Source organism: Mustela lutreola, chromosome 1 (genome assembly GCF_030435805.1).
Source record: "Mustela lutreola isolate mMusLut2 chromosome 1, mMusLut2.pri, whole genome shotgun sequence".
Lineage (NCBI taxonomy): Eukaryota > Metazoa > Chordata > Mammalia > Carnivora > Mustelidae > Mustela > Mustela lutreola.
Genome location: NC_081290.1, coordinates 164,301,511 through 164,429,632, shown reverse-complemented (window position 1 = coordinate 164,429,632; position 128,122 = coordinate 164,301,511). Strand labels below are relative to the sequence as shown.

Sequence of the window (128,122 nt, the reverse complement as noted above, 5' to 3'; positions counted from 1 at the left end):
CTGTCTCCTCCCTGCAGCCCTTGATCCCCAAGCCTCTCTCCTGTCCCCGGCAACCCTTCCTGCCATGGCTGAGGTGGATTAGAACACCCAGGGCTTAGACTCCAAGCAGCCCAAGGGTGGGGTTCCTCAGCAGTAAGGGGGTGGGGGAGCTCCTAGGGCCAAGTGTGGCTCAACTATAGCAGAAGGAAAGCCACATGCCCTGCACCACCACCCTCTCCCTTCTCTTTCCTCCTTTTCCCTTCCCCTCCATCTAACCCTATATGATTCTCTTTCTTCAAAAGGTCATAAGCTTGCATGCAAATATAGCCAGTTTCAAACACAGGCTCTACCCTTTGGTGGCTGTGTGCCCCTGGGTGAGTCCTTTAAACTCTCTGAGCCCCAGTTTCTTCATCCAGACACATGGAATGACAACATCTTACAGGGTTTCAAGGAAATAATGAGATGCCCTTAGAAGAGATCCTGATACAGTGCCTGGCAAATAGGAGGCTCTCCTATTTGGGCCTTCTTTTCCTTCTCTTTGCCAGACAGTTTTCCAGTTCCTGGACTATTCTCTTTCTATGCAAAAAGGAAACTTCTGGGTACACTAGTTTCCAGTCAAGCATTAGGAGCTTAGGGCAGAAGTATTCCTGCCAGAGAAGGCCATGCTTGGCCCACAGCAAGGCGGGGCCTTGTGGGACAGCAGGAGACATTTCTGGCTAGCTGGTAGCCTTTCTGGGCACCTCCCAAGTCACACCCTGTGCTTGACTGTCCCTACACACAGAGCTGATTCTAGAATCTGTGAAAAGATTTGCTGCTCCAGTTTGCAAAAATAGTGTCTGACTTGGGGAGTGGGGAGAGGGCAGCCAGATGTCTTCCTCAGAGAGACACGAGGCCCCCAATAACAGCCTCCTACTGACCAGCCTGCTTCTCCTGCTCCAACCTCCTCCCAGCCCCACAGCCTCCCCTCCCCCACCTCAGGAACATCTGGTTCCAATCTCCTCCAGATGCTGTGGCCAAGCTGTTTTATGGCCAATCACCTCAGCTCAGCTTCCTGAAGGCCTCCCTCCATTTGGGGGAATGGTCCCTCCTCATCCCTTTCCTTGGAACCCCTGCCACCTTTTTTCCTAACATGGAAAAGAGACACATACTAAAACCACACAAAACCATGAGGGTCCTCAGAACTGGCACCTCCCCACCCACTACCTTGGGGAGACTGTCATCCATCCAAGACAAAAAGAAAGATGCCAGCAGAGAGACAGAAACAGACAGTGGGGGACATGAGGGCATGCAACCATGTGTCTCTGTTGGGTTGTCTTTGTATTTGTGCCCCCACAGCAGAACACCCCACTTGTCACCTGAAGGCATCCCTTGGTGGCCACTGCCTCATTTTCCCTCTCTGCCTGTTAGCAGGGCTAAGTCGGGCGGCCCCTCAGCTGGAGAGTGGCAGCTACAGCTCAGGGTCATCCCTTACCTTGTGGCTCTCTGTAGCAGCCAAGTGTGTCTAGGGAGGTGGTGTATGTGTGTGGCACGCACACACGTGCGCTTGCTTGCATGTAGACCGCTCTCCCTCCATTAGGTCAGATTAGAGGGACATGAGCCAGAAAGGACCTCCAGGCGGCCAGATTCCAGCCGGTGCCCTGACCCAGCTCTGACAAGCGCCTCCAGCAACCGGCGAGCAGAGCAGAGCGGCCATCTGGAGAGAGCAAGGAAAGTGGCCCCACCCCCACCCCCACCTCAGTTGGCTGCCTTCATCCCCCACTAAGAGGACACTGGGAGCCAACCTTTCCATTGGCTCCACAAAAGGAAGACTAATCCAGGACGGATACTGAAAACCCTGTACCCCTGAAGGATTCTGGGGTGGGCTGAGGGTCTCCTGACCAGAGGAGGGAAGGATGGGCTCTGGAGGTCATTCCCAATCTGCAGAATTCTAGACACCCAGTGTTGCTCACCACTCCTTTAAAAGAAGGCACCTTGGCATTTGTGACTCTACAGCCCCCCCTGGTGTTATTCAAGATCAAGGTGCAGCCTTGATCAGCCAGAAGAGATGTCCAGGAGAGACCCTTTCAAGGGTCATGTGTTGAGACCAGCCTGCCCATGTCGCACTATTCAGGTGGCTCCTGGCATACACTAGGTGAGGCAGGACAGTGGAATGGGAAGATTCCAGCTTCTGAATCAAATCCAGGCACCATTGCTTACCAGCTGGAAGGCATGGGCAAGCCTTTTAACTTTCTGTGCCTCAGTTTCTTCATCTGTTAAATGGGACTACTACAGCACAGGGCCATTGTAAACACATGAACCGATGTGTGTGAAAGCACCTGGCCAAATGCCTGGCCCATAGCAGATCCTCCGGAATCCGTCGTTTGCCCTTCAGCTTTCCCCTAGTCCAAGGAGGCTGTGCCCCAAGCTCTGAATGACACATGTTCATTTGGTCCTGAGCCAGTGAGTGTCAGCGAGGTGACTCTAATTTTTCTGGAGCTTTTCTACTCCAGCAGAGGATCATTTTAATAAGTCCATAATAATAGACGCAGAGGTGACTCAGATCTGCAAATGAGGAGCCCTGCTGGGGAGGGGAGAGTTGGGCTCTGGGGGAGGGAAATTCGGCAGCATCTGGGTCTGACGCAGTGGCAGGCTGCTGCATGGGGAAGGGTTCCAAACAGGGGACCTTGGTCATGTCTCCAGACTGCCCCAGGTTCCCCTCTCAGAGGCCTCAGTTTCCCCTTCTGCAAAGTTCAGGGGAATACCAAAAGACCTCCAAAATCCCTTCCAACTAGAGATACAGCTCTGCTTTCTGAGCCCTGCCTCCTGCAGCAAGATTTGGAACACCCTCAGAGACGGTTCCAGATGTCTCGTCCTGGGGGACGTCCCTGGGTGAGTTCCTCTGTGACTGTACAACTGCCCACCCCTCCCAGAGCTCACAGAGAGTCAGGCTCTCAGGCCATGGCGCTTTATTGATGCACGGTCGCAAGCACAACACAGGCGGGTGTGCCCCCAGCTCAGAGCAGACACAGGGCCAGGAGAGAGCAGAGGGCCACCCCCCCACAGCAACACAGTCAGCAGAGGGGGAAAAGGCCCCGGGGGCCCATGTCCTCTCCTCCATGCATCTCCCAGGGCCTCCAGACCTGCTTCATGCCATGGAGACAGCTGACCACACCACTCCCTGTGGCTACACAAGAGGCGACCAGCTGTCCCACCTGCGCCCTTACTGAGATATGGCCTTGTTGGCCTTCTGGCCCCTTCTGTACTTCACTACAGAAATCTGGCTGTCTCTGTGGGGGCTGGAGTCCTCTGCCTGACTTCACCTCCACCATCCTCCCAAACAGCTAGCTGCCTCCATCCACACCTCCACCCGCCAACCCCCACCCCCTTTGCTTGTCCCAGGGGTCCACCCTCACCACCTTTATGACCCGTACCAAAGTAGGAGATAGGCGAAAACGCTGGGAGGCCCAGGAAGACTTCTCCAAGAACTCCCCAGGGAAGGGGCTCTCCGCCAACAGGCTCGCGGTGGGGAGCAGACAGTGCCAGTGGGCGGGGCGTGAGGTGCGGTGGCAGGGAAGCCACAGTCCAGATCACACGCAGGCACAGTGCAGAAACGGTGCCGCGGCAGAGAGAGCGAGCAAAGCGCACAGTCAGGCGGAGTGCCAGGGCTCCTCGGAAACCCTGCAACTATAGTTCCACACCGGGTCCCCTCAGGGCAGGAGGCGGCCCACTTCCGACTGAGAAGGGGTACCTCTGGGTCTCAGGGGTCTCTGTCCCCCTCCTCGACCCCAGTGGCTGCTACTGCAGACCTCAGTGCTCTGAGCAAGGGAGAAGGAGAAGATACGCTGGGGTATACAGCATCTCCAGACGAGAAAGGAAAAGTCCCAACAGCTTGGAGCCCCCAAAGCCAAGAGGAAAAAGAGGGCCCCTTTCTAGAGGGCAGGTGGAGAAGGGGGGATGAAGGACAGCTCTCCCCATGCAGGAAGAGGGTGCTGGGGGTCAAGGAGCAGCTGGGGGTCAGAGCGGTGCAGGAGACTATGTATAGAGAGGGAAAAGGGCCAGGCCTGGAGTCAGCAGCCCCCGGGACCCGCACAGAGGAGAGGGGTATTCTGTAATTGGCCCTGAGTGCGGTGGGCGGGGCTAAAGACGAGCGCCCGGCAGCTCTCTGCAGTGCCTCTGGGGGCGGGCAAGCAACACGTGGGCTCTGGCCCCGGGTGGCTGCTCAGCTACAGCCCCCAGGCTGTAAGTTTCCATGGGACGGAGGCTGGGAAGAAGCAAGAAACAGCAGGATTGAGGGAAACCAGGAACGGGGAAATCTCCGGAAATCTACCCTCCTTCCACCAACCTACGGAGGCTAAGAAGCGTTACCAAGTCCACCAGGGGGGTGAATAGGCCACGCCTACCAAGGGGACACCCTCTGTTACCTCTAACACCAAGGGGTGGGAAAGGGGGAGGCCGTGGCGTGGAGGGAGCGGGGGGCAGGGGAGAGAAAGCCAGCTCCCTGAACCTATGCCACCCATCGCCACCCTGCCTGTCATCTCTCCCTAGCCCCCCAGCTCCCCAGGAGTCCCTAGCGGCCCACACTGATGTTGCAGGTCTTGCAGCTGGGGTCCTTCTTGGCGTCAGCAGTGGATAGGCTCATGAGCTGGTGCCCGCTGATCTCCCCTAGGGTGCCCAGGGACAGGTCAACGGGCTCCGTATAGATGATCTCCAGGATGAGGTCCTGGGCGTGGCGGAAGATCAGCTCCCCATCCTCCACGCTGCAGGTCAGGAACTTGTTGCAGGCAATGTCCAGGAGGGGCAGGCGGTCACGGCAGAAGCGGTCCCCCAGGGAGCCCTTGGGGGCCAGCACCAGGATGGCATAGTGGTAAGCTGTGTACATACAGTAGAAGTCCGCAAAGTAGAGGTTGGTGCTGGGGTTAAAGAGGCGCTGGGCGGGGATCTGGAAGCGCCAGCGGCCGTAGGGGGAGTCCTGAGGAGGCTGGCCTGTGTTGAACTCTGTGTTGCAGCTGAAGAAGACGCCATGGAGCATGCCACTGGTTGGAGAGCCATGGCTGCCGCTGTTGTCCTTCAGGTAGGGCTGCAGCATGTTCCCGCAGTGGGTCCTACCCATCCCAGGGGAAAAATGCCAAAGGAAAGAGAAAATGCTGCTGGTTAGCTGGGTTGAGCCTTGGCTGCTATGTGTGGTTGAGAAAGGAGCCAGCACGGCTCCCAGCTTTCCCACCAGCTGCCGCCTCCGTCCATCGCAAATAGAACATTCCAGAATTTGAGATCGGGGAGAGCCCTGGAGATGGGCTGATGCAACCCACTCCTTCATAGAGGAGAGGTCTGAACCTACCACTCCCCAGCTTAAAACCCTTTGATGGAGCTTTCATGAAAAGCAAGGGCATCAAGATCTGGTCTTTCTGACCCCACCTCCCCCCATCCCCACTCCCATAAGTAACATCCTCCAGCCACACACAAACCCCGACTTTCCTGCCTCTGTGCCTTTGCAGTGAGTGCTCTTCCCTCTGCCTGGACTGCCTTTCCCACCTGTCTTCACCTGGCCCGGTAAACTCCTAATCATCCTTCCAGGCCCCGCACAGATGTCCCCTCCTCTCCAGTATCTTCCAGGAACATCAGGCACTTTTATTCCACTAAACTTTGACTGCCTACTGTGTGCAGACACTGAATTTTACCCAACAATCACACGTACTTCTTACATTTCGTCTGTCTGTACTGTCCCACTGATAGACTCTCAGATTTTCAAGAGGGGGACTCTGTCCTTTATTCATCTTTACATCCTGGCACATATGGGTGCTTTCCCTCTCTTGCCTGCTTGCTGACAGAGGAGCTGGAACTGGGCCAGCGTGCTCACCATTCACCTTGCTGCCTCTCTTCTTTAGTACAAAAACCAAAGACCCCACTAGCTCCTTGCCACACCGGGGTAGGGTGGGAGCAACCCACCCCAGCTGAATGCACTGACAAAGACAGTAAGACTAGCAGGTTGCCCTAGCCCAGCCTTAGAAGGGCATAGACTTGGAGCAGTGTCAGCAGGCCTGGGGGGATGGGCAGCCCCAGACAGCTTCACCCTTGTCGCATCCTGGATGTTTCAGGTGACTGATGACTTACTGTCTCCCTGAGCCTCGGGCTCCCCATCTGTAGGCTGGATGGGTTGGACCAGATCATCAATTGGATTACATATTTTTGGACTACAGAGCCCCTCTCATTCCCAAAGGATATTATACATAGGCAGTCGATAGGCAATGAAATTGAAGCTGCTTCAGTTGAACAACAGGTGTGGGGCCCACCAAGCCTCCCCCTGACTTCCCCCACAACCCCTCATTACCCGCCTAAAATGCCCTGCAACACTTCCCTGGAGCCTCCAGGCTCCACAGTACACAGCTTGAAGACTAAGACCGTTCATGCACAGAATCCTCTCGCCCTGTGCTCCCCTCACCACCTTCCCCTAGGACCCAGAGCCTGAACTGGAAAGACAGCTGACTCTTGGGATCAGAACCCAGTGAAAGGAACTGTCCCAAAGAAAGAGCAAACCCAAGATCTTGTTCACCCAGGCCAGATACCATGGTTCCCCCATAGCATCCCCAACCCGAGAGCCCTTTCCTTCCCTGGAGCCCAGTCCTCAGCAGCCAGCTGTCCCCACAGCAGCCAGCCTGGGGTAAGAGATCATAGGGTCTCCTTAGGAGGGGCTGGCAGTGACAAGGTAGGCGTGACATGAGACAGCCAGGACCCTCCAGGCAAAAGAGAGGCAGGGTGGAAAGCAAGACCGGGGTCCTGCGGGGGCCACGCTGTACCTGGCATGTTGGAAGTACTCCTTGTGGTGGTTGCGGTAGAAGACGGAGAAGCGGAGCATGCGGCCTGCGATCTGCTCGGCCTTCTCCTGCAGCTGCGCCAGGTGCTCCTTGGCGTAATCTGCAAGAGTTCCAGCTGGTAAGCCCAGGGTCAGGATGGGTATCACAGCCTTGCCCCGCCCCGACACTTGCCCACTGCACATGGAGTATGTCAGCCCACCCCTGTCCTCAGAGCAACAGGGGACACCAAATAGTCCCAGCAACTTGGACCACATAGGAGCAGGCCAGGGGCCCCAGCTGGGAACATGGACAGCTGGATGCTGTTTGTCCTCATCACCTCTGCCCTCCCATTGCCAAAGGCTTAGGCTCGCTGAGTCCAAAAGGGGCAGGGGCTGCCCAGTTACAAAGTCATACCAGGGGGCCCAGGAGCCGTGATCCCCAGCCATGTTCATGTGAAGAGGAGTCCTGGGGTCCAGGCAGAGCTGCTGCCAACCAAGACAGGGCCTTTGTACAGATTAGAAAAAGGTGCCCTTTCCTCCTTTGCAGATGCAGCCCTGGCCAGGGTGCTGGGTTTGGCAAGAAGAGTGGGGACTGGACCGCAGCCATCCCCAGCTCCCCAATGCAGGTGGGGCTCTGGAGTAAACCAAGAGGCTTTCCCCGCAGGGAGCAAGAGCACCCCAGAGTGGGGCTTTACAGCCGAGCTAAGGAAAAGCACTGCTTGAAAGAGAATGGCAAGTCAAGGAGACTTAGGGCATGGGCCCTGGCAGAGGATGAAGCCAGCCGCCTCAGAAGCCTGGGGCTAGGAATATTCCCTGCCCTTTCCTTGTGACAGAGAGAGATCTGGAGCAGTTCTCACTGTGGACACCAAAAGAGTGGACTATTTGTGGGGCAGATCCCGGGTCATCCACGACCCGGTAGGGATACATAAGCCTGGCGCTTATTCGTGCTGGAATTTGCCAACGAAATTCTGCTAAGAGGGTTTGCAGGACCTCTGAATAGGGGTCATGTTCCCTGGCTAAGTGGAGACTTGAGACGAGCAAATGGGATTATTATTATTATTCCTATTTGCTGACTGTCCATCGGCCGATGATGGATAAACGAGGTGTGGTCTACGTATACAACGGCCTATTATTCTGTCTTAAAAAGGAAGGACATTCTGACACATGCTCAACACGGATGAACCAAACTTGAGGACAGGATGCTGAGTAAAATGACAGAGCCAACACTCCAGTCCCAGAAGGACAAATGCTGCATGATTCCCCTCACAGGAGATACCAAGAATAGTCATAGCTTCGGAAGACACAGAGTGAAATGGTGGTTGCCAGGGGCTGAAGTGAGGAGGGAAGGGGAGCTGTCATGTAGAGGGTCTAGGGAAGATGTTCTAGAGATTGGTCGCACAACCACTGTGAACGGACTTAACGCCACGAACCCACACACTTAACTGGTTGAAATGGTAGACTCTGTGTTATGTATATTTTATCGCAATTCAAAACAGTATGTTTGCCCCGAGCCAGAGAAGAAGGACATCCCTGTATGGAAGTGGTTTTGCCAACATGACTAGGAGCCCTGACGTCTGCCTCCTGTGTCAGACCGCAGGCTTGTCCAGGGCAGGCGTGGGTCTCGTCCATGGGGGCCGCCCTGTCGGCCAAAGTCCTGTGCCCTCAGGAGGTGTTCATAAGCGGCTGCAGGGCTAAGGCACAGCCCCCTCCTGACCCTAACTAAGCCTGATGTGTCAAAGCAGCGGGAGAGCAGGGCCTCACCCCCGGTGCAGAACTCCACCGTCTCACTCCAGCCAGATACCAGGTATTCCCCGTCACTCTGCTTCACTGCCGTCTGCACAGCCACGCTGTACTCCGTGCGGGGACTCAGGAACCAGTGGCCTCTCACAGTCATGGGCAGTGGCACGGCCTTGGCCACAAGCTTGGTGGGGACATCCTGAGAAATGGGATGCAGAGAACCTAGAGTCAAAGAGGGGGTCACTCCCAACCTTGGTATTCCGCCAGGCCTCATGCTCCCCAGCCAGCCCCTAGGCTGCCTGAGGAGGGCCAAAATCTCCATGATTCAATGGTTTGGTGCCCTGGCCACCATTTTCCTGCGGAAGCAAGCAGTGGCCATTGGAAAGGCCATACAGATAACCTCCAGCTTCCACCCCTCCGTAATGCCCCCTGATGCCCATTCTCTTGGGAGCTAAGAGAAAGGCCGCGGGAATGGAGGCCGAAAAGTTGAGGACGTTGAGACCTCCGTTTTCGAGGGAGACTTCGAGAGCTCTGCACACTGCAGTGCCGTCTCCACGGCAACAGCAAATGCTGAGAGCCAGGGAGGAAGGGAAAATATGCCTTATTCTTTGTGGGGGGGGAGGGTTAAGGGGGTGGTGTTGAACATTCACGTCACCGTGGCAACTGGCCTGCCAAAAGACACCCAGATAGGGAGAGCCAGTTCCAAAGAGAGAGAGGGTGAGTAACCCACATGATGCAGTCGTCGTGGGAACCAGCTCCTTCCCACCTCATTCTTCCCCCTTCCCCTCTGCCAATGTGAGAAGATGGGAGCCTTCCTCTCACCCACCCCCACACCGGCTTTAACCCAGGGAAAGGACACCCAGCCAGCGGAGGACTCGGCCATGTTGCTCTCCTCAACCCAGCCACCAGTAGGCCAGAGGGCCGGGGGCCGAGAGGATCACAGCAGTCTAAGAGGGGTCAGTGAGGACCAAGCAAAGAGCCCACACAGTCAACAACAAAGCTGCTTCCTGAGTCAGCGGCTTTGTCATTCCCTGAGACGCCAGCCCCAGGTGTGGTGTCTGTGGCCCCCCTCAGGTTTTCCCACCCCATCTGAAGGCCCCGTCGTGAGGCTGATCATGGTGTTCCCGGTAGCTGGGCCCCAAGCCAGACACCATGTGAACATTACCTAACGGATGCCTCTCACAGGCCCGTGGGGGCTCACATTATTATTCTGTTTTTACCAGTGAAGGGACTTGGGCTCAATGAGGCTAAATAACTTTCCTAAGTTTCCACACTGAAAAGAGCCTGGGTTTGAACCAGACCTGTCTGACTCCCGACGATCACCACACAGCACTCCATTACCCTGCCTCCTTCAAGGAGGGGTATGAGCGAGAGGCCTTCTGGGCACCCTCTACTCACCCGGTGCTTGAACTTGTTGGAGTTCTTGTTCTCCTTCTTGTTAAGGTCAATGAAGTAATGGGTGACCCTCTCCAGGTCACTGTTCTCCATGGCCCAGGAGATGCGGAAGGAGTCACAGGTGATGTTGTTGACCTCGATGCTGTGGGGCGTGGACAGCAGCTCCATGCTCCCCTCTGGCTTGGCTCCTGTGGGGACTGAGGGGAGAGGAAGAATTAGCCCGTTCCTCCCCACCAGAGTTTTCTGGAATGTCTCATTCCCAACATGCTTTGCAAACTGGAACCTTGGGAATCCATTGACTGCCCCCGCCTCATCACATCAGATGGGAAGAGTGCATGGGAAGATAGAGGAGTAGGACTAAGGGTGGGATGGGGTGTCCCCCCATGGGGGGGCTCTTGGCTCTCCTCAGAGGGGTCTGCGGAGCAGATGGCACCTGACAGGTGGCCGAGGCAGTGGGAATGCTGCAAACGCCGACAGGACAGATTCGCAGCAGATGGAGCAGAGGGGGGGGCCCCCAGCCAGCAGGCGTGAAAAGAGAAGGGGGTGGGGGTGGAGAGAACTGTATGAGGCGGTGTAGGAGAGACAGGAAGCACCCACTGAGGAGACCAGCGTGAGGGTTGAGGAGGGCAGAGGGCCCCAGTAGCCAAGAGGCCAAGGGTGCCAGGCCGCTTGGGCTCAGACCTCCCTCCTCCCTCAGGGTGACTCAGGGAGGGTTGCCAAGATGCAAGGCTGGGAGTCCAAGCGCCACGGAGATGCACATGGATATACTGTGGCGGGAGGGGCCAGCACAGGCCATAGCTCTTCTTCTGCCCCCAACTTTTCAACTGTCACTCTTTCCTCTCAGCTGATCCTCTGTTGCTCGACTCGTTTGAATAATTCGTTTTACTTTTGCCATCCACAACAGACCGATCTGTGGTGATAATTGCCCAAACATCATCTCAAGCAAGCCTCACCATAGGTAAGTACTATTATTATCCCCATTTTACAGATGGGTTCACTGAGGTTGGGGGGATTCCGAGATGCTAGAGGTCATGCAGCTAGGAAGTGATTTGAACTCACATTTGACTCCAGAGCCCAGACTCTTAGTCATTGAGCAAAGGTTGTGTCCCCTTGTGTGTGTGGGTGTGTGTGTGTATGTGAGTGTGTGTGCGAGATATGTGTGTGATGTGCATGGCATGTGTATATGGGTCGGTGCACATGGTTTTACTGTTATTTTTCTTCTTCTGTCTTTTCCTTTTGAGTAACTACATTTTCTCTTTGCTTCCACCCGGGCTGCTGTTTCAGGGATCAGAGGACCACACCACTGGCGTTCACCTGTGCTTTAGCTAGCAAGAGCTAACGCTGGCCTTGACTGTGATCTGGCTCATGAGCTCTGGGGTAACAGGGTGGGAAGGGAGAGGGGTAGGGAGAGGGGCAAGACTGTCTCTGGGACAAGAACATGAATGTGGGTTGGACTTGCTCCCGGCCATTTGCTTAGTGCCCAGTGGAGCTCGTGCCTTCCTGGTTCCTTCTGAAGCCCCATCCCAGCACACCTCAGGTTTCTGGAATGTTGTTTCCTTTTCTCCCCCTTCTGCTTCTTCTCCTCTTTTTCCCCAGGTGCTAAGGGTGAGGGTACCTCGTGCCTTCAAAAGCAGGTACTTCTATTTATAGCTTCCAGAAGATCCAACCCACACTTGCCTGTCAGTTAAAGCCTGTTGTGGAGCCTGGTGGGCTAAATTCATCCGTGGGCGCCTGAGTGGCAGGCACAGAGGGAAGGATATGGGTGATGGCTTTTACCTGTTCCAGGATGCCCCCTGAGCCCGAGTTTGATCTTGGGTTCCTACCCTAAGCCTACCTGTCATGAAGTTCAGCCACACGTCGGTGGCTTGTGTGCAGGGAGTCCTGTGATAAACAAGCACGGGGGTGCTACCAGGTCCATCTCAAAATAAAGCAGGATAGGATTGTGAAACAACTGTGCAATAAACCAGTTTATAATTCATGGGGACAGATGTGGAGATGGGGATTTGGTATGCTCTGGGCTTCCAGTAAGGAGCTTCCCAGGGAGACACACGTATGCACACAGACACACAGATACACACACACACACCCCAACACAGACACACTCCTACCCCACAGAGGGCCTGAGTGACCACCTCCCATCCACAGCAGATTCAGTCTCTGCCTACCGGACAGGTGGGCACCTATTCCTGCCTCAGTACTCCTCTCCTCAGACTCTCCCCCAGAGAGAGGGGCAGCCATTTTGGGGGGGGGGTGCAGACTCCAGGAGCTGGTTCATCGTTTCCTTTCTACAGTTCTAGCAGCACTGAGATTACTCCCCCTGTGCTAGCCTGGGAGAGTGGTCGTGAGTGACACTTGGGAGAACAGCAAAGCCAGGGTGGACCGAGGGTGGGTGTGAGCCCCAGTTCTCCAAGTCCAGGTGCCTGGGGAACGTCAGGGTGTGAGGGACAGGTTGAGACAGCACCTGAGAAACACCCACGCTGCCAAGACAAGCATTTACACACCCACACACAGGCAGGCCCATGAGTGCACACACATACACGTACGCACACACATGCGCCGAATGTGCCCACCCACACCTGCCACACAAGGGCTGCTCACACCTCCTCAGACAGCCTCGCTCCCACGCACTCACCTATGCACTCAGGTGCCTCCACCACCTTCCACAGTCTAAGAATGTCCCCCAGTTTTCCCTGTCATGCCTCCACCCAGACCCACACATGTTGAAGTCCACAGACTCACACACGCACATATGCATGCACACCTAGTCGCAAGCCATATTTGGGAAAAAAAAAAGAAAGCCACGGGCGCCAACAGGCACCTGTGCTTCCTCCACACAAGGCACTCAACTCACACGTCGGCTTGCACACACACATAACACTCTCACACACGTGTCCACCCCCACCCAGATCCCGGTAGCCTCTCTCAAATCTTCTTCAGGCTCAGAGAGCCAGACTTTGAAAATCTGGTTTGTCCCTAGCCACACTCTGCCAGCCCCGATCCTCCACATGCCAACAGGTTTGCACAGCTACGTGGGTCTGCGCACAGACAGTGGCTTCTGCCCACACTCTCCACCTACCTACCCCTTTCTGCTCCGGAGTTGCCCATCCCCACATAGAAACCCTTTAGTTACATGCAATCCCTCCCTCACCATGTCCTCCCACACACATGACAAGGATATGTCCACTCCATAAATATACCTCCTCACACTGCCCCCACCCCCGGAACCCAGAGGCTACTCAGAGAAGTAAGCCCCCACACACGTAGCTCACGTGTACAAGAAACATATGTCCCTAAACAGGCCCCCCCAGCGGCGGAAGCCCACACGAGAGCAGAAGTGCGTGCATACAGAACTATCTACGCAAGCAAACCTCCAGTCTCCTCGCAAGCATGCCTACGTGCTATACACACCAACAGCCCTTGCCCATGCCCTTCCAGAAAGGCCCCCCACCGGCCGGGGGGACATTGATCCCCTCCCCGCTGTCCCCTTTGGCATAGCTGACTGCAGCAGAATGGTCACGGGGTGACTGACTGTGGTGCCCCAGGGAACTGGATCCAGCTGTTAATCCCTTTGCCAAGGCCCTGGGGGACAGGGGACAAGGTCGTTGGCCCTGGCGACCTAGGTGGGCATCGTGGACGGTGGCAGGCCCCTGGTGCCCGCAGCTCCTAGCCCCTTGCCACCTGAGTCGCTCTCAGAATTGACAGAGGGTTGTTCTGGGGAGGACGCGCACTCACCTGGCTCCACCGGGCTCTGCGGAGGAAGACCTGGAAGGGAAGGAAGGGAGAGACCTCTGTATGGATGTGCTCTCCCCAGGGAGAGGGGCAGCGGCGATGCCTGGGTCACAGGCAGTGGCGCTCGCTTGCTCCTCTCGCTCCTCTCGCTCCTCTCGAGGCTGCCAAAGAGGCTTCTTCCATGCCCCGCAGGCAGCTCCCGCCTGGCTCTGCAGCGCACGCACGGCTGCTGCCCCCAGAGAGGCGATGTTCCCAGCCGAGTGCAAGGAGAGGCAAGAGCGAAATCAAAGCAGTGTGGAGGAGAGAGAGAGAGAGGCAGAGAAGGCGAGAAAGAACGAGAGAGCCAGACCGAATCTGGCTCCACCAATGGGATCAGTGGCTGCCCAGCGTCAGGTGACAATAAGCAAGCTTGGTCCCCGCTCCCTGGACTGGTGGGAGGGGAAAGGGCAGAGGGTCTCTCAGGAAGCTCCGCTGATGTCCTCAGACACAGCGGCGGTGGCTGCCACTTTTCCCTGTTCTTGCAGGACAAGCTGCCCTCAGAAGTCTCTCCAACACACCTCGACTTGGAAATCTCTCACTTGAATGCAGCCCCCAAACTTTAGGATGCTGGGAGAGGGGTGGGGCTGAGCTCAGAGGCTTTGGAGTCCCCAGACAAGGATTCTGAGTCGGGGAAGGGAAGGGGAGCTGTTGACGGGAAAGGGTCCAGATGTGGTATGGGGGTTCGGTCTTCAGTCTGGATTCTCTCCTCGGGGACTCTGGCTGACCCATGGCTCCATTTTCTTACCAAAGCTATCACAAGATGTTAGACCCACTGACGATCCTCGATCATCTAGGGAGAGTCCTCTGGCTGCTCAGTTGTCCCCAGTGTAAGGAAAGAGAAAGAGAGAGAGAGAGAGAGAGAGAGGTTGTGGGGCAGAGAAGGGTGTGCAGAGGCAAGAAAGTGGGGGTGGGAAGAACACACAGAGATCTTGGAGTGTTCTCATCCCAACCATCTGGGCTTGGGAGAATACTATCAGCTTTCTTATTGACAGGAGGCTTTTCTACCACCACATGAAAACCCCAGGGATGCCGCTGTGAAGAGCACTCAAGGAAATTTGAATCAAACAACCAACAGTGACAAAGTATGCACAGTGTGGAAAAGCACGGACTTTATAGTCAGATATGGTTAAAATTCCTGTTCTATCATTTTCTAGCTGGGTGATCTTGGACAAGTTCCTCAACCTCTCAGAGCTTTAATTTCTTCATCTGCTGAGTGAGATAATAAATACTAAAAGAGAAATTGTATAAATCACTCAGCTGTGGGTCTGGTACACAAGAAGGGCCCAGTGACCCATCAGAACTATTGCCATCATTATTACTCGTGTCTGCCTGCAAGGAGCCCACGGTCTTTTGTTGAGGGCGGGGGGAGGTGGACATAGAGAATAAGAAATATACAACTAAATTGCAGGGTACAGATAGGGATTCAGAGAAGGAGGAGTCAAAACCAGCTTGAGTCCAGACAGAGCACAGCCAAGAGGGGACCGTGGAAGCAGAAGCATGGTGGGGGGTGGGGGGTGGGGAGGGCTTGGGGCAGGAGTCAAGGACAGACCTCTCAGCTCCTGCCTGAGGGCTCAGTATGCCATAGAAGGCATGAACTGAGTGCAAGGGACACTCACCGAGAGGGACTTGGGGGCTGCGGACATTAGCAGGCAGCAAAGTTTAGAGGAGGTGACAGTGGACAGAATGTGAAAATTTTACAGAGAGCAAGGACAAGCAGACGCCAATTCTTCCCTGGGTGGGTGTGGAGAACCCAAGCAAGTCTGGTCAGATCCTGAACCACAGAATGCAGTGTGGTGCAGTACACTGAGACAGGATTAAGCACTGCCTCAGCCAACTTACCTAGGTCCCGCCCCTCGCACACCTACATTGAAATGTCGCAATTCTGAAGGGGTGCAAAACGTAATCTCCTGGTTACGGCCAGCGCCAGACATCTGGACCCAAACCTAGCCCCACAACTACCTTGAGGGGTAGTGTGAGGAAAAGTCAGGTTCTCTGTGACTCAGTTTCCCTGCTTAAGAGGAAGACGTGTCCTAGCACACCTCTGCCTCCCACCTTCCCAGGATGGCATGCGGAGGGCGCATGAGATCATGTGTCCCAAGGGTGAACAGTAGCCATCTGTATGCGCTTCTATGGAACGGTGTGATAGCCTCCGGGGAAGCCACAGACCCCTTCAGGGCTTTTGCTGCTTCCTGTCTCTGAGGCCTTCTCCTCAGATCACATGAGAGAACACATGGTAAGGAGAAAGCTTCACAACCCAAATAGAACTAACTCTGTATGAAACCAGACAACCGCCAAGATACCCTTCTGCTGCATTTTTATTTTTAATAGCTTTTTATTACACAAGGAATCCATGATCACTATAAAAAGATGAGAAATTTTGATTCTAAAATTGAAGGGAGAATTAAAATAATTCATTTCCCCCACCATTCAGATACATATTTTAATAACAAAAATAGAAAGCGTAAATATTGTTTTGTAACCTGCCTTTTTCACTTACTGATACCTTTTCTGTTCATGACATAGTCTTTCTACAGTATTGTTTTAAATTGCTGAGTATGTTCTGTTGTCAGATCACACACCAATCCCCTACGCTACTATGATTATTTTACATTTTCTCCATTCTAAACAACACTGCAAGGGACGTTTTTACAGCAAAAACTCTGCCACACCTTAATTATATCTCCAATAAAATATTCAAGGGTATAGACCTTATTTGGATACTTAAACCATTAAAAAAAGAAAACCCTGGGTGCCTGGGTGGCTCAGTGGGTTAAGCTCTGCCTTTGGCTCAGGTCATGATCCCAGGGTCCTGAGATCAAGTCCCGTGTCGGGCTCTCTGCTCATCAGGGAGCCTGCTTCCCACCCCCCTTCTCTCTCTGCCTGGCTTTCTGCCTGCTTGTGATCTCTGTCAAATAAATAAATAAAATCTTAAAAAAAAAGAAAGAAAACCCTGTGTGACAGTGGGGCAATTTGAATATTAAGGGGGTATTTGATAGTATTTAAGAATGATACTCTGATAAAGATACTTTATGGTTATTTTTAAAAAGAATATCCTGGGGCATCTGGGTGGCTCAGTTGGTTGGGCGACTGCCTTTGGCTCTGGTCATGATCCTGGAGTCCCAGGATCAAGTCCCTCATCGGGGCTCCTTGCTCGGCAGGGAGTCTGCATCTCTTTCTGACCCTCCTTGCTCTCATGCTTTCTCTCTCTCTCTCTCTCAGTCTCTCTCTCTCAAATAAATAAATTAAAATTTAAAAAAATAAAATAAAAAATAAAAAGAATATCCTTCAGAGATGCATACTATAATATTTATGAGTGAGTGACATGGTATCCGTGACTATTTAAAAATAATCTGGAAAAAATAAAATAATCTGGAGGGGCATGAGATGGACAGATGAAACAAGATTAGCATGGGTAGATAATTCTTGAAGCTGGGTACTTGGAGATCCAATAAGCTATCCTCTGCACTTTTGTGCATGCTTAGAAGTTTCCATATTTAATATTATATCCAGGGTATGATTACAATAATAACAAAAACTATTTTATTATTATTGTTAATTTTATTATTTTATTCTTAAGCACCAAGGCCCTAGGCATGGGATTCTCACCACAGTCCTGAGAGGTGGACCTTTCAACCTTATCTTAGTAGGGTTGGTGGTGGGAAATGAGACTCAGCCCATAAGATGTAAAACTTGATTCTAATTCAAGTCTGAGTACAAGGGCTGGATTCTTCATGATTGAAGGACATAGAGCAAATATAGAGTGTGAGGCAATAGAGAGAAGCTGTAAGCAAAAAAGACCTACAGTCTTAATATTGTTTGTAAATTTTATAGACTCAAGATGTTTACGTGTATTTCCCCATGGTTGAGCTAAGTGTAAGGATCTCAAGAGCCAATGAATGTAGACACATCCAGACAGCTCATAAAAACCACTTTGTTCATTTACAATGTGTTGGCAGTGACAGGAAAGTGCAGTGACTGTGTGTAAGAACGTATGGATTTCTTGGTGCTTATTTGCTTTATCATTTTGAAATTATATTAGACCTCTTCCAACTCTCACTCCATTGAACTTTTCAAGTGTTTCTAGCTGTTTTTTACTTAAATATTTAACAATTTTAAGGCGGGAAAAATGCTGAATTATATTTAAGCACCCTGAAAAGCTATGAAGAGACACTAATGAAATACTGGAAGGGCAAAGAGAAATTTCAAGGGACAAAGCCCAAGAACAATGAAGAAAGAATCACCAGCTTTGTGAGAAGTGGAAGGACCAATAGGATGAATCCACAAGACTGGCATAGTCACTGAGCTGTACCCGAAGGGGAAGAGCACAACATAGAAGGCATGGAATACCACTGGGCACTTCGTAGCAAGATCTCAGGGACAAGACTTCAATGCTGAGGATCCAGAAACTGCCATCATGCCTCAAAGCCTTCCCTCCACTCGCTCAGCATTTACTTTACTTAGTACACATAAGCAACTGGCACGTAAAGAACCTACAGAGAAGACATACAGACGTGCAATGCAAGGTTGGCTTTTACCTCAGCTGTGCTAAACTTCAATCACTTGTATAATCCACCTGGAAACAATCTACCCTTTTTATTTCTCTAATACACATCCAGATTCGCTACTTGGTCTCAACGCAGCCTGGAATTCATTTGTTCATTCAACAAAAATTTATTGGGTGCTGACTCTGTGTCAGGTATTGTTTCAGGCAGTGAGGATACTGCAGGGGAGGAGGAAAAGAAGTCCCTACTCCTACGGGGCTTACTTTCTGGTGGGAAGAAGATGGAGAGGCAAATAAACTATGGTGTCTACTAGGTCATGGCGCTGTAAGAAAAAGAAGTCAGTAAATAGGGATAGGGAATGTCATGGGGGAGGTTACAAGTTTTAATACCATCAGAGAAGGCCTTCTTGAAAACGTGACTTTGGGATTTAAAAAAAAAAAAAAAAAAAAACTGGTTGAGGAGGGGAGGAGAGCCATGCAGAATTCCATGGCGGGCAGGGTGTTCCTGGGTGGCTCAGTGGGTTCAAACCTCTGCCTTTGGCTCAGGACATGATCCCAGGGTCCTGGGATTTGGAGCATTGGGCTCTCTGCTCAGCAGGGAGTCTGCCCCCCCCCACCCTCTCTGCCTGCCTCTCTGCCTACTTGTGATCTCTGTCAGATAAATAAATAAAATCTTAAAAAAAAAAAAAAAAAAAAAGAATTCCATGGAGGAAGGGCATTCCAGGTAGCTGGTGCAGAGGCTGTGAAAGGGAGCATCCCAGACTGACCCTTGCAGTATCCTTGATGCTGCAAGGAACCTGTGCCGCTGGAGCAGAGTGAGTGACAGGCATGTGGTAGGAGTTAAGGACAGACAGACAGTGGGTAGATAGGTAGGTAGACAGATTATGTAGGGCTCTGTAGACCAGTCTAAACTCTCTGGTCTTTACTCTGAAATGGGAAGCCTCTAGGAAGTCAAGAGCAGAAACGTGACCTGATGTGAAATATGTTAGTTATGTTATGTTGCAACTAAACTGATGGGACCCAGGTGGAAGCAGGGAGGCCAGTTAGGAGACTATTAAAATAATCACAGACAAAAAAAAAAAAAAAAAATATATATATATATATATATATATATATATATATATATATATATATATGGTGGCCAGACCCAGGATGGCATGTCAGTAAATGTGGTGAGAAGTGGTAAGATTCTGGATATATCTGGAAAACTGATGCACTGGATGCATCACATGAGAGAAAGACAGGAGTGAAGAATAACTGCAAAAGTTTGACTTGAGGGGTGCCTGGGTGGCTCAGTCATTAAGCGTCTGCCTTCGGCTCAGGTCATGATCCCAGGGTCCTGGGGTCGAGTCCCACATCGGGATCTGTGCTCGCCAGGAAGCCTGGTTCTCCCTCTTCCACTCCCCCTGCTTGTGATCCCCCTCTTGCTGTCAAATAAATAAATAAAATCTTAATTTTTTTTTTTTTTTAACTTGAGCAGCCTGAGGGATGCCATGTACTGAGATGGGGAACATTTCAAAGCAGTTTGAGGAGGGAGATCAAAAGTTTGGATGTGGACATAGGTTTGAGATGTCTTGTAGACATCCAAGTGGAAGAGGCTGATAGGCGGAAATACACATCTGGTGTTCAGAGAGGTCCATATTGAGATAGGCGCCGAGGATTATCAGCATTCAGCACAGGGTTTGAAGCCAAGAAACTGAACAGGGCCAAAGGAGTAAGTATAAAGAAAAAAGGGAAGAGTTCTGAGGACTGAATCCAAGGGCTCTCCAAAGTGTTAAGGTCAAGGAGACGAGGAGGAACCAACAAATAATGGCCTGCAAAATGATGCAAACAAATCAGGAGAAATTACTCAGAGAGAACATGTAATGGCTTGAGCTTGGATAGCATTTTCATACCACACATTCCTTTTCTTCTACTGATACATATTCAAAACAGTTCCTTATTCATTTAGTATTCCCAATGCCCAACAAGAGTTCATAGAAACAGTTTTTTTACAGAATCTTTTTACATCTTCTGAATTCTGCTTTTGGAACCAACAACAGCAACAACTAACTGTATTTGCTCTTAAGAGTTTATTAATTTCATTAATCAATGAGACAACAATGAGATGATCACCTTTACTATGAATACGTAGAAATAAACTGTTATTAATGACAATTAAGATCTGCTAGAGTCACAGATGTGATGACATGGGGTTCAGCTAGTAAGGATTTACCAGTTTCTTTTGAGGTGAGATGAAAGAATATAGCCTTTGGAAGAAAATAGAGAGGGAGGTGTTAGAGCAAGGAAAGGAAGAAAAGAGAATAGTGTGGGGCATCTAGGTGGCTCAGTCGGGTAAGCCTCTGACTCTTGATTTCAGGTCAGGTCATGATCTCAGGGTCATGAGACTTAGCCCTGTGCCGAGCCTGCAGCTCTGCCCTTAGCAAGGAGTCTGCTGGACGTTCTCTCTCTCCCTCCCTCACCTCACCTCCTCAACCCAACGTGGGTGCACATTGTCTCTCCCTCTCTAGAAAAAGAAGAAGAAGTAGAAGTAGAGGAAGAAAAAGATGGAAGAAAGAATGGTGCCAGAGGTATATTAGCCTAATTAGAGGGAACACAGGAGAATGTTCTTAATGGGAAATTATAGTAATTGTTGTTAGGAAGCAAGCCCCAAAATGTTAAAGATGGAAGTCTTGATTTAAGTCTTCTCTCCTCTTGTCCTGTTGGGGTGAAAAATTTTGCAGAAATCCAATCAGCATTACAGGAAGGAAACTGGTTTCCTGGTTAACAGGAAACTGGTTAAAGACATTATGGTGCAAGACAACAATGTAGAGTACTATTTAGCCATTAAAAATGATAATTTAAAAGAATATTCAGTAACTCAAAGATAATGTTAGGAGAAACAAAAGCAGATTATTGAACCTTGCGTAAAGCATCTCAATTTTTAAAAACTACATGCCTAGGAAAATAACTTCAAGCATGTAATGGATGACTTTCATTTGCTTCTGGGTGTTTGTTAAAATTTTCCAAATTTTCTATAATGAATAGGTATCTTTGTAAAAAACAAAACCGTCTCATATATGTTCATAGGGGCTTTATTCATAATCGAGCCAAAAACTGGAAACACCCAGATGTCCTTCAAAGAACAAATGATCAAACAAACCATGGATACTTAGTAATAAAAAGGTATGAACTAGTGATACATTCAACAATTTGGATAATCTCAAGGGAATTATGCTGAGTGAAAAAAGCCATCCCAAGAAGTCAAATATTGTATGATTCCATTTTTGAATGAGTTCCACTTCTGAAATAACAAAAGTATGAAAGTGAAGAACAGATTAGTGGTTGCCAGGGGTGGGCGGAAAGAGGGAGGTATGGCTATAAAAAGACAACTAAAAGAAATCTTTGCATTGATGGAAATGTTTCATATTTCTAATGTATCAATGTCAATATTCTGGTTGAATACTGAATATAGTACAATATTGTACTATAGTGTACAATATTGTACTATAGTTTTAGGATATGTTTCTACTGGAAAAAAATTGAGATCTCTGTATTATTTCTTAAAACCACATGTGCATCTGGGGCACCTGGGAGACAGTCTGTTAAGCATCTGACTCCTGGTTTCCGCTCAGATCATGATCTCAGGATCAAGAGATAAAGCCCAGCGTGGGGGTCAGTGTGCTCAGCTCAGCGTGGAGTCTGCTTGATATTTTTCTCTCCCCCCTCTCCCTGCTCATTCCTGCTCTCCCTCTCTTTCTGGCTCTAAAATTTAAAAAAAAAAAAAAAAAAAAAGCCTTGCATGTGATCTATTTTCTCAAAAATTTTACTTAAAAAATAAAGTACATCTTCTCTTGGCCAGTTATCACAAGTCTGAAAAGTTGTCCTAGGGATATAATCCAAAGAAGAAAAAAACTTAAATGCACCAGATGTTCACTACAGCGTTATTTACAGCAGCAGTGGGGGAAAACAATCTAAGAGTCCAAATAGGAAAATAGGCAAATCATGACATAGACCCAAGAATTACTCATTAGATGCAGCAACAGAGAAATGTTATTTCAAAAGGGAGGATTCAAAATTGTGGTACAATATGACAGCTCAACAAGGGGATTGCAATATATTACAAAAGTTTTAATAGTAGTATTCTATGTGGAATTGTAGCAGAAATGTTTTCATCCCCTCAAACTCTCGGCAATGTTACGTGGATTTTACATGGTTTGGGATTAGGGAGAACAGTAAAGGCATTTTTTATGTTAAATTACAAATGTCGCAGCCACCATGAAAGTTCTTTAAATTCGTCCCTCCCAAAGGAGCAAACTTCGTTTTTCGGGTTCAGGGCTTGGAACGTGGGTGCGCGCAAAGGTAAGCAGTCAGGAGCTGAGGGCGAGTGCCCCACCGCTGCGCCCACAGCCCCACCCCAGGATCCCACCAGCAGCCCAAGGGAAGGACCACCAAGCGAGGGCGAGGCCACAGCCCAGAGTACAGTGACCACTCCAAGGTCATCATCGAGCCCACAGACGCAGCTCGGCTGGGACTAGGCCTACTCAACTCTGACTCCGGGTCTCGCCTTCGCCCCTCGCCCCGTCCCGAGCCGAGCCGAGCCGAGCCGAGCCGAGCCGCGCCGCGCCGCGCCGCGCCGCGCCGAGCCGAGCCGAGCCGCGACCCCACTGCTCCCAGAGGTTCCGCCACGGCGAATCCCCATGCTGGGTCGTAGCAGCCGCTACAGCTCCCGGACTCGGAGCTGGGCGCCTCTGCCCCTTGGCTCGGGTCAAGACCCCCGAGCGCTGCACCGCAGCGTAACCTAGACCAGACCCCTCTTCCTTTTTCGCCCTCTCAACCCAGCTTTTCCCGACTCCGGGAAGAACCGGGAAGAGAAGGCGGAGGGGAGCGAGGCGCCGCCGGATAAATACTGTGGCCCGGCTCCGCCCACCGACCTCACTTCCGCCCCGCGGCAAGATGGCGGCGCTCGGGCTCTGCCACGCAGACTTCCGCCGGGCGCAGAGACCCCGGGCGTTCTGCGGGCCGCGAAGGAGGTGAAGTCGGGACGCGCGTGGTGTGGAGCCACATCCCGGGTACGCAGGGGTGCGTCTCTGCCTCGTGCCTGGCCTGGGGCCTGGGCTGAGAGCGAGCCAAGGGCTCTGACTGGGTGGTCCGGGGAGTCTTGCCACGTGGAAAGGAGGGACGCACTGACTGGGGGGGCGAGAGGCCACGTGGGTGGGGTTCCGCCCAGGGTCCGTGTATCCGCCCCCTCGAGTGACTGTTGCCCCTTTCCTTCCTTTCTCCCAGGCAAAATGTCGCAAGGAAACGCTGCGGGCGAGCCGAGTGCTCCGGGAGGTCCCCGCCCCCTCCTCTCGGGGGGACGGGGGCTTATCGGGCGGCGACCGGCGCCTCCACTCACTCCAGGTCGCCTTCCCTCCATCCGCTCCAGGGACCTCACCCTTGGAGGAGTCAAGAAGGTACCCCGATGGCACCTTTCTAAAGAAACCCTGCTACCTTGAATTCCGGGACCCTGGGGTTCAGCTGATGTTCACGTAGGGCCTACCGTGTGCCAGGCTTGGAATTGGGCCTAACGAAACTCGCCCCCAGACTTCTGCTGACACATTCTAGGGAGTTTGCCTACCTTCAGGTCCAGATACTGGGTGCGGGATGCTGACCTGGTTCTCAGAGATGGCTGAAGGGCAGAGAATCCTAATTATTTCCCAAGCAACTTGAGCAGGGCTTATTTACCTTTTTTTTTTTTTTTTTAATGTGTTTTGGACACTTTTAAGAAACCCATGAAGGCCAGCAGGCAATGAATCCTAGGCAGGACATTGGAGGCTCTGTGTCCTTTTCTGTTGTGTTTATGATTGTAGATGTAAGTATAGCCCTGAAATTTATCCCACCCCCTAGGGTGGGCGCTGTAATAGAAGCATAAAGCAGCCAGTTTTCAAAGACTTGTTTGCCTTTGGAAATGCTGGTGGCAGTCTGGGAGTGCTGGCCGACTGACTTCCTAATTGAACCTTGCTGCTAGTGCTCTTCCCTATGATACCTTATGGTTTCTATAGCAATTTGATGACTGGAAGTGAGATTAGACAAATAAGTTTTCAAAGTCTTCAGGGCTCTCCTTGGAGAGAGCAGAGCTGAGGCTGCTACCTTGAATAGGTTTTGGTGCCCTGTTCTGTAAGCCCACAGCTATCCAGACAGGGTGTTTGTCCCTCTTACGTACACGTCTGTCTCTTTAAATCATTGACAACCATGGGGAAGGTAGAATGACCTTTGAGAATGTTCATTTTTCTCTCTACTTTGGGATCAGAACTTACCAAATCAGTGACTCCCGTATTTTATTTTCAGAAAACCTTCACCCCAAATATCATCAGTCGGAAAATCAAGGAAGAGTAAGTAGCTGGGCCTTCTAAAAACTTTCCCCTTATTGCTCTGATTTTGGGTCTTCTGGGAAATAATTAGGGATGTGTCTCAGAAATCTAAATTTGTGTATTAATTTTTTTCACTAGTGATTTTTGGACCCTGGTTTCCAGGTGATTCTAATGTGCAAGTTCAAAAAAATACTGATGGCCTGGAAGTCCGTCTCTAGAAATAGTGGATTTTACTTTTATGCAATGAAACAGAATGATTATCTTTTACAGCTAGAGTTGAGAGGCACTAGTTTAGACAAAAAAATGGGTCAGGTTTTCACTTACATTCTTTTGTATTACAACCTTCTTGCTTTCAAGCAGTACTAAAAAGTCCACATTTTGGGGCAGTCTATAATTCAGTTTTTGAGTTGTAGTTCTAATGCATATTCTTAAGCAAGAAGGTAAAATGTAAAGCAAACTGAAGGGACACTGCCCCATCAAGGAAATAGAAAAGGTGCTAGACTTAGGGTCTAATTCTGCTTCTTCTGCTACAGCTCATTAATTCTCCACTCAGGTGGAGTAGAGTCGTGTGGTAGAGTAAGACCAGTTCTCTGAGGTAGAGTGAGTGAGTGGTTTCCCTAACTCCATTCTGTTTTCCAGGCCCAAGGAAGAAGTAACCATCAAGAAGGAGAAGCGTGACAGGGATAGAGACCGACAGCGAGAAGGGCATGGACGGGGCCGGGGCCGTCCAGAAGTGATCCAGTCCCATTCCATCTTTGAGCAGGGTCCAGCTGAAATGATGAAGAAAAAGGGTACAGAGCTTCTGGGGTTCCGGGAGGAAGGAATCAGTGGATTTCAGTCCAGACTGCCCAAGAGAAGGGCAAGGGCAGTATAAGTCCCCTGCTTCCAGTTCAGTTTTCCTTGCTGTTGGCCTCTTCCGTACCTCTGGTGAACTGAATGATTTCCCACAGGGAACTGGGATAAGACAGTGGATGTGTCAGACATGGGACCTTCTCATATCATCAACATCAAAAAAGAAAAGAGGGAGACAGATGAAGAAACGAAACAGATCCTGCGCATGCTGGAGAAGGATGATGTAGGTACCACTTGGCCAGGAGGAATGGGCTTCTGGGGAACCGGGCTTGGGGGAATAAGAGCTCTCTGATATCCTGGAAGCCTGTGAACAGCAAGAATCTTCAGTCAGAAGAGGCTGTGGTGGTCTTCAGTCCAGGTATGTGTGCATGCTTGCCAGACCATGTGACCTCCTGACTCTTCCCTGGTAGTTCATCGATGACCCTGGGCTGAGGAATGACACTCGAAACATGCCTGTGCAGCTGCCGCTGGCCCACTCAGGGTGGCTTTTTAAGGAAGAGAATGAAGAGCCAGATGTTAAACCTTGGCTTGCTGGCCCCAAGGAAGAGGACATGGAGGTGGATGTACCTGTTGTGAAAGGTACTCTGTGTACATTAATGTTTCCTCTCCTTCCCTGTGGCTGCCCCCCAGGACTCCACTCCCAGAATGAGCCTCCCAGATTCATAAGCAGGTCCTCTCCCATTCTGGCTATAAAATACATGACCTGAACAGGGACATTGAATTCTCACTCTCAGAAGGTTCATGCTGACATGGATCTGTGGGCCTAGCCTCAGATGCTCCTTTTTAAATAAGCCACACAACTCCTGGATCCTTCATAACTAGTGATTCCCTCCCACTTCGTGGCTGAGTGACAGTGAAGCAGAGGGGGATGAAGGGAAGAGTACAATGAGATGGCCACTTCATAACCCTTCCATTTGTGTTACCTTTGGCAGTGAAAGAGGAGCCCCGAGATGAGGAGGAGGAGGCCAAGATCAAGGCTCCTCCCAGGACAGCCAGAAAGACCCCGGGCCTCCCAAAGGACGTATCTGTGGCAGAGCTGCTCAGGGAGCTGAGCCTCACCCAGGAAGAAGAGCTGCTATTCCTTCAGCTACCAGACACGCTCCCTGGCCAGCCACCTACTCAGGACATCAAGCCTATCAAGACAGAGGTGCAGAGCGAGGATGGCCAGATGGTGGTTATAAAGCAGGAGAAAGACCGGGTATGCACGGGAGTGAGCTCTGTGAAAATGCCAGGGGCATCAGGAAGGGAAACAGTGAGCTCTTGGGGAAGCAGAGGTGTACCACCAAAGCCAAAATGTTGTTCTCTCTACCCACAAGGGACTTGGGGCTTTGTATTTCAACCCCTATCATGTCTGTGTTTACTTTTTTTTAATTTTTTTTAAGATTTTATTTATGGGACGCCTGGGTGGCTCAGTTGGTTAAGCAGCTGCCTTTGGCTCAGGTCATGATCCCAGCGTCCTGGGATCAAGTCCCACATCAGGCTCCTTGCTCCGCAGGGAGCCTGCTTCTCCCTCTGCCTCTGCCTGCCATTCTGTCTGCCTGTGCTCGCTCTCTCTCCCTCTCTCTGACAAATAAATAAAATCTTAAAAAAAAAAAAAAAAGATTTTATTTATTTATTTGACAGAGATCACAAGTAGGCAGAGAGGCAGGCAGAGAGAGCTCGATCCCAGGACCCCGGGATCATGACCTGAGCCAAAGGCAGAGGCTTAACCCACTGAGCCAACTAGGCACCCCGCGTGTTTATTTTTTATAATGAAATATTTTGAACATACGTGGATGAGAGAACATAAATGCTCATGTACCATCCCTCCACCGGAGCAGTTACCAGTATTTTGTCCATTTGTTGATCTGTTTGCTTTGCGTTTTGTCATTCAGCCAATGGCAGGGAGCCCTGGGGAAAGGTCCTCTGGAGGAGCTCATTCTAACCTCTGCTGCTGATGCTTTCCTTTGGAAAAGGTGTCATTCATAGAGGATGGAGGAAACAGCTCCTTACCCTGTTTCCGTCTTCTGATTCTCTCCGCAGGAAGCCAGGCTGGCAGAGAATGTGTGTACCCTGGCTGACCTGACAGAGGGTCAGGTTGGCAAGCTGCTCATCCGCAAGTCAGGAAAGGTGCAGCTCCTCCTGGGCAAGGTGACTCTAGACGTGACAATGGGAACCGCCTGTTCCTTTCTGCAGGTGAGAGCCCGTAAGGGTAGTAGTAGGGGCTCCTTAAGAGGTAAGGAGTGTTGAGGGGTCCACCAAGGGAGAAGCATTCTCGGGGTTATCGCATGAAAATCAGGACTGAGTAACAGGCCATGTAGCTTCGGTTCTCATCGCTGTCTCTGTTGATTTGCAGGAGCTCGTATCCGTGGGCCTTGGAGACAGTCGGACTGGTGAGATGACGGTCCTGGGACACATAAAGCACAAACTTGTATGTTCCCCCGATTTTGAGTCCCTCTTGGATCACAAACACCGGTAAAATGAGCAGATGGAGGATGATGGTGACTGTGCCCACGGCTGTTGCCTGCTCCAGACGTTTTGTTCTCAAATCTGTGCGACCCAGAAGGGGCCTGTTGAGCCCACCCACTCCAGCCTTTGGCAGCCATTGTCCCAGTTTCCCCCACAGAGCCCACGTGGCTCCCTCCCACGGCAGCTGTGAATGGCACAGTGGCCTTCCCACAGCATGGATCCTGCACATCCTCGCTGCTGGGGGACTTGTCCCTTCTATTTATTTTTATATTTATGTCTTATCTCTTCGAGTGACTGTACCCTCCCCAGGTAGAGAGGGGAGGGTCTGTGGGAAAGTCCATGCTCCTCCTTTTGCTGACTGGCTTGTTCTCAGGGTAGGAAGCGTAAGGACTGTTGCTGCTTTTGCTCCCTTCTCTTTTTTCCAAGAAGCATTGTTGGAGAGAGCAGAGAATTTTTGAGTCTGGGACTCAGTGCTTAATCCCAGCTCCATCAGTTACTAGCTGTGCGACCTTGGACAAACTAACCTCTCTGAGCCTCATATTCCTCATGGGACAAAAATGAGGATAATACCTACCTCACAGGGTTGGTGTGAGGATGAAGTGGAATGCTGTAGGTGAAAACTCCTTGCACAAGGCCAGATAAACACAGTGGGCACTCAATAAATGTTAGTTTCCCTTCCCTTTGCCTGAGTCTGTTTTCAAACAAAATAGAGATTCCAGGAATCTCTCAGAAGACGTGTCTAGAGCTGCTCTCTCCCTGCCTCCTGACTGCACGTGCCATTCCCCTGGGCCCAGAAGCTCTGAAGATACAGGTTCAGGCAGCTCTGCCCATTTTCTCTTGAACACTCTTTGCTAAGTGCCTCCTGTTCAGTGCAGTGAGGTGCTAGCTGCAGGTTCTACTGGAGGTGAATTCAGAGACTCCTTCCAGCACCCTACATTTGCCTTTGGGAGACATTGGCGGGGCAGGGGTTGCCAGGACTCATCCCCCACCCCCAAGCCCTGCAATGACTAGCGGTATTCTTGGCTTCCATTTAAATATTTCCCAACAGAACCCTGTGAGCACTCAGAATTAGAAGCACTCTCAAATACTGCTAAAAAACAACCTTGGGAAGACAACGATTAGGGATTTATTGCGTAGTGGCTTCTTTGATGCTTGACAGATGGCCTCCCACTTCAAAAGCTTTGAATTCGAGAGGTGCCCCTGTCCCTCCTGTCCTGCCATCACCAGGTCTGCATCGCAATCCCTGTTGGCCTTTAAGTTAATGGGTCTGTGACCTTGTTCTTTTTACCAAATCATCATGTTCTTGATCCTTTCAGTGTGCCATTCATGGAGGAGCAGCTTCTTCCTCATCCCCTGTCCACGGGACTGGGGTTTTTTTCCTACTTCGATGGTGGGAGACATCTTAAAGGTTAGAGAAAGCTGCCTGTAGCAGTGTCTGGTCATTAGACATGTGACTGATGTCATAGCTCCCTTTGCTGTGAGCTTAGCCAGCCACCTCTGGAACAGCGATGGACCACACAGGCTCAAGAAGACTGCCTCCTCCTGACTTGGGAGATTTAAGATGGGTATGCCTTCCTTTAGTCTCACCTTTCTGTCCCATGGAGTCTGATTTTTGTTCATGACAACTGTGGTTTGCCTGTGTTGAGCCCCTCAAACTGCCTAGCCAGCAGCTGTGAGGGGAATTGAACATTGCCCCTCCTGTAGCTAAGAGCTTACGTGCGCTCTATCTGTTGGATTGTCTGGTCTCTTGTAAGGGACAGAAGGCTTCTGTGGAGACATGAACCATGGAAGTTCTGTTTGGTTGAAGGCTGAGCTTTGTTCTCTGGGCTCAGGTGCTTTCTTCTTTTAGAGAGGTGATAACCTGCCACTGGGCCTCTGTTGCAGTCCTCTGTTTCTCTTCTGTTTTTTCAGTTCAGAAACACTGTTCTTTCTGTTTTTCTGGGCTAGTTCAAAGGCCCTGCCTTGTTAACCCTTGGTATTTTGCCATCTTCAGCTCTCCCAGGAAGGCTTGAGGAAGAGCATGTACCACTTTCCCTTTCTCCATTTCAGGTATCTTGGGAATTGACTGTTAATGATTATGCATCAGAGTCCCAGGACCTGTCTCAGTATCCCTGATACACAGAATGGATGTCATCAGTGAAAGTGTGGGAAAAAGTTGAAACAAGTCTGCTTTCTTGACCAGGCCTCTGAAGCATACGTTCCTACCAGCATATAAACGCAAATAACGGGAGGAAAAATCCTAAAGTCCAAATTTATATGTGTGAGTGCAAATGTATGCAAATTTATTACTACCTGCATCTGTGTGTAGGCATTTTGTTACGATTCTAAACAAGAGAACTATAGACGTGTCCATATTTTAACTGTGTGAGTAGAGTGACACTGTGGGTTCTAAAGCCAGGCTTGGATTTGAATCCAACTCTACCAGTAACTTTGGGGAGAATTACTTAGCCTCCCTAAGTTCAGTTTTATTTGTTTTCTATAAACAGGAGGTAATAGTAGCCGCTTAATAGGGTTGTTTTTAAATTAAAGTGAACAGGGGTGCCTGGGTGGCTCTGGGTTAAGCCTCTGCCTTTGGCTCAGGTTATGATCTCAGTGTCCTAGGATCGAGCCCCGCATCAGGCTCTCTGCTCAGCGGGGAGCCTGCTTCCACCTCTCTCTGTGCCTGCCTCTCTGCCTACTTGTGATCTCTCCCTCTCTCTCTCAAATAAATAAATAAATAAATAAATCTTTAAATTAGAGTGAACATAAAGTTCACTCATTTGGTGCCAGACAGAAGAGAGGCCCTGTAGAGTCTGAGCAGCATAAGTATAACAGGAAGCCAGGCCGACGGTGGCATAAGCAGTCAGGATGTGTAGTTATCACATGTAACGAGAAGCCTAGAGATAAATGGCTCTGGGGTTGGGTGGCAGCCAAAATGTCATCAAGATTTGCTTAGATCCATTTGTTCTGCTAGCCTCCGTGTTGCAAAGCGGCTGCCACAGCTTAGGATCATTTCTCCAAATGAACGTCCAAAGCCACAGCAGGAAGCAAAGTGGGCAGTGGTAAAGGAACTTTCTCCTCATTGTGCTCTTGGCAATATCCTTCAGAAGCCCAAAGACACTTGCCCCTGTGTCTCTTTGACAGAGCTGGGTCACGTTCCCACCCTTAGATGTGGTGCTGCCAAGCAGATGGATGGAGCAGTTTGTCCCTGGGCCTTTGGCAACCTGTTATCTGAAACAGTTTTATTTGTAGGAATGACAAAGAGTTGAGGTATATCTAGGTAGAGTTTTTTGAATGTCCCAATTACCTTTTCTTCTAAATACATCAGTTTAACATTTTAGTACATATTCTTTTTCAGACTCTAAACCAATGGTAAAAATATTATGTTGTCTCATCATGTGCTTTATCTTAAAAATACACACAGTTCTTTGTTAATGAGCATCTTGTAGTTCAGATCTGTCTGAACTGGCTGAGTGAATTAAAGACAGGGTCTTTTACTCCTAGACCTACCTCCATGGTCCAATTAAATTGACCACTAAACACTTGGCTCTTTAAAGGAAAGGAGGCTTATTTCTTAGGTATTATGTGAAAAATGACATCCACTGCCTGTTGGTCATGTGCTGCTACCCTCATCCTAATGCAGGACATTCACAGTTGTGGCATTTCCCCTCTTCAGATGGCTCTAGCTAGTGACAGATGTGGTGTTTACAGCTCCTCTTGGATATGGTTCAGCTGCCAAAGTTCTACCAATAGAGGGTAGGGACTGGAAGGACTGGATCTCAGGGGTATCCTCTGAAAAAAATGGAGCGAGAATGCCAACTCTAGTAACTCCCTGTGTGGCCAACTTCTGACTCAGCTCTTCTGAAGAGTTTCTTTTGTTCCCTTGTGTTGGAGCAGTCACTGATGGAACTCCCCAAGGACTGAGGTAGAGGCGGGGCTTTCTTCTGTTTGGCTCATTTACATCTAAGACCCAGTCAGTCAGAAAAAAATGCAGTCATTTTTTTGGGTCATTGGTCTAAGAGCTCTACCTCATGTAATTTTCAGGGTTCTGTGGAAAAATAAAAGCCATTCCAGTTATTCTAAGCAGAAGCATTTAATACAGGAAAATAAGTGTTTATAGACTCATTGGAAAGCTGGAGGAGTGAGTAATAGGTTGAGCCTCCAGGAATCCAAACACCAGAGAACTCCCACCAGGGGTGCTACGATATTGTTAGTGGGGAGGGTGGAGAATCTGGCTGTGGAGTTGTTGAGTTACAGAACACCTCATAGCTGCAGTCCAGTGATCAAATCCCCACAGTTCCAGCTGCCTCTGGAGAACCACAGAGCTGAAGACTGGACCCTGGGACACCTGAAAGGAAAAAGCCCACATACAATGCCTCCTGGGTGCTAGGCACATTGCAGCTTAATGACACAGTGACAGAGGTGGAAGATGTCTGTCCTGACAGAACTTTCATTTTAGTGGAGGGACAGACAAAAATAAATTGTATGGCATTTAGAAGGTGACAGGCACTTGGGAATTTTTTGAAATGGGAGAAGGAGTCTCCAGGTGGTAGGTAGCTCAGCATATCACAGTTGAGGAAGTGTCACTGGAGGAAGTGAACTGGCAGGACCAGTAGGAGGTGAGGACAGCCAGAATTAGGAGCAGCAAAGGAGGCTGGCTGGAGCTGAAACCAGGAGGGAGAACGCAGGGCAGCAAAGGAAGTGTGGGGTGGGTGGTCCAGGTCAGCTGGTCTTTAGGCCACCAAGCGGACTTTGGCTGTCTTCTAAGTGAAACGGTTCACTGTCACAAGTGTTACCCGGGTTTTAGAAGGTAAAGGTAGAAGCAGAGATATGTCTGAAGGCTGCTACAGTCATCCTAGTGACGGTTGGTTGTGCTGAGGACCAGGGCGGAAAGTGGGGAGGTTTTAGGAAGTGCATGGATTCTGGGTAGTTCCTTCAAAGGTGGGGCCAGTATGCTATGCTGATATTAAGGTGGGGTGTGAGGGAAAAAAGAATCAGACTCCACAACTTTGGCAGGAATCAGCTACAATGGTAGGAAGGTGGCCTGCCTTCCACCTTTCACATCTCAATTGATGGAAACTGATTCACATCCAGAACCCCAGCACAAGAGATTTGGGGAAATGTGGTATTCCCTTTCTTTCACTTGTTTTATTTTTATTTATTATTTATTTGGTGGTATTCCCTTTCTAACCCCAGTAATCAGGTGGCACTTGAGCTCCCATAAGCTGTATTCATCACAGTTGGCTTAAGGATCCAAAATTTTAATATAAACTTTCTGTGACCATGTCCTGGTGCCAATCCAAAGTTACAGTTCTCTCTGATTCATTCCTTCAAAACAGTATATCCCAAATGAAAGCACAGTCGGTACATAAAACTAGCCATATTCCATGTGGCTCTTAAGCCTTTTCCTAGGGCAAGATAATCATAGGAATTCTTTCAGAAATGTCTCAATTATTTTGGTAGGATTCTTTATTAAAAATGACTTTGCCGAGTCAGGTCTATGATGTTTTTAAGGCTTCGATAGATACTGTCCTCCAGAATCCCTTCACATGCCCATCAACAGTGTGTAAGACTTGCTCCTGCACTTGTAAAGTTAAATGTATCATCAAGATTCTTTTAAATTATATAAATGTAAAAAGAGGCTGAGTAGCAGATCTGACCCATACTCAAGTGGACAGGTAACTAATGTTCTCTCTCTTCCCTCCAACAAACATCAGAGAGGGTTGATGCTGGGAAGAATGCACTGCTCCCTCGTTGGGTTATGTGCAAAGTCAGTTATGTTTTCCCCAGCTTGCTTCTGCCAGTTGTGTTCGCTGTTGTAATTGTGGAGTTCAGTTAAACATTGCATAAACTAATAAAATATGAGGGCTAAGAGAAAGTACTTCTGATGAAAATAAAGTAAATAGGTAATGAAATACTATATAAACTGACGAACAGCGAATGCTAAAACAAAGTTCTTCTAAACCAAAGCAAATGCTGTGGAAAGACTTAATAAAAGCAAATCAATAAAAAATACTGTTGAATTAGGTGTAGGCAAGGAAGACATAAAGATGGGAGTAATTGTAAACATCCAGGGTATCGCATTCACATGGCTTCACAAGTTCCCTAAGACTTTGCCTTTGCATTCTGCTTTTGGAGAAATCCAAACTGGTGATCTTAGCAGTGCATCATGGGCATGTGTAGTTTCTGTGAATGCTAATTAGTGGAACCCTACTCAAAGAGAAGGACTCGTCCCTACACAAAAAGACCAGTGGATGAATGTCCATTAATAAGTGTCAAGTTAAAATATTTAAAATAGCTACATTTCTTTCACTAGGAATGTTCCCCAAAATATCAGTTAATATTAGATTCAGCTATGAGAAATGGAGCCATCCAAAAACAGTGGTTTAAACAAATAGGATTTTATTTCTCTCCTGTAAAATCTCTAAAATGTAGTCTGAACTGGTGTGGATAGCAGCTCTGGGCCACAAAGAGCCAAGGGCCTAGGGTTTCTCCAGCTTATCTCCCTATAGTGTCTAGGGTATGGTCCTCATCCTCATGTTCTAAGTGCAAGACCAGAGCTCTAGTCATTGCATCCCTACCCCAGGTGGCCAGATAAATGAAAGGTTCATAGCCCTCCCGTTTGCTAAAGGACACAGTGTGTATCATATCTCCTTTTAGGGAGTTTCCTGGGAGCTGTCTCATAATGTTGATGATTATATATCTTTGTCCAGAAAGTAGAGACATAGTCACCCCTGGCCTTGAAGGAGACTGAGAAATATGGTCTTTGTTTTGAATGAGCATGTACCCTCCTAAGAGTCAAAGTTCATGATCATGGAAGAAGGAAACAGAGGATATTGTGGAACAACGAGTACACTTTGTCACATCTGCTTAACTTACTTTAATAATAACTGAACAGGAGCACCTGGATGGCTCAGTCGGTTAAGCACTGACTCTTGATCTCAGCTCAGGTATTGATCCCACGGTTGTGAGTTCAAGCCCTGCACTGGGCTCTATGCTGGGTGGAGCCTACTTAAAAACAAACAAACCTGAATTGCTGGTCCCAGTTGTGACAGGGAGGAGTTTCTAAGGCACATCACTTACAGAAGCAAACCCTCAATTGCCTCTGTAGATATCATGCGTGGTCATTATAACAACTTCCTTGCATACACCCTCAGTGCCCTTGCTCTTCTTTCCTGTCTTACTCATTGGGGAAAAAATCCCACTCTTAGGTAGATCTAAGTCTCTGCTTACTCTGCATTTCCTCTGAGAGCTTAAACTTGGATGGAGAAACACCCGGCAAGCTGATGGTCTCACTTTAAGACCAATAATCTATATTTTCTTAGTCTTTTTATTTTCCTCACTCCCCAGAGAGTACCAGCTAACCACTACTCCTGTGTCCTCAAACCTTCAACAGCTCTCCATTTCTCAGTCTTAGCTGACAGCCCTGTTTCTTATTGCAATAAGCAAGCAGAAGCACTTAGAACACGCAGTCCCTCTATGGCATTGAGGGCTCTGTCTCTATCTGTGTCCCAGTGCACAGCCTCACCTCCTGTTACTGTGGATGGACTGTCTTGCTCCCCGCTGAGACCAGACCTGGGGCACTAGATTCCATCCCCTCTTCCTATTCCAAGGATATTGCTCCAGCAACCCCCCTTACACAATACCCCAATTTCACCCTCTATTAGATCATTTTCACAGGATACAAATAGGCTCTTACTGATCCATCTTGAAAACAACAAATTTTCCTTCAAGGTTGTGTTGATCTCCAGTTAAGCCTTTTTCCTCTGCTTCCCTTGGCAGTAAAATGTCTTGAAAGAGTTGTCTTTACATGTCTCCCCACATTCTCATTGATTCTTTCTTGAACCCATTCCAAAGAGCTCTCCTCAAGGTCACCAGTGACGTCTTGACCAAACAATAGAAATTAGCAATCCTTATTTGATAGAATCTGTTACCACATTTGACACAGTTGAGCACTCCTTTAAGTACCTTCTTTTCTTGGCTTCAGGGTCTCACTCCCCTCACATTGAATGTGCTCCTCATCCTTCTCAGTACTGCCCCATCTCCGCACCTCTAATTGCTTTGAGGGTTTCTCATGTCCTCTCGTTCCCTCGGCTTTCTCCTTTCACATCTGAAATTGGCTTTAAACTCTCTATGCCCATGACTTTCAATTTATTGTTGCCAGTTGGATCCCTCCTGTCTTCCAGCCTTATATCCAGCTGTACTCTCCCATCTCTTTTTGTATGTCTACTAGGCAACTCGACCCTAAGTACCAATTTCAGAGAAATATAGGATCCAAGAAACATGTTAAAATAAGCCATGAGAGTCCAGTAAGCAAAATCTTGATTGTGTCTCAGGACAAATGACTCCATTTCTTCAACAAACAAGTCGTAAGGGATAAAAAGGAAGAATCAGGAGGACCCTATAGGTTAAAAGAAATTTAAGAGAGAATGTCAGTCAGTTACAATATATGGACCTTATCTGATATAGATTCTGAGAACTGCAAAAACCTCTCAATATGAAGGCTCCCTTTAAACCCCCACCCTGAGGCTTGACCAAACTCTAACATGCCTTCTAGCAGCCAAAGGCCTCATCCCTGGGACAACACAGCTCCTTTTGAGTTCCCTTTTGGAAAAGCTCAGAGCTGCCCCCCCCCAAAAAAAAATTGCTGTTTGTTTTAGCTAATACCCAACATCGGCCCCATCTTGTTTTCTTAGAGCACTCATTAAAAAGGGCTTGCAGTTGTGAATCCTTCCTCTGTCCCTTCAAGATGTTTGTGTATCTTCTGTAACTTCCGAATGTCTGTCTCAGGAACCGGAAACCATTCCTCTGAAGTATAATCAGGAAGAAGAGGTCTTTCATCTCCCTGTCTCTGGGAAGATGGATTCCTAACTTCCATAATTGCCAGCTAGCAGACGCTGCTGGCCTAATCACATTTACAGTAATCAACCCTTTATAATTTTTAGCATGAGGCCATGCTCTTCATTCTCCATTTAAAATGCCCTGTTGCCTCTTCACAAATTGGAATGGAGCTCAGCTGTTTTGCCTACTGTCAGGGAATACTGAATAAGATCTGTTTTCACTGCTTCAACTACTATCCAGCTTTATCTTTGACATTTCTAACAAATGTAAAAAAAAAAAAAAAAAAAAAACTCAAGGTAATTTTGTATATCTGTGTATTGACTAGATATTTGATAATATTAAATATGTATTGTTATTTTTTAAGCTGTGATAATGGTGTTGTGATTCCATTTTTCAAAATCATAATTAAAAAGGATTTATCTGGAATGTTACCACTTCTTACCACACTTTCAGCATTTATCACTCTTGACCCACCCAGCATCCTCTCTTATGGGACTTTTATGATTGCCTATTAAACAATCTGCCTGCCTTTACTATGCCACCTCCTACCCCCCTACCCTAGCCCCCCCAGCTACCAGTCTGTTCTCAACACTCAGCCAGAGAGATCCTGGTAAAATGTGCCATATCATGCCACTTACCACCTCACTTAGAGTAAAAGCCAAGTCTTTTCAATCTACAAAGACCTCCTGGATCCTCATGTGTCCTCTATGATCTCGTGTCCTACCTTCCTGGGTCACCCAACCCCAGCCTCACAGGCCTTTCTACTTTTGAAACAAAGCAGGCAGACTCCAGCTTTAGGGTCTTGGCATTATTTAACCCCTGCCTAGAACCCACTTCCCCAGATCTCTTCATGTCTTGTTCCTTCACTCCTTCGGGTTTCTGAGACTACATTTCTGACCACACTACATAAATTATTTTTTTTTTAAAGATTTTATTTATTTATTTGACAGAGAGAAATCACAAGTAGGCAGAGAGGCAGGCAGAGAGAGAGAGAGGAGGAAGCAGGCTCCCTGCTGAGCAGAGAGCCCGACGCGGGACTCGATCCCAGGACCCTGAGATCATGACCTGAGCCGAAGGCAGCGGCTTAACCCACTGAGCCACCCAGGCGCCCCACACTACATAAATTAAGTGAGATCCCATCCCTCACACTCCCAGTGCCCCTTTCCCTGCTCCCTTTTTCCCATAGCATCTATCATCACCCGACGTATTTTTTTACTTCCCTTTTTTCCCCTTAGAGCATAAGCTACGTGACAGTAGAGACTGTTTTGTTCATTTGTTTATTTTGTTTCCCCAGAACCTGAAATCGTTCTTTGCACATAACAGGTACCAAATGAATATTTGTTGAAAGAATGAAGGCTATTCCCATGTAGGTTGTAGGTGTGTGCTGAAGAATTGGTCCACATTTCTGAGCAATTGCAAAAAAAGGACTTTGCAAGTGTCTTCACTTCAAGAATGTCCCTCACTTTTCCAGAGAGAAGAAAGGATCTCATTGACCTTGTGGGCAGGGCTTTAGGCCAAGTCAGTGTACTATTCTGGTGGCTGCAACTCATAATAAAAGTTGAACTGTTTACCTCGTGGAGAGGGAGACCATTGCACAGGGCGAGGCAGTTGAGTCCATCGAACGTTTGATCCCCTCCCAGGGCTGCTGGTGGAGGCTCACCCCTGCTGATCATTCCTCGGGTTGCAATGTTGCTTCAGTGTTCAGTCCAATCGGCTGACTCTTGGCTAGCTCCTTGGAGCCCTTGAAACTGGTATTTGTTCTATTTCTGGATTTTCAGACATTTGCAGTCTGACCACGATGCAGCTTTGATCACAGTGGGCTCTCGAGCTACTCGAGGTATCTCACGGACCTTCGGTACGATCCACACCATCCACAGGGACTGTGGCACATTGGAATTGATTCTTCAAAAATCAACTCAAAACCATTTCTGATCCGGCCTCCATCACTTCCTCCTGGTCAGAGCAAGTTAGTAAGGCAGTGTGGTCACTGAATTTGACTGTTTTAGAAAGCAATTATTTCTTCGTGGCCACTCCCTGGTACTAACCAGGGGAAAGGTGGGATGTTACACAGACGTATTTTGAGAATTTGAGATTCCCTGATGCATGTGGTGTTTCTTTCTCCTGAAGGCAACCCCAGGGGACCTGGCAGCTTCATCCTCTGGTGGCTTCCCAGCTGAAAGGAGGCCTAGGGCATTCAAGTTGAGTGCTGATGATCAAGTGTTTAAAATGTTGTTATAGGGGTGCCTGGGTGGCTCAGTGGGTTAAAGCCTCTGCTTTCGGCTCAGGTCATGATCCCAGTGTCCTGGGATGGAGTCCCATATCAGGCTCTCTGCTCTCTGGGGAGCCAGCTTCCTCCTTTCTCTCTCTCTCTCTGTCAAATACATTAAAAAAAAAAAAAAAATTAAATCGAGAGTTCCGGAGAACGGGAATACAAATGGTGGCCTCCCGGTCTCCGGCCCAGAGGAGCCGAGAGCCTGGGGCCCCACTCCTCAGTGCACCCTCAGAGAACAGCGCCTAATTACTCCCGTCTGCCTGACCTCTGGCCGCACTCCGAGCTCACTGAGCCTGTGACCGGTTCAAGAGACTACAACTGATGCTTCATCTGATAGCTCTACTGCTCCAGCTGGTGATATCACTGATACTGCCACTGATTATAATGAAGTCACCGAAGACAGTGACATTGATGAGGACATCACTGAAGCTTCTGACACCAGGACCGGCACTGGTGGCCTTCTAAGATCAGACTTCTTCAACAACTTCGGAAAATGAAATGAAGGGTTGAAATATATTTCTAAGGTGAAATTAGCCTGGGCCTTCTGCATTTCATCCTGCTGGGGTCAGCCTCAATGTCCATTCATTTGATTTAATTCAGCTACTTTGCATGTGTACCATTTCTTTCTTATCCTTAATCATTGAATCTGTTTTCCAATAAATAACACTGAGCAACATCAAAAAAAATACATTAAATCAAATACATTAAAATACATTAAATACATTTTAAAAATCTGTCAAATACATTAAAAAATACAAATTTTTTTTGTCAAATACATTAAAAAAAATCTTTAAAAATGCTATTATACAGTTTGTTAACATTCATGCCATTAAGGAATATCGAGTGTGACAATCTGATTTTGAATCTTCCCCGCCAAGGACATTGTGTCCCAAACTAAACAACTCCGTGTGAGACCCACAGTTCCCAAACTGTATCATGCATGGCAGGGTGCTGCAGTAAGCCCATGGGCCACCAGAGAATATTCTAAATGTTCTAGGGAAGCACTGTGATCCTCAACATCTGTGGGAAACTGAACCACTGGTATAAAGTCGATCATGGTTCCAACATTAAATTATTATACTATTAGTAGGGTCGTATCTTTGCAAAGTTGGGTTTCCTGCTGTTGCTGTGATAAAAGGCACTAACTGTGTGAGAGATATTCAATCTGATGCCAAGGTTTAAGAATACATACAGTACCCAGCATGTCCCATTAGCAAGTAATTATGGTTGCTTAAAAATAGAATAAAAGTATTATTTTTCTTTCCATTTATATGTATTATTTTTTCAAATGGCTATAAAGTGGTGACAGAATAAATATGTATTAAGATATTTGGACCTGACAAATTAATAATGGGATTTTTAAGTGTTTCTTTTGTCCTGAGTTGCTGTGAAAGAAATTACTCAGACACTAGGAACACAACTGATTAAATTTTATAAAAATACCCTTCTCCCTCTTGTACTTCTGGACAAATGGTCTGGGTGTGGCAAATAGTAAGTTTATAGTTACTGGAGTGGAACACAGTGCGGGGAGAATAATGAATTAGGCACCAGGGAGGAATGACTTCAGTCCTGTGGAAGGCGTGGGAGAGGGCAGGACATTAATGATCTTTGTCTTCCAGAACTGCCTCTAGAGCTTCCCCACAAAAGAAAAGCATCCTGCTTCTCTCCACCTGTTGCAAGCCCTTGACACTGAACTGACTGCTGAGTTGGCCTCCCATTCGATCACCATTCCCTTTAATCTTATCTAGAGTCTATCAGAAAAAGCAGAATCCGCTCCTAGCACTGCCCCTTCCACACAAAACACCCAATAGCACCTCTGGATCTCACCATCATTCCTCTATTGATCATCCATCCCATGATGGATGGATGGTGTTTTGTGTGGTGGATGGATGAATGCCACTTGGCTGGTGGTGTGGACAGATAGAGGAGGGTGAACTGACTGCCGCCGCCTAGCAGTCCCTCTAGAAAGAAGGGCTAGGTTTGACTCTTGGAACAACACTAAGAATCCTAAGGATTACAATCCTGCCGGCAGGCTACATTGGAGATATTGTCAGCCTGAACGCCTGACTGATGTAGGGTCCTACTTGGGGGACCCAGCAGTTGTAAATCATGCTCTTTTTTTCCAGGAGCACCGTGAACACCTTTGGTTCATGGAAGCCAGGCGTTAACTTGCCTGCCTCCCCAGATCATGGTGACTTGCACTTAATGGTGAGTAATAAGAGACCGTAAGAACACTACCAGTAGGTCCTGTGGCTCTCAGACAACAGCAGAGATCTCTTCAAAATGAGGATGTCCTTTATTACTTGGAGATAACCAGCTTGTTATTCATGTGCGTACTGTAGGAAGTTATCTTCATGATAGGAGTTGTCCTATTGGAAAAAGTACCGTGAAATTTGTCCCTGAATTTAGCCGAAGTGATCAATGACACAACCTTGCCTCTGGAAGATATTCAGATAAGAACCCTTTTGTTCCAGTTCTTGACAACAGTTCTTTTAGAATAGCACCTGCTACATAATAAACTCTATATGGGTATTTGTTAAATAGCAAACACATAAACAAAACCAATAAAGCCTGTGATCTGTGTTATCCAAGTCTTCCCTAACCTTACTGGTTTTTTGGATTGCTTGATCAATCAATTACTGGGAGATGTATGTTGTCAACTTCCAGTTTGTCGGTGGGTTTTTCTTTGTATTCATCAGTTTTTGTTTTACGTATTTTGATGCTGTGTTATTAGGTGCATATAACTTCAGAATGGTTAAAACTCCTTGAATCCTCCATCATTATTCATTAACCCACTTGTTCCCTAATAATACTTTCACTTTAAAGTTATTTTAGCTGAAATTGATACAGCAGCACAAGATTCCTTTTTCTTTTCTTTTTTTAACATTTGACTTCCAACCTTTCTCTATTATTATGTTTTATGTTTATCTCTATTCAATTAAATGTCATATTATTGGATTTTGTTTTTTAAATCTAGCTTGATAAGCCTTGCCTTTTACTTGGAAAATTCAGTCTATTTATATTTCTCATTATTACTAATACTGTTCAATTTATTTCTACCACTTAATTGGTACTTTCTCTTTGTCCAGATTTTTCTGTGATTTATTGCTCCTCTTTCTTGCCTTTTTGTTTGGACTGATTTTTTTCTCATTTTTTCTTACTGATTGGAAATATATGAATTTTATTTCCTTAAACACTTCTTAAAACAGGTGGAGAGAAGCAGTCTTAAAATAGGACTACCACATGATCCATATGATCTGCAACTTCATATGCATGCATATATAGTATTCAGCCATAAAAAAGAAGAAGTCCTGCCATTTGTGACAACATGCATGGAACTGGAGGGTATTATGCTAAGTGAACTAAGTCAGACAGGGGAAGATAAATACCATATGATCTCACTTATGTGTATAATCTAAAAAACAAGCAAGGGATGCCTGTATGGCTCAGTCGATTACATGTCTACCTTTGGCTCAGGTTATGATACCAGGGTCCTGGGATCAAATCCCACATCAGGCTCCCTGCTCAGAGGCAAGTCTGTTTCTCCCTCTCCCTCTGTCTGTTGTTCCTCTTGCTTGTGCCTGAGCAGACTCTCTTTCTCTCTCAAATAAATAAATAAAATCTTAAAAAAATATATGGGCTAGATATAGAGAACAGACTGGTGATTGCCAGAGATGGGGAAGGGGGTGGTGGTTGGGAGAAATGGATGAAGGGTGTCAAAATATACAAACTTCCAATTATCAAATAAATAAGTCATGGGATTTAATGTACAGCATGCTGATTACAATGAATACTGTATTGTGTATTTGAAAGTTGCTGAGAAAGTAAATCTTAAGTTCTCATCATAAGAAAAATTATTTTTTGTGATTGTATAAGGTGAGAAGTGTTGAATAGACATATTGTGTGATCATTTCACAGTGTATACAAATATCAAATCATTATATTGTATGCCCAAAACTAACATAAAGTTTTATTTCAATTATACCTTAGGTTTTAATTAAAATTTTAAATTGTATGTTAATTAAACTTCAATGAAAATTATTATTATATCTTTTTAAAGGGGAAAGAACATGAGCTGGGGTGGGGAACACAGAGGGAGGGAGCGAGAGAGAGAGAGAGAGAGAGAATCTTTTTTTAAAAATATTTTATTTATTTATTTGACAGAGATCACAAGTAGGCAGAGAGAGAGAGGAGGAAGCAGGGTCCCCACCAAGCAGAGAGCCCGATGTGGGACTCGATCCCAGGACACTGAGATCATGACCTGAGCTGAAGGCAGAGACCTAACCCACTGAGCCACCCAGGCACCCTGAGAAAGAGAGAGAGACTCTTAACTAGGCTCCATGCAGGGCTCAATCTCATGACCCTGATGTCATGACCTGAGCAAAAATCAACAGACAGATGCTTAACTTACTGAGCCACCCAGGCGCCTCCAATAAAAATTATGATTTTTTAAAGGATTTATTTAGTTTTTTGAGAAAGAGAGCACAGAGGGAGGCGGAGAGGGATCGAATCTTTAGCAGACTCCCCACTGAGCATGGAGCCCCACCCAGGGCTTGATCTTGTGTCTTCCATGACCCAGAGCTGAAATCAAGAGTCAGGCACTTAACTGACCAAGCCACCCAGCAACCCCCCATAAAAATTATTTTTAAAAATTTTAATATACATACTTACAGAGTGTAGAGTTAATTATTTTTACCTTCCTTCAGAACTTTATAATGCTTTAATTCTAATTAACATCCTCTTTACTTATATGTAATTTTTCTTTTTCTTTTTAATTTTTTATTTTTTTAATTTTTTTTTAAAGATTTTATTTATTTATTTGACAGACAGAGATTACAAGTAGGCAGAGAAGCAGGCAGAGGGAGAGGAGGAGGCAGGCTCCCTGCTGAGCAGAGAGCCCGATGTGGGGCTTGATCCCAGGACCCCGGGATCATGACCTGAGCCGAAGGCAGAGGCTTTAACCCACTGAGCCACCCAGGCGCCCCTGTAATTTTTCTTTTAAAAAATTTTTATTTATTTATTTATTTATTTGAGACAGAGAGAGAGCAGAGGGTGGACAGAGGAGGAAGCAGGTTCCCCACTCAGCAAGGAGCCCAATGCATGGCTTGATCCCAGGACTCTGGGATCATGACCAAAGCCAAAGGCAGAGGCTTAAGCAACTGAGTCACCATGCATCCCTATATGTTATTTTTCTTCACCCTCGAACTCTGTTTTTTTTTTTTTTTTAAGTTCACTGTATTGAATACTTCTATGCCTCATTACAGATCCTCTCAGCCTTACCTCTCTTTAAATAGCCGCTCTGTGGTAAACATCTCTATGGGCACTCACCAGGTCTACATAGATAGAATCTGAAAATGCCTAGCCTCAGGCTTGCCCTGCACATCTCCTGCCTTCTATCCTGAGGCATCTATGCCTTGACACCAAGGCATAGAAGAGCACTGGGACACCATGGTGCACCTGGAAAATATAAGGGGTTAACACTCTTTGAGGTGAGCCTTTGACAAAGGGAGAGGAGAGAATCAATGGATACATACATCCCAAGTACTCTCCGCGGGAACATCCCCCAGGATGAGTAGTCTTGATATGTACATCGTATGGTTTCTCAAATTGTCCTGAGTGATGGAGGAACCAGAACTTTGTAACAGTGGCCAGATTAATCATGTATCCTTGATTGAGCGCTCCTGCCTTCCATCATTCCTCCATCCCTCACTCTTGTTCTCTGGGATCACACACAGACCAATAAAATACTGGCACTGAAACTTTTATCTTAGACTCTGTCTTCAGAGCCTAAGGCTCCTAGGCTCCCTAAGGCTCCCTAAGGCTCCTAAGACTCCTAGGCTCCCCACCTATTAGACATTATTATTACTACTTTTTAAAAAAGATTTTATTTATTTATTTGAGAGAGAGAAAGCGAGCACGAACGGGATGAGAGGCAGAGGGAGAAGGACTCCCCAAGAGCAGGGAGCAGAGCTGGATCCTAGGACTCTGGGATCATGACCTGAGCTGAAAGCAGCCGCTTAACCAACTGAGCCACCCAAGTGCCCCTATTATTTTATTCGGCCAACTACTTTATGACTCCTTTTCTCAGATTTTTCATTTTTCTTCATTTTAGTGTTTAGAAATTATTTAGTTGTTGGAGGTCAATCTCTCTTTTGTGTTTCTCTCAAAAATTTTTATTTTACTCTTGTTCTGGAAAGAAAATTTCACTAGATAATGCAATTTCTATGTTGACAGCAATGTGTTGTTGTTGTTTTTTTTTTTAACCTTTCAGGCCTGTGGATATATCATACCACTGTCTTCCAGGCTTCTTCTATTGAGCCAATTTTCTTTCATTTGTAGGGAATGTGTTTTTTCTTAGATCTTTTATTTGGCTTTGATATTATGCAGTGCAACTGTGATGCTAAGTGTTTATTTCTTTTTACTTTTCTGTTTGAGATTCCTTGGGCTTCTGATTCTAGAGATTTGTATCCTTCATCAATTCTGAAGAATTTTCAGCCATTAACTCTTTTATTTTTATTTTTTTAAAGATTTTATTTATTTGACAGACAGAGATCACAAGTAGGCAGAGAGGCAGGCAGAGAGAGAGGAGGAAGCAGGCTCCCTGCCAAGCAGAGAGTCCGATGTGGGGCTCGATCCCAGGACCCTGGGATCATGACCTGAGCCGAAGGCAGAGGCTTTAACCCACTGAGCCACCCAGGTGCCCCCCATTAACTCTTTTAAATGTATCTTTCCTCTTTTTTCTATATTCCCTCCTTCTCAAAGTCTGTTGGATCTTTTGCTCTAACTTTGTTCTCCATGTATCTCAACCTCTCATATTTTCCATCAGTGCTACATTCTGGGTAATTCTTTCAGATTACCCTAGTGATTCATTATGGGCCCCCCTCAGCCATGTCTGCTCTCTTGTGTCATTTTCTCCCCTAGGTGTTTCATTTCAATTTTTATATTCTTCATTTTTAGAAGCTCTATTTTGGTTCTTTTCAAGTCTGCCTAGTCAATTTTGATAGACTTTGCTCTTTCCTCGTGATTTTGTCATTTTTTACTTCTTAAACATACAGTCCAGTGACTGTAATGTCATTGCAGTTTCTGCTTATTTCCTAATGTGTGTATTTAAAACAGCTTTATTATGGTATACATTACATATCATCAAATTGACCCTATTCGAGTGTACAATTCAAGAATTTTTGGTAAATTTTTTGAATGGTACAGACATCACCATAAATCAATTTTAGAACATTTTCATCACATTAATAAGATCCCTTGGGTTCATTAATAATAGTTCATCTGGGACGCCTGAGTGGCTCAGTTGGTTGGACGACTCCCTTCGGCTTAGGTCAGGATCCCAGAGTCCTGGAATCGAGTCCCGCATCGGGCTCCCAGCTCCACGGGGAGTCTGCTTCTCTCTCTGACCTTCTCCTTGCTCATGCTCTCTCTCACTGTCTCTCTCTCAAATAAATAAATAAAATCTTTAAAAAAAAAATAATAGTTCATCTTCATTATTACTCCCAGCCCCAGGCAACTGCTATTCTACACTCTGTTTCTACCCATTTGTCTTTTCTTGACTTTTCCTAGAAATGGAGTCATATAATATGTGGTGTGTGTCTGGCTTCATTCAGCTAACATAATGCTTTTGAAGTTTATCCATTCTCCGGTTGTCGGACATTCAGGCTGTTTTTAAGCTCTGGCTCTAATCGGTAATGCTGCTATGAACATTCGCGTGCATGGTTTGTGAGGACATATGTTTTCATTTCTCTTAGGTAGTTACCAAGAAGTGAAATTTTTGGTTCCTCCAGTAATTTTTTGTTCAACTTTTTGAGAAACTGCCAAATGTTTTCCAAAGTGGCTGCACGGTTTTACATCCCTAGCAGCACTGAATGAGGGTTCTGGTTTCGCAGCATCTGTTTTGTGTCAGGCTTAACCTATTGACTGTGACGCTTTCAGCTAGGAATGCCTGGGGGCACCTGGCATTCACTGTGCTACTTGTGGCAAACCCCCACAGATAATTTCCCTGACTAGAGCCACTATTGTGGCTGGACCAACCCTTGTGGTTCTTAGGATTGCAAGACCCATTTCAGCAACAACCATTAATGGACTTTAAAAAAAAAAAAAAAGCCCAAAGTTTATTACCCGCAAGTCCTGGAGGGTACACAGTATGCCTGAGGGCCGCACAGCAAGGTCTAGGGGATAGAGAGGAAGGAGAGAGATGAGGTGTGTGTGTGTGGCGGGGTGGGAGTGGGGGACCTGGGGTTCTGTCCTTATTAGGATCAAGGGTGGGTTTTTTGTGGGATTACTGTTTATTAGGTGAATTAAGAGCATGGGGTGGCTGACTGGCTTAGTTGGTGGAGCATGGGACCCTTGATCTCAGGGTTTTGAGTTTGAGCCTCACACTGGATGTAGAGATTAGTTAAAAATAAAATATTAGGGGTGTCTGGGTGGCTCAGTTGGTTAAATGTGTGCCTTGGGCTCGGGTCATGACCCCAGGGTCCTGGGATCAAGCCAGAGTCATGCCAGCCCTCTTGCTCAGCTAGGGGTCAGCTTCTCCCTCTCTCTCTCTCTGCCTCCCTTCCTCTTCTCTTTATGCTCTCTTTCTCTCTCCCAGATAAATAAATAACATCTTTAAAAAAAAAACTTCAACAAAAACAAAACGTAAGAGCAGGAAATAGGGAGTAGGTAGGGAAAAGCAGGAGCACTCAAGAAGTCCGAGTTGGACAAGGCTTTCCGAAGGGGAAATTCATGGATGCAAACAGCCTGGCTCCTTATCTAGTTGTTTATCTGGCAATAAAATTAGTTCGAGATGCATGTCTTTGAAATGGATGCCTCAGCAATCAAAAGCTTAATGTCAGGTATTTACACTTCAGCATTCTTGTTGACATTTATTATAGGCAGCTAGATCTTCCTCAACAAAATACCACAGATGTGAGGGGTGGTGAAGGCGGTGCTCAAAAGCAGACATTCAAGGGGCGCCTGGGTGGCTCAGTTGGTTAACCCGCCAGCTCTTGATTTCCACTCAGGTCATGATTTCAGGGTCCTGAGACTGAGTCCCAAGCCAGCTCTATACTCAGCAGGGAGTCTGCTGGAGAGTCTCCCCACCCCCACCCTCCCACCGTCCCTCCCCAACTTGTGTGCTGTGCGCACACAGTCTCTCTCAATCTTTTTTTTTTTTTTTAATTAAAAAAAATTTTTTTAGGGGTGCCTGGGTAGCTCAGTCATTAGGTGTCTGACTTCGGCTCGGGTCATGATCTCAGGGTCCTGGAATAGAGCCCCGCATATGGATCCCTGCTCAGCGGAGAGACTGCTTCTCCTTCTCCCACTCTCCCTGCTTGTGTTCCTTCTCTCAGATAAATAAAATCTTAAAAAAAAATTTTTTTTAATTTTAAAGATTTTAAAATGTAATTATTTGAGAGAGAGTGAAAGCAAGAGAGAGAAAGAGAGAGAGAACACACAGAGGGAGAGGGAGAAGGAGAAACAGACTCCCACTGAGCAGGGAGTCCACCATGGGGCTTGATCCCAGCACTACAAGTTCACAACCTGAGCTAAAGGCCCACGCCTAACCGACTGAGCCACCCAGGTGCCGCTCAAATAAATAAATATTTAAAAAAAAAAGAAGAAGAAGAAGAGTGCATGATCAAGTTTCTGGCAAACTCCTTTCTGGTGAAAACCTTCCTTGGCCTGCAAAGACAGCCACTTTCTTGCTGTGTCCTCACAAGGTCTTTCCTTTTGGCTCACAGGGAGAGAAAGCGACATTTCTGGTGTTTCTTCCTCTTCTTAATCCTATCAGAATGCGGCCCTTACCCTTATGACTTCATTTAACCTTAATTACTTCTGTCCTATCTCCAAATGCAGTGACATTCGGCAGCAGGTTTCAACGTAAGAATTTAGGGAGGGCAAAATTCAGTCCACAACTTCTTGCTCTATGGATTCCCAAAATTCATGTCCTTCTCACATGCAAAACATATTCACCCCATCCCAATGCCCCCCCCCCCCGAGTTTTAACCCATTCCAGCATTAACTCCAGTCCAAAGTCTCATCTGGATCTAAATCAGGTATGGGTGACAAGTGAGGTTTCATTCATCCTGAGGTAATACTCTTCTCCAGCTGCGAATCTGTAAAAAAGAAATAGCTTTGCCTCCCAGGCTTGGGGTGGGAGTGCCAGCCCTGATGGTCTCTGAGTCACCTTTGGGGTTCTTCCCCCTTTTTTTTTTTTTTAATTTTTCCCTCTTCTTAAAGGATAAGGCATGCTGAATAGCTCTATTGTCCTGTCCTCTAGAGTCCCAGAAGTCCAAAAGTCTTCTTTCTCTCAGCCCATCTCTTTTCCTTTTGATTCAAGCTGGCAGTGTCTCCGTGGATATAATCCCATCTTTACTCCTAGCTTCTGCTGTTATAGCTGATTATCTCCACAGATAATCATGGATAATCTCCTAATGGGGTGGATTGTCTAGCCACACCCTTGGTGTCCTCTCCAGAACCAGTTTTCTCATTTTTGCAATATAGATAGGTTGAGAACATTCTAAATCTTCAAGTTCTGATTCCTTTTCACTAAATTTTTCCTTCAATTTATCTCTCTCTTCTCACATTTTACTAGAAGCAGGAAGGAAAAGTCAGGTCTCACTTTCAACATTTTGCTTAGAATTTTAGAATTTAGAATTTGCTTAGAAGCAAATTTTAGAATTTGCTTAGTTCATTGCTTAAGAGTTCAATCTTCCACAAAACACTAGACCACAATTCAACCAGTTTCTTTGCCACTTTATAACAAGAAACGCTTTTCCTCTAGTTTCCAATAACGTGGTCTTCATTTCAGGCTGAGATCTTACCAGAAGCACCTTTAATATCCATAATTCTACCAATAGTTTTTTTCAGGGAAATCTAGGCTTTTTCTAGCACGCACCTCCAAACTCTTCCAGTCTACATCAACCACCCAGTTCCAAAGTCACATTTCTATGTACTTGTTACATCAGCATCCCACTTCATGGTTCCAAAATCTGTTATTAATCAGGGTTCTCTGGAGAAAAAGAACCATTAGGATACACACATGGCTGTTCCAAATGGAAGGCTAACGGGCTCAAGACCCAGAAAAAGTCAGTGTTTTAGTTTGAGTCTGAAGGTAGGGAAAAGCTCTGTCTCAGTTCAAAAGCACGCAGGTAAAGAGGAATTTTTTTTTATTACAGAGAGAATCAGCCTTCTTGTCCTAATCAGGCCCTCACCTGATTGGCTGAGGCTCACTTACATTACAGAGGGCAGTCTGCTTTAGTCAGATATCAGTTCAAATGTTGAGCCCGTCCAAAACACAGAATAATGTTTGACCAAATCTTTAGGCACTCCAGAGATGGTACAGTCAAATTGATTCATAAAATTAACCATGACAGGTATTATCTGTTTTACTTATTATAGCCATTCTAGTGGGTATGAAATGATACCTCATTGTGGTTTTAGCTTGTATATCCTTAATGACTAATGATATTGAGCATATTTTCATGTGCTTATTTGCTATTTTTATATCTTCTTTGGTGAAAGATCAGTTTAATCACTTACCTCCCACTTTTTTTTAATTAAGATTTCATTTATTTAAATGAGAGAGAAGGAGAGATCACACAGGAGCTGGGAGGAAGCCAGAGGCATAGGGAGAAGCAGACTTCCTGCAGAGCCTGGGATCATGACCTGAGTCAAAGGCAGACACTTAATTGACTGAGCCACCTTCCACTTTTTAATGGGGTGTTTTGTCTCCTAATTGAGCCTAGTGAATGTGTGTATTTAAATGTGCACTCGTATAATTTAAATTTAAATTACAAAAAACAAAACAGTTCACCCATTTTATTGATTCTAATGTGTTTTGTGATTTGTTTATTTTTCTTGTGACCTCATATCTATTGACACTGTTTATGGGAGCTTTGCGGCCCGTTTGAAGCTGTATTTCTCCTGGGAGGATCTGTATTTATCCCTACCTGGACCCCAGAGGTACTGCAGACATAAGTCTACTTCCACTTAAATCCTCCCTATAGTTTCTAGGCCAAACGGGCAATGTAATTTTCTGCCCTTGATCTTGCTGTGGCTGTGGTGACTTTATTTTCTGAGCAAAAATAATCTGGAAATGTGGTAAGAATGGAAGTAGTTACGGGGACAAAGAGCCAGAGTATTTGAAGTCATGATGTTGGGTCCCCCAATAATGGGTCCATGGTCAAAGGAGCAAGACTGATACAAAGTGAAGGTCAAGCAAAGCTTTATTTCGCGCCAAGCATCAAGAATCAAAACGACTGGGCGCCTGGGTGGCTCAGTGGGTTAAGCCGCTGCCTTCGGCTCAGGTCATGATCTCAGGGTCCTGGGATCGAGTCCCACATCGGGCTCTCTGCTCGGCGGGGGGCCTGCTTCCCTTCCTCTCTCTCTGTGATCTCTTCCCTTCCTCTCTCCTACTGTGATCTCTCTCTGTCAAATAAATAAATAAAATCTTTAAAAAAAAAATTAAAAAAAAGAATCAAAACGACTGTCAAACAGACCGGTCGGGGCCGCCCCTTACAGAGAGGGCGACCCCTCCCTGCCTCACAGACTAACTTTTATAGAGCAAAGGTCATGTGGTTGGGCCTGGCCACACACAGGTGGCCAATGAGATTGTAACACACAGAGAAAGCTGCACAGTCATGCTAGGTCACACATGGGTGGCTGATTGAATTACAATTCACCCCATAGTAGCTATTTGAACTAGCCTATCACCTTATTCAGAATTGGCACCCAAAAGACGGGGCCCACACTCCTTGGTAGCTAGGGAGACAGTGTGCGCCCTTTACTGATTGGATGTCTCCACCTGACCCAACTCATCTCTGCATTCGGGCCATTATCTCCACCTGACCTGACCTACCCTTGTATCTGGGCTTTGTTACCTTACAGTGATTGCCTGGGAAAAATCCGGATTGCTTATAGTTACAGGGTCATCCTCCCCCCTAGCCTTAGAGCCTGGCAGTGCCAAGTGGACAGAATTGAACATTATGAGAATATCATTGATAATTTAATTTTAAATACTTAAAACAGTATGATGTATGTGTGCTGTTTTTAATCAATATCCTAGGAATGGTTAATTAGCAACTGAAGTATCCTGATGGGGAATATAATCTCCAGGAGAAGTTGACTAGGTTTTGAAAGATTCTAAGCAGATGTCCACACCTTACACAGCTACGACCATCTTTATCTCCACTCAACACCGATACCATATGGATTTTTCTTTATAATGTATGAATTGGCTAGAAACACTGTACAGAGCCACCTACTCTTGCACGACAAGATATAGAAAACTAGGGGACCATAGATACTCCCTTTGTACTGCATATTATCTTTACTTTCTGTAATGATGCTCCTGGTTTATGTTCCAAAACTGTCAGCTTCAGAACACTTTCTGAGAATTGCTATTGTGAAGATCTTCTGAATCCTCCCCCTAAGATATTGTTTTCTAGGCACAGAATGAATCTTTCATGCAAAGTTTGATCAAAGTACCTAAAAGGACAGGGAGCTGGGACTTTACTAAGGTTACAAAACAATTTGTATTGCTGTTTTTGAGCATACTTGCTACTAATACTTGCCTGAGCAACAAAATTCTACCTACTATGTATGTTAATAGAAGATAAAATTGTAACATTGAAAGGTGGGAAGGTTGTAGAGTAGAAGAACTTAAAATGTTAACTTTAAACAAAAAATACCTTCAAAGAGTAAACGGGTATCTTGCTAGTGAGATCCCTGCTTTGTAAATCCACCTGCACCAGTACTTTTCAAACTGTATTCTGATCTGACAAGAGGAGAGTCCTTGAATGTAAGGATTAAAACAAGGTATGAGGAATCTGAGGTTTGGAAAAGCCTCTAGTGCTAGTCTATGCCGAGCATTTGCCTGTCTCTATAGCGTCAGCCGAGGTTTCTTGAACCTTGACCCCACCCACCTCCTAAAACCTGGGGTTGGCGGGGTGTATAGTTATTTGCCAAAATGTTTGGAAAAGGGTGAGAAGTCCTTATTTCTTTGGGTGAAAATACTCTGTAATTACAAAATTAACCACTAATACCTTTATATAGTTTGGAGAAAGCTTTTCTTGGTTTATAGATTCAGACATCAATAAATAATAATAGCAGGCAACATTTATTACAGGCAATCTTTTTATTGTGGTAATTTATGTACATCATCTTATTAATGTATGTATATTTCCATACACCCTATGAACGGATGCTTTTATTCCTACTTTATAAAGAAAGTGAGGCTCAGAGATAATTAGGTATTTGAAGGTAAACTCAAGCTTACCCTTGCCTATAGTCTTATATCCTCTGCCTGGGAAAGATGGGGCCAGTCGACTTCATTATGGGCAATTTTTTTTTTTTTTTTTACGAGTTTATTTGTAAGAGAGAGAGCGAGCGAGTGAGCAAGCACACACTCAAGCAGGAGGAGCAGCAGGCAGAGGGAGAAGCAGACTCCCTGCTGAGCAAGAAGCCCGATGCAGGACTCCACGTCCGGGGGGTCCTGGTATCAGGACCTGGGCCAAAGGCAGGCACTTAGCCGGCTAAACTACCCTGAGCTCCCTGAGCAAATGTATTTATGGGAGTTGCCCACAGAACAGACTTCAGATGTTGGAAACATAATACTTTTAATGCTTAGGCTTAGTCCTAACTTCCAGATCCCCATCTCAAACACCCTTTTGGGGATGAAACTTCTGTAGAACGAAGCTGCTAGAAAGGGAGAGGTTCTTGTCACAGAGGAGCCAATGAGATGGATGAATCCTGTGAGTGTCACGTCATTTGGCCAATGGGGTGAGCCCCTGAAGCCCCGCGAGAGGACCGAAAATTGGCCTGGAGCATGTGGGCCTTTCGGCGTGTTGGTGCGTTAAGCCCTGTGTTCTCCTGAGGGCCAGGGGACCCTGGCGACAGCTCGAGCCTGCTGTGTGGACCGAACGGAGGTTTAGAAGGCCAGGGACGGCCAGGTAGCCCCGCTGAAGGCTGTGTGGCCTTTTGCTCAATCCCGCGGTAGCGAGCAGGAGTCCTTCCGTCCCAGTACGGACCCTCCGCCCTCCAACACCCCAAACCCTACCTCCACCCTATCCCCATACCCCCCCTACCTCCACCCCACCCCCCCACTCCCACTTTCGCCCCACCCCCACCCCACTCCATTGCCACCCCCATCCCCACCCCACCCCCACCCGGGCACGAGAGACTGGGCCCCAGGTGGGACCAGGCCAGAGGGGGGGAAGTCGTTATTTGAGGCCCAGTGTGTAGGAGAAACGCAGGACCAGGAAAAAGGTATAAAGATTGTGGCCCAAGGAGAGAGGGGACTCCTGCTGGGTCTGAGTGAACTGAAGAGCTATTGGACGGAAGAATGGGTGGGACCCCCAGCAAAGCAATTGGTTTTGGGACTTTCCTCTGACGTGGGGGTCGAGAGTAGGATTTGCCTTTAGGGGCTTCCCTTCTGGTTAGGCCCCCAATCATAGTGCCCCAGCCTGGAGCTGGCATCTGGAGAGGTGGGGAAGGCAGGCCTGGCGCCAGGCCTTTCCCTGTTAAACATTTTAGGTAGCCAACTCTGCTAACTAATCAAAGGAGAAAAAGTCCACATTTAGGGAGGGCCTTTTGGAGGATGGGCCAGAATCCAAAGAAGTGATGTAGAGGTGAGGGAGGAGTGGAGAAGAGAGGATTCCAGAGATCTTGTAACACCCCTCAGTGTGTACCAGTTGGGCAACTGATTCTTTGGGTGATGCTAGGAAGATGTGAGCAAAGAGGCCAGGCTGACCGAAAGGAGTTTAAGCAATTAAAGGAGAGAACTATGGTGTCCTTTAGGGAAGCGAGGCATATCCTGCCATTTTTGTGTAAAAGAGAATAGTCTAGTTAAAAACTAAAAAAAAAAAAAAAAAAAGTTTTTTTTGTTTTTTTTTTTTTCCCAGATCCTGAACTGCTTCCACCTGTAATATTGATTTGGGAAATCTGTCGGTGTTGTCTTTGCAAAGATGGCATGATTTTTTGTAGCTAATGCTTAAGGCAGGTTTGCAAATGTTAAGAAGAGGTTTATTTGTCAGTTAAGGATTCTTTGGGGCTCACGAGTGGGTCAGGGCGGTGAAGGGAGCTCTTTAAAGAAGGACTCCTGAATTCTATAGGTTACAAAGTAGTTTTGAAGAGGCTTAGTGGATCTACATCCTAGAGACCTCAGTTCTTACATAATTTTAAAAAGGAGTTTTATAGAGAGGAATTGATAAAGATTCAGAGATGGAACTACAGAGATCCAAGGGGAAAATGGGAATAATTTAATGTGAACTGGATCATAAACCAAAATCATGTTCATACATAAAAAGTGTTTCCTTGCACAACAGGTGGTTAAACTTACAGGACTGAGTTCTCTGAGAGGCTGTTTGGTTAGAAAACGTATGTAACTTTGACAAGAGCTTGGCTTTTAAGGGCTTGCTGAGGGAGAGTGTTTAGAATATTCCAGGCTACAGAGACCTTTTGAAGTGAATATGATATAGGAGGTTGGTTGTATTACTGGTCTGACCTAAAGAAACCTTTTAATGCTTTGTGAGTCTGTCTTGAAGGAAGAGGAAAACAGTTGGAAATCTTTAATCTTTATAAAATGCCGGCAGGTAATTGATCAGAACAGGATTGACATCGGTATTCTCTGCAGCCTTTCAATGGATCCTGTCCGACCACCCTTCAGGGGCACTTCTGTGCACCCATCTCATTCTGTACGGATGCCAGGCTCTTGGCTGCAAGCTCCTAAACCTTTGGACTCAGCTCTGGGCAGGGCAGGACCTGTAGGCAGAGGCCATGTGTTTGGAAAGCCAGGGGAACCAAGCCCACGGAGTGGGCCAGCGCAAAGGGTAAGACCCTGTCTGGATGCACAGTAGGAGCATACAGCTTATCATCAGAGGGAATAACAGGTTTATAATAACTGTTGCAGCCCTATATGAAAAAAATTTTTTTGGTTCATTTGTTGGTTGGGTTGTTTGTTTTTTTCTGGGCATATATTTCAAATCCTAGAGTTGTGAGTTTAGAAAAAGTGCCTCATAAAGAATGCTAAATAGACTTGGGTATGAACCTCCATCCTCTAGCTTCTATAGATATAAATATATATATGTACATAAATGACAAGTTTGAAGATATTGCTTTTGAGTGTTTAGATTTTTCCCTTAAGTTTGGTTCTATGGTATTAGCAGCCATTCCTGCTTCTGAGGTAATAATTATTAAGGAATTTCCTCTCAGAGGGCTCTGCCCAAATCTTAAAGAAAAAGATCCTCAACTTATGCTTCTAATGTGTGTACAACTGCATGTATTTGCATTCTTAATTTTCTAATTTATAGTAATTTTAAGAATAGTATTTGTCTATAATTAAGAAATCTCAAAGAATAAAGAGTTAACAAATATAGGGAGAACCTGATAATGCAGTTATGACAGTTTTAAGTAGACAGTGTCAAATGTAATGTTCTGCAGGCAGAAGAAAAGATGACATGTTGTATTTTTTTCTTTGATGACTTGCTTGAGTCTATCGGTGGCAGCTCTAGTTGTTATAACACCAGTAAACTTTCAAGACCGCCACAGGAAAACAGTAGCACGTTTTGTTGCAGGTTGTTTTAAAAAACCCAAACCTTAGGTTCTTTTAAATGGTCTGTTTTGTTTTTTTTTTTTTAAGATTTTATTTATTTATTTGACAGACAGAGATCACAAGTAGGTAGAGAGGCAGGCAGAGAGAAAGAGGGGGAAGCAAGATTCCTGCAGAGTAGAGAACCCGATGTGGGCCTTGATACCAGAACTCTGAGATCATGACCTGAGCCGAAGGCAGAGGTTTTCACCCACTGAGCCACCCAGGCACCCCAGTGGTCTGTTTTTTTTCTGAAAATTTATTAGCTAGTACACATGTTCTTTGTTACCTTGGATATATAGGAAACAAACTAGAAAAAATTACTCTGTACATCAAATCATGGACTATACTTGTATTTATGCTTAAAAACCTACAATGACATAATTACTATTAAAAGTATTTATTAAAACTACTTAAAGGGGCATCTGGGTGGCTCAGTTGTTTAAGCTCCAACTCTTGGTTTCAGCTCAGGTCGTGATCTCAGGGTTGTGAGATTGAACCCTGTGTTGGGCTCCATGCTGAGCATGGAATCTGCTTGAGATTCTCTGTCTCCATGTGCCCCTCCGACCTATAAAAAAACTACTTAAGTAATTTGTATGAGGTACTTTTATCCTTTATTATAACATGTATAACATTCAAAGATGATTTTTATTATTTACCAAGACTTTAAGAACACCATCAGTGTTTCTGGGAGTCGTCTTGTTGTTAGAAACATCTTTATTATGTCTTCTTAAATACTTCACTACGTGTGTTACAGAATGTGTTTCACATGCAGTCATTGAAATAACACTGTTATTTCACCTTAGAAATGAAACACATTCCATATCTTAGAATAACTGTTGAAATATATTTTTGAGTAACTCTACCTATTAACTTTTTATAGGAATCTGTAGGTTTGGTCTCTATGTTCCGAGGACTGGGCCTTGAGACAGTGTCCCAGACCCCTCTGAAACGGGAAATACCTTCTTTAGGTATGTAGAAAACTAACTTGAAAAAGAAGTGTGGTAGTGTGTATGTATGATTGCTTTGTTCTCAAAGACATACAATTTATCTTAAAAAAAAAATTGCACTTTATAATACCTTCATCTCACAATGATAGTTGGGTTTTGGCCCTTCCATCCAGGTAGAGGCATTTTAGGTCGAGGTTTGTCTACCAGTATGGTGCGCAAGGACAAAGAAGAAACCCATCCCACTTTTCCGGATCCTTCTGTGTTGGCAACTGGGGGTAGCAAGATAGCAGAGGCCTGCATTGGTTGGAATAGGTGGGTAAAGTTGCTTTCAAGGGTAATTGTCAGATTCAGATGCAATATCTCTCTATAAGCCCAAAGAGAAACTCTGAAAAGGGTCATATTATCTTATAAACAGTGCATGGTTTTATATTAAAGAATGGATATTTTCCAAGAATAATCAGTAGCCACTGATCCAGTCAGTCACAGGAAAAGGGTAAAAAGCAGTCCTTTGCTGGGCAGTTTATAACTCCATTTGCCCTATTATGTTAACATGGTTCTGGTGGTTCTTTAACCTGACTGATTCACTCTTCCATCTCAATTCTGCCCATGGGAATTGACTTTGAGAGTCAGTATTAATAGCAATTAGTGAATGAGTTAAATAGGCATATTTGGATCTGGAGAGAATCCCAAGATTTGGGTCCCTTTTGCTGACTCCTTCAGGAAAAGAATGTAAACTTGGAGGAATCATTTAGATGGGGTATAGATAGTAGCATGGTTCAGAGAGTCTTGATTTGCTTCTCTTTTCAACATTTCAGAATGCTTGGAAGAGGGAATTCGGATACATCTTTCTTACCTTTGGGAAGAACAGCTGGTGGTATAGGCAGAGGAGTATACAAGGCTCCTGGTGCTCTCGGCCTGACTTCTCGGGATCCTACCCTGCTGTCATCACCACCACCTCTGCCCCAATCCTCACCACACCCTCTGGATCACTCTTTACTTGGAACTGTAGAACACAAGGAAAAGTAAGTCTGGAGTACCACCTTCTCTGCTTGATAATGATGTGGGAGGAGGCCTCCTCATAATATTGTAAACATTCTTTCTGTTGTGTATAAAAGCCTTTGTGGGTGGTAGGTACTTCAAGGTTGTTTATTTTGTTTTTGGGGGTTTGTGCCAGTGGGGAGAATAACAAAGAGGTGGGAGAATTCCTGATGAAGTGAAACGGGGTTGATACTTTAGGTAGTATGTACCAGAGAGTAGCTTCAAATGATTTTTCATTTCCTTCTCAATTCAGACATAGCCAGTTCTTTGTCACATCAAAGATTAGGAAATCATCTAGGAAAGATATTTCAACAGTTCATCTTTTTAGTGGAACTAATTCTTGTGTTCTTAGTTAGCTGGCCTCAGTTATTCCATTGATATTACCAAGGCAGAGGGTGATCTTGCTTCTCTAGCGATTGCTACGAACTTAGTCTCTAGCCTTCAAAGCTTGTTATTGTATGACTTGTGTAAGCTAAGTGTAAGGTATTACTTGAGTCAGTGTGGTTTTTTTTTTCTCTTTTTAAATTTGTGGCATGAGTTGTTTGCATTTTTGTTTTTGACATATATACATGGTTTTATTTTCCAGAGAGCTTTTTGTGAAGCAAGGCTCAAAAGGAACACCACAATCTTTGGGATTGAACCTTATCAAAATACAGTGTCATAATGAAGCAGTTTATCAATATCATGTGACTTTCAGGTATGCACACCTTTTTTTCTATGTATTCACTTTTTAGAGAAAATTAATGAAATATTTTCCCTGTGATAACTGAGTACTTTTCTCTGTGAATCCTGATGAATGTCCCTCCACAAACTCAGATCCTTGTGATAAATTAAGTTATTCGTGTTTAGGTCTATTACCATTTCAGGTTTTAACTTAGTAGGTGCCACTTTATACACCTGTAAGGCGGATTTGCTGTGAAGTTGGTGAAGCTTAAGGTCAGGGCCTTTTACTTGCATAGACCCCTTCCATAATATTTTAACCCATTTTATATGTGCAATTTTATATTCCTGTTCTTAAAGGGAAACTCCTCCCACCCCACTGGTACAAGACCCACACCCCACAAAACCTGGACCCTGCTTGCATAAGTCTCATATCATAACAATGGCTCTCCAGTGACAGTCTAGGGTGAAATTTGAGGGTGAAAAAATCAGAATAACATTAATCTTATACCTTCAATGTTTCTCATACTTCTTAAAAATTAAGAATTCATGTCAGTTTGTGTTCTCTTTTCAAATCTCAGGAAGGGAGCACTTGAGTGGTTCAGTTGTTAAGCATCCAGTTCTTGATCTCAGCTCAGGTCTTGATTTCATGGTTGTGAATTCAAGTCCTATGTTAAAATCTCAGGAGAGTCATTAGCTAGAGAATATTAGCTGGAGTTGTGAAAATGAATGAGTGTTTTGGAGTATCTGTGGAGAGAAAATAGGAAGATGGAAGACTGATTTTTGAAGCACAGGTGCTAATTGGTGTAAGAAGTAAGTGGAGTGAAGGAGAAAAGAAAGGAACAGTTATGGGAAATATCCTGAAGATAAATTATAAAGACAAAAGACAGTTCCTTTGAATGAAAAGGAGGCAGTTGATTTTGACCTTAGAAAAAAAAGTTACTGAATTTACTGAAGAACACCCTTGCTGATTTTCTAGTAGCTTTGTTAGAGTTATGGAGAAAAAACTAGACTAAAGGAACCAAGGAGCGCACAGGCAATGGGAAATAGCCAGTGAATTGGCCACTTACATAACAAGTATATAAGAGAAATGAGAAATGGATTGATAATTCAAGAGAGTAGCAAGATTGCTTTAAAGCTGAGCACATGTGGTAGGTGAAGAGAAGGAGCTAAAAAAATAAAAGGGTGAAATTGAACCCATGAGAGGGAAGGGTAGTGGAAATGGGCCTGCTCTGGAACATAAACAGATAAGCATTAATGAAAGGGAAGAACCTTTTTCTGGAAATGGATTGACAAATGTTAATGAAGCAGAAAGGAATGGGAGTCCTCACAGGTCTCTCCATTGACTGGATGGTGGAGAAGACATGGATTCTATAAATTTCAAGATCATAGGTCTGGACCTTTGAAGCCATGATATAAAGAGCATGCCAGACCATTGAGAGGATACTGAGAAGATGTATTGTAGTGGACTGGTTATCCTATGGCTTTCCTTGTATTATGTGAAGGAAGTCCAGAGAGACAATTTAAAATACTGTGTTTAGGGCATAGCACCATTCATGTAGATGAATTTTTGGAGAAGCATTTTGAAATGTGATACTAGCATATGAAAGTTTACTTTTGGAGACAGCTGTATTGGATTACTGATTGATTTTTTAATCTTTCATCATGTACTTGAACATACTTAACCCTTTTTAGCCTTAGATTTGTTTAAACTTTATAGTTGTACAACAAGGATTTATGTTATTGATCTGAAATGGGACATTTGTACATAGTACAAATGTACTAAGTAGCTACTGAAGCTTTTCAAAGCTGTAAGATTTGTTGACAATGAATCAATAAAAAGTAGAAATTGCCACAAGTGAAAAAAAAGTTATTTTTAAAGTGTATTATTTCTGCAGCCTCTAGAGCAGGGATTGGCAGAGTATGGCTGTCCTGCAGGGCAAATATGGCCCGCTGCCTGTTTCATAATAAAACTTTACTGGAACATAATCAGGCCCATTGGTTTTCATATTGTCCATGATGCTTTCATGCATGTGGGCCAAATTGAGTAGAGACTATATGGCCTGTAAAGACTAAAATATTTGCTATCATGCCCTTTACTGAGGAAGTTTTCTGACCTCTTGTCCAAAGTCAGGAAGAAGGTACACTGGCATGTTAAGGCAGTTGTCTTTGGGTGGTGAAAATACAGGTTTTTTCCCTGTGAGCAGGTATTGGGTTGAAATTCCTTTCATAGTCAATATAGTTGAATTTTAATATGACCACTAGATGGAGCAGTAGTTACGATTGACTGGTTCTCTACCAAACCTGAAACAGAGCAGTAGTAAAGATTGCTGGCCAATTAAGCAAATTGAAGTAAATCCTCTCTATTGTCTTCTAGCCCCAATGTGGAGTGCAAAAGCATGAGGTTTGGCATGTTGAAGGACCATCAAGCTGTCACCGGAAATGTTACTGCTTTTGATGGGTCCATTCTCTATCTGCCTATTAAACTTCAACAAGTAAGACCAAAGAGGAAATAGATTTTGGATTGAAACCTAAGAGAGTTCTGGCACTTTGAGTGGTAGAAAATCATAGACATCCTGATGTTTGAATTTTACTTAGCTATTCTTAGAGGAAAGACAGACTTTTCCATAACAAAGAAATGTCAGACAAGGGATGCATGTGTGGCTCAGTGGGTTAAATGTCCAGGTCATGATCTTGGGGTCCTGGTCTCAAGTCCTGCATCAGGCTTTCTGCTTAGTGGGGAACCGGCTTCCCCCCTCTCTCTCTGCCTGCCTCTCTGCCTACTTATGGTCTCTCTGTCAAATAAATAAATAAAATCTTAAAAAAAAAAAAAAGAAATGTCAGACTAAAAAGACTTTCATCTGAATTCTTCAAGAAGTTTCTTCTCACATAAGAGGAGTGGTTGGAAACCTTTGACCTCAGTGACAGAGAATGGTGGAAAGGCATCTATTGCTAGTCAGTCCTCTTACCAAAATCTTTTTTTTTTAAGATTTTATTTATTTATTTGACAGAAAGAGAGAACAACGTAGGCAGAGCAGCAGATAGAGGGTTGGGGCGAGGAGTGAGGGCAGCAGGCCCCCTTGCTGAGCAGAGAGCCCGATGTGTAGGACTCGATCCCAGGACCCTGAGATCATGACCTGAGCCAAAGGCAGAGGCTCAACCCGCTGAGCCACCCAAGTGCCCCACCAAAATCTTTTTTTAAATCCTAGTTGTTATGCTATGATTTGGGCCAGTGTGGACAGGCAAAATAAGGGGCAAGTAGAAAATATATTTCAGGGCGCCTGGGTGGCTCAGTGGGTTAAGCCGCTGCCTTCGGCTCGGGTCATGATCTCAAGGTCCTGGGATCGAGTCCCGCATCGAGCTCTCTGCTTGGCGGGGAGCCTGCTTCCTCCTCTCTCTCTCTGCCTGTCTCTCTGCCTACTTGTGATCTCTCTCTGTCAAATAAATAAATAAAATCTTTAAAAAAAAAAAAAAGAAAATATATTTCAGACATTTTAGTATTTTCTAGAACACGATTGAATTAGATTAGGGCTTGGTAGTTTTTGTCTTTTTTTTTTTTAACTTGCATATACTTATTTGTTAGGTTCTTGAGCTAAAAAGTCAAAGGAAAACTGATGGCGCAGATATCAACATTAAGATTCAGTTGACAAAGATCCTGGAGCCCTGTTCCGACTTGTGCATTCCCTTCTACAATGTTGTTTTCCGTCGGTGAGGAAACAGCTTATTTTCTTTAATCTCAGTCTTATATTTGTAACAGTGCTCTTCAAGAAGCTTGGACGGTGTTATACCACACACATATAAAGATGAGTTTGGAAACATTTAATAAATAAATGGATGGTATCGAGGCTAACTTATTGAAAAGTTATGTTAAATGATTAGTAAGATTTGGGTAAAATGATTCAGGTGGCTGGTTGGGTTCCTTTGGAATCATTTGTGAACTTTAAAAGCAGATGTTTATATTGCATAATTTCATGTTGTTACTGATGGGGCTACTTAATGTGGTAGCGAGCAAAAATTTTTGCTTGAAGAATTTTTTTCCACGTCTCTTGATTTTTAGATTCACACAGCTCATAATTGTTTTTACTTTTTATAAGACCTAGATTTTCATAAAACTTACTCCTACACCACCTCTTTTTAAGTGAAACACAAAACTCGATTTCTCCTTAGAAAGGTGAAGTGCCAAGAACAGACTTCTTTACAAACAGAAATTGACTCTTGCATTCTTTTTAGTTAATGGTGAGAAATAATGTAAATTGAACCTGGGAAATCAACTTGGTCACCCAGTATGTAGGACAAGCTGTTGTCAGTTGTATTTACCTCAAGCTAAACACTTCCATAATTTTTCTTTTCTTTTCTTTTCCTTTTTCTTTTGGCAACAGTATTCTGAGCCTAAATGGTGTATTGTGCAAAGGGCACCAACAATTCTGACACTTTAGGCTTCAAAAGGAAAATACAGAAAAAAAAAAATGGAAAATACAATTCAGAGTAGTTGAGCTTGAATTTTTTTTATTCTTCTCTAGAAGACCCATTTTTGCTCTTCATTTCAGGGTAATGAAACTTTTAGATATGAAGCTTGTGGGGAGAAACTTTTATGACCCTACAAGTGCTATGGTACTACAGCAACACAGGTCAGTGGTGTTCTTTTCCTCACTTTTGAATGTTCTGGAAACAATTTTTTCATTGTGATTACCATATGTAGTACAGAAATCTCAACAGTATTTTATGATTGTAAATACAATCTATCAATTAAATCTGTTCCAAGTTTAGTTTTTTAGTAAGTTCACAAAGATGTTGCCTTACTTTGTTTCGTGGTGCTTTCTCACTATTACTGGGGAGGGGGGCAGTATTTGCTCAACCATTTCAAATGGCAGCTTGGAAGTATCTGTGGTTTTTTTAGAACCCTGAGGTAAAGCTCTCTTGTCTCTTCAGGTTGCAGATCTGGCCAGGCTATGCAGCTAGCATCCGAAGGACAGATGGAGGTCTTTTTCTCCTAGCTGATGTCTCCCATAAGGTCATTCGGAATGATTCAGTACTGGATGTCATGTGAGTGAATGATGGTATTTACTTTTAACAAGCTAACAATTTTCTGGAAAGTTCAGCAATAGCTGAATACAGATTGGCCATTGTTGTGTTTAGATTTTAAATTGTAGAACAGATTAAGAATACTAAATGTAGGGGCACCTGGTTGGCTGAGTTGTTGATAGTCTGCCTTCAGCTCGCTCACTCGCTTGTGATTCCAGGGTCCTGGGATTAAATCCCACATCTGGTGCCCTGCTCATCTGGGAGCCTGCCTCTCCCTCTTCCTCTGCTGCTCTCCCTGTTTGTGCTCTGTCGCTCTTTCTGTCAAATAAATAAATGGGATCTAAAAATAAATAAATAAAAATAAAAATACTTGGATTTATTTCTGAATATTCTATTTTGATCCATGATTAAAATCAGTGTGATACTGTTAAAACAGTGTTTTAGTTATTGTAATTTTATTAGCTTTAAATATTTGTCAAGGAATCTGTTTTCAGAATTTTCATAGTAAATGCCACCCATTTATTTTTGCATGTGATCCTTTGACTAATTTAATGAAAGTAAGAAAAAAAGTCAACTGGCATTTTATTTGGCATCAACTGGGGAGAATGTTCAGTGAATCTTCCTATTCACAAGTAAGGCATATTTTTCCATTTACTGAAATTTATTTTTATTAAAGTTTTACTTTCATTAAAGTTGTCATATTTTATTACTACGCAAAAGCTGTTGATAAGTAAATTATGTAGTATGTGTAGGATTGGTTTTGTTACCTGCACAATGGCTTATTTTGCATATAAAAATTATCTTTGGGGTGCCTGGGTAGCTCAGTGGGTTGAGACTGTGCCTTCAGCTCGGGTCATGATCCCAGGGTCCTGGGATGGAGCCCCACATCAGGCTCTCTGCTCAGCAGGAAACCTACTTCCCTTCCTCTCTCTCTGCCTTTCTCTCTGCCTACTTGTGATCTCTCTCTGCCAAATAAATAAATAAAATCTTTTAAAAAATTATCTTCATTTTCTAAGTATATAATTTTATATGTACTTAACACTAATTCAACAATGTTTTGTGGATTTCAGAGTATAGGTTTTGCAATTATTCCTAAGTATTTTATTCTCTTTGATGCATTTGTTTTTTTTTTTCGAAGATTTTATGTATTTATTTGACAGAGAGAAATCACAAGTAGATGGAGAGGCAGGCAGAGAGAGAGAGAGGGAAGCAGGCTCTCTGCTGAGCAGAGAGCCCGATGCGGGACTCGATCCCAGGACCCTGAGATCATGACCTGAGCCGAAGGCAGCGGCTTAACCCACTGAGCCACCCAGGAGCCCCTCTTTGATGCATTTGTAAATGGATTTTTTAAAATTTCATTTTTGGTTTGTTCCTTGCAAGTGTATAGAAAAACAACTGATTTTTTTTTAGTATCAATCTTGTATCCTAAAGCCCCTGTGAAGTCATTTATTAGTTAAAACAATTTATTATGCTCAGTAGGAAGCCTGCTTCTCCCTTTTTGCTTGTGCTCCCTCTCTCTCTCTCTGTCTTATAAATAAATAAAAAATCTTAGGGAAAAAAAAAAGATTTCCTGTCCTAAATTCTGTGATCCTTCAATAGCATCCTTCTAAGGATCCACACAGAACCAAGTACTCCTTAAAACAGTTTGATCATGGATTCTTTGGGATTTCTATATAGGAGATCATGTCATCTGCAAATAAAGATATTTTTATTTCTTCCTTTCGAATCTGGATCTCTTTTATTTCTTTTTCTTGCTGAGTTATCCTGCTAGAACCTCTAGTACAATGTTGAATAGGAGTAGAGAAAGTGAGGGGGGAAAAAAGCCCTGGCCCCGCCCCTCCTCAATGTAGTGTTCTTGGATATTCCCTTTGTTAATAAAGACAGTTCAACCAGGAAAAAAAAAAGTGGTGAGAGTGGACATCCTTGTCCTCTTTTCCTGATATTAGGAAGAAAATATCCATCTAGTCTTTCATCAGTAAGTATATTAGCTGTGAGTTTTTTGTAGATGCCCTTTATCAGATTGAGGAAATTCCATTTTATTCCTAGTTTATTGAGTGTTCTTATCATGAAAGGGAATTGGGTTTTGATCATTTAAAAAAAACCCAAAACATCCTGCTTTTTAAATTGATTTTTCAATATTAAATCAACCTTGCATTCCTGGGATAAATCCCACTTGTTCGTGATGTATAATTTTTTTCTTTATGTTGCTGGTTTTTGGTTTGCTTATATTTTGTTGAGGATTTTTTTCCATATTCCTAAGCAGTATCTGTATTTTTCTTGTGTTACGTTTGTCTGGTGTTGATATCTGGGTAATATTGGTCTTAAAGAAAGAGTTGGAAAGTGTTTCCTTCCTCTTCTGTTTTTTGAGAGTGTTTATGAAGGATTAGAATTCATTTTCCTTTGAATGCTTGGTAGAAATTTGACAGAGAAGCCATCTGGGTTTTGGGGGTTTTTTGTGTGCAATTTTTAAGTTACTAATTCAGTGTCTGTATTGTTAGATATTTATTTAGATTTTCTATTTTTGGGTCAGTTTTGGTAATTTGTCTTTTTCTAAGAGTTTGTCCAGCTCATTTAGTTTATCTAGTTTGTTGGCATACTGCCATCAGTGTTCCCTTACAGTTCTTATTTCTATGAGCCCAGTTGTAACGTCCCCTCCTTCATCCCAGATTTTAGAAACCTGAGTCTCCTTTTTTCATAGGTGGTCTAGCTAAAGGTTTGTTAGTGTTGTTGACCTTTTCAAAAAGCTAGTGTTTTAGTTTTGTTGACTGTATTTTTCTGTTATCTATTTCATTAATTTCCACTCTTAATACTCATTATTTCCTTCCTTTTGCATACTTAAGATTTAGTTTGCTTTTCTCTTTCCAGTGTCTTAAGATGGAAGGTTAGGGGAGCCTGGGTGGCTCAGTAGGTTAAAGCCTCTGCCTTCGGTTCGGGTCATGATCTCAGGGTCCTGGGATGGAGCCCCGCATCAGGCTGTCTGCTCAGCGGGGAGCCTGCTTCCTTCTCTCTCTCTGCCTGCCTCTCTGCCTGCTTGTGATCTCTGTCAAATAAATAAATAAAATCTTTAAAAAAAAAAAGACTTCTTAAGGTGGAAGGTTAGTTTATTTGGGACATTTTTTCTTTCTAATATAGGTTTTTACAGCTATAAATTTTCCTTCAAGTAATGTTGTAGCTGTATGTTCTGGTATGTTGTGTTTTCATTTATATCTAACGGAGTATTTTCTAATTTACCTTGTGATTTCTTATTTGACCCCTTGATGATTTAAGGGAGTGTGTTCACTTTCCACATGTATGTGAGTTTCCTGAATTTTCTTCTGTTGTGATCGGAGAACTCACTTTGTATTATTTTTGTCCTTTATATTCACTGAGGTTTTATGATCCAGCATATGATACTGGAGAATGTACTGTGTACACTTTGGACACTGTGATTTTATTTTTACCTTTGCTAAGGAAAGTGCCAGAATTAGAACTATGGTACACCTTTATATTGGAAACAGAAATTCTCCCAGGGTGTTTGAGGCAGAGGCAAACCTTGGCAGAGGCAAACCTGTGACAACAAGAAGGAGAAGCACTAAAGCTGTCTAAGGATGTGTTGTTTGTGAACCATATTTCAGGTTCCAAACACAGATAGGAAGAGCCATGAGATCAGTGACCCAACTATCATTGACCCTGGAATTTGAACTAAATAAACACAGTGATCTTGTTTCACAAAATTGCCAAGACAAGAAGTGCCTTCCTAATGTTTGACCACTTGCTTTTTTACAAATTGGTCTCTGATCGAATGGACCTCCAACTGTGATGTCTCTGGAATAGATTGGCTTGGTTTAGAGAATTATCTGGCTTATGCCTCCATTTATTCCCTATAGAACACTCTCTTGTACATTTAACAGAAATAAGGAAATGCAGAACAAAGCAAAAACACGTGAAAGAAGATTTTATGCATATAGACAAATAACAACAAAAGCAAAGTAAGCAGATAAAGAGTAATCAAGTTAATGGCAAAAATACTTTTCAAATTAAATTTCTTCAAAACAAATTCTGAAGACCTCATAAAAAGACCTGGGTCCAAACAATGACTTCCAACCTGAAAGCGCATTAGATAAGCAGCTAATGCCTAATGAAACTAGTCTGAGCTCAGCTAGTTGTTGGGATTGACTCAGTGGCAGCAGATCTGAAGGACAGATTAAGCACAAGGGACCCAGTGAGTGCATCTGTGGGTATGAAACACCTAGGAGTTTTGCCAAAGAAGAGCTTCCATAGTTACTATGGTGAGACTTCCAGAAATGTCAAAGGATGATGAGACCTCTGTTCTGTCTGACATAAAGAGAAGGCTGATTGCTTATTGCAGTGAGAAGAGACTGCTGATCTTACAGAGAGTACTGGAGAGGTATGGAGTTCAGGACAGCAGTCTTGCAGAGGGGCAAGCAGCAGAAGCATGGTTGCTAAGGTAGTCTGTTGTTGATTGAGTAGTACTCCTTGTGATGCTTATTGGATTAAGTTGTTCCCGGATTGGCCAATATACAGAACAAGGGGATGACTCTGGTTGGATAGCTTGGAAAAGTAGGTTGCTGAGGTGAGTTGATATAGATGTATTAAGCAGGTTTAAAACTGCATTTTTTTTAAAAGATTTTATTTATTTATTTGACAGACGGAGATCACAAGTAGGCAGAGAAGCAGGCAGAAAAAGAGAGAGGAGGAAGCAGGTTCCCTGCTGAGCAGAGAGCCGGATGTGGGGCTCGATCCCAGGACCTTGGGATCATGACCTGAGCCGAAGGCAGAGGCTTTAACCCACTGAGCCACCCAGGTGCCCTAAAACTGGATTTTATGGGGGCACCTGGGTGGCTTAGTTGAATAAGCATCTGCCTTTGGCGCAGGTTGTGGTCCCAGGCTCCTGGGATTGAGCCCCATGTTGGGCTCCCTGCTCAGGAGGGAGTTTGCCTCTCCCTCTCTCTCTGGACCACCCCCTGCTTATTCTCTCTTTCTCAGATGAATTTAATAAAATCTTAAGAAAACAAACCTGGATTTTATGGCTCCTTGTTACCATGGCTGCAAAACAATAGATCTTTTACAAAGTTTGTGATTTTTTAATTCCCAGGAACACATGAATGTTCACATTTTCACCTGATTTTATTGTTTAATTTCTTACATGTTAATGTTAAATTGATGAAGAATTTATTTTTTAAATGGATAGCAAGTTTTCATCCACTTTTTTAAACAAGCATTTTTTGGGGGGCACCTGCGTGGATCAGTTGTTAAGCGTCTGCCTTCAGCTCAGGTCATGTTATCAGGGGCCTAGGATCAAGCTCTGCATTGCATCGGGCTCCCTGCTCATGGGCAGGCCTGCTTCTCCCTCTCCTTTTCCTCCTGCTTATGTTCTCCCTCCTGCTTTCTCTTTCTTTCTCTAAAATAAATCAATAAGGGCGCCTGGGTGGCTCAGTGGGTTAAGCCGCTGCCTTCGGCTCAGGTCATGATCTCAGGGTCCTGGGATCGAGTCCCACATCGGGCTCTCTGCTCAGCAGGGAGCCTGTTTCCCTCTCTCTCTCTCTCTGCCTGCCTCTCCATCTACTTGTGATTTCTCTCTGTCAAATAAATAATAAATAAAATCTTTAAAAAAATAAATAAATAAATAAATAAAATAAATCAATAAAACTTTTTTTTTTAAAGATTTTATTTATTTATTTGTCAGAGAGAAAGAGAGAGCAAGAGCGAGCACAGGCAGAGAGGCAGGCAGAGTCAGAGGGAGAAGCAGGCTCCCTGTGGAGCAAGGAGCCCGATGTGGGATTCGATCCCAGGACCCTGGGATCATGACCTGAGCCGAAGGCAGCTGCTTAACCAACTGAGCCACCCAGGCGTCCCTCAATAAAACTTTTTTTAAAAAAGATTTTATTTGTTTGACAGAGCCATAGAGCACAAGTGGGAGTGAATGGCAGAAGGAGAGAGAGAAGTAGACTCCCAGGTGAGCAGGGAGCCTGATGCAGGACCTGATCCCAGGACACTGATATCATGATCTGAGTCAAAGGCAGACACTTAAATAACTCCCAGGCTCCCCTCTTACCCTTTTTTTAATGGTCCTTTTCCCCCACTAACTTGAAATGCCACTAGTAATTAGTGGACACTCAATCCTAATCTGTATTTCAGTCTCATTGAGATCTTTTATTCTGTTAATTTTTTTTCTTTTTTCAGATTTAGAAAGGCACAATTGAGAAAATAAACCTCATACATTCAAAGTATACAATTTGATGAGTTTTAGCTTACTTATATACCAATGTAATTTCACAACAAAGATAATGAGCATATCCATTGCCTGCATAAAATTTACTCATATCTCTTTCAGACTTCCTTCTACCTTTGTTTCTCTCTGTCCATCACAGGCAGCAAACCCTGTTCTGCTTTCTGCCACTAGAAATTAGTGTCCATCTTCTAGAATTCTGTATATGTAGCATCATATGGTATATACTCATTTTTTGTTGTTTGTTGTTTGGTTTGCCTTCTTTTCAGCATGATTTTTTTTTATTTTAATTTTTTATTTCAATCCCAGTATAGAAGTCAAAGTGAAATAGTTGCAGTTAAGAAACATGGATTTTTATCTACTTTTCAATGTTGAATATTGTAGTAACAAGACATAGACCTATATTGTTGTCTGCTGTGTTCCTCAGTCCCTTTTTAGTTTTTTTCTTCATTGTGCTTTCTTCCTCCATGTCAGCCTCCTGCCTTTACTGATGCAAAAGACAGTGATTAAGGGAAAGGGATTTGGTGAGAGAATATTAAAAACTGTCATTAAGCGGCGCCTGGATGGCTCATTGTGTTAAGCCTCTGCCTTTGGCTCAGGTCATGATCTCAGGGTCCTGGGATGGTGCCCCACATAGGGCTCTCTGCTTGCTGGGGAGCCTCTTTCCCCCTCCCCCTCAGCCTGCCTTTCTGCCTACTTGTGCTCTCTCTCTCTGTCAAATAAATAAAATCTTAAAAACAAAACAAAACATAAACACTCAATAAGAGTTCTAAAAAGAAATTACAAGTTAAGAAGTTTGAGGGGTGCCTGGGTGGCTCAGTGGGTTAGAGACTCTGCCTTCGGCTCGGGTCATGATCCCAGGGTCCTGGGATCGAGCCCCACATTGGGCTCTCTGCTCAGTAGGGAGCCTGCTTCCTTCTCTCTGCCTGCCTCTCTGCCTACTTGTGATCTCTGTCTGTCAAATAAAAAAATAAATAAATCTTTAAAAAAATAATAATAAAAAGTGTTTGAATATGGATTCTATACTAGTGGTTGCTTTTGACTTTCACAACTACATATATATAGCTAACCTACATTTTTTTGAGACAGAGAGCACACAAGTGGTGGGAGGGAGAGGGAGAAAGAGAGAGACTTAAGCAGGGTCCATGCCCAGCACAGAGTCTGACACCAGGCTTGATCTCATGACCCTGAGATCATGACCTGAACCAAAATGAAGAGTCAGAGTCTTAACCAACTTGAGCCACTGAGGCTCCCCTGAAGTGAACTATCTTTATAGCTGTCTCTCCTCTGTATTGGACCTGCAGAGAGAAGGGCGCACCCCCACATGCATATGCATGCATATGGATGTGTGTGTGTGCACACACACACACACACTGCATCTGGCATGTATCAGGCACTAAGACAATGATGGAGATGATATTTGCAAACCCACAGTTCTGTTTTCTGTGCTAGGCACAGTTCTTGGTGCTTCACGTTTATGAAGTCATTGCATTCCCTCAACTCTATGAGTTGAGGCTAGTAAGTGAAAGACACAAGATTTGAATCCAGGCATTCACCTCCAGGGTCTGTTGTCAGGGTTGAACTGCTTAAACTCTGAGATGGTTTTTCAAGTCAAGTTCTGCAGGGTACTAATTGCCCAGGATGGCAATAAATGTTCATTCAGTGAGGTTAAAAGGAAAACGGTGAGAAGAATCTGTGGTTAAATACATTGGGGGTAAATAAAGGTAAATATGTTTCTTTAGCAGTCTGAGGTGCTTATGGCTGTTGTGAGTCTCTGAATGGCTTATAACTTGCACAATGGACTCCACTTTTTTGATTGTGGAACCTTTTTCACACCTCCTCACAACCTCTCAAGGGACCAGTGTTTCTGAAGAATCTGCCCTGGATGATACTGACTCAGAAAAAAGTTCAAGCTCTGATCCTTGACTTAAAGGACATTTACATCTGGTCCCTGCCTGTCTTCAGCCCGTGCTTACCATCTTCTGTCCCTTCTCAGCCTCCTTGCCCTCCCCATCTCCCCAGATCCCCACTTATGCCCTGCATACTACTGCTGCCTCTCCCTGGAGTTTCACTCATTCCTCTGCCCTGGCGTTTCTGCTTGGCAGATTGCTCCTTCAAGCATCAGCTGCTTCTGTAAACGTTCCTTGAATCCCTGGGCATATTCAAACATGCTTTCTGCGAGTTTCCTATGTTGACTTGTTCACAGCACTGTTTAGAGGTTACTGTGAGGGTACATTTATCTGCGGTGAGTCTGTTCATCGACATCTTCAGCATCTTCAGCTGAAGTGCTGTCTAATGATAGGTATTGATAATCCCTTCCGTTAGCTCAAAAGGGCAAATATAGTTTAGAGAATGTTTTGTTGTCCTTCCGTAGACTACCCTAATAATGGTAATACTAAATCATTATTTTGATGATTAAAGTACCTTATTTGAAGGCAAACTGAATGTTATTAATTTCTAGTTACTGTTTTTAATTTTACTTTTATTTGTTCACTATTTTTTGAAAGATTATTTATTTGAAAGAGAGAGAGAGCAGGGGAGGGGCAGAGAGAGCAGGAGAGGGAGAAGCGGACTCTCTGTTGAGCGGGGACTCTGACACAGGGGTCATTCCCAGGATCTGGGATCATGACCTGAGCTGAAGGCAGATGTTTAACCGACTGAGCCACTCAGGTGCCCCTCTTTTCACTATTTTTTATTGATTTTGAGATTTTTTGGTAGTGTTGAAAAGAGATGAGAGTCTTATCTCTTAAAAAAGACAACTGGAGCCTTCTAATGCAGTGAGCTGTGATCATATCCCTAAAGCACTTTTTTTGCATCCCCCATCCTTTTCATTGTGCTCTCTGTATACAGATATGATTCAAAAGTCTTTTGTCTCTTTCCAAAGGCATGCCATGTATCAGCAGAACAAAGAAAACTTCCAGAATGAGTGCACTAAGCTTCTGGTTGGCAATATTGTTATAACCCGATACAACAATCGTACCTATCGTATTGATGATGTGGATTGGAATAAGACACCAAAAGATAGCTTCACAATGTCTGACGGGAAGGAGATCACATTCTTGGAATACTACAGGTGGAAAGAAGAGACTGGGCTTGGGCCTTTGGGTGGGTGTGGGATGTAGTCTACCATTCTGTAGCAGGATATTGAGTTCCATAGTAGCTTACACTGGGACACTTTTAAAATAATTGGATTGGTAATACACCTTAGATTAAATGAGCTTATTTGTGGGATTTCACTTGGATATGCTACCCTTACAGTTTCATTTGTTTTAGTAATTTTGGAAGTTACTTTATAAATTAATACCAGGGTTTTGAATTTTATTTCTTTTGTTGGTTTAGGTAGAAGTCTGGTTGGAAAGATTAAATTCACGTTTTAATCATTTGACTATCATTTTGCCTTTCCAGTTGTCCAAGCCTTTCAGTGTGATGCAGTTTTTTGTTTTTTGTGTTTTTTTAAAGATTTATTTATTTGAGGGTGGGGGGGAAGTGCACATGAGCAGGGGGAGAGGAGTAGAGAGAGAGAACCCCAAGTAGACTGCATAGAGCCTGTTTGGGGCTCCATCCCACAGCCCCGAGATCATGACCTGAGCTGGATGCTTAACTGGCTGAACCAGTCAGGCACTCCAACCTGATGCAGTTTCAAGCATATTTTTCCCTGGACCTTTAAGATGATTTCTCCTCCATTTCATTGCAGTGTTAACTTGAGTCTACTTTTTCGTTATAAATATGCTATAAGGAGTTTCTGTTGGATCCTTGACAAGGGTATTATGCAAATTGTGTACCCCAGTGCTGATTAAGAGACCCAGACTGTGTTGCCATAGAGCAGGGATGCTGCTTCTGAAATGTTTTCCTGCCTCTGTCCTGCTCTAGCAAAAACTATGGGATCACGATTAAGGAAGAGGACCAGCCACTGCTGATCCACAGGCCCAGTGAGAGACAGAATAACCAAGGGATGGTGAGTGGAGAGGTGTCAAATTGGCACTTCTAGCTTAAGCTCTCATCCATGGTGCTGGGAGCCGGGGAGCAGTGTTACGATGTGATTGGGAAAGACTCTGCAGGGCTGTCTCATCTAGCCAGTAGTGTTACTTCATGTGGTAGGATTTGCTTTTGATGTCTGCCTAAGGAAAACCTAATTATCCATATGAGCAAGGTAGCCTAAGGAATAAGAAGAATTTTCTGCTAAAGATTACAACACTGGATCTATTAGGGAAGTTTTAGACAGGTAACAGGGACCAGAGACAGGGAAAGTGCCTTGACACTGACTCTTCTGTCTTAAGTGAGAAGGCTGAAGATCAGCCAGCTAAGATAAGATCTGGAGACCCCAACTGGATGGGATGTATTGCCTTAGCTTGCCTGGAGGCCCAAGAGGGAGGTTGGTTGGTTTGTTTTTTTTCCCCTAGTTTTTCCCTTTTTTTTTTTTTACCATTTCAACACTTTCCCTTTTACCTAATACAGCAGACTATGTTGTGAACAATCTGTGAGTATAGTGACTGAGGAGAAAAGGGTAAAATACTTGTAGTGTTTTACTGCCCTCTTTTCTGGGATTTTATGTTCCTTATTGTGCCAGTTATGTCCTTGCTGGCCCAGCTCTGGGCATGTCTTGTGGGGTCAGAGGAACAAGACAATCTTTACTGCCTTATTTTTCCTCTCCATTCTCTCCTCAAAGCTGCTAAAAGGTGAAATCCTACTGCTGCCTGAGCTTTCATTCATGACTGGAATCCCTGAGAAGATGAAGAAGGACTTCAGAGCCATGAAGGTGAGAAATGCCCGTGTTGAATGGAAGGCCTAGACCTGGGCTAGGCTTATGTCTAGGCTTATGTCCTGAATGGAGCTAGACCTGGGCAGGCTTATGTCATCACCTGAGCAGGTCTGTTTTTCCAGACTCCAGTTCTCTCTGCCAAACATGTTCCATGTCCCTTCCCACACACTGTGAAATAGCTGATCGGAGCTACCTTCTGAAAATTACTCAAAAACATACAAAAAACAGTGGAGTGCCAGATCATGAGGTAAAAGGAAACAAGTAATTCTGTTTTCACTCCCACCAATCAGATGGATGACTGTAAACTGGTCATATGATCATAAGTGAGGTTCTTTGATAGCACTGAATTTTTCTAGCATTCTTAAAAGCCTTCAGTCTATTTAAAAGGGTGGGGGAGATAATGTAGCAGCATCCCTGCTCTTGACTATTTAACAAGTCAGAGACTGAGGTAAAAGGATAGAAGGTTATGGTGTGGGGTGTGGAGTGTCCAGGAGGTGTTGGGCTGAGTCCCTGTAGGAAATAGCTGAGCAGCTCAGACATGGGCAGCAGCATGAGTCTGGCACTCAAGCACTTCACCTCCAGTCTTTCTGCAGTGCGTGGGGCTTTCCACACCTGAGCTCCTGTGTTATCTCACTCTCCCAGTGCATGTCTGTTACCCTCGGACCCTGCCTATCTCCGATGCCACAGACTGTTTTCAGTAACATCATAAAGAGCCCGAAGTGAAGCTTAGCATTCCTGTAAGAGATGTCTTTCATGTTTACCTTTGATCCTTCTGCATTCAGCATGTAGGTCAAGGCTCCTTCTTTACAACACTCAGTCACCTAATGACTTCATGATCACAGAGCTCTCTGTACCGCCCTGCAGACAGGTGGTAATGACTGCCTCACAGGGAACAACAACTGTATAGTTCTTTGGTCCCAGAAGAATAAAGAACTCACATATATGCTTCAGAATCTTCATATACACCTTTGGGTCTTCATTTAACGGTAACATTTAGAAAGCACAAATTATGGACCAAACACTAAGCAAAAAAATGTCTTATGATAACATTAAATATAGTAGTGGTATCACATGAAGTTTAAGATTGGATCTGGTTTTCCATTCTGTTTTGTTTGTCTCTGCCTGGCACAGGACATTTTTCCCCCTATTTTCCCCAAATATTAAATAGATGTAATCAAGCTCCCTTTGCCCTTGTTTCATAGAATTTCTTAAGAAAAATTTTTAAAGATTTTATTCATTTGGGGGAGAGAGAGAGGGAGAGCAGGAGCAGGGAAAGGGCAAAGGAAAAGCAGACTCCCCACTGAGCAGGGGCCTCCGCGCAGGGCTGGACCCCAGATCCTGGGGTTATGACCTGAGCCGAGCCAAAGGTAGATGAACTCACTGAGCCACCCAGGTGCCCCTGAATTATTTTAGGAATTTTAAATTCAGAACGTGGCTTTGAGAAAGAGGTAAGATTTAGCGGTCTCATGGGAGAAAGAAACCATAGCAATTTAAATTATTTTATGATTAATTTTTTATGATTATTTATTTATTTGAGAGGGAGGGTGAGTACGCACAAGCAAGAGAGAGGGAGAGAGAGAGTGAAAGAGAAAGAAATCACCAGGCTGCTTAACCGACTGAGCCACCCTATGATTAAAATTTTAACCCTGCACTTCCTTCACATTCTTGAGAGATATTTATTTTAAAATCTTTGGAGTATTTAAAAATATCTTCCAGGGGCGCCTGGGTGGCTCAGTGGGTTAAGCCGCTGCCTTCGGCTCAGGTCATGATCTCAGAATCCTGGGATCGAGCCCCACATCGGGCTCTCTGCTCAGCAGGGAGCCTGCTTCCTCCTCTCTCTCTGCCTGCCTCTCTGCCTGCTTGTGATCTCTGTCTGTCAAATAAATAAATAAAATCTTTAAAAAAATAAATAAATAAAAAATAAAAATAAAATAAATAAAATAAAAATGTCTTCCATTTTAGGGGTGCCTGGGTGGCTCAGTGGGTTAAAGCCTCTGCCTTCGGCTCAGGTCATGATCTCAGGGTCCTGGGATCGAGCCCCAAGTCCAGCTCTCTGCTCAGTGTGGAGCCTGCTTTCCCCTCTCTCTCTCTGCCTGCTTCTCTGCCTACTTGTGATCTCTGTCTGTCAAATAAATAAATAAAATCTTAAAAAAAAAAAAGTCTCCCATTTCAGTGGAAAGGATGTTTTCTTTTGGAAATGTTTTAGACATATTGGGGTTTAATTTCATATTGGAGAAACTAATACTTAGAAGTTATTATCTGCATTTTAAATCTATTTAGGATTTGACCCAGCAGATCAACTTGAGCCCCAAACAACACCATAATGCTCTGGAATGCTTGCTGCAGAGAATTTCAAAAAATGAAACAGCCAGCAATGAATTGACACGCTGGGGACTCTGCCTTCAGAAGGATGTACATAAGGTAAACTGGATGTAGTCAGACAGGAAACAGTGTTCATCAGTGATTTTAAGAGCGTAGTGAAAGTGGGTGATAGCTTCCTATCTGGTCTCTGTTTTGGGGTTTTGCTCTATTATATTTTGGGGGGGGGGTCCTAGCCACAATATTTGAATTTTCTTCTCTTAATTTGTTAGTATCTGTTAGAGATTTTTCTTCCATATTTTGCAGAGATTTGAGCTGTTAATTTTCAGTCAGATAGATAGTAAAAGGAATATTGACTTAAAATTTACCTCATTTTGGGGTGCCTGGGTGACAGTTGGTTAAGCATTTTCTGGCTCTTGTTTTGTTTTGTTTTTTAAAGATTTTGTTTAATTTGACAGAGAGAGACACAGCGAAGGAAGGAATACAAGCAGGCAGAGTAGGAGAGGGAGAAGCAGGCCTCCCTCTGAGCAGGGAGCCTGATGTGGAGCTCCAGCCCAGGACCCTGGGATCACAACTGGAGCTGAAGGCAGACGCCCAACGATTGAGCTGCCTAGGCGTCCCTAACTCTTTTTTTTTTTTTTTTTTTAAAGATTTTATTTGCTTATTTGACAGACAGAGATCACAAGTAGGCAGAGAGAGAGGCAGAGAGAGAGAGAGGGAAGCAGGCTCCCTGCTGAGCAGAGAGCCCAATGCGGGACTCGATCCCAGGACCCTGAGATCATGACCTGAGCCAGAGGCAGCGGCTTAACCCACTGAGCCACCCAGGCGCCCCGTCCCTAACTCTTGATTTTGGCTCAGGTCATGATCTCAAGGTTGTGAGATCGAGCCCCATGCTGGGCTCCACTCTCAGCAGGAATTCTGCTTGGCATTCTCTCTCTCCCTCTCCCTGTCTCCATCCCCATGCTCACATGCACTCTCCCACCCAGTAAAATAAAAAAATAAATCTTTATTTAAAAAATTACCTCATTTTCAGTTTTCCAATCCAAATAATTTGACATTCTTTCTATAGGCATAGAGAGTTTTGGACTTGCACCATTCTGATATTCTTATGGCTCTTTCTGCCTGCATTTTGCCTGAGCCTCCTGTGTTGTATTTTGTGTGGCATGATCCATAGGGCAGAGGCAATGTGAGAGATGGTGGCAGAGTTCTTGGCCTTCAGTATCTGCTTATTTGGCTTTGAATCTCAGTTTTACCACTTGCCATCGTAGTTACTTTGAGCAAATTGCTTAGCATCTCTTAGTTTATCTGTAAAATGAGGATGATAATTGAGTTGTAAGAATTTATTTTTTTTTTTTTAAAGGTTTTATTTATTTATTTGACAGAGAGAAATCACAAGTAGATAGAGAGGCAGGCAGAGAGAGAGAGAGGGAAGCAGGCTCTCTGCTGAGCAGAGAGCCCGATGCGGGACTCGATCCCAGGACTCTGAGATCATGACCTGAGCCGAAGGCAGCGGCTTAACCCACTGAGCCACCCAGGCACCCCGAGTTGTAAGAATTTAAATGGTAACATTTTCAGCATCATATGTGACACATAGCAAGTGCTCAGTAAACATTAGTTAATACTACTTTTCACCTTTCTTTTGAGATCATACCAAAATAATTAATTCTGTCTCTTCTCTAGTTCTCCTACACTCTTAATTGACTCCTTGTTAAAATTTTCTTTTTTTTTTTTAAATAAAAGTAATGGATAGTCAATAAGGAAAATGTTGAAACCTTACAAAAAGTAAAGAAAGAAATAAAAACGTGAGTAATTTCATCATCCAAAGATGATATCTCAGTAATTTATTTTAGATACATATGAAAGATACTTCAATATAGGGCACCTGGGTGGCTCAGTGGGTTAAGCCATTGCCTTCGGCTCAGGTCATGATCTCAGGGTCCTGGAATCAAGTCCCGCATCGGGCTCTCTGCTCAGCAGGGAGCCTGCCTCCTCCTCTCTCTCTCTCTCTGCCTGCCTCTCTTTGCCTACTTGTGATCTGTCAAATAAATTTAAAAAATCTTTTAAAAAAATAAATAAAATTGAATTTAGTATTTTTTCAAAGACTTTATTCATTTATTTGACAGAGAGAGCACAAGCAGGCAGAGTGGCAGGCAGAGGGAGAGGGAGAAGTAGGCTCCCTGCTGAGCAGGGAGCCTGATTCGGGGCTTGATCCCAGGACTGTGGTATCATGACCTGAGCTGAAGGCAGATGCTTTTTTTTTTTTTTTTTTTAAAGATTTTATTTATTTATTTGACAGATCACAAGTAGGCAGAGAGGCAGGCAGAGTGGGGGCGGGGAGCAGGCTCTCTGCTCAGCAGAGAGCCCGAATCAGGGCTCCATCCCAGGACCCTGGGATCATGACCTGAGCCAAAGGCAGAAGCTTTAACCCACTGAGCCACCCAGGCACCCCTGCTTAAGCATCTGCTTAACTGACTGAGTCACCCAGGTGCCCCACGAATTTAGTATCTTTTTTAAAAGATTTTATTTATTTGACATAGACATCACAAGTAGGCAGAGAGGCAGGCAGAGAGAGAGGGGGAAGCAGGCTCCCTGTTGAGCAGAGAGCCCCATGTGGGGCTTGATCCCAGGACCCTGAGACCATGACCTGAGTCGAAGGCAGAGGCTTAACCCACTGAGCCACCCAGGTGCCCCAGAATTTAATATTTTTTAATTAGAAGTAGTTACTCAGTTAACAATCTTGTAACTAAGTCTTTGTAATGTTGTTTATTTTCATAGATTTATGGATGTGGAAATGTCAGAGGACATTTATGTTTTTAGTACTTTTGTTGTATATTGCCAATGGCCTTCTAAAAAGGTTTAAAAATTTACTTTCATATCATGAGTTTGATTCTTTTTTCTTGCTAATATGGAAATTTTTACTTATGTTAATAAACTCATTACATTCTTTTGGTTATAGATAAAATAAGTAATTTTTAAAGATTGATTTATTTGAGAGAGCAAGAGTGAGAGAAAAAGAGAGCACATATGCAAGAATCGGGGGGGCGGGGGAGGCAGAAGGGAGAAGGAAAAGAATTTCAAGTAGACTGCTTGCTGAGCATAGAACCTGACATGGGACTCCATCTCATAACCCCGAGATCATGACCTGAACCAAAATCAAAAGTTAGGTGTTTAACCAACTGAGACATCCAGGAGCCCCAGTATTTGGTAATTTTAATAAACAAATGGTAGAGATCATAAAAAGTAAAAATCCTTTATAATTACATATCCACAGAGATAATCACCACTAAATATAGACTCATTCAGTTTTTATTGATGCATATATTACTATTTATTTTTTGTAAAAACAGGATTATATTAGATGGAAAGTGGTTTTAATGATTGCAAAATAGTCCGTTCATGTTGTTATATCAATTATTTTCCTGGTTTTGGATATTTAGATTTGATTGACTTATTCTTAATGGTAATTTGTTCTTTCATTATATTTATGCATTTTCCTTTGTTTTTTCATTTTAAAAGGGTAATAGTTTATATTCAGCCTTATTAAGAAATTTTACTTAAGTTTGTCCCTTAAAATATTTTTTTAAATTATCTTACTATTTATCTTGAAATGTAGTTATTTTACAGGCGTTCTCTACTTCTAAAGAGGCAGTGCTTTCTAATCCCTTTCTTGGGAGACCATGTTGGAAGCTTCAATAATTAAAGAGCCATACCTATAAAAATTTTACCTGTATTTGTCCAGGGTTTTATTAGCCTAGACTCACTGCTGCAGTTTCATTTTTGTGCCATTCTCAGAGGTTATAACCTGGACAGGTTTACATAGTGGAGTTGACCAGGCCCAAGAGAGAACAGTATCGTTGTTCTTTCCTTAAATAGTGTTTGCAGATGGCTCATGTCATGGGTACTTTGTTTTGTATTTAGATCGAAGGACGTGTTCTCCCAATGGAAAGAATTAACTTAAGAAATACTTCATTTATCACATCTCAGGAACTAAACTGGATTAAGGAAGTAACCAGGGACCTTTCCATCTTAACTGTAAGTGACTTTTGAGGTGGTGAAGAGAGGACCAGTATTCCTATAAGTATGGAAATTAGGAAGCAGGAAGGATTGGGTGTCTTCTTTTGGAGGGAGAATACCACCTGAATTCCTATCCTGCATTATCTACTAAATGGGTCCTTCAAATACAGCAAATTGATGAATTGTTAGAGGTAAGCACTTTGGTTGGCTATAGACTTAGGAAAAGGAAATAGATTGCTATGGTAACTCATACAGTGCCAGCCTATTACCCATTCTCCCTTTTATGTTCCTTTATCTTCCCCCGCTTTTCCCTGGGGAAGGATGTTTTTATCCATGAAAGAAGTGTAATTAAAACAGCCCCCACCAAGGGAACTAAAGAACAAAATGGTATATAATTATTTTTAAATGTTTTTGAGCCATGCATAAAGTACACACATCTGTTTCTAAAACTTTTTATTGAAATATGTTTAAAGAAAAAGTATATTTACAAGTATAAGTTTGAGGAATTTTCAAAGGTTCATAAACCTATAGAATCCACAGCAAGGGTTAAGAAAGAGAACTTTACCAATGACCCAGAAGCCATCCCTTCTGCTCCTTGTTACTACCTACCTCTCACCCTTAAAAACGATATGAGGAGTCACAGCATAGATTCATTTCAGTTGCTTTTTGTACTTGATGTATACGTGAAACCATACAGTATATATTCTTTTATGTCTGGCTTAATTTCTTCAGCCCTGATTGGTGAGTTTCATCCATATTGTTAGATATAGTTGTAGGTCTTTCATTCTCCTTGTTGCATACTATTCCACTGTGAAAGTCGTCCCCCATTTACTTAATTGTATACATCTGTGTTAGTTACAGGAATTAGAAAAGATTCAAGCGGAGAGAGTTATAAGTGATTTATTCTCTAGAATAATACCTCCTGGGTGTGACTCTGGAGTGTCTAAGTTATGAGAAGTACTAAAAATAGCTTGTGGTTATTCCTAGGTCCCCATGCATTTCTGGGCACTGTTTTACCCAAAGAGAGCAATGGATCAGGCCCGAGAACTGGTTAACATGTTGGAGAAGATAGCTGGCCCCATTGGTATGCGCATGAGTCCACCGGCCTGGGTTGAACTAAAGGATGATCGAATAGAAACCTATGTCAGAACCATTCAATCCATGCTAGGAGTTGAGGTAATAAATTAATTTAATTTGAGTGTATTTATAGAATGCCTGTTTTAAAATACTTGAACACTTGATTTTAAATGATCTTGGTTGTCAGTCTACTGTTTTTGATGCCCAGAAACCAGTTTGTTACTCATGTACACATGAAATAATGAACTAAGTAGTCTTTATGCCCTTTGGTTAATTCTGCTGCTCTCATTCTATGTTGGCAGCCTCACTCTTGTGTTCTTTTTTCACATAATAGACGAATAGCTGACTTAACTTTAGTTCGTTATCTATATAGAACATGTTGTGCTCAGAAAGCAACTTTTTGGGCCCAGTGCCATTTTGCACGATTCAGTATTTAGCTGTCACAATCTGGTCTGGCTTAAGATTTGAATTGCTCTGGCAATGAACTTGGCGCCTGGCTATCAGCTCAGTCCTGACAGCTGTTCAGGACCACTGGAGCTGAGCAAGTCACAGTACTCGTAACTCAGTAGTTCAGGCCTACAGTTCTTACCTGTTTGTACATAAAACAGAGGAAGAAGCTTAAGGAGGGCCCTCAACAAAAGTAGTTAGTCTTTGACTGGAAGAGTCCATTCTTGGGAGATCAGTACTGGAATGAGATTGTCTTGGGATCTCTCTTATCCCCCTCCCCTCCCCGCTCTAGGTTATCACTCACAGCACCACCCTTGTGTTCTGTCTCTCTTTGTAATTTCTTCCTAGTTTCCCAGGCTTATAGTCTGGTGTGGCCTCTCCCTACACCTGATCATTGGTAATTCTGTTCTATTTTCAAAAGAATAACCCAGTGTACTACCTCAGCTCCCCCATCACACCGCTTGCCACGTTCTCTTTAGGAGAGTATACTGCTATCAGTTTTCGTGCAGCATGGATATGATGGTCATTCATCACGTTTACCAAACTTAACTCATAATTGGTCTTGTCTCTGTTGTCTTCAGGGCATGCTGTTGTATTATTTATTAGGGGTCTCAAACTCAGATGTCTGCGGGAGCCAGGTGAATAATGCAAATGAAGTGAGCTGGGAGGGGATTGTAGTGAACTAAAGAGAGTAAACCCTATGACTGCTTATAAAAGCACAGCATTATCAAATTAATTTTTAATTTACTCCTTTTTCAGTAGAAGCAAGAAAATCTGGATTTGTGTGTATGTGCCCTTCCTTATATTTAAATATTAGTTTAAAAAGGGAGGGATGTACCTGGCTGGCTCAGTTGGTAGAGCATGTGACTCTTGATCTCGGGGTCATGAGTTCAGGCCCCACACTGGGCATGGAGCCTACTTAGAAAAAAAAAAAATGAGGGATGCCTGGGTGGCTCAGTTGGTTAAGCAGCTGCCTTCGGCTCAGGTCATGATCCCAGGGTCCTGGGATCGAGTCCCACATCGGGCTCCTTGCTCGGCAGGGAGCCTGCTTCTCCCTCTGCCTCTGCCTGCCTCTTTGTCTGCCTGTGCTCGCTCTCTCTCCCTCTGTCTCTGGCAAATAAATAAATAAAATCTTAAAAAAAAAAAAAAAAAAAAAGATTCTTCCATGTTTAAAAAAAAAAAAAATGATAGGGGCACATGGGTGACTCAGTCATTGACCGTCTGCCTTTAGCTCAGATTGTGATCCCAGAGTCCTGGGACTGAGCCCCACATCAGGCTTTCTGCTCAGCGGGAAGCCTGCTTCTCCCTTTCCCACTTCCCTGCCTGTGTTCCCTCTCCCGCTGTGTCTCTCTCTGTCAAACGAATAAATAAAATCTTAAATAATAATAATAATAATAATAAAATGTAAAAAGTATTAATAAAAACAACACATGTAAGTCACTGTAGGGACTAAAAAGCTACATGTTTGGTAGGTCCAGGCCATAGGCTCCCAGTGTGCAGCCTGTGTTCTCTGTGACTTTGGAAGTTCTTTGATGTGATTACTAGAATGCGTCCTTAGAGAGGTTTTTTTTTGTTTTTTGTTTTTTAAGATTTTGCTTATTTATTTGTCATAGAGAGAACATGTGCATGCAAGCACAAGCAAGGGGAGAGGCATGCAGAGGGAGAAGCAGGCTCCCCGCTGAGCAAGGAACTGGATATGGAACTTGATCCCAGAACCCTGGGATCATAACTCGAGCTAAAGGCAGGCACTTAACGGACTGAGCCACCCAGGCATCCCTCAGAGAGGTCTTAATCTAACACTAATCTTGATTTGGAATAATATACTATTGATTTGCCATTAGTAGCTCTTTCTGGCATAAAGGATTAGCACCTTCATTTCACTTTCACCTTCATTTCACTTTTCTTTATTCAGACTTTGAAAGGTCCTGTGTTTCCAATGTTGGAACTCTTTTTTTTTTTTTTAAGATTTTATTCATTTATTTGACAGAGAGAGACAGCAAGAGAGGGATTATAAGGAGGGGGAGTGGGAGAGGGAGAAGCAGGCTTCCCGATGAACAGGGAGCCCGATGTGGGGCTCAAACCCAGGACCGTGGAATCCTGACCTGAGCCAAAGGCAGACACTGAGCCACCCAGGCGCCCCTCCAGTGTTGGAACTCTTATTAAACAGTAAGGGGTCAAGGATGCTTGTATGAGATACTCTGGGGGTGATACTATTCTATCTTGTAACCAGAGAGTAAGGTAGAGCCACTTACGGATTTAGCTGTAGCTTCATTTGTTTGTGTTCGGCTCCTAATAGTTTCTTGTGGTATTGTACTCCATGTTTCCTCAGTTTTGTGGTATGAATGTAATAAGGTGGTTAGTTTACTGAAGAGAATGGTAAAAAGCAATATAGGGAATTGAAAGCAGCAACTAAGTAACCCTTCCAAATTTTCAAGCCTGCCTTTTCCAGGCATCTTAAGTGTCCTAAGAAAGACGTCAGTTGGCGTCTAGAAAGACGTCTAGATAATTTATGATATCATATTCCATATCTGTGCAAAGAAGCCCTGAACCCAGCAAAGGGTCAAAGACCTGTTTGGTGTTGGAATGTCTACCGTCTTTGTTTCAGTCCTCTTCTGCCTTAAAGGTCCCACGACTTTGCAGGCTCTTAGACTGCCCCCAGCTGGAGCCCCAACAAGGTGCCCTGAGAGTTTCAAAGCCTGACTTATGTACTTTATCTCCTCAAGGGGAAGATACAGATGGTTGTTTGCATCATCATGGGCACACGTGACGATCTCTATGGGGCCATTAAAAAGCTGTGCTGTGTGCAGGCTCCTGTGCCCTCACAGGTGAGTGGGAGCTGGGCAGGAGGCACAGATGGAAACTCTAGCCTCCCTTGAGGCTTTGAAAAGAGGGATACAGGTGTTCAAAAAGACTGAAGTAACTATTAGAAGCCATGTGTGTATACTGTCTGGTGGAACATTCCCCTTATTAGAATAACCTGGTTAAAAGCAGATGCTCTTTGTAAATGCTGCCTTCATGTTCCCAAATGAGTTACTCTTGCTGGTTCAGTGGGTGACCTGCTGAGTGGTTTCACATGACTGGGTTCTGAGAGTATAGGCTTCACTCTGAAAGGGGAAAGCTGTTTTTCCTTAGTAGGTTTAAAGAAAATTACCCTGTATGAGATTTTTTGAAAGTTTTTGTTTTTTGGTTGTTTATTGTTTTGTTTTTTGTTTTGTTTTGTGTTTGTGGGGAGTGTGTATGTGTGAGTTCAATGCTTGCCTAGAAATCCTAGAATTAGAACTAGTCAAAGTATATTATCTGCTAATTGGGGTTTCCTCAACAAATGTAGTGTTTACTTTAGGCCTGTTTTCATCGTCTGACAAGCTGATAGTGTCCTCTTTCCTCACACCCCTTTGTTATAGGTCATCAATGTCCGAACCATTGGTCAGCCAACCAGGCTTCGGAGTGTGGCCCAGAAAATTTTACTTCAGATTAATTGTAAATTGGGTGGTGAGCTCTGGGGAGTGGATATTCCTCTGGTGAGTGATGCTGAGATGTGTCTTCATTCAATTTAGCTCTCCAGAGACTCCTACCTAGTTGTTTTCCTCATAGAGTTATCTTTATTTTCCATGCTTAGTAGTCTAAACAGTTCATAGCCTGATTTGGTATAGCCTACAGGCTGAGAATGGTTTTTATAAATCTAAACAGTTGAAACCAATAAAAATAAGACTAATATTTCCTGACACGTGAAAATTATTTGAAAATCCATTTTCAGTGTCTTTAAGTGCAGTTTTATTGGAATACAACCATACTTCTCTATAGACTAGCTACGGCTGCTCTCATACTGTAACAACAGATGGAACTGAAGAGTTCCTGCAGAGACTGTGTAGCTCACAGAGCCCAATGGTATTTACTGTTTAATCCTTTACAGAAGAAGTGTGGTGATCCTGTTCTAGATCTCTGACTTGTTCATAGTGTTTAAAAAAATGTCAAGTTGATATCAGTCTTTCTCTTCCTTTCCCAGAACTTATTTTCATATGTTGCTTTTGGGGTACAGATAACAAAAAGATGGGGTGATGGATTGCTTGTTGTTTGGGGTCTGTTTTTTGTTTTCTAACCCAGAAACAATTAATGGTGATTGGGATGGATGTTTACCATGATCCTAGCCGAGGCATGCGATCTGTGGTTGGCTTCGTTGCAAGCATCAATCTGTAAGTACTACTTATAATGCCATTTTGTTCGGTTACCTCATTTTGATGCCAGTCTTACTATAAATCCAGGGAATGCTTTCTAATATTTTGTATTTTAGTAAAAGTATACTTTATAAAAGTATACTTAACTTTTCCCTCCCTTATCTTCCTATTAGTTTATCTAGTCTATTTACCAGATTTGTCAGATCTGTAAGTTTGTTCCCCTGGCTGTGGTGTAATCATCTTCAAAATGGGGGCTGTGTCTTAGTGGATTTTTCCCCCAGGAATGAGGAATTTTTTTTTGTTTGTTCTGATTGTAAAAACAAGGCATGCTCATGCAGATAACTACAGAAATTTAGAAAGTGAAAGTACCTTATGGGCCATCTTTTAGTAACTATCACCAAAATTTTGATGTATATATACTTCTATATTTTCATTTATGCACATAGTAACACATATAGGTGGTGTATATATGTATACAAAATGGCATATTAATGTGTATACTATACCTTAGCTTGTTTTATGTACTTAAATTATATATTGCTGACATTTCGTCATGTCCATACAAATAAATCTCAACCAATTCTTCTTAAGTGCTGCATGGAATTTATTGTATGCTAGAGCACTATTTAGTCTTCTGTTGGTGGTTATCTAGGTGGTTAATTTTTTTCGGCTGGAAGTGGTTTTGTAGCAAATACCACAATTATGTCTATATTTTTACATTCTATATGTGGCATATATTCTTCCCTGTATTGCCATGTGTTTTTACCTGTAACACAAATGCATTTACTAGGTATTTGTATTGGTGCATAGAGGAGCCTGTGTGTACTGACATTCAGATTGTGGACCTTCCTCTGTGAGTGTGTGTTCATCTGTCTCTCTCTTACTGCCTCTTCCCCAGCACTCTCACAAAATGGTATTCACGAGTGGTATTCCAGATGCCTCATCAGGAGATTGTGGATAGCCTGAAGCTGTGCCTGGTGGGCTCCTTAAAAAAGTTTTATGAGGTGAGGAGAGCAGAAATTTTATTTTATTTCTTTATTTTTTTGACGATTTTATTTATTTGATAGGGAGAGTGAGCACAAGCATGGGGAGTGGTAGGGAGTGAGAGAAGCAGGCCTCCCCACTGAGTAGGACCCTGGGATCATGACCTGAACTGAAGGTAGACGCTTACTGATTGAGCCACTCAGGTGTCCCAGAACAGAAATTTTGTAAAGTTGGGGGTTTTTAAGGACTGCCTATCTGACCATTTTAAGAGGAAGTCTGACTTAGTGGGAGGGGTCCCAAATTAAAGGTATCTCCTAAACAGACTGAAAAGTTAGTCATTGGCAACTTTGGCGATTGGCAAAGGTATCTCAAAGGGACTGCTTTCAGGCTTCTGCTTGTACCAGAGATAAATACTTTGATTTTGTTTGGTAAGTAATGATTATTCCCAGTTTGTCAGCTTGATGTCTGTAGACATAATTTTCATGCCCTTATCAGGAAAGTGGGGGTAAATTTCAGCAATTAAAGCAGCTTATGAATTTACTCAGCTTTTTATGGCTATTACTAGGTACTTTTCATTTCAGTTCAAGACAAATGCCTCCCTGTAAATCACCCCTAGAACTCCCAGGAATGCTAACCGTGGAGAATTGCTGTCATTAAACTGATACTGGGTCTGGCACAATGAGCAAGCAAAGTACTGGGTTTTACCTTGGCCACTACATCAAAGGAAGTGCTGATAAGTGGTTTTCATGTCTTAGGGTCAGAGTTAGCCCTTTGCATGGAGAGTAACAGCAAGAAATTTAATTATTTCATATGATCACAGTCAATAGAATGCCATCTTATTTCTTTTTAGACTGCTTCCTACACTGTCCTTCAAATAGTTTAATATTCTTTCAGTATTTGTGATCATGTAAAAAAAAAAAAAAAAGTTGAATTTTGTCTCTAAGGAGACCTATATATATACTACCTTGTCACGAAGTCTTACCACACCTTCCTTTTTCTTGTTGTTGGCACTATTTCCCTTCAAGCTCTTCTGTTAGGTGCTAGATTTTCAAAGATTCCTTCTTTGAAGATTTTTCCGTCCCCCCCCCCCCCACTGCCCCAGTGCTCCATCCCTTAGACTTATTTCTTTATGCTCCTTCCTCTTCCAAGGCCTCTTTTTTCCTTTGTTTATTTTTTCCAAGTCCCCTTCTTTACCTTCTGTGTAGTGGCTATTGCATTTTGCCTTATATTAGTTCATTGTATCCTTATTTATCTTTCTCTGGGCTGTGAATTACTTGAGCACTGCTTGGTTATTGATGGCCATGTAACAAGTTTACCCTAAAACTTAGTGACATACAGTGAGCATTTATGATTCCAAAGTCAAGAAGTGCAGTGGGCTCTGGTGACTCTTCATATGGTCTTTTTTCTTTTCTTTTGTTTTCTTTCTTTCTTTTGTGTGTGTGTGTGTGTGATTTTATTTGACACAGAGAGACACAGTGAGAGAGGGAACACAAGCAGGGGGAGTGAGGTCTCCCTTTGAGCAGGGAGCCCAATGTGTGGCTCAGTTCCAGGACCCTGAGATCATGACCTGAGCCGAAGACAGACGCTTAACGACTGAGCCATCCAGGTGCCCCTCATGTGGTCTTTCCACATGAGTTAGTTTGGGCTTCCTCACAGCGTGGTGGGACACAGTTCAAGGTGTGAGTAGTCCAAGAAACTAGAGCCAGGTGGAAATCACGTTGCCTTTATACCATACCCTGCAAAGTCATGCAGTATCACTTTCACTGCATTCCATTTGTCCAGTAGTCTCAGTATGAATATGCCTAATATTTGGAGGAGCCGGTGTGGGGATAGGATAGATTTAAATAATGGATCTGCCTATAAAACTGTTACATACATTTTCATTTGTTTATACTAATTTAGTACATTTTCCCCTTGGATTTGCCACTGTTTATTCCTTCCACTAAATTTGTGCAGAACTCTTGAGCATACAATTTCTCTGATGGTTAACTTATCCAGTTCTTTCTCAGGGCATTCATTCTTGCATCAGTATTACATCCTGAAGAAGCATTAACCAAGTCTCCAAATATACTTGACTATCAACATCAGTATTACTATAATACTTGTTTAAGTAATAGAACTGATTCTTAACCAACAAGGTTAGTGTCCCATCACATTACAGTATGGTAGTAAATACAACCTGAAATATGAATCAGAAGATACTGAGGCATTACTACAGCTCCACTCAGGCATGAGTAATTATTCCGGTTCATTGTCATATTACATGACCAAAATATCTCCCAGAACTATGCCACTTAAGTTTGCAGGCTTTCATTGTCATTCTCAGGTTCTAAAAGCAAGAACAGTCTCAGCAACGTGGCTGTACTTTTTCAGGCATGTGGTACACTTAAGCTACAGGCAATATTATTACTTCTTGTTCAAGGCGTGCTTTGAGATACCAATGAATGTAATACTGGATTTCCCTCATTGCATAACTGTTGATTCATTCCTTTATCCTCAGCTACCATTCTTCCTTCTTTCCATTTATACCTTAACTTTTCTTCCTTTGGAAGGAATGTTAGGTTTGGCCCCTGTGCTGGTGTAGGTTGCTGATAGCAATTCTAGCATGGTAGGTGCTTTCCCCCTTAGTCCACTCCCATTCATATAGGGAGGCCTACACAGGTACAGAATTAGTGAACTCTCTTGACCACTAGGGATTTTAGCTGCATTTCCTGTGAACCTCAATTTTGTTAGAGGGGTGAAAGCATGATCTACCCCATCAGGCCCTTAGGAATTTCATCACAAAGGTTTAAAAGTATAGTTACAGTTTTTTGCTTAGAGATTGTTGTAGATTGAATTATACCCTCCCCGACACACAAAAGTTACTGACATTCTAACACATAGTACTAGTGAATGTGACTGTATTTGGAAATAAGGCCTTTATGGATGATGGAGTTAAGATGAGGCCATTAGAGTGTGCCCTAATCTAATGTGACTGTGTCCTTATGAAAAGAGGAGATTTGAACGCAGGGGCAGATACACGTAGAGGAAAGACGATGTGAGGACACAGGGAGATCGCCGTCTAGAAGCCAAGGAACACCTGAGGCCACCAGAGGCTAAGAAGGAGTCATGGAACAGATTGTCCCTCATACCCCTCAGAAGAAACCAACCCTGCCAACACCCCGATCTCAGGCTTCTAGCCTCCACCCCTGTGAAACAATACCTATCTGTTGTTGAAGCCACTCAGTTAGTGTACTTTGTTATGCAGCCCTAGAGAACAGATATACCCTTTATCCCAGTTTGGGCATCTGCAATTGCAGTTCTGGTCTGAGAACCAGTAGGAAGAAAAGTGTTGAGGTCATGTGAGGGAAACAAAAAAGTATTGTTATACCAGCATCTTTCTCCATCCTCTGTTCTCTGGATCCCCCAGAGAAAGGGAGAGACATCCTCTGGGTCCTGTTCATGTTGAGTGTCTGTACACACTCATGAAATCTTGCCAGTCAACCCTTATGCCTTTATTCCCTGCATTTTAGACCAAAAAAAAAAAAAAATGTTGTCCATTCTGTTCGCTATCAAACTGTTACTCTGAGGATGAAAATGTGTTCTTCGATCTGAGGAAATGTGGGTTGTCAGTCAAAATTGATACAATATCTTTTGTTGTAGATCTTTTTTTTTGGTGTTTTGAGCATTTATATCTACCAGGAGGTATGCATAGCCTAGTCCACAGTAGATGTCTATTTATGTCAGGAAGTATTTCTTGCCTCCTGGAGCTACCAGGCTAGTCTAACTTGCCACCTATGTGCAGGGCCTTCCCTTTAGGAAATCTATCCCAGAGCCATCTGCATTCTCTGTTATCTCCTCTTGTCAGGCAGAACAATTCTTGGTGGCTTTCTGCACTTCAGAGTGTGCAAGAGAAATGTCTAGATTCAATCCATTTCTGCATTGCTGCAATCTTCCTGTATCTGTTCATTTAATGGACCCAGGTTTCACCTCAAGCAAGCACAGCAAAATATCTACTTGCCAGGTCCAACGTCTTTTTGATTTGGGAGGGAGGTAATTATTCCCCATTTACTGTATTTACTGGTAATGTTTACTCTGCTTTTCTGTCCCTACGGATTTACTGATTTTGGATACATTTTATAGAAATAATCATAAAATATGTGACCTTTTATGTGTGGCTTTTTTTGTTGAGCATGTTTTTAGGGCTCATGCAAGTTGTATATATCACTGTTCTTTTTTATGGATGAATGATATTCCATTGTGTGTGTATTCTGCAGTTGGTTAATCCATCCATTATTGATGGATATTTGGACTTTTTCTACCTTGTGACTGTTGTGAATACTGCTATAAATATGTTTATATATGTATTCGTTTGAGTACCTCTTTGCATTGAAATTGATGGACCATAAGGTAATTCTGTGTTTAACTTTTTGAGGAACCAGCAAATTGTTTTCCACAGTGGCCACACCATTTTCATTCCTGCCGGCAATGTATAGAATTTCCCAATTTCCCCAATTCCTGCCAAGACTTTGTTTTCCATTTTTAATTGTAGCCACTGTGAAGTGGTAACTCATTGTGATTTTAACTTGCATTTCCTTAATAAGGAACCATGTCGAACATCTTTTTCATATGCTTATTGTCTATTTGTATATCTTCTTTGAAGAAGCCCTTTCAGATCTTTTCCCCATTTTTTTAAAGAATTTATTTATTTGAGAGAGAGAGACAGAGAGCCTGAGTGGGGTGAGGGACAGAGGGAGAAGCAGACTCCCTGCTGAGCAGGGAGCCCGATTCTGGGCTCAATCCCAGGACCCCAGGATGATGACCTGAGCCAAGGCAGAAGTTTAACTGACTGAGCCACCCAAGTGCCCCTTTTCCCCATCCCCCCCCCCATTTCTTATTTATTTATTTATTTGTCAGAGAGAGAGAGAGAGCAAGAGCGAGCACAGGCAGAGTGGCAGGCAGAGTCAGAGGGAGAAGCAGGCTCCCTGCGGAGCAAGGTGCCCGATGTGGGACTCGATCTCAGGACGCTGGGATCATGACCTGAGCCGAAGGCAGCTGCTTAACCAACTGAGCCACCCAGGCGTCCTTCCCCCCCCATTTCTTAATTGAGTTATTTGTCTTTTTGTTGTTAAATTGTGAAGTTTTTTACATATTTTGGATACAGAATGCTTGTCTGATAAATGATTTGCGAATATTTTGTCCCATTTTGTGGAATGTTTTCACTTTCTTGATAATGTTAATTTGATGCATAAAAATTTTAAATTTTTATGAAGTCCAATTTATCTGTTTTTCTTTTGTCCATGTATGTCTGTCATTCTTAATGTCAGTACAAGACTGTTTTGATTACTGTTTCTTTTTATAGTTAGTTTTGAAATCTGGAAGTGTGAGTCTTCCAGATTTGTTTTCTTTTTTTGAATATTGTTTTAGCTGTTCAGGGCCCCTTAGAATTTCATATGAAATTTCCATTTCTGAAAAAAAAAGCCATTGGAATTTTGATAAGGATTGCATTGGATTTGTAGATTGCTTTGCAGGTGTTGCCATCTTAATAATATTTAGTCTTATAATATATAGACGGAGAATATTTTTTCTATTTTTTTAGGTCGTCTTTAATTGCTTTCAGCAACATTTTATAGTTTCCATATATAAATATTTTACCTCCTTGATTAAATTTATTCCTAGGAATTTTATTGTTTTAGATGCAATTGTAAATGTAATTGTTCCCTTAATTTCATTTTTGAATTGTCCATTGCTGGTATACAGAAACATAACTGGTTTGTATGTATTAATCTTTAACCTTACCACTTTTTTGAGTTTGTTAGGTTTAGGGCTTTTTCTTATTTCAAAAATTCTTGGAATTTTCTATTCATGGAATCAGGGAATCTCCAAATAAACAAATTATACTTCTTCCTTTTCAACTTGGATACTTTACATTTTTTTTTATAACATTTTATTTATTTGTTTGTTTGTTTGTTTGTTTCAGAGAGAAAAAACGCTCACATGAGCCAGGGGGAGAGGCAGAGGGGTGGAGAAGAGGTAAAGCGAGAGAATCCCAAGCAGCCTTTGAGCTGAGCATGAAGCTCAATACAAGGCTTTGTCCCGTGATCCTAAGATCATGACCTGAGCCCAAACCAAGAGTCAGATGCTTAACTAACTGAGTCAGCCACTCAGGTACCCCTCCAATTTGGATGTCTGTCATTTCTTTTTCTTGCACAGTTACTCTGGTTGGAATTTCCAGTACAACACTGACAGCAACGATAAAAACAGGCATCCTGGGACTCCTGGGTGGCTCAGTTGGTTAAGCGGCTGCCTTCGGCTCAGGTCATGATCCCAGAGTCCTGGGATCAAGTCCCATATTGGGCTCCTTGCTTGGCGGGGAGCCTACTTCTCCCTCTGCCTCTGCCTGCCACTCTGCCTGTGCTTGCTCTTGCTTCTCTCTCTATGACAAATAAATAAATAAAATCTTTAAAAAAAAAAAAAAAAACAGGCATCCTATTTTATTCTTGATGTTTGTAGGAGAATAATTTTTTTTTTTTAAAGATTTTATTTATTTACTTGAGGGAGAGACAGTGAGAGAGAGCATGAACGAGGAGAAGGTCAGAGAGTGAAGCAGACTCCCCATGGAGCTGGGAGTCTGATGCGGGACTCGATCCTGGGACTCCAGGATCATGACCTGAGCTGAAGGCAGTCGTCCAACCAACTGAGCCACCCAGGCGTCCCATGTAGGAGAATAATTTTAAGTCTTTCACTATTAAGTATATGTTAGCTGTGAGTTTTCCATAAATTTGCTTTCTCGGTTTTTTTTTTTTTTTAAGGTTTTATTTATTTATGGGGCGCCTGGGTGGCTCAGTGGGTTAAGCTGCTGCCTTCGGCTCAGGTCATGATCTCAGGGTCCTGGGATAGAGTCCCGAATCGGGCTCTCTGCTCAGCAGGGAGCCTGCTTCCCTCTCTCTCTCTCTCTTCCTACCTCTCTGCCTACTTGCGATCTCTCTCTGTCAAATAAATAAATAGAAATCTTTAAAAAAAAAAAAAAGATTTCCATTTATTTATTTGACAGAGAGAGACACAGTTGGAGAGGGAATACAGGCAGGGGGAATGGGAGAGAGGGAGAAGCAGCCTTCCACTGAGCAGGGAGCCCCATGTGGGGCTCGAACCCAGGACCCTTGGATTATGACCCGAGCAGAAGGCAGATGCTTTCTTATGTTAAGGAAGTTTCTTTTTTTTCTATTCCTAATTTGATGAGCATTTCTTGCTCTCTCTCTCTCTTTTTTTTTTTTTTTTTTGGACAGGTGATGAGCATTTTTATGTTGAAAGTGTGTTGGGTTTTATCAGATGCTTTTTTTGTATATTAATTTATAAAAACCTTATTCATAGTAATACCAAATTAATTTCAGTAATGTATAAAAACTTTGTTCTTATACAGTTTTATTCTCTTCCTCTTTTTGTGTGCTAATTCTGTATTAGGGTTCTCTAAAGAAACAGAGTCAGGGGGTGCCTGGGTGGCTCAGTGGGTTAAAGCCTCTGTCTTTGGCTCAGGTTATGATCCCAGAGTTCTGGGATCGAGCCCCGCATTGGGCTCTCTGCTCAGCGAGGAGCCTGCTTCCTCCTCTCTCTCTGCCTGCCTCTCTGCCTAGTTGTGATCTCTCTGTGTCAAATAAATAAATAAAATCTTAAAAAAAAAAAAAAAGAAACAGAGTCAGGAGTGTGTGTGTGTGTATATGTGAGTGTGCATGTGCATTCATGCATGCAGAGAGAGATTTATTTTTAAGGAATTGACTCACATAATTTATGGAAGGTGGCAAGTTCAAAATCTCCAGAGGGGCCAGCAGGCTGAAGTCCCAGGGAATAACTGATGTTGCAGATCAAATTTGAGTTTTTCCTACTTTGTATTCCTTAGGCTTCTTGGATAAGTTAAAATTTTCACCAAGTTTAGTAAATTTGGGGTCTACTATTTCTTCAGCTTTTTTTTTGACCCTTTCTCTCTCATCTGTCCTACTGAGACTCCAGTTATTTGTATTTGGTATGTGTAATGGCATCTTACTCTCTCAGAGGCTCTGTTCATTTTTTTTTCTTTTTCCTTCTTTCTTGTACCGGATAATCTCAGGGGACCTATCTCCTAGTTCATGGATTATTTCTTCTGCCTGATCAAATCTGCCGTTAAGCCCCTCTAGTGTGATTTGTCATTCTAGTTATTGCACTTTCTAACTCCAAAATTTCTATTTGGTTCTTGGTTATAACTTGTCTCTTTATTGATGGTCTATTTGGTGAGACATTTCCAATTCTTAAGATGTGGTTTTCCTTAGTTCTTTGAACAGTATTTAAAATACTGGTTTAAAGTCCTTGTTCAGTAAAGTTATCAACTGGGTTATCAGGTAGTTTCTGTTGACTATTTTTTTATGTGAGTGAGCCGTATTTTACTATTTCTTGGTGTGTCTCATAGGCTTTTATTGAAAACTAGACATTTTTAATATAACGTGACAACTCTTCAAATTAAATCTCCACTCCCAGGAATTATTATTCTTTGTTTGACGGTTTTCCTGGCCTGATTCTATAATCTCCGTAATCTAGATTATGGGTAGCATTGAAAATTTTTCCCCTTGGTTAGCTTAGTGATCAGTTACTGACTGGACAGATATTTCTTTAAATGCCTTGTTCCGCCCCTTTCAGTGACTGCTACATTATTTTCACAATTATCATAGTAGTGAGGCTACAGATGTTTGTTGCAGCTACTGCAGAGAAAGGAGGATGTGAGTTAGAGCAAGTTAAAACACCATAAAGCTTGTGAGAGTCAGCTGGTTTCATTGGGTAAATGCTCCTCAGATTGTTGCAAACCTCCAGTTAGTATCCACAATTCCAAGAAGTTTGGTTTTAACCATTTTTGCATTGTACTTGTTACTTTTATGGAGAAGCAGGTTTTTCAAGGTCCTTTCTTTCCCTTTCAATTTCCTGAGGAGTACTTTTTTTTTTTTAATATTTTATTTATTTATTTGACAGAGATCACAAGCAGGCAGAGAGGCAGGCAGAGAGAGAGAGGAGAAAGCAGGCTCCCCTCAGAGCAGAGAGCCCAACATGGGGCTCAATCCCAGGACCCTGGGATCATGACCTGAGCCGAAGGCAGAGGCTTTAACCCACTGAGCTACCCAGGTGCCCCTTGAGGAGTACTTTTGACAGTCTTGCAGTTTCTAGATGGACGGTGATTAGAGCCTAGAACTCACTAAGTGTAGATGACACTAGGAAACCTCCAACATTTTGGTTTGGTGCCCTAAAGAGCTACATCATAGGAATAAGTGTGAGGGAGTGGTATGTAAACCCTTAGAGCAAACTACAGCTCATCTTTGAATTATTACTATTTCCGCAATCAGATACAATGACCCAGTATATTAGTGTTCCCTAGTTTCTCAGAGCGCTAATACTACAGACTCCTGGGAGAAACAAACTTAAGTCTTCTCTGTATTGAAATATCATTCCAGGCTTCACCTGATTTCTATTAACACTATTTATAAATTCTATGTTTAGCATACTATTCTGAGAAAGGAATATATTATATATTATTATATATTGTATATACACATGTACATGTTTACACACGTGCATGTATGGGTAGGTATAGTTATATACACACACATATATGCATTCATACATATATAAATCGACAGACATATATGCAGATGCATACATGAGTGTATGTAAAATCTAATTGTGTTTAATTGAAGACTTAATGAAGAAAAAAGAGTAAGAAAGCCAAGATATGGTTGGCTAGGGCCTAGAGCCTAGGGCCATATGCTAATTCTGAAAGTGGCAGCTAAAATGTTGAAAAGCTTTAGCACTTTTGAAAGCCTCTAAGGATCAAAAACAGGAGACCAGGTTCCCCAAAGCTGTGGTCCTGAGTATACTTCCCATTCTTCGGGTTGTGAATCTAAAAGGGTACAGATTAGGAGTAAAGAAGAACCATACGTAGACTGACTCTGAATCATGTCAGTCCCTGAATATGAATTTATGTGAACTCTACTGCTAGTTTCATGACCCACTTGTCAGAGCAAATATAAATTCTTTGAGGAAGGGTAACATGTTAGGCATCCAAATGTTTCCACATTGCCTACCAGTCAGTAAATAGTAACTAATAACACAAGGAGAGAAAATGAAGGAACTAAAAACAACCAACCAAAAAAACCAGATAATTGATTCTGGTCCACGTAAGATTCAGATAATTGAGTAATCAGACATGTTTTAAAATTGCTACACTTGGGGTACCTAGGTGACTCAATTGATTAAACATTGGACTCTTGATTTCAGCCCAGGTCATGATCTCAGGGTTGTGAGGTCAAACCCTGCATCAGGCATGGAGCCTGCTTAAGATTCTCTCTCTCCTTCTCTCTTCCCACCTCTCTCTCTACCCCCTTCTAAAAAAATTAAAAAATAGCTACACTTAATGTGTTTAAAGAGATAAAAGACATTACGAATTTTAGCAAAGAATTGGGAACTATAAAGAAAAAGCTGGAATTTCTAGAACTGAAATTTATGCCAACCAAAATTAAATGCTCAATGGATAGTTGTATTAGGTTTCTAGGACTGCCATAACGTACCATAGACCTGGTGGCTTAACAGCAAAAAGATTTATTTCCTCACAGTTCTGGAGGATGAGAAGTCCAAAATCATGGTGTTGGCAGAGCTGGATTCTCCTGAGGCCTCTCTTCTTGTCTTGTAGATGACTGTCTTCTCTCTGTCGTACGGTCTTCATCCTGTGTGTATCTGTGTCCTCTTCTTACAAAGACACAAGTCATATTTAGGTAGGTAGGTCACCCTACCCTGGTGACCTCATTTCAACCTAATAACCTCTTTTTAAAGGCACTATTTCCAAATACAGTCCCATTCTGGGATACTAGGGGTTTGAACTTTAACATACAAATTTTGGGGAAACAGAGCTCTATGCATAAAAATGGGTAACAGTGGGCGCCTGGGTGGCTCAGTGGGTTAAGCCGCTGCCTTCGGCTCAGGTCATGATCTCAGGGTCCTGGGATCTAGTCCCACGTCGGGCTCTCTGCTCAGCAGGGAGCCTGCTTCCTTCTCTCACTCTCTATCTGCCTGCCTCTTTGCCTACTTGTGATCTCTGTCTGTCAAATAAATAAAATCTTTAAAAAAAAAAAATGGGTAACAGTAGTTTAGACTTAATCGAGGAAGTAAAAAGTCAACTGAAAGATAAAAAATAACTGAAGCATTGAGGTACAAAAACATGGGAGGTATGGGGTTAAAATATAATATATGCATAATTGGCCCAGAAGGAAGTTAAAGAGGGTATAGAACAGAAGAAATTTCTGAAAAGAGTTACATTATAATAAATAAAACTATTGGACGGACACACACACACACACACACACCCTTTAAGACTAGTCAGGAATATAAAAGGTTACCTTGAAAGAGCAACAAATGGACCAATAGCTAACTTGTCAAAAGAAAGAGTGTAAGCCACAGGTAATAAAATAATAGCTTTGGGAACTCTTAATCTCAGGGTTGTGAGTTTGAACCCCATACTGGGTGCAGAGATGAAAAAAGATTCTTTAAGAGAGAAAAGATAAGAGCTGACAATGTAGAATCTAGTATCAAAGAAAAATAACTTCTAATAAGGTAAAAATAAAGATATTCCATGACAAACAAAAAATTGATAGACTTTGTCACTGGCAAACTCACAGTGAAGGAAGATAATAAATGGCATTCTGCATCTAGAAGGCAAATTATCCTAGAGAGAAACATAGAAGTAGTTACAGGAATAAAAGTGGCAAATATGGGATAAATTTGAATGAATACATACTATCTAAAATAGTATAATTCGTGAATGGGTATGTATTTGTGTATGTGTATAAATTTCAAATTAATGACAGTAGTACATATATTAAGAAGAAGTAAATGCAATTCTAATTCTAATGCTGGTCCTTGAATTGTTGAGTAAAAGATGAAAGTAATAATTTATATTACACTTAGATTTGCTGAAGATCTATGTTGCTAGTAATTTCTAGATCAGGCCTTAAATAATAATAAGTATATTAACTATCAAGATGAAAAAAAATAAAACAATAAAAATTTTTTTAAAAGAAGAAAGAAAGGGGTGCCTGGGTGGCTTGGTGGGTTAAAGCCTCTGCCTTTGGCTCAGGTCATGATCCAAGGGTCCTGGGAAAGAGCCCCACATCTGACTCTGCTCTGCAGGGAGCCTACTTCCTCCTCTCTCTCTCTGCCTGCCTCTCTGCCTACTTGTGATCTCTGCCTGTCAAATAATTAAATAAAATCTTAAAAAAAAAGGGGAAAGAAAAAAAATGTGAAACAGCTGAGACAAAAATAGCATGCAATCCTTGAATCTTGAAAATGTTACACCTTGTGAAAGAAGCCAGTCACAGAAGACCACGGAGCCCATTTATAAAAAATGTGTAGGAGAGGGAAATCTAGAGAGACAGAAGGTAGACCAGATTTGCTTAGGCCTGAGAGGACAGAAAGGTGAATAGGGTAGTGATGTTGTACTTATCTGTGAATGTACTAAATGTGGTATTGTACATATTTATAAATATACTAAAAATAATTTAATTTTATACTTTAAGTTGGTGAATTATATGGTATATGAATTATATATCGAAAACAAGATGTTTTTAAAAATTTTAAGAACCATACAGAAATTCTGGAGTTGTACAATGTCATAAATGGGGGCACCTGGGTGGCTTAGTGGGTTAAAGGCTCTGACTTCGGCTCAGGTCATTAACCCAGGGTCCTGGGATCAAGCCCCACATCAGGCTCTCCGCTCAGTGGGGAGCCTGCTTCTCCCTCTCCCTCTGCCTGCCTCTCTGCCTCCTTGTGATCTCTGTCAAATAAATAAATAAAATCTTTTTAAAAAATAAAATATAATAAATGAAAATTTCACTGGAGGAGTTTAGTATCAGATTTGACTAGGTGGAAGAAATAACCAGCAGTCTTAAAGATAGGTCAATTGAGATTATCCAGTGTGAGGAAAAGGAAGAAAAAGGAATGAAGAAAATGAATAGAGACTCAGAGATCTGTGGGATACCATTTAATCATACCAACATAAATAGAGCATGATTCTCAGAAGGGGAGTAAAGAGAATAGAAAAGAAAGAAAGAAAGAACATTGGAAGGGACAATGTGCTCATTCTCTCTCTCAAATTTCATGAAAATGAATAGCAAACTTATCCAGGAAGCCCAGTGCATACCAAGTAGTAAAAGTCAAAGATATCCACACCTAGACACATTACGGTAAAACTACTGAAAGACAAAGAAAGCATATTGAAAGCACTGAGAGAAAACAACTTAATGTGTTCAAGGCATCCTCAGTAAGTTTAAGACCTGCTCTCTCATCAGAAGTCATGGAGGCTAGGGTGCTTGGGTGGCTCAGTGTGTTAAGCCTCTGCCTTCAGCTCAGGTCATGATCTCAGGCTCCTGGGATTGAGCCCCACGTTGGGCTCTCTGCTCAACAGGGAGCCTGCTTCCCTCTCTCTCTGCCCATCTCTGTCTACTTGTGATCTCTCTGTCTGTCAAATAAATAAATAAAATCTTTAAAAAAGGGAAGAAAGAAAATGACTTGCCAGACTTGGATACTATGAATGAAAATAACAGGATAATTAAAAAAAAAAAGAAAAGAAAGAAAGAAATCATGGAGGCTAGAAGGCAGTGGGAGGACATATTCAAAATAATGAAAGAAAAAGTTTGAATAAGGGCGCCTGGGTGGCTCAGTGGGTTAAGCCGCTGCCTTCGGCTCAGGTCATGATCTCAGGGTCCTGGGATCGAGTCCCGCATCGGGCTCTCTGCTCAGCAGGGGGCCTGCTTCCCTTCCTCTCTCTCTCTGCCTGCCTCTCTGCCTACTTGTGATCTCTCTCTGTCAAATAAATAAATAAAATCTTTAAAAAAAAAAAATGTTTGAATAAGAATTCAGATCTAGAAAAACTAAAAATGAGATAAATCTTGACAATAGTAAGCTCAAGTGAAAGCAGCTAGATATAAAAATGCGATTATTTTATATAGCATTTCATTCGAACTATCCAGAATAGGCAAATCATAAGGACAGAAAAGAGATTACTGGTTTCCAGAGAGTGAGAATGTGGGCAAGAATGGGGAGTAAGTGCTAATGAGTACAGGGTTCTTTTTGGTGATGAAAATATTACAGAATTAGTACATAGCTAGGTGAATATTATTGAAAACCACTGAATTATACTCTTCAAAATGGAGCATTTTAGGGGGTATAGTTCAGTGGTAGAGCATTTGACTGCAAAATGGAGCATTTTATGGTATGTTATTTATGTCAAATTTTAAAAAGATTTTACTTATTTATTTGACTAAGAGACAGCAAGAGAGAAAACACAAGCAGGGGGAGTGGAAGAGGGAGAAGTATGCTTTGGCTGAGCAGGGAGCCAGATGCGGGGCTTGATCCCAGGACCCTGGGATCTTGACCTGAGCCAAAGGCAGACACTTAATGACTGAGCCACACCCAGGCACCTCTATGTCAACTTTTTTTTAAATGAAGGAGAATCAATCACTGAACTCTACCTCTGAAACTAATAATGCATTATATGTTAATTGAACTTAAATTTAAAAAATAAGAAAAGGGGAATAAAATGAAAGCAAAATAAAATTGAAGTATTCCAATTTTAAAAAAGGAGAAATTAAGACATTTTCAGATAAAAACTGGAAAAATTTATCACTGGCACACCTGTCCTATGAGAAATACTAAAGGGAGTCCTTCATGTAGAAATGAAATAATGCTAGATTGTAATTTGTGTCCACATGGAGAAAGAAGTAGCACCAGAAAAGGTAACCATACAGATAAATATAAAAGAGAGCAAAATGTATTTTTGTCAGCTTTTCATACTCCATGATTTAAGAAACAACTGTTTAAAATAATAGATGTAAATCTGAATAGAAGTGTATACAAAGTGTAAAGATTGAATTTGTGTGGCAATTAAGGCACAAAGGAGAGGTGAGAGAATGGAGTCATATACAAAGCTTTTTAATATTGCTGAAATTTATATTAATTAACCAAATGATATTGTTCCAAGTTAATATGTTAGGTATAATCTCCAAGGAAAACACTAAGAAAAGAACTCTGAGGGGCACCTGGGTAGCTCAGTTGGTTAAGTATCTGTCTTAGGCTCAGGTCATGATTACAGGGTTCTGGGATCAAATCCTGCATCAGGCTCCCTGCTGGGTGGGGAGTCTGCTTCTCCCTCTCCCTCTGCCCCTCCTCTTGCTTGTGCTCATTCTCTCTCTCTAATAAGTAAAATCTTAAAAACAAAACAAAACAAAAATCCTACCTCTGAAAAATACAACAAAGGGAACAAGGAAATTAAAATGGTAACTAGACAATATCTGTTTAATAGAAAATAAGGCAGTTGTGGAAGAATAGAGGGACAAAATAGATATAAACCATGTAGGAAACAGTAATCTTACCCTATTAGTAATTACTTGGAAACGGACTAAACCTCCCACTCAAAAGAGATTAGAGAATGGATTAAGTGAAAAATACATGGTTGTAATTTCTGCAAGAGACACATTTTAGTGTCAAAGACACAGTGGGTTGAAAGTAAAAGTAAAAGGATAGAACAAGATTATATACAAGTCAAATAGTAACCAAAACAGAGATGGAGTGGCTGTACTATCAGATAGAACAGACTTTAAGATAACAATTGTTACTAGAGATAGGGAAGGACATTTTATAATGGCAAAATGTTAATCCGTGAGGAAGACCTAAAATACAAATACATAGGAACCTAACCCAAAATAGACCCCTCAAAATATATGAAACTAAAATTAACATAATTAAAGGCAAAAATAGAAAATTCAGCAGTGGCGCCTGGGTGGCTCAGTCATTAAACGTCTGCCTTTGGCTCAGGTCATGATCCCGGAGTCCCGGGATCAAGTCCCGCATCAGGCTCCCAGCTCCATGGGGAGTCTGCTTCTCCCTCTGATCTTCTCCTCACTCATGCTCTCTCTCACTGTCTCTCTCTCAAATAAATAAATAAAATCTTAAAAAAAAAAATCACACACATAAACTATTATAGCTAATAAATTAGTTCAGCCAGATTGAGGATATAGGATTAATATATATTAATCACTTGTACTTTTGTATACTAGCAGTGATCAAAAATGAAAGGAAACAGAAAAATTTTAACAAAAGGGTAAGACGCATGCTGAAAACTACAGAATGTCTTGAAAGAAATTGAAAAAAATGTAAATAAAAGGAAATACCTTACTTGCTCATGGATTGGAAGACCCCGTCCCTATTGTAAACTGATTTTTCACAAGAATGCCATTCAGGGGTGGAAAGAATGGTCATTTGAAGAACTGATGCTGGGACTCCTGGATATCCACATGAGAAAGAATGAAGCTGGATCCTTACCCCACACAAGGTACAAAATTAATTCCAAAGGATCAAGCACTCAAGTGTAGGAACTTAAACTTTAAAATTCTGGATAATAATGTAGGTGTAAATCTTTATGACTGTATATTAGACAATAGATAATGACACTGAAAGCAAAAGCAAGTAAAGAAAAAGATAAATTGGATTTCATCAAAATTAAATCTTTTTTACCTCAAAGGACACCATCAAAGTAAAAAGACAACCCATAGAATGGGAGGAATCATTCTTATCATATATCTGATAAAGGTCTACTTTCCAGAACATTGTAAAGAACTCTTATCCCTCAACAACAGAGAGACCAATTACCCAATTTAAAACCAGGAAACATTTGAATAGACATTTTTCCAAAGAGCATATACAAATAGACAAGAAACACTTAAGGGGTGCCTGGGTGGCGCATTTGCTTAAATTGCATCTGAGTCTTCAGCTCAGGTCATGATTTCAGGATTGTGAGATTGAGCCCCACACTGGGTTACATGGGGGGCAATGAGCCTGCTTAAGATTCTCTTTCTCCGGGCGCCTGGGTGGTTCAGTAGGTTAAAGCCTCTGCCTTTGGCTCAGGTTGTGATCCCAGAGTCCTAGGATCGAGCCCCACGTCAGGCTCTCTGCTCAGCGGGGAGCCTGCTTCCTCCTCTCTCTCTCTCCCTGCCTCTCTGCCTACTTGTGATCTCTGTCTGTCAAATAAATAAAATCTTAAAAAAAAAACAACACATGAAAAGAACTTAATGTAATTAATAGTTAGGGAAATGGGAATCATAATCATAACGAGGTACCACTTCACACCAAAACCAGATAAAGGCATTACAGTAAAGCCACAGACCAGTATCGCTCATGAACATAGATGATGCAGAAATCCTCAACAGGGGGCACCTGGGTGGCTCAGTGGGTTAAAGCCTCTTCCTTCAGCTCAGGTCGTGATCCCAGGGTCCTGGGATGGAGCCCTGCATCAGGTTCTCTGCTCAGCAGGGAGCCTGCTTCCTCCTCTCTCTGCCTGCTTCTCTGCCTATTGTGATCTGTCAAGTAAATAAATAAATTTTTTAAAAAAAATCCTCAACAAAATATTAGCAAAGCAAATCTAACTATATTTAAAAATTAAATAACCTTAACTGTACAGAGTTCAGTATTACCCTTCCAAATTCATGTCCACCTGGAACTTGCCCCCCACCCCCAGAAAGACTCTTGAGGTGCTTGACTAGTTCAGTCAGTAGAGCACGTGACTCTTGATCTCTGAGTGGTGATTTCAGGCCCCACACTGGGCATGGAGCCTACTTAACAGCAGCAACAACAACAACAACAACAAAAAACCTCTCACCATAAGATCCAGCAGTAGCTCTTAGTATTTACCCAAATGAGTTGAAAACTTATGTCAGTACAAAAACTTCCACAGAGTTGTTCATTGCAGCTTAATCCACAATTGCCAAAACTTTGGAGCAACAAAGATCTCCTTTAGTAGGTGAAATGAAAAGTAAACTGCGGTGTATCCAGGCAATGAATTTAAATGCATATTACAAAATGAAAAAAAGCCCATCTGGGAGACTACATACTGCATGACTCCAACTATAGTACACTCTCAAAAAGATAAAACTGTGGAGCCAGTAGAGAGATCAGTGGTTGCCAGAGGTTTGGGAGTGTGAGGAAGGGAAGGACAAATGGGGAGCGCAAGGGATTTTTAGGGCTCTGAAACTATTATATGTGATACTGTAATGATGGATACATGATGTCACGCATTTTTCAAAGCCTAAAGAATGTACAACACCATGTGAGCCCTAATGTAAATATAGTCTTTAGTTAATAACAATGTGTTAGTATTTGCTCATTAATTGTAACAAATATACTACCTTAATAGTTAATATGGTAATGGAGAAAAACTGAAGGTTGAAAGGGGTTATGTGGGAACTCTTGTATTGCCATCTCAGTTTTTGTTTTTTGTGTGTGTGAACTTATAAATGGTCTAAAAATAGTATTTTTTTCCCCAAGATTTTACTTCTGGGGCATCTGGGTAGCTCAGTTGTTAAGTCATTAAGTGTTTGCTCCGGTTATGATCCCAGGGTCCTGGGATGGGACCCCTCATTAGGCTCCCTGCTTAGCAGAAGGGCTGTTTCTCCCTCTCCCACTCCCCCTGCTTGCGTTTCCTCTCTTGCTGTGTCTCTCTCTGTCAAATAAATAAAATCTTTTAAAAAATAAATAAAGATTTTATTTCTTTGAGGACCGCCTGGGTGGCTCAGTTTGTTAAGTGTCTGCCTTTGGCTCAGGTCATGATCTTGGTCCTGGGATGGAGCTCCACATCAGGCTCCCTGTTCATTGAAGAGTCTGCTTCTCTCTCTGACTGTCCTCCCCACTTGTGCTCTCTTTCTCTCTCTGTCTCAAATTTTTTTAAAAAATCAAAAATTAAAAAAAAAAAAAAAAGATTTTATTTGAGAGAAGAGAGAGTATGAGTATGGGGGAGGGGCAGAGGGAGTACATCATGATCCATGTACAAGGTCATGATCCTAGAGTCCTGGAAAGGAGCCCCCGCACCAGGTACCCTGCTCAGTGGAGAGAGTCTGCTTGTGCTTCTCCCTCTTCCTCTGCCCTTCCCCTACTTGTGCACTTGGGCATGCACACTCTTTTTCTCTCTCAAATAAAATCTTTAAAGATTGAACAAAGGGTTCTTTAAACAGTTTAAGCAGTGTTCTTTAAAATCTTAAAAAAAAGATAACTCATGAAGGTTGCAAAATTCTATGAATATAAAACCTTTGAGTTCTATACCTTAAAAGAGTGACCTTAAGGCATAGCAAACTAAAAGCAAATAAAATTGTTCAAAAAAGGAAAAAAAAAAAAAAAGCACTTCCAAACCTAAGCCTTTTAGGTACCCTTGTGATATCAGCAAAACCAGCAACTGATGCCATGGTAAAAACAGATACAAAGGCCTGATTCATTTGTCTATGCCTCCATTCTTTTGCTGATGTTGCCTGGATTTAAGGCCTTCACCTAATGTGTATGTACTTTGTCCAGCTTTTCAGTTGTAAGATTTTTCAGAAATCCTGGTCTCAAGTGTCACATCTTGCGGGCAGGCTTTAAGCTCATTCATGGTTTGATTTAATGTCTGTATTTAGATTTATATCTTTAGTCCAGCCATTCTTGAACTTTCAGTCTAAGGAACCCTTTACATTTTTAAATATTAGTGAGTTTTTATTTAAGTAGTATATATCAATATTTATCATATTAAAAGTTAAAATTGAGGAAATGTTTAATGTTTTTTAGTTTACTTTAAAATAAGAAAAGAGGGGCGCCTGGGTGGCTCAGTGGGTTAAGCCGCTGCCTTCGGCTCGGGTCATGATCTCAGGGTCCTGGGATCGAGTCCCGCATCGGGCTCTCTGCTCGGCGGGGAGCCTGCTTCCCTCTCTCTCTCTCTCTGCCTGCCGCTCTGCCTACTTGTGATTTCTCTCTGTCAAATAAATAAATAAAATCTTTAAAAAATAATAATAATAAAATAATAAAATAAAATAAGAAAAGAAGTGCTGGTAAGGATGTGGAGAGAAAGGAACCATTGTGCACTGTGATGGAAATGTAAGTTGGTGCAGCCACTATGGAAAACATTTTGGAGGTTCCTCAAAAAATTAAAAACAGAACTACCATATGATTCAGCAATTCTCCTTCTGGCTGTTTACCTGAAAAAAAAAAAAAATGAAAACGCTAACTTAAAATGGTATCTGAAGCATTATTTGCAGTAGCCAAGATATGATGGGCCAACCTAATTGTCCATCAATGGATGAATACAGAAACTGTGGTATATATATTATAATCGAATATTACTCAGCTATTAAAAAAGAATGAAATCTTGCCATTTGCAGCAACATGGATGGACCTTGAGGGCATTGTGCTAAGTGAAATAAGTTGGGGGAAGAAAAATATCACATGAGTTTATTCATATGTATTGTCTTTTGTTTTTTTTCAAGATTTTATTTATTTATTTGACAGAGATCACAAGTAGGCAAAGAGAGAAGGAAGCAGGCTTCCTGCTGAGCAGAGAGCCCGATGCGGGACTTGATCCCAGGATCATGAGATCATGACCTGAGCCAAAGGCAGCGGCTTAACCCACTGAGCCACCCAGGTGCCCCTGTGTTGTCTTTTTTTAAAGATACATTTATTTAAGAGACAGTGCATGCACACAAGTGGGGGAGGGGGTAGAGGGGGAGAATCTTCAAGCAGCCTCCCTGCTGAACGTGGAGTCCACGTGGGACATGAAGCTTAACCAGCTTAACCAACCATGAGACATCCAGGCACCCCATACGTGTCATCTTGAAAAAAAAGTTCATTGAGAACAGATTGGAGTTCTCAGAGTTGGGGAGTGAGGAGAGTGGACAAAATGGTTGAAATGGGTCAAAAAGTACAAACTTCCAATTATAAAATTACATGAGTCATGGGGATGTAATGTTAGCAACTGTAGTTGATACTGTATGTTGTATGTTTGAAAGTTACTAACAGTAGATCTTAAAAGTTCTCATCACAAGAAGAAAATACTATAATTTATGAGGTGATGGATATTAACAAGATGGATTTTGCTGATGATTTTACAATATGTATAAATATGAAATAATTATATTGTATACCTGAAATTAGTCTCCTATGTCAACTGTACTCTAGTAAAAAATAGGATAAGTATAAACTCAGTATATGTTAATGACATGACATTTTTGTTTTTACTTTACTTATTTTTAAGTAACCTTTACGCCCAGCATGGGGCTTGAATTTCTAACCCTGAGATCAAGAGTTGCGTACCCTACTGACTGCACCAGCCAGATGCCCCAATAACATTTTTTTTAAAGATTTTTATTTATTTATTTGACAGAAATCACAAGTAGGCAGAGAGGCAGGCAGAGAGAGAGGAAGGGAAGCAGGCTCCCCATTCAGCAGAAAGCCTGATGTGGGGCTTGATAACAGGACTCTGGAATCACAACCTGAGCCAAAGGCAGAGGCTTTAACCCACTGAGCCACCCAGGCGCCCAATAACAACATTTTTAATTAAAGATAACTACTACCAAAATGTTTAGTGAGAAGAGAGCCATTGTTTTACATTTTTGCAAATGGCTTTAATGTTTGGGTTAGCAAAATGCAAGTAAATATTCTATATTTAGTCTTTTGTGATGTCATGCGTCATTTACTTCTGGAAAATTCTAGTATGTAATTTATGAGAGAATTACAGTGATAAATGACAGGTAATGTAGTAGTAGTATTGTGGTATAAAAATATTTTCGACTTTATGGACTTCCTAGAATGTTCCAAGGACTGCTGGTAGAGAAAGATGGGACCCAAAAGGACACACTCTGTAGTCAGTACTGTTCATCTGAGCTCCTAGACTTATCTCCAACTCTCTGCTTGGTCTCTCTACTTTGGTGTCTCAGGAGCCACTAAAACCTAGTGTTTGAGTATGGGTGCCAGTGTTTCCTTCTACTCAAGTGTGAAAATCAAAACCCAACTACATTCGTGACACTTGACTCAGCTTTATCTTTCATGATGAGTAATCACCACATGATAAGTTCCTTAGTTACTTAGCCTAAGCTTAAGAAGCTGGAACTCGGCTCTGATCAACCTTGTTGCTGCTGATGTGGTTCTGACTGTTGCTATGACTACATAGGGTTAGACCAGTTTTGCTAGTATTTGACTTTAGAGGCGGGAGGGCCAAGGAATTTCCTTTAGAATGAAAAGTTGCAGGCAGCTGTAGAATATGTGAATGTGGGTTCTTTCCGCTTTTCAGTTCCATCTTCACTTCTCTTTTCTCAGCTGAATTGGGACAAGATTGGGGTGGAGTGCTTACTCCAGCAAGTGATTATTATTTGGAGGAGTCCTCCAGACATCAGCTTGCCCTTCCTGTAACCACAATTGCCCATAGTTTGCCTGGCCTCTTCTTTTTTTTTTTTTTCCAATTTTTTTTATTGAGTAAAATACATATAACATAAAATATACTGTCTTAACTTTTTGATTAATACAGTTGATGGTTTTTTTTTTTTTTAAGATTATTTATTTATTTATTTATTTAACAGAGAGAGAGAGATCACAAGTAGGCAGAGAGGCAGGCAGAGAGAGGGGGGAAGCAGGCTCCCTGCCCAACAGAGAGCCCAATGTGGGGCTCAATCCCAGGACCCTGGAATCATGACCTGAGCTGAAGGCAGAGGCTTAACCCTCTGAGCCACCCAGGCACCCCCAGTTGATGGTTTTAAATGCATTTATAATGTTGTGCAGTTATCACTACCACAATCTCCATAGTTCTTTTTATCTTGTAAAACTGAAACGCCCTCTGTATCCAGACATGGAATTGCTTGATCATATGGTAAATCTTCTTTTTAATTTTTTGAAGAACTGCTGTACTGTATTCCACAGCGGCTATGCCATTTAATAATCCCACTGTGCACAGGGTTCCAGTGTCTCCACATATTGGCAATACTTGTCTTCTGTCTGTGCGTGTGTGTGTATGTGTGTATATATGTATATTTATATTTATATTGACCATCCTAATGGGTGTGAAGTGATATATTACTGTACTTTTGATTTTGCATTTCCCTAATTCTCTCTTCAATTCTGCCCTTCTCACATATTTCGATGCTCTGTTATCAGCTGTATAAATGCTTAGAATTGTTACATCATCTTGCAGTTTTGGAACCTTTTTTATTTTTATTTTTTTTAAATTTTATTTATTTATTTGACAGAGATCACAAGTAGGCAGAGAGGCAAGCAGAGAGAGAAGAAGGGAAGCAGGCTCCCCGCTGAGCAGAGAGCCTCATGTGGGGCCCGATCCCAGGACCCCAGGATCATGACCTGAGCCCAAGGCAGGGGCTTTAATCCACTGAGCCACCCAGGTGCCCCTGGAACCTTTTTTAATGTATAATGTCCTTTGCCTTTTGTAACTATTTCTGATTTCAAGTCTATTTTGTCTGATATTAGTATAAACATCCCTAGTTTCTTTCTTTCTTTTTGGGGAGGGTGGGGTAATGAGGGACAGAGAGAGAAGGAAAGAATAAATCTTAATTAGGCTCCACACTTAACACTGAGCCTGACAAAGGACTTGATCTTACAACCCTGGGATCAAGACTTGAACCAGAATGAAGAATTGCATCCTTTACTGACTGAGCCACCTAGGGTCCCCCCCCCCCAGTTTCTTTTTATTACTATTTGCACAGAATATCATTTTCCATTCTTTCACATTCAATCTACATGTATTTTTGGATCTAAAGTGAGTTTCTTGTAGATAGTGTATAGATGGATCATGTGGGGTTTTTTTTGTTTTTTTGGGTTTTTTTGGATCATGTGTTTTTAATTTTTTTTTTTTAAAGATTTATTTATTTGACAGAGAGAGATCACAAGCAGATGGAGAGGCAGGCAGAGAGGGAGATAGAGGGAAGCAGGCTCCCTGCTGAGCAGAGAGCCCGATGTGGGACTCGATCCCAGGACCCCGAGATCATGACCCGAGCCGAAGGCAGCAGCTCAACCCACTGAGCCACCCAGGCGCCCGGGATCATGTGTTTTTAATCTGTTCTGCCAGTCTTGGTTTTTTTTTTGATTGGAGAGTTTAATTCATTTACATTTAAAGTAATTACTAGGGGCGCCTGGGTGGCTCAGTGGGTTAAGCCGCTGCCTTCACCTCAGGTCATGATCTCAGGGTCCTGGGATAGAGTCCCGCATCGGCCTCTCTGCTCAGCAGGGAGCCTGCTTCTCTCTCTCTCTCTCTCTCTGCCTGCCTCTCCGTCTACTTGTGATCTCTGTCAAATAAATAAAATCTTTAAAAAAAAAAAATAAAGTAATTACTAATTAGGGGAGAAATTTTGTCCTTTTGCTGTTTGTTTTCTATGTATGCCTTCTAGCTTTTCTTGTCCTCCATTTACTGTATTAGTATCTTCTTTTGTGTTTAGTTCATTTTTTTGTTGTAAAATGATTACATTCCTTTCTCATTTCATTTTTAATTGTATAATTAACATATAGCATAATGATCCAACAATCTATACATCATGCTGTGTGCATCAGATTAAGTGTGCTGTTAATCCCCTTTTACTATTTCTTTTTTTTTTTTAAAGATTTTATTTATTTATTTGACAGAGAGAAATCTCAAGTAGACGGAGAGGCAGGCAGAGAGAGAGAGAGGGAAGCAGGCTCCCTGCTGAGCAGAGAGCCCGATGCGGGACTCGATCTAGGACCCTGAGATCATGACCCGAGCCGAAGGCAGCGGCTTAACCCACTGAGCCACCCAGGCGCCTCCGCCCCCCTTTACTATTTCAAGGATCTTCCCCACCCACCCTCTGGCAACTGACAATTTGCTGTATGTATTTAAGTGTCTGGTTTTTTGTTTGTCTCTCTTTTTTCTTTGTCCATTTGCTTGGTTTCTTAAATTCCACTTGTGAATGAAATTATAAGGTATTCGTCTTTCTCTGACTGACTTATTTCATTTAACATAATACCATCCAAGTCTGTTCATGCTGTTGCAAACGGCAAGATCTGTTTTTGTGGCTGAGTAATAATCCAGCATGTTGGGTGTCTCTGTGTGTATGTATACCACATTTTCTTTATCCATTCATCTGTCAGTGGACGCTTGGATTGCTTTGTATCTTGACTATTTTGCTTCCATAAACATAAGCGTCCTTATATCTTTTCAAATTAATGTTTATGCTTTCTTTGTATAAATACCCAGTAGTGCAATTACTGGATCATATTGTAATTTTATTTTCAATTTTTTGAGGAACCTCCATATTGTTTTCCACAGTGGCTGCACCACTTTGCATTCTCACCAGCAGTGCATGAGAGTTCCTTTTTCTCCACATCTTTACCAACACTTGTTATTTTTTGGGTTTTTGTTTTTATCTATTCTGACTGGTGTGAGGTAATATCTCATTGTATTTTTTTTCTTTTCTTTTTTTTTTTTTTTTTAAAGATTTTATTTATTTATTTGACAGACAGAGATCACAAGTAGGCAGAGAGGCAGGCAGAGAGAGAGGGGGAAGCAGGCTCTCCGCGGAGCAGACAGCCCGATGTGGGGCTCGATCCCAGGACGCTGGGATCATGACCTGAGCCGAAGGCAGAGGCTTTAACCCGCTGAGCCACCCAGGCACCCCTATCTCATTGTATTTTTGATTTGCATTTCCTTGATGAATAGTGATGTCGAGCATCATTTCATGTGTCCAGTGGCCATCTAAACATCTTTTCTGGAAAAATGTCTATTCAGATCCTCTGCCCATTTTTTTTCCCCCAGATTTTAAGTTGGCTCCATGCCCAGTGTGGGGAGTGAACTCATGACCTTGAGATCAAGAGTCATATGCTCTACTAGCTGAGCCAGCCAGGCACCCCCATCTGCCCATTTTTAAAAACTGGATGATTTGTTTTTTAGTGTTGTTTTATAAATTCTTTATATATTTTGGATTTTAACCCCTTATTGGATATATCATTTACCAGTACTTTCTCCCATTCAGCAGGTTGCCTTTTTGTTTTGTTGATGATTTCCCTCACTGTGCAAAGGCTTTTTATTTTGCTATAGTTCCAGTAGTTTAATTTTCCTTTTGTTTCCCATACCTGAGGAGACCTATCTAGAAAAAATATGGGTGATGTTAAAGAACTTAATACAAATTTCTTTATCTCACATCTTCTTTATCCATTCATCAGTTGATGACACTTGGGCTGCTTACTATATCTTGGCCGTTGTAAATAATGCTGCTGTAAACATAGGGGTGCATGTATCCCTTTGAATTGGTGTTTTTGTATTTTTTGAGTAAGTACCCAGTAGTGCAGTTGCTGGATTGTAGGGTAGTTCTATTTTTAACTTTTTTGAGGAAGCTCCATACTGTTTTCCACAGTGATTGCACCAGTTTGCATTCCCATCAGACAGTGCACAAAGGTTCCTTTTTCTCCACCTCTCTATCATCTATTTCTTCTGTTGTTGATTTTAGTCAGTCTGCCAGGCGTGAGGTGATATCTCATTACAGTTTTGATTTACATTTCCCTGATGATAAGTAATGTTGAGCATCTTTTCATGGATTTGTTAGCCATTTGTATGTCTTTTTTTTTTTTTAGGATTTTTTTTATTTTTACTTATTTGAGAGAGAGAGGAGAGCACAAACTGGGGAGTGGCAGGCAGACACAGAGGGAGAAGCAGGCTCCCCACTGTGCAGGGAGCCAGACTTGGGGCTCAGTCCCACAACTCTGGGATCATGATCCAAGCCAAAGGCAGACGCTTAACCAGCTGAGCCACCCAGGATCCCAGCCATCTGTATGTCTTCTTTGGAAAAATGCCTGTTCATATATTCTGCCCATTTTTAATGGATTATTTTGGGGTGTTGAGTATTACAAGTTCTTTATATATTTGGATACTAACTCTTTATTGAATATGTCATTTGCAAATATCCCCTCCCATTTCATAGTTTCCTGTTTAGTGTTTTGTTTTGTTTTTTTTAATTTTATTTATTTGACAGGCAGAGATCACAAGTAGGCAGAGAGGCAGGGAGAGAGAGGAGAAAGCAGGCTCCCCGCTGAGCAGAAAGCTGGATGTGAGACTCAATCCCAGGACCCTGGGATCACGACCTGAGCCAAAGCCAGAGGCTTTAACCCACTGAGCCACCCAGGTGCCCCTCCTGTTTAGTTTTGTTGATTGTTTCCTTCACGGTGCAGAAGCCTTTTATTTTGATACAGTCCTGATAGTTTATTTTTGCTTTTGTTTCCTTTGTGTCAGGAGACATAATCTAGAAAAATATTGCTACGGTTGATGTCAGAGATATTACTGCATGTGCTTTTTTATAGGACTTTTATGGTTTTGGGTCTCACATTTAGGTATTTAATCCATTTCAAGTTTATTTTTGTGTATGTGTGAGAAAGTGGTCTAGTGTCTTTCTTTTGCATGTTGCTGTCCAGTTTTCCCAACACCATTTGTTGAAGAGACTGTCCTTTTCCTATTGGATATTCTTTCCTGCTTTGTCAAGGGTTAATGGCTATATATAGTTATAGGTTTATTTCTGGGTTTTGTTTTCCGTTCTATTGATCTATATGTCTATTTTTGTTTCTGTACCGTACTGCTCTGATTACTACAATTGTCTGGAATCGTGATGCCTCCAGCTTTGCTTTGCTTTTTCAAGGTTTCTTTGGCTATCCAGGTTCTATCGTGGTTCCATACAATTTTTCAGGATTGTCCTGGCTCTGTGAATAATGCTATTGGTATTTTGATAGAGACTGTGCTAAATGTATAGATTTTTTTGGCTAGTATAGACCTTTTATAACAATATTTGTTCTTCATACCCATGAACGTGGAATGTCTTTCCATTCCCCTACTATTGTTGTATTATTGTCAGCTTTTTCCTTTATGTCTGTTAATAGTTGCTTTATGCATTTAGGTGCTCCCATGTTGGGTGCACAACTATTTACAATTGTTATATCCTCTCCTCAGATTGTTCCCTTTATCATTATGTAGTGTCCTTTGTCTCTTGCTACAGTCTTTATTTTATTTAAAGATTTTATTTATTTGACAGACAGAGATCACAAGCAGGCAGAGAGGCAGGCAGAGAGGCAGGTAGAGAGAGAGGAAGGGAAGTAGGCTCCCAGCTGAGCAGTGGACTTGGTGCTGAGTCTGGTGGGCCCAGTCTCACTACCCTGAGATCATGACCTTAACTGAAACCAACTGAGCCACCTAGGTGCCCCTACTTGTTTTATGGTTGTTCTAATAGTTTTTCTCTGTGCCTTTCTTTTCTTGCTCTTTTGCCTTATGGTTTGATGGCCTTCTTCAGTGATATGCCTGGATTCCATTTTCTTTATTTTTTGTGTATCTATTTGTTGTTGCTGTTAGGTTCGTATATAATATCTTATGGGTTGCTTAGGTTTGAACTCATTAAAAAAGCACTAAATTTTTATCCCCCCCCCCAACCACAGTGTATGTATAGGTTGTCTTAATTTTATTTCGTGACTCCTTTGGCTGATATTTATAGGTATAATTGATTTTATTGCTTTTGTGCTTTAACTTCTATACAGGTTTTATAAGTGCTTACTCTATTTGTGTTATATGTTTGCATTTATCTTTGAATTTTTTTCCTTTCATAATACTCTTTTTTTAAAAGATTTTATTTATTTATTGAGAGAAGGAGTGAGAGCATGAGAAGGGAGAAGCAGACTCCCCAAGGAGATGTGGGATTCGATCCTAGAACTCCAGGATCATTACCTGAGCTGAAGGCAGTGGCTTAACCAACTGAGCCACCCAGGCATCCCCTTTTCATAATACTCTTAATGCTCTTATGACCTTTTCTGTTCACTCAAAGAATTTCATTTAATGTTTCTTAAAAGGTTTGTCTAATGGTGATGAACTTCTTTAAGTTTCTTTTCATCTGTGAAACTCTTTATCTCTCCTATTTTGTTTTTTTTTTGTTTGTTTTTTGTTTGTTTTTGTTTTGATTTTTAAAGATTTTATTTATTTATTTGACAGAGAGAAATCACAAGTAGACAGGCAGGCAGAGAGAGAGAAAGGGAAGCAGGCTCCCTGCTGAGCAGAGAGCCCGATGCGGGACTCGATCCCAGGACCCCGAGATCATGACCCGAGCCGAAGGCAGCGGCTTAACCCCCTGAGCCACCCAGGTGCCCCTATCTCTCCTATTTTGAATGATAACCTTGCTGGGTAGAGTATTCTTGTATGGAGATCTTTTCCTTTCAGTAATTTGAATATCTCACATCACTCTCTTCTGGTCTGCAACGTTTCTGCTGAAAAATCAGCTGATGGGGTTTACATGTCCACACTAAGATATGGACCTCCTTGAGTTGACTTTGTTGGGGGTGCCCTCATTTCCTTTTATGTATGTTTAGTAGCTATTTTCTATGTGGTTAGTATGGGGATTACATTTAACTTCCTAAAGTTCTAACACTCTTAATTTGAATGTATAGTAGTTTAACTTCAATAACATATTAAAAGCTCTGCTCCTTGCAGGTCTGTCTCTAGCTCTTTATATATAAGTATATATAGATAAAAAATATATCTAAAATTTATTATATATTTTGACATTTGATGTCAAAAAGTATAGGTATCTTTATTTATAAATAAATAAATATGCCCCAAAACGTAGACTGATAATCCTTTTAGATACATTTGTGTTTAAATTTTGTAAAAAACAAGATTTAGAGTTATAAACCAAAGGTAAATGGCACTAGGTTGTAGACTAATGCTTCTTTTTTAAATTACTAGTCTTACGAATACTGTAGAAAAATTTAAAATGTAGTACCAACCATCATTACAATAATACTTAACCTTTATTGAAATCTTTATTTCTTCGCACAGCTACACATTACTATTAGGTATTCTTCTATTTCATCCTCTAGGACTCTTTGAGCATTTCTTGCATGGCACGTCTTCAAGTTTGCTGTTTTCTTTTGCCTATTCAGATCTGCAGTTGAATCTGTCTAGGGAATTTTCATTTCATTTATTGTACTTTCCAACGCTAGAAGTTATTTTTCATTACTTTTTAGGTGTTCTTTTCATTAATATTTCCACTTTTTTTTTACTTTGTTCACATCTCCCTTTGGTTCTTTGAGCATCTTTAAAACCATTGTTTTAAGGTCTTTGGTCAGCATAACTGCTGGTCTTTGTCAGCAACGGTTTCTGTTGATTTAATGTTTTCCTTTAGGCGTACTTTCCTCTTTCTTTTTTTGCCTGTGAGTTTTGTTGAAAACTGGACATTTGAATCTAATGTTGTAACTTTGGAAATCAGATTCTTCCCCTTCTTCAAGGCTCTGCTGGTTTTTGTTAGTTTTCTTTTTTTTTATTGCTATAGGTTATGACTGTGCTGAAACTTAAGGTCTTTTAAGTTCTTTTTTGCACATTTCTGTGTCTGGACATGCATTGTCACTTCCTGATTATTTACATATATGCAGTTGTTTTTGAATGTCTAGTTTCAGTGTTTGACCCCCCAAAGAGGAGAAAGAGCAAAATGAATGGCACTTACCCATTAAAGCCTCTGGAAGTCACTTTTTTTAAATTTCTTTTTAAGATTTTATTTATTTATTTGACAGAGATCACTAGACAGAGAGAGAGAGGAGGAAGCAGGCTCCCTGCTGAGCAGAGAGCCTGATGTGGGGCTTGATCCCAGGACCCTGAGATTATGACCTGAGCTAAAGGCAGAGGCTTTAACCCACTGAGCCACCCAGGCACCCCATGGAAGTCACTTGTGCTGGAGAGATAGATGTAGCAAGAATGGCTGCCTGCCTCTTCGCATGCACATGATCAGAAGCAGCAATCAGGGGCGCCTGGGTGGCTCAGTGGGTTGAGCTGCTGCCTTCGGCTCAGGTCATGATCTCAGGGTCCTGGGATCGAGTCCCGCATCGGGCTCTCTGCTCAGCAGGGAGCCTGCTTCCCTCTCTCTCTCTCTGCCTGCCTCTCCATCTACTTGTGATTTCTCTCTGTCAAATAAATAAATAAAATCTTTAAAAAAAAAAAAAAAAAAAAAAAAAGAAGCAGCAATCAGAGCACAGATCCTGGGATTGAAAGGATAGTGCCCTGAAGCGTGGGTGAGCATGGGGATAGGGCTGCTTTTTTTTTTTTTTTTAAGATTTTATTTATTTATTTATTTTATTTGTCAGAGAAAGAGAGAGAGCACAAGCAGGCAGAGTGGCAGGCAGAGGCAGAGAGAGGGGGAAGCAGGCTCCCCGCTGAGCAAGGAGCCCATCGCAGGACGGGATCCCAGCACCCTGGGATCATGATGACCCCAGCCAAAGGCAGCAGCTTAGCCAATTGAGCCATCCAGGCATCCTGATAGGGCTGCTTTTATACTGAGAGTAAGAAATAACCTGCACTTCACTGTCCCAAGTCTTCCTGAGAAGTTGCAAGCCTTCAATGAATTCTATCTAGAGTTCCAAAACCGTTTACAGCAGGTGGATTCTGCTAGTGCATTTGTTAAGGAGGGGTGGGGGAAGACAAATTCCTTATCCTTCCTCCTCCACCACCTCCCAAGAATCCTGTCAATCTGGTCTGTTTTGGATAACAATTTCTCCAGCCTCGGGCCTCCTCTTCCTGCTACCCATACTCATTCTTGGCATTTGTCTCTCGGATCTTTTAGAGATTCACTGCTCATCTTTGAAGGCTCCTCTTTGTTCAAGTCAGTTTATCAAGGCTTTCTTGCATCTGCTGGTCTTTGATAGTCCCATATGGAAGGGTGTTTTTTTTTTTTTAGGATTTTATTTATTTGTTTGTTTATTTTAGGAGAGACTGTGTGCACACCTGTGCAAGCAGGGGGAGAAGCCAAGGGAGAAAGAACCCTAAGGACTTCAAGCTGAGTATGGAGCCCAGTGTGGGTCTCAATCCTACAGCTACAAGATCATGACCCTAGCCGAAACCGAGGGTCAAACACTTAACTGACTGAGCCACCCAGGCATCCCTGGGAGTGTGATTTTTATAGTTTGATTTCTTTGTGTGGTACCGTAAGAATGAAGGTTTTTGGTGTCTTTTGACATTCTGAACTTGAAGTGTTCTAGTCCTAATACCCATTCTTAATCATCTTTGATCTTTTTTTACTTTTTAATTTTTTTTAAGATTGTATTTATTTATTTGAGAGAGAAAGAGAGAACTATTGAGAGATAACCTGAGCGGGGGAGGAGAAGCAGGCTCCCTGCTGAGCATGGAGCCTGATGCAGAGCTTGATCCCAGGACCCTGGGATCATGACCTACGCCAAAGGCAGATGCTTAACCAACTGAGCCACCCAGGCTCCCGATCTGTTTTTTCAGATGGTCGCCTGAGTAGTTTTTCAAATGTGTAACTGATCATATAGTTGTCTCTAGTAATTTTCTTACCCTTTCTCCAGCTGTAATCTAGGCCTTTGCTTATGTTTTACCTGGAATCCTTTTATCCTTCTCTGCTGTCTCAATTGTCTCCTGATTTTTCATTACACCTTTTACTGAGGCATAATGATCATTTTTCTCTCTCCAGATGACACGTTTTATGCTTTTCTATTCTTACAGTGTTTTGCTTACACCTTTATAATGTTATTTATAATTTGTCACTAGCATTTACTTTATATATCTGTCTCCCCAGTTTTACTTTGGGTTCCATGAATATTTGGGTTGTATCAAAGTAATTTTTTAATTTTCTGAGACAAGCACAATTGCTTTATTTAGTGGCTTTGAGTGCTCTATGAATGAATGAATGGGATCAAGCCCCGCCTGCACTGGGCTCCCCTCTCAGCAGGAAGCCTGTTTCTCCCTCTGCCCCTGCCTGCTGCTCATCCTGCTTGTGCTCTCTATCAAATAAATAAATTAAATCTTTTTAAAAAAACGTGATTTGTCTTATGTCCTGATCCTTGTCTAGACCATAATCATCATTTATAGAATGAGGAGACTGGATTAGATGACCTAGAAAAGTTACCATTGTTAACTATTATTATTAGGCTTTTAAGCTCCTTGATAACAGGAATCATGTCTTTTCACTTCTACTGGCAGCTTATATAGGTCCAAGTATAATATCTCACACTCAGTGGTTGGTTAGCAAATTTTAAAGAAAGAGGTGATATCAATGAATACTTCAGATGAATTTGTTTCTATTTTTCACTCCATTGATCTCATTATGTCCCTTCTTTGTGCTTCGAATACCTGTGTTTCCCTGACCTAGCTGGTTCTCAACAGCTTTTAAAAATAAATGTAGTTGGCCATTGAGTAACACAGGGGTTAGGGGCATCAACCCCCTCCATCATGCAGTCAAAATTCTGTGTATAACTTTTGACTTCTCAGAAACTTAACTACCAATATCCTGCTATTGACCAGAAGCCTTACCAATAACATAAACAGTAGATTTAACACATGTTTTGTGTGTTAAATGTATCACATGCCGTAATCTTACAACAAAGTAAGCTAGAGAGAAGAAAATGTTAAAATCATAAGGAAGAGAAAATGCACTTAAAATACTGCACTGTATTGGAAAAAATTAATGTATAAGTGGACCCACACAGTTCAAACTTGTGTTGCTCAAGAGTCAACCAAATATACTTTTTACTTTATCTCTCTTAACAACCCTGACAAGGTAAAGTCCATTTTTCAACTGAGGAAACAGTGTTCAAGATCATAGCCAAGGGACAGTAGAATCAGACTCAGTCCCAGATCTCCTGACCCCAGATCCAGTGTCCTTCCTCTGTGTTTCCTTACCTGTGAATTGAGAGTTTTTTCCTAATACCTGGGGTATCCACCTTTTAACACTGTGTATCAGTAAAAGGTCTTTGAGAAGTTACAGAAATGTGTTAACTTTAGCAAAATGGGAATTAGCTGATAAAATTACAGAGAGTCTCAGGACGGCTGAGAAGGTTTAGCATCAAGCTGGGAAATGGACAGGAGCCAGGGTAGCTCCAAAGGTTCCAGAAGCAAGGACCTAAAGAGATACCACCACAAAGGGTCCAAAATCCAAGCAGTTTTCTTCTTCTTTTTTTATTTTAAAGATTTATTTATTTATTTGTCAGAGAGAGCAAGCGTGAGCACGAGCAGAGGGAGCAGCAGGCAAAGGGAGAAGCAGACTCCCCACTGAGCAGGGAGCCCCATGTGAGACTTGATCCGAAGAGCTTGGGATTGTGACCTGAGCTGAAGGCAGAAGCTTAATCGACTGAACCACCCAGGAGTCCCCCAAGTGATTTTCATTCTCTGCTCAAGATTCCGAGCAAGGAGGAACGTAGTGTTGATGTGACTTGAGTCATCTTTATGTCCTTTGGTTAGTGGTTCTCAGCTGGGGGCAGTGGCAGTGTCTAGAGGCATTTTTAGTTAAAACTGGGGGCAATTGCTCTTGGCACCTAATGGGTAGAGGCCAGGAATGCTAAATATCCTGTAGTGTCAGCCCCTGCAAAACAAAATTATCTAGCCCCGTCACATCAGGAGTGCTGAAAAACCTTGGATAAGGGGAATGCACCTAGATTAATAGTCCTCCCAGACTTATCCTTTTGGGGGTAAGAGAAAACTGAATGTTCTTACCAAAAAAGGTAGAATAGATGCTGGACAGCCAAAGATAACACACGAAAAAAGTAGTACAAACTGGAGCACTAATGTCAGTTTTGGACTGTCAAGATGAGTACACATTTGTAAATGAAATACTTGAGGTGTTGTTAGAAAGAAAGAGACACTTATAAAATATTTGAAGTTCTAAACTTAAATTCCAGAAATATTCTAAATGGTTACATTTAAAAAGTATTCTTTGAATTGAACTTAAAAAGAGTAATGTATAAAGAATGAATAGTGTTAAGAAAAAAGAATGTATAGTCTGTGTGTATATTTAGGTTTGTTTTGTTTTGTTTTTTTAAGATTTTTATTTATTTGAGAGAGAGACAGAGAGAGCACGAGAGGCGAGAAGGTCAAAGGGAGAAGCAGACTCCCCATGGAGCTGGGAGCCCGATGCGGGACTCGATCCCGGAACTCCGGGACCGTGACCTGAGCCAAAGGCAGTTGCTTAACCAACTGAGCCACCCAGGCGCCCCAGTAATTTAGGTTTTTGAGGGGAATTGTGAATAACCTATACCATGCGATTAGAATCGAACTGCCACTTACTGTGAGTCAAACTAAAGCACTTTTCAGGGAACTTCTAGTTTAAAATAGAACAGCTTATTCTCTTGAACCATTGAAATCAAATCCAGCTAGAACATAATTATATTCTCTAATAGGAAGCACATTATTCTTCAAACTGATTCAAGCCAGCATCCAAATTTGATTTGGATCCATAAATAACTTACCATGACTTTTTGCTAACTAATTACTTAAAGTAAAAATATTTAATGTTATACCTTTATGTTTAATGTTATCCTTTAGGATAATATTTAGTAAAGGACCTTTTCACTAATTAGCAACTTCAGATGTTACTTACATACAAAAAATGTGAAAATGGTAGATTTGTAGGATGTGCAGTCATATGTGCATTTCTCTACCTTGTTCTTTGCCTAGACAGTAATTCATGTTAAATCCAAATCATAGGAAGATTGATTCACCCCATAATTTTCCTACCATTCCTTTTAACTTTGAGTATGTGCCATAGTATGTGACGCATCACTGGCTTATTTTTGCTTTCATATTTTATAACACCTTCTTTGTACCAGGTCTGTTTTACTACCCTCAGGAAGTCTAGAAGTGACTAGAATCTTTTCTCCTTTCCCTTCTGATATGGTGGTTTGGTCCCTCCATCAGAGGGATCTGCTGCCAGATCTCCAGGCTGTGTACTGAGTGAGCCTCTTCCTGCCTGCAGTCATTAACCCCAGACCCCACAGTTCACCTCAGCGTGGTGTCCATTGCAGGTGAATCACTGTCTCCCAGAGAAGATCGTGGTGTACCGTGATGGAGTGTCTGATGGCCAACTGAAGACAGTTGCCAACTACGAGATTCCTCAGCTACAGAAGTGTTTTGAAGCTTTTGAGAATTACCAGCCCAAGATGGTAGTATTTGTAGTTCAGAAGAAAATCAGCACTAATCTGTACCTGGCTGCTACTGAGCACTTTGTGACTCCCTCCCCTGGGACTGTGGTAGATCATACCATAACAAGCTGTGAGTGGTAAGTGGGGGAAAACATTATATTTCAATAAAAGTAGGTGTTAAGAGTTATCTGTTCCCTAGGTATTGGAATGGGGAGGTTGCCTAGAGAGATATGGAATGGAATCCTCAGAGATTTTGCTATTATAAAATATTTTCAAAAGGATTAAAAAGAAAACAACAATAAAGCTTTTACCTCTTAAATATAAATATTCAGTATTTATAAAGTAGTTATTTATAAATATACTTTTATATACTTTTTTATATATAAAATAGATGTATATAGAATATAAATATATTTATGTAAATATATGAATGCATATAATAAATATAAATAAATATAAGTATTTATAAATATTCAGTATAAAATACTAAATGCACATTCTTTTCCTAAGGTCGAATATGCTTTTTTAATCTTCTGCACACAGTTTTGGTAGTTACTGCTACCACTCTTAAATAGCCTGTTGAATCTGGAAACCTGAGCTGTAATCATGGTGGTCTGTGTGTGTCTTTGATCCAGTCATTTGAGCTTTCTGAGCCTTAGGTGAAGGAGCCAAAATGATCACCAAGATCTTTTCCAGCTTTCTGTAGCCAGATCTGACCGTATCATTCCTTTGTACTTTTTCCTTCCTAGGGTAGACTTCTACCTTCTTGCTCATCACGTACGGCAGGGTTGTGGCATTCCTACCCACTATATCTGTGTTCTCAACACTGCAAACCTGAGCCCTGATCACATGCAGAGGTGAGCTGACCTGTCATTTACTCTTTCTCTCTTTTTTTTTTTTTAAAGATTTTATTTATTTATTTGACAGAGAGAAATCACAAGTAGACGGAGAGGCAGGCAGAGAGAGAGAGAGGGAAGCAGGCTCCCTGCTGAGCAGAGAGCTGGATGCGGGACTCGATCCCAGGACCCTGAGATCATGACCTGAGCCGAAGGCAGCGGCTTAACCCACTGAGCCACCCAGGCGCCCCTACTCTTTCTCTCTTGTAATTAATTCTGCAGCTGGCTAAGATGGGGTTAATCCCCTCCCCCTCAAACATTTACCCTTTGAGTTTCTTCTTATCTTTCATGCTAATGGTATCTTTTTGAAGGTGGATTGGTCTGTATTGTGCACATTAAAATTATTTTAAGAGCTTCATTTTTTTTTAAGATTTTATTTATTTATTTGGCAGAGAGAGGCACACATTAGAGAGAGGGAACACAAGCAGGGGGAGTGGGAGAGGGAGAAGCAGGCCTCCCGCTGAGCAGAGAGCCTGATGCCGTGCTGGATCCCAGGACCCTAGGACCATGACCTGAGAGCCGAAGGCAGAAGTCCAATGACTGAGCCACCCAGACTCCCCCATAAAGCAACTTTTGAGATCCAATGTTTTGGGGCTCAGGTTATATCAGTAGTTTGCTGGGGTGGTACCTTCTGCAGCCTCTTACTGAGAGGAAAAAAAGTTCTGTTGTTTACCTTTTTTTAATTTTTTTTTAAAGATTTATTTATATGTCAGAGAGGAATGGAGGGGGAGAGAGCACAAGTAGGACCAACAGCAGGCAGAGAGAGAAGCAGGCTCCCCACTGAGCAAGGAGCCTGATGCAGGACTTAGACCCTGGGATTATGACCTGAGCCAAGGCACATACTTAAATGATGGAGCCACCCAGGTGCCCCACCTTGTTTTGATCTAAAGATGGGGCACCTAAAGTGAGGGAATTTACCCATGTTACCCATGTCCTCTTAACTTACAAATAGTGGAAAGGAAGTAATTCCACTTAATGATTCCCCAAAGTTGTATCATGTATTTCTCAGTCCCCTGGTTTTTTGAAAAGTATGCTGTGTGTCATACACCCATTTCATAATCATGTCCCAGATTGAAGGCGGAGAGTCCTACAGATCATATTTTCTTCTTGGCCTACAGGTTGACTTTCAAACTGTGTCACATGTACTGGAATTGGCCCGGTACCATCAGAGTTCCAGCTCCTTGCAAGTATGCCCACAAGCTCGCTTTCCTGTCAGGACAAATCTTGCATCACGAACCAGCCATCCAGCTATGCGAGAACCTGTTCTTCCTGTGACTGGACCACCAGACTGTGGGCTGGTTAGGGAGGTTAGAGTTCTGAACTCGGCGGGACTCCTGCAGGAGCAAGAGAGACTGAAGGGGTTTTTGTGTTGGTGGGTTTTTTTCATCGACCCAGTAGAATAAGATATTTTTTCTTCTTTTTTTTTTTTCTCTTTTATACCTGATAGCACCAAGAAATAAGTTCCATTCTAATTATCAGCTGGAAATTGCCTTGTGGTCTTTGTAGATCAAGTGCAGGCAGCACTGTTCCTGCGTAGATGGAGAGGTGGATGTGGGGGAGCCTCTAGGAGCCTCTGCAGCCAGCATGCCCTGTGCAGACCTGCGGGAGCAGTACTTACACCTCGGAAGTCCTGCTGACTACGCAGTTCCCATTTCTGGCGCCAGAGGTGATAATGAATGAAGTCATTTCAGGTTTCTTACAGTAGAGAGTTATTTTATTTGGGCAACTGAGAAAGGTAATAAAAAGGCTGAGGCAAAGTTTTTCAAGATACTGCTATTGCTGGCAAGTGTGAAAGGCACGTAGTAAAACCAGCTGGTGGCATAGTCAGGCCCTTCTGACCTAATCTTGTCTGGGGACAGAGTTTATGACACCTGTGAAGGAGTTGGCTTTGAAGCTTTTGAAAGAGGCCTTGAACAATTCCTTAGCCTCCTGAGAGAGGCCAGATAGTTTTTTTCTGTATATTTTAGTTGCTTTACTGTGTCCCATGTTGATTTCTTCTTAAACCCCTCACCCCCAACACACATTTGCTCTGTTACTGATCTTTAATAAGCTTCAGCTTTTAAATTAAGAATCAGAACATGGTGAAATTCAACAGGTAGGAAGGTTCCTGACAGAGTGAGCCTTTCTTAAACCTTTCTCCCGGATGTGTGGCCTTCTTTTCGTTGTGTTTGTAAATGGAATCACTCATTTTCCTTGCTCAATAACCTATTCCTGGGTCTTGGCTCATTTCGCTAGGAATTTTTCTGAATCCAGCTTAAGATTTCCAGAAGTCAGCTTTGGAAATCATGACACTCCTGCCAAAGTTCAGCCATTTCAGCTTCAAAAGTTGTCACTCTGCCTGTGGGTTTTTTTGTGTTTATTTTTCCCTGTTTTAAAATCTCCTAACCCCTTTGGGGTTAATTCCATTTTAACTTGCTTTAACTGGTTTTAAAAGCCAGTTTTATTTAAACTTTTTGAATTTGCTTTTATTTATATTTTGGTGTAATGGCATGGAGGGGACAAAGCAGAAATTCCCATTTTATATGACAGTGTGTGAGAAGACAAAGTTTAGCATAAAAAACTCCTTAGAAAAAGAAAACCAAGCAAGTTTTCAGTTTGTTGTGGTGCCCAGCCTCTGCTTCAAAGTTGTGTTGAAGAACTTTGAGTGTTGATAGTCCTTAAGTGCACTTCTGGTGTCGTTTGGAGGGTAGGACACAGGGTAAGGCTAAGGCCTGGAATTTAAAACCACTGAATCAAACAAATTGGATCACTGGTCTCTGGCTTAACTGATCAGTTTTCTGATTCTCTTCAGAAGCATTTTGAATTTTGAATTTTTCTTTTGAAGTTGGATTTCCTAATACTCATTTTCTCTTATATAATCAGAAAAGACAAATGCTTGAATATAATACAAAAATTTCTTCACTTTTTATTCCTATTTTCTTGCTTTTTCAGTCTCAGTGTGAAATGATTGGGCTGTGGTGTGGGAAATAAATAAAAACAAATTTGTATAAATGTAAATTTGTGTTTGAGATAGTGCTGTTGATATATTGATATAGTTCTTTTCCTTTCTAGAACTGCAACACTTGTTAGAATTGTTAGTTTATTATTCAGTATGCAAGATGCAGCTCCAGTATTAGTAGCAAGGTAATTTCACTGGGACCTGGTAGTAAGATTTCTTGAAAAAGTCACTAACAGTCTTCTGGAGTGATAGAGGGATGTGTCTGTGTGCGTGTGTGTGCGTGTGTGTGCATGTGTGTGTGTGTGTGTGTGTTATCTTGTTATTCAAATCTCTTTTCCCATCAGACAGTTTCTATTACCTATGTGAGAGCCGGCCTGAAGAGTGGCTTCTCCCTTCCCCTTTTTCTAATAATGCTTGCTTGCCCTTCTTTCTGTAACCCTTAAAA

General features: G+C 42.8%; 3 protein-coding genes across 6 annotated transcripts; 2 read left to right on the top strand and 1 right to left on the bottom strand.

The window, feature by feature from the left end:
* Window positions 1-2,907: 2,907 nt before the first annotated feature.
* Window positions 2,908-13,948, bottom strand: PHYHIP (phytanoyl-CoA 2-hydroxylase interacting protein). Its single transcript, XM_059178524.1, has 5 exons — window positions 13,610-13,948; window positions 9,881-10,074; window positions 8,507-8,681; window positions 6,750-6,867; window positions 2,908-5,060 (listed from the first exon to the last, which is right to left on the bottom strand). Exons 2-5 carry the CDS (start codon window positions 10,043-10,045, stop codon window positions 4,526-4,528), a joined length of 993 nt encoding a protein of 330 aa, XP_059034507.1. The 5' UTR covers window positions 10,046-10,074; window positions 13,610-13,948; the 3' UTR covers window positions 2,908-4,525.
* A 9,092-nt stretch (window positions 13,949-23,040) lies between these two features.
* On the top strand, window positions 23,041-28,456 carry POLR3D (RNA polymerase III subunit D). The gene is made up of 9 exons (XM_059178509.1): window positions 23,041-23,197; window positions 23,412-23,581; window positions 24,456-24,499; window positions 25,118-25,269; window positions 25,429-25,553; window positions 25,741-25,909; window positions 26,263-26,528; window positions 27,353-27,505; window positions 27,666-28,456. The coding sequence occupies exons 2-9, from the start codon at window positions 23,417-23,419 to the stop codon at window positions 27,786-27,788; spliced, it is 1,197 nt and encodes a 398-aa protein (XP_059034492.1). The 5' UTR covers window positions 23,041-23,197; window positions 23,412-23,416; the 3' UTR covers window positions 27,789-28,456.
* A 25,228-nt stretch (window positions 28,457-53,684) lies between these two features.
* On the top strand, window positions 53,685-127,708 carry PIWIL2 (piwi like RNA-mediated gene silencing 2). Of its 4 annotated transcripts, none has more exons than XM_059178477.1 (23): window positions 53,685-53,806; window positions 55,489-55,684; window positions 57,326-57,413; window positions 57,566-57,704; window positions 58,208-58,414; window positions 59,017-59,127; window positions 61,468-61,585; window positions 62,674-62,798; window positions 63,638-63,718; window positions 64,020-64,133; window positions 73,226-73,414; window positions 74,212-74,296; window positions 75,008-75,097; window positions 77,381-77,521; window positions 81,338-81,451; window positions 82,421-82,609; window positions 85,681-85,782; window positions 86,359-86,475; window positions 87,059-87,147; window positions 88,028-88,133; window positions 123,727-123,980; window positions 124,593-124,700; window positions 125,858-127,708. In XM_059178477.1, exons 2-23 carry the CDS (start codon window positions 55,496-55,498, stop codon window positions 126,012-126,014), a joined length of 2,913 nt encoding a protein of 970 aa, XP_059034460.1. In that variant the 5' UTR covers window positions 53,685-53,806; window positions 55,489-55,495; the 3' UTR covers window positions 126,015-127,708. The 4 variants fall into 4 exon arrangements, with proteins under 4 accessions (XP_059034460.1, XP_059034467.1, XP_059034478.1 ...); XM_059178484.1 differs by having other exon boundaries at window positions 55,448-55,684; XM_059178495.1 differs by lacking the exon at window positions 53,685-53,806 and adding an exon at window positions 54,018-54,122 and having other exon boundaries at window positions 55,448-55,684.
* Window positions 127,709-128,122: the final 414 nt, after the last annotated feature.

What these genes read in the sequence shown, in the direction of transcription:
- PHYHIP (XM_059178524.1), bottom strand. Translation starts at nt 10,045, where the DNA reads ATGGAGCTGCTGTCCACGCCCCACAGCATCGAGGTCAACAACATCACC. An exon ending in CCAACAAGTTCAAGCACCGG is followed by an intron (nt 8,682 to 9,880) that starts GTGAGTAGAGGG and finishes CCCATTTCTCAG; the next exon opens with GATGTCCCCACCAAGCTTGT. An exon ending in GGTGGAGTTCTGCACCGGGG is followed by an intron (nt 6,868 to 8,506) that starts GTGAGGCCCTGC and finishes GAACTCTTGCAG; the next exon opens with ATTACGCCAAGGAGCACCTG.
- POLR3D (XM_059178509.1), top strand. Translation starts at nt 23,417, where the DNA reads ATGTCGCAAGGAAACGCTGCGGGCGAGCCGAGTGCTCCGGGAGGTCCC. An exon ending in TGAAATGATGAAGAAAAAGG is followed by an intron (nt 25,270 to 25,428) that starts GTACAGAGCTTC and finishes GATTTCCCACAG; the next exon opens with GGAACTGGGATAAGACAGTG. An exon ending in TAAAGCAGGAGAAAGACCGG is followed by an intron (nt 26,529 to 27,352) that starts GTATGCACGGGA and finishes TTCTCTCCGCAG; the next exon opens with GAAGCCAGGCTGGCAGAGAA.
- PIWIL2 (XM_059178467.1), top strand. Translation starts at nt 55,376, where the DNA reads ATGCTTTGTGAGTCTGTCTTGAAGGAAGAGGAAAACAGTTGGAAATCT. An exon ending in ACCATAACAAGCTGTGAGTG is followed by an intron (nt 123,981 to 124,592) that starts GTAAGTGGGGGA and finishes TTTCCTTCCTAG; the next exon opens with GGTAGACTTCTACCTTCTTG. An exon ending in AGCCCTGATCACATGCAGAG is followed by an intron (nt 124,701 to 125,857) that starts GTGAGCTGACCT and finishes CTTGGCCTACAG; the next exon opens with GTTGACTTTCAAACTGTGTC.